The 125119-nt window shown below is 45.4% G+C and overlaps 6 protein-coding genes across 8 annotated transcripts; 4 read left to right on the forward strand and 2 right to left on the reverse strand.

The window, feature by feature from the left end:
• Positions 1–28807: 28807 nt before the first annotated feature.
• On the reverse strand, positions 28808–87966 carry tbc1d32 (TBC1 domain family, member 32). Of its 2 annotated transcripts, none has more exons than XM_066677749.1 (34): positions 87832–87966; positions 86339–86537; positions 85367–85528; positions 84949–85126; positions 83745–83816; positions 83323–83448; positions 82453–82531; positions 82264–82367; positions 82103–82164; positions 81880–82015; positions 80659–80718; positions 80209–80311; positions 76286–76423; positions 76078–76167; positions 74584–74726; positions 74080–74204; positions 72390–72591; positions 71560–71639; positions 70822–70960; positions 68653–68740; positions 68336–68454; positions 66607–66726; positions 65320–65408; positions 59252–59374; positions 58902–59010; positions 57346–57439; positions 55524–55646; positions 51463–51546; positions 49993–50062; positions 48173–48288; positions 46909–47063; positions 42027–42167; positions 38232–38420; positions 28808–29783 (listed from the first exon to the last, which is right to left on the reverse strand). In XM_066677749.1, exons 2-34 carry the CDS (start codon positions 86491–86493, stop codon positions 29664–29666), a joined length of 3894 nt encoding a protein of 1297 aa, XP_066533846.1. In that variant the 5' UTR covers positions 86494–86537; positions 87832–87966; the 3' UTR covers positions 28808–29663. The 2 variants fall into 2 exon arrangements, with proteins under 2 accessions (XP_066533846.1, XP_066533845.1); XM_066677748.1 differs by having other exon boundaries at positions 84946–85126.
• Positions 87967–88990: 1024 nt separating this feature from the next.
• hsdl1 (hydroxysteroid dehydrogenase like 1) lies at positions 88991–92552 on the forward strand. The gene is made up of 4 exons (XM_066677037.1): positions 88991–89376; positions 90028–90470; positions 90681–90899; positions 91000–92552. The coding sequence occupies exons 1-4, from the start codon at positions 89157–89159 to the stop codon at positions 91069–91071; spliced, it is 954 nt and encodes a 317-aa protein (XP_066533134.1). The 5' UTR covers positions 88991–89156; the 3' UTR covers positions 91072–92552.
• Positions 92553–92748: 196 nt separating this feature from the next.
• Positions 92749–100436, forward strand: gja11 (gap junction protein, alpha 11). The gene is made up of 3 exons (XM_066676607.1): positions 92749–92859; positions 95324–95428; positions 99523–100436. The coding sequence occupies exon 3, from the start codon at positions 99543–99545 to the stop codon at positions 100434–100436; it is 894 nt and encodes a 297-aa protein (XP_066532704.1). The 5' UTR covers positions 92749–92859; positions 95324–95428; positions 99523–99542.
• Positions 100437–101502: 1066 nt separating this feature from the next.
• gja13.1 (gap junction protein alpha 13.1) lies at positions 101503–103917 on the forward strand. The gene is made up of 2 exons (XM_066676626.1): positions 101503–101582; positions 102891–103917. The coding sequence occupies exon 2, from the start codon at positions 102914–102916 to the stop codon at positions 103781–103783; it is 870 nt and encodes a 289-aa protein (XP_066532723.1). The 5' UTR covers positions 101503–101582; positions 102891–102913; the 3' UTR covers positions 103784–103917.
• A 1770-nt stretch (positions 103918–105687) lies between these two features.
• gja12.1 (gap junction protein, alpha 12.1) lies at positions 105688–108603 on the forward strand. Its single transcript, XM_066676494.1, has 2 exons — positions 105688–105827; positions 107280–108603. Exon 2 carries the CDS (start codon positions 107311–107313, stop codon positions 108052–108054), a length of 744 nt encoding a protein of 247 aa, XP_066532591.1. The 5' UTR covers positions 105688–105827; positions 107280–107310; the 3' UTR covers positions 108055–108603.
• Positions 108604–114682: 6079 nt separating this feature from the next.
• Positions 114683–116348, reverse strand: gja12.2 (gap junction protein alpha 12.2). 2 transcript variants are annotated; one of them, XM_066676643.1, is made up of 2 exons: positions 116231–116348; positions 114683–115889 (listed from the first exon to the last, which is right to left on the reverse strand). In XM_066676643.1, the coding sequence occupies exon 2, from the start codon at positions 115874–115876 to the stop codon at positions 115136–115138; it is 741 nt and encodes a 246-aa protein (XP_066532740.1). In that variant the 5' UTR covers positions 115877–115889; positions 116231–116348; the 3' UTR covers positions 114683–115135. The 2 variants fall into 2 exon arrangements, with proteins under 2 accessions (XP_066532740.1, XP_066532741.1); XM_066676644.1 differs by having other exon boundaries at positions 114683–115884; positions 116231–116324.
• Positions 116349–125119: the final 8771 nt, after the last annotated feature.

Here is a 125119-nt window from a genome sequence, read left to right on the forward strand (position 1 = left end):
AGAAGATGCTCTGTGCAGGACTGAGAGGAGTGGGTGTGAACTGCATGACTGACAGGCTCACTGCATTATAACACAGACACTCACAAAAACACCAGTGTTAGCAGAGCAAGGTCACTCTGGGGTAAAAAGGATAAACTGAAAGAGAGACGTACAGAAGGAGCAGGAAACTCAAACAGCTTCTAGAATTCTCTACACAGCTTCTCTGCTGCACAGCTCTGGGGACAAAGAGGCCTGGGCTGGAGCCTCACCTTCTGTCAGTGAGGAGTCCGGTGTGTTTTCCCTGTGTCCGTGCCCAGCTGCTGGGGTGGTGCATTCATGTAAACTGAGGGTGATCATTCACAGTGTAGCACACTCTTTATAGAATTCAGGCACTGAAAACATAGTAGTGACAGATAAAAACTTAAATGATATAATGTAATTTAAAGGAACACTGTGATATTCATTCATTCATTGTCTGTAACCGCGTTCAGTGTGATGTTCAGGGTCGCGGTGGGTCCAGATCCCACCCAGAATCAGAATGGGTGAGAGTGCAAACTGCATTATTTTTATCCTAAAATTACACTTTCAAAAATCACTGTGGTGCTTCACTGAGCTGTATGGGGGGAATTGAGTCTATTTAATTGCTACTCTGGCTCAGCACTGCAGAAACTGCACTATGTAACATTTTGAGGAGGGTAGGAAAGAGTAGAGGGTGACTGGAGGTGGTCAGACCCAAGCAAGGGAAGCGTTAGTCTCCTGTAGTGAGTTCAGCTCGCTGGGGCCTTGGAGCTAAAAGCAGGCTTTGCCAGTTCAGTAAAAATCCTGGGCTCTGAACAATGATCCAGTCCCTGGGGTGGAGTCCAGTCATTTCTGTTATTTACACCGAGCGCTTCAGATGGTGTCTGGCCGGGGCAGTGGTCCAGAAGTGCCCCCCCCCACCCTCAACCCAAACCCTTATTGATTATTTTATTATTTTATCACTTTATTCAGTTTATAATCAGCACAGGCGAATACAGGCTGATTATAAGTGTTCCCTAAAGTCTATCCACATTTATTATCCTCTGGCCTTGTCCCAAACACATTGGCATCCCCTGTTTGAGCCCGAGGCTTCCCCTTCTTAACATTTGTCCTGCAGTGGGGCCAGTACTTGTTTTGTCTCTGTCTGGTTTGTCACGGTGACCACTCGTTCAGGCCTTGGCGATGGTCCTGGAGGTCAGTGTCTGTTTTCAGGCTGTGATCAGCACCTGCTGTGATGGAAGGAATGTGAAGGAATAAAGAAGGGGGATGGGGGACTGCTGCAGGTGTGTGGACTGTAGGACAATGAGCTATCTGAGCTATCGATGAACAAGTGACCCTTCCTCTTCTTTTGATCCACACATTCGTCCTAAGGCTGTCCTTCGGAGACTTTAAGAGGCCGATTGTTCCAGAGAGGGACACGGTGACATGAGATAAGAACGTGTTTGGGCTCATTTTCGAGCTGTTGGAGCAGATGGAGTGGAGCCCTTCACGGTCACCAGAGCTGAATAACAAGATGTTACACTCTGCAGTGGTTAGTGCTAAGTTCCAATTTGCTTTAAATGCATACATCTGATTTGCATTAAAGTATAATCGGTGGGGAGAAGGGAGGGGAGTGGGGGGGGGGGCTGCAGCTGTGATGAGATGCTAATGGACTGCTCCACTTCTGCATTCATTTTATCTTTTCTGTAGCTTTGAGGTTTATTTGTTGTTTGTTTGTTTCCTGCATTTTTACATGTTCCTCTTTTCAGGGCTGATATTATGTTTCAGATTTTAATCTCTGATACTTTTCCATCTACTCCTCCTATTGGGGATGTATATTATCAGTTTCTCACAGGGGCGCTGGGAACCTGGGGCCCTCTTACAACAATGCATTCAATTTGGTTTCTCATTTTTCACATACCTCTGTATATCGTATGAACCTTGCACAGTTTTCATACCGAAGCCATATGTTACTTTAGACTCAGCCAAGAATTACAGGCATAATCTAGTTGTACTGTTCTAATTCTCCATTCCCCCTTAAATGGTGTTTCAGTTACATGTGGCTGCATTGAGGCATCAGAAGTGCCAAATCTGGACTCATAAACACACTATACACCAACAGCCTACAGCTGGCTCCTCCTACAACCACTCGAGCTTCAGTTAGGGGCTTCTGTCTTTGTCTGTTTCACAAAAAACAAGGAAAGACAGACACGTCCAGACATGTAAGGCCCAGTCAGTGTAGAGTTTGTGTTTTGTAGAGTGTACATCTCCAGTTTACAGTCACTTTCACATGGAGTCAAGGATAAAGACATCAAACGTCACAAGTGGCTCTCAATATTCTTCACCTCCTCTGCCACTGTAAGAATAAACTCTTCCGCCCTGTGTTTGAGTTAAAGCCCTGTCCGCTGAGCATGTCTTTGGCCCCGCCCTGACATGACGATTGACAGATGGGGAAGTCTATGGAAATGTAAAGGTAATCTGCTCAGTTCACATTTTCACATTTGGGGAGATAACGTATATGAAATGCAGAGAAGAGCTGTGTCCTCATTCACTTTTGAATTCTGCTGTCTTTCTAGTACAGTGTTGAGTTTGCAAATAATATTCTAAAAGCATGTCACTGAGTGCAAATTCATATTAACTCAATGACATTTTACAGGTCAGGTTTTGGCGTAACATGCAAGCAACTGCCTCCTTGACCTGACTCATAGGTTCGGGGTTCGAATCCCGAGTGGGGTTGCAGCGACAGAAAGATTGGACTTGGAGGAGTGTAGTGTGTTCTCCCTGTGTCGGCGTGGGTTTCCTCCGGGTGACTGTCTGTGAGGAGTGTGGTGTGTTCTCCCTGTGTCTGCGTGGGTTTCCTCCGGGTGACTGTCTGTGAGGAGTGTGGTGTGTTCTCCCTGTGTCTGCGTGGGTTTCCTCCGGGTGACTGTCTGTGAGGAGTGTGGTGTGTTCTCTCTGTGTCTGCGTGGGTTTCCTCCGGGTGACTGTCTGTGAGGAGTGTGGTGTGTTCTCTCTGTGTCTGCGTGGGATTCCTCCGGGTAACTGTCTGTGAGGAGTGTGGTTGTGTTCTCCCTGTGTCTGCGTGGGTTTCCGCCGGGTGACTGTCTGTGAGGAGTGTGGTGTGTTCTTTCTGTGTCTGCATGTGTTTCCGCTGGGTGTTCCGGTAAGTGGATTGGAGACTCAAAAGTGTGAGTGTGTGAGGGTCGCATTGCGCCCAGTGATTCTGGGTAGGCTCTGCATCCACTGTGACCCTGAACTGCATAAGGGTTATAGACAATGAATGACATTTTAATTATCATTTTAACAAAGCTGTTGAATGATCACAGGAAACATGTAAATTATAATTAGGGAATACATTTCCATTTACATAAATATACTCTAAGCTTTCCAACTGTAAATGGAAAAATCAAATTTAATTGTAATTTTTAGCTCAGAATCGCATGAATATAGAGCATTTACATTCCAACTTAGGGTTACTTTGCCATTTGGCATATTACATTTATATTGTAATTTTGGTACAGATATAATTCCATACTCATTTTATAATTTCTATGTTAAATGAAATGGCATTCAGGAAATGTGAAAGGAAAGGAGCAGGGAAAGACAGAGAGGGAACAGGCCACAGTAACATAAGATAATGCTAATTAGAGATTAGCTACATTTGCAGTTATTTAAAGAACTCATGGATAAAACAAAGTTTCATACACAACACAGTGTTTCTGATGCCATAACACAAAGAGGTTAACAGCCCCTGAATGTGGAGGAGCCGGCATCTCTCCTGCAGCTGAAGAAATAAGTCAGAGATCACAAAGGTAGGAAGTTAATAAAGGTGATTACAGCTGGGAGGAGGGATGGGAGACAGGGAGTAGAGAGAAATGGGGAGATGAGGAGCGGCTCCCTGGACAAAATATTGTGCCTGGAAACTAAAATGTGCTTTGCCTCAGGTTTCTCACACAACAAATCAGCAATCTGTAATATATTCACTGTACTACATCACAGAATGACCAGGGAGGGTGTACAGAGATTAATGAAACATGTTAAGTTGAAGCGCTGGTGTCTCTGAGAGCACTGCTGTAGTCAATATGTCCTAGTTTGGTGAGCGTCCGTTTCAGAGCAGAGCTCAACTGGTGTCTCAGACTGTGGTCCCGCCCACTGTCCAATCACAGTGATGTCTGAACACCACGGGTTGCCAGGTATGACACACAATAACAGAAACAAACACAGCGAGAAAGCCAATAGAGGTAACATTCGATTTGGCCGGACCCAAAAAGCCTCAGAATACTTCTAATATCAGAATACTTCTAATATCAGAATACTTCTTAAAATCTTGTGTATTACAAATTAGTGGTAACTCAACACGTCTTACAGGTTGCACTTATGCCGCTTTCACACATGAACTCTGGAGAATTTCCAGAGAAACTCTAGAGTATCAGGTCCGGAGATGTCCCGGAGTGGTCTTTCACATATGTAGCTCACAGCGGGAGACTTTCTGGCTCAGGCACGTTCTCTCAGCGGGAAATGAAACGTGCTTCCGGAGTGGGCCGGAGCCTGTGCAGTGCGTGCAGGAGAAACTCCGGAACATTCCCCGATCTGTTCTCACTTGTGCTGTCTCAGACTTCACCCGGAGTCTTCACTAGGGCACTACAAGGTTAAAGTCCGGGACGGGTGTTGCAGGTGGTCGCTTTCACACACACACACGGCTCCTCCAGGTAAACTCTGGAACACTTCTGAATTACCGTGCACATGTAAAAGGGGCATTATTTTGCACTTTACTCTTTTAAGGTGCGTAAAAATGGTTCAGAATTATCACTAGATTGATAAAAGAAACATTTCAAAGCGTGCAAGCATTAAAGCCCCTTTTAAAGCATCTTCGCATCATACAACTTTTATACCAATTACTTATTGTTGCAGAGCCATGCCTCCAATTCGAGAACCATTTAGGAACCTTTATTTTCCAGAGTGAACTTCACTTAGTTTAGCTCAAGGCTCTGGTGCCATCCTCGGGAAGAAATGCCAAAGCAACCATGGGATGATTTATTGCTAAAATGATAAAATAACAAAGTTTGCAGTGATTTGAATCTGCAATATCCTCAGCAAAGGAGGAGCAGATCCCATCGGGCTGCAGCCGGCTAGGCGAGACCACTGCTGGAGCGTGTGGGGTCTCAGACGACCAGTGGAGGGGTGGATTAGGTGCATGCTGGGGCTCCTTTATATCTGCATTAGTGTCAGGAAGATAAATGGCAGCCATAGAGACCCCACTTCCTCCCTGCATCAATAAGCATTAAACAAAGGGCCTTCATATCCCCACTGACTGACAGACACAAAGCATCACATCCAAACACAGCATGTTATTAAAGAACTTGAGGTCTATTAATAGGCCCACAGCATGGAAAATGGAAAACACTGCTAAAGTTTCTAAGCAAAACTCTAAGCTACTCTCTGGGTCAAAATAAACAGCCTGTTTTGCTCTCACCATGATTGTGAGCTCCACCCTGTTCTTGCTGAAGTGAAGTGAACATCAGCCCTGACTTTGAATGAGGACAGCCAATCAGAGCAGAGGTCATTTATATATTCACAATTTTGTAAAACCCTTATACATAATGCTAATTCAACAGCTTTACGGTGCACCCACTGTGGACACACACATTCACAAGCATGGCCTACAGGGGTATACAGCTGTGGAGCAGTAGAACTGTGTTTCCTGGAGCAATGGAGCTCTACCCTGGACCACTGGCATAAACTGGGATGATAATCCCAAATTAATCATCCAGCAAATCGTTAACTTTCTCAGAGGTCAGTTTGACTGTGTGTGTGATAACTGCGGTGTCAAAGTTAGCCATAATTACCTGTAGCTCAGAGCACTGATCTGATCCCTGTGTGAACTCAGGCTTTACTGCGTTGTGCACTGCTCAATGGATGTGTTGAATCTGACTAAGACTGATGGGTCTGTCCATCACACATCATCACATCTCTAACCACACACATATGTAGCTAACCTTACGGTAGGGTTGATTTTAACATACAATAACAATAAAACAAACAAACAAATAAACTAATAAATAAACACATTGTCCCTAGCAACATGGTGTGTGAAAACACATACAGTAAAAATATAGTGATTACCCCCCCCCCACCCAACACACATCAAACATATCTGAACTACCCTGACAACATGTCTTTGAAGTAACCACAGTAAAGCATCACAAGCGATGGCCAGTAGAGGGAGCAATGAACTCGCTGCTTGACAAGACATCCATTGGCTCAGGAGCTGCTGTATGATCTTGTCGTATTGTCTGTTAATCAAAACATTTTAATTAAAGCTTGTGTGTTGTAAGCACTTGAAGATAAACAGGGGTGTGTCCCATGCAAATAAGGGCTTTTTTTTGTTTTAATCTGACACGGTACTCTGTGCTCGGCTCTATGTAACTTTGCCAAACAAGGGCCATTGTGCTTAATTAGTTTGAGTCAGAGATAATCTCATTGCAAATCCACAGGCAGCGCAGTCGTTCCATCCAGCTGTAATTAAGACTTTCATCTGCAGCGTATACTTGAAATAATTAATGACCATTGAACATCCACGCTAATCCACTGTGACTGATGGCCTTTTACTGCTTGATCTCAAGGCAAAATTGATTTACTGCACAATTTAAACAACTTGACACTTCGCTCTAGTCCAATCACTTCAGGAAAATTACACATCCGCAGTAGACTGAGTGACCACGCCTGCAGTCTGGGGTCTGCGAAGAGCCTGCCCTCTGTTAATTATTGACCAAACTGAATAGAGAAATGCTCAAGAAGAGAAAGGAAAAGGCTTCCAAAAGACCAGCGTGGAATTGAGAGTTTCACAGCAAGAGGATGTCATTCAGCAGGAAAGCCTGAAATTATAATCTGCTTGCTTTGCTTCCTCTGTAATTACTGATATTGTGCGCATGCAAATTTTCTGCTGTGGATGTGTTATTCACATCAGCCCAATCGCCGAACTCTTATCCGTCCTGCTCACGCAGCCAGATATGCGCTGATATCACTCCCACTTTCCCCCTCCTGCCACTTTTCAGGAATTAAAAGAGTGCAGTTACAGCAATCAATACTTGTGTGGGGAGAAAATTGCTTCTCAGTGCAGCACTTGATTGCCATTATCACCTCCAAGGATCGGGGACATATGATACGATGGCCGCGGTGCATGCTTGGAAAAGCATCAGTGTTCAAGCCATACGCTTCCAAGACATAAAATCGTGAGCCTGTGCGGTTCTCTGAGATAACGGGTTTACAACACTGTGATAACTATCTTTACGAACAATGCTGCAAGGATTTGATAGCACTCAGCCACAACAGCATTAGTGAGGCCATGTACCGGTACGGTTTTATAGAACGTAGTTGATCATATCTCTGCCTTGCACATGTCTGACTAGGGTTCAAGACCTGGCACAAAGGCATTTAAGAGCCTCTCCCAAATGGTGGAAGTGTAAATCAGTGATTAGTTCTGAATCTCTGGGCGGTGTAATAGCCCTGCATCCCACACTTGGCATTAGGCTCATGTGCAGCTGTAAACACACAGAGCAGCTTTATATAGAAAAAATATCAGGCTTCTACCCCCCGCGACCTAAAATTGGTTACAGATAATGGATGGATGGATGGATCAGGCTTCTCCAAAATAGTAACTTCACAGGAGAAGGAAGAAAAACCTTCTTAAGTTTCAATGGAAGTCAATGTAAGAAGGTTTTACTCAGAGTAATTTGGAGCATTTCTATTGGTCCATTCATCGTGAAGTGTTCACACAGTGTGAAGGACAGCTGCTGTGTTCAAATGATGCAGTAAAGTAAACATTGAGACGTATGTTTTTCTTTGGACAGCGACAAAATTCTTCTACGTACATTAAGCTAGCATATGGTGGTGTCACCACTTCACCGCTTCGCTTTCCGCTTCTTTCTGTTTGTTGCTATTTATTTAAACATTCATTTTCATTCATTAAATTTGTGGTGGGAAACTTTATAGACTTTGAAACACTTTCTTTTGCTTTTAAGAATTGTTTAGTAGGGAATGACAAGATTCATGTACATCCTTTTATTGGTGCCACATTCACTCACTTTCATCCTGTTCAGGGTCACGGTGGGTCTGGAGCTTACACAGAAACATCAGGCATAAAGCAGAAACACACCCTGGTCAGCACCAGTATGTCACATACGCACACACTCACACTTGCAGATAATTTCACACTCACCCAGTCAGTTATTCACAGACTTTCAAAACACTCACATATGGTTTCACACGGTCACTCCACCTACCAACTATAGAGGAAAAACCCACACAGACACAGGGAGAACACACCACACTCCTCACAGACAGTCACCCGTAGGAAACCTACGCAGACACAGAGAGAACACGCCACACTCCTCAGAGACGGGGATTGAATCCACAACCCTAAACCCTGTGAGATACAATATAGTGAATATTTTTTTATAACACTGATCGTTCCTCAACCATAACCCTCACGGGTACAGGACTTTTCAGCCCCTCACACTGCAGTACACTTTTCCAGCCCCAGAGTCTGCAGAGTGCTGGAGGTCTCTCTGTGAGTTATTGTCTATGTGAACTGTACTCAAATTTATCACAGGGTTCCGTAACAATGCAAGCTTTAAATTTGGGTCCCTAACCAAGACCTCCTGACTGCCAATCCTTTATCTCTGACAACATATCTGCTGGTCTGAATGCAGAGTGACCCAGTGCGTGTGTGTGTGTGTGTGTCCGGTACTGAACTGATATGAAAGCTTGTTGAAACTTGGATTGCTCTGCGGCTGGGAGCACATCATTAATTAACAGTGGAATAATCTGTATCCCACCCTGACCTTCTGAGACCCTCCATGGTTTGTGCAATAGCCATGAAATTAATGTCATTTTCCACAACCCCCCATTTTCTCTTTATTAATGCAGATTTAGCAGGATCTGAAAGTATTAATCATTATTAATTAGCACCTCATAAATTATGATTAAGCATCAGGAAGGAAGGGGCTTCTCTGAAGAGCAGGTTTAAGAGATGAACCCTCTGCTCGTCTCCATTTCCTTTTAAATAAAACAGAATGTATATTTAATTTTGTTTCATTACAGGGTTTAGCACAGTGATCTCTGCAGTTTTAAACGTACTCACACGACAGGACAGGTTGATATCAGACCCTTAAAGAAACTGTGCCATGAGCAGGAAAGAGAGGAGGTGGGAAGATGTTAAACTACATTAAATGACTAAAGATTTACTGACTGTATTCTTCAGATAAAGTGACCAATAATACGTCTAAAATTATTTATTCCTACAAACGGAACAGACGGTGGATCTTAAGTTCAGTTATTCTCAGTGAGGGTGGGGCTTCTATAAAGTTATATATAATCACAGTTAAAACAAAACAATAATAATAATATAAAACAAATAAGAAATATAAGACTTTTCTCTATAAAGTAGTAGGTGAGAGTGAGTTAGAAGATTCTTCTTGATTTGTATGAATTTGTAAATCAACAGCACACATTATTTAAAATCATTATTAATTATTAACCAGTAAAATTAGGTACTGGATGATCACCTCAAATAATACGAGGAGAGATTTGGAAAAATTAAACCCACACAATCACACACAGAGTATCACACTGGAATAATGTTGTGCGTTATTTGTCGCTTGTTTATTTGTTTTTAGCAATATAAATAAACACTCAGATAAATAGCTTTTTAAAATTCACAGTCTCTGGGGCCTAAAACTTTTGTACAGTACTGAGATATATAAAAAAAAAAAGAGTGGAAGAATAAGAGGGTCAAGAGTGAAAATGAAGAGAAACATGCAATAAATAAACATTCAAATCCTTTCCAGAAATGTTTGGTTCCCCACTTACATCCTCAACACTACGATGATGATTATACCCACACCTGCTGGATCTCACGCTCAAGCACGTGAATGAATATAAAGGTATTACCTAGAGATAAGATTCACTATTCATTGTGTCTTGTTTTTATTTTATCATCTGCAGACGCTAAAGTCAAGGTCACCGTTCTCAAGGCCAAGTGCAGGTATAAAACCCCAGCAGTGGGCTGTGGAGCAGTGGATATGTGAGCTGCAGCCAGTATTTTGGCATGAGTTGGAAATTTTGTTTGTGATTCAGAACTAAACCTTCAACCAACCAACATCAGCACCTGACCTCACTAATCAGATCCATCATGAAGTGTGAGCCTTCCTAGAGCAGAGGCTGATCCTGCAGCAATGCGAGGGAACAGAGGAACAGGTGAACTCTCTATAAATACTCTTCATTTCAGAAGAAACAGCGTAACCTCCACTTGCTTTGTGTTTCTGACACTGTATGATATACATCTCTACAGATAAGTGCTGTATTTCCAGTACTTGTTTGCTACATTAATATTAAACTGAAGAAACAAACACGTCTTGCTGATGAACTCCATTAGGAATGTGTGGAAGATGTGTGTATATTTTATTTTTCATTTGAACTATCACTTCAAAGAAAAAAAAGAATAGAACAGAATTACTCCTCTTTCTCTCATCACTCCTTGGAAGCACCTAATGGCTGACAGCAGCAGCTTGGCTTTAATGCAGCTCATGGTTAATGCATTGGAGTCTGCTCACAGTATACACACGTCTCTGAAGACAAGGAGTTCAAACTCCAGAACACACGTTGTCCGAGCTTTATTTATCTGCAATCCAGCCATGATCAAGACATGTGATCATTGTACATACATCACATTAAATCCATCACATTGCAGAGAGACTCCATAGAAAACACAACACTTCTGAAGCCTTTCCACTTATTTATATGGAAATGGTCCACGGACTAAAGAATTGGAACATATACACCCTTAAAAATGAAGGTGCTATTTCATTTAAGCAATGCCATAGAAGAACCACTTTTGGTTCCATACAGAACCATGTTTTATTTAAGAGGTGTGTGAGTGTAAAGTAAATTGTAAAGTGTTAAATATCCATCTCTAAATCTTAAGTTTCTTTACTCATTTAAATATTATTAGCAAAACCAAAAGTGGTTCACGTAAAGAACCTTTTGTAGCACTTATATGTTTTAAGAGTAGAACCATACTGTCTGCCTTTACACACATTTGTGAATGAGTGGGTCATTCTAAAGACTAATTTTGAGCATGTTGCTGTAATGTGAATCCATTGCAACAAGAAATTAGTGTAATTTCTTCCCTCCTTCCACAATCAAATGTAAGTGGTATTAATGACAAGTGGAAATGCTTAGGAACCACAGCAACTCAGCCACAAAGTGGCATGATCTGCCACTTTGTGGCTGAGTTGCTGTGGTTCAGTGAATAAACTTCCAAACCTCCTCTGACATTAACATCAACACAAACATGATTGTGAGTGATGGGAGCTTCATGGCATGTGTTTCCATGACCGAGCACCTGCATTTAAACCTTATATCAACAAACAGTACTAGGCATTTGATGGAGTGGTGTAAAGTTCAGTGGAGTGATGAATCACGCTTCTCTATCTGGAGGTCTGATGGACGAGTCTGAGTTTGGTAAATGCGAAAACTTTACCTGCCCGACTGCAATGTGCCAACTGTTAAAAGCTAAGCACCATTTAATTGACCTCCATGAATATTTCACATTATTTTAGTTACTGACATATATAAGTATGAATTAAAATGAAAATAGCAGCTTAATTTGCTTTAAAACTGACAATTTTATTAAATTGACGGAAAAACCCGAGCTTACTACGGAAATTCTTGAACGTCACCGTGACGTCACTGGTGGACAACAGCTGAACAACGCCGCGGTAAAACACCGTTATGACTGACTGTTATGACATTATCTAGCTAAATAACCAACATTATTCATGACAATAGCCTAGCAATAAGCTAAACTCAAATGTAGAGGCACCGTTATTCTTGTAAATGTGATCGAAGTCGAACTCGAATTCATCCGACACTATAAACCTCCGTAATGCAGCTACGTAGCCGAGTATAATCTGAGCCACCGAGTTTAGCGAGTCAAGCTAACGTTAACTAACACCAACTAAAACAGGCGAAGTGAGTGTCCTTACCCTGTTTACCTCCATGTTACAGAGGCTCTTGAACACCTTTCGTTGGTGTCCTTACATGCCCATATTGTTGGAAAAGCGCCAGTGAAATGAGCTACAGATAACGGAGTGAGCGGATGGTCCTTTCCAAAGTGCCCGTTTAAAGTGGACAAATTTAGTCCATTTTCTGGATATTTTGGGATCTTTGGGCCATTTGTTCACAGATGTCCCACTGTACATTGAATGATTGCAGCCAAAAACAACACACCTTTTCATCATCTTACATTAAATTAAGTGCAGCTTCTAGAGTGTTGTCCACCATCTACGTCACAGGCAAGACGCCTATTAGAGTTTCCCAACACCGTTGGGGGGGGGGGGGGGGGGGACCAATGGTCTTTTAAACCTTATTCCTTGAATTAGTAAGAAATAACATGTTTTCTGACTATCAATAAACACAAGTTAGGAACTCAAATTCCACTGTATTTATTTGTTTGACACTTTCACATTTTAGACAAGTGTATGCGTCCAACAGTTTGAGGGAAGCCCCTTTCTGTTCCAGAAGGTCTGTGCCCCTGTGCACAAAGGAAGGTCCATAGTTTGGTGTGGAAAAACCTGACTGGCTCACCCAGATCCCTGACCTCAGCCCCATCAAATATCTTTGGGATAAACAAGGATGGATGTGTGAGCCAGACCCTCTCATCCAACATCAGCATCTAAACTCACACACTGGACAATTGGGCAACAATCCCACAGACGCACTGCAACATTTTGAAGAAAGCCTTCGCAGAAGAGTTCGGCTGTAACAGCAGCAAAGGGGTGGTTTCTGAGCCCACTGCAAAGTCACACTGAACCCCTGCCCAACTCCCTGTTTTGGCTGTTGTCCATGCACAAAAACCTCCAGGAGAATTAAAAAGATAAGTTTCTTCATAAAATTCAATGTTATTATTATGATTATTACCACTACTACTTTGCTCACTTCAATGGCTTTCATACTCATCAGTGTCCCGACCCTGAAAGAATCTCCTGCCTGCTCCAGGACCAGTCAAGGATCAGTTTTGCTAACTGTGAGTGTGGTATACACACACTTTATACATTAGCTTGTGCTCTGTAGTCTTGCACTGCAGGCTCTGTCTGGACACTTCTATTGCAGTGATTCTTCACTGTCAGCTTTACTCAACAAAACAAAGCCAAACATTGCATTTAATGTATGAGAAACAGAGCAGAGAACATTGTGGAATGGAAGCACAAGTTGTTCAGACTTTGCTTATTAACAAACAGTGTGTCAGTGTTTTCTTTTTTCATCCTAAACCTACACAGTGACCATTTAATAAAACAGGTAATTAAGGTCAGTAACATACAACCATCCACCATCACATGATGACCACCTCCTGGTTTCTACACTCACTGTCCATTCTCTAAGCTTCACTGGAGCACACTGTAGTTCTACAATTACAGACTGTAGTGCACCAGTTGTTCTGCATACTTTGTTATGACAGAACGAAGTCCAATGTGTGTGATGACTGCACCTCAGTGGCCGTCCCGCACTCAAACACTGTCACTGTGTATTCTTACCTTATATGCTTTGGTAGAAAAGACAGGAGGGGCTTTGGGATGCTGGGGGGAGGGGTATAACGCCTTCCAGAACTGGGCTATGGAGCTGTGTTCTCTGGGCTGAGCTGGGGTGGTGTCCGTGATCCAGAACTAATCGTCCAGCATCAGCACCTGAGCTCACTAATGTTCTCCTGGCGGAAACCCACCGAATCATTAGCGCAGTGTTGATCCAATAGATTGGTTGGCTCTGGAATTAGGAATGTGTTGACACGGCAATTTACACAAACTGGAAACCAGCAAAATCAGAACTACTTCATTTATGAGTGCTTCTAACACTTTCTTTAATACTACCATTGTCAAAACAAAGAATACAGAAGACACCCACACAGGCACACACACACACACCTGGGATTTCAGGCTTTTAATTGCCTACAACTAAGCCAAATGAACATTGAACAGAAACAAAGCTAATTGGGTTTCTCAGGAAGAGCCAAATATGGATCCGACGTACGACTGCCAAAGTATTATGACCAATCCGTCTAATGCTCTGAAATAGAAATACACTCAAATCCAACCCTTCAGCTGCTCTCACAGCACAGCGTCCAGGTTTGACCTCCATCATCCCCGTGGCCTGGAGTGAAGCCTTTACCTTCGGCTTCTCCCATGTCTGAGGATTTGTGTCTTATTAAAAACATACAGTGGACACTGCGTCTGCGGGGGATTAGTTCCAGGAGCCTATCACCAATCCCGAAATCTGCAGATGCTCAAGTACGTTATATTAAAGGAACACTAGGTAAGTATTTGGGCTCCCCCTACCGTTACAGAGTGAGATTCACTCTTACAGCACTGTCCTGACATCAAAGGAGAGTGAGAGAGGTGTGGTTTCCTATCCTCCTCTGAAAGTTACATAGTGTAGTTTCTGCAGTGCTGACTGAATCTGAATGAGCAATGACTGAGACTCCCTGTTACAGGTCCATTATATTAAGGTACAAATTCCACCTAGGGTTCCTTTAAACTGTTTAGTGTTTATTTATAACCTGTGCACATCCTCCCATCCAATTTAAATGGAACATATTATGAAAAGCTCAACTATTCAGGGCAACTGCACATTAATGTGGGGATCTGGAGCCCACCAACCCACACACTGTGAAACAAGACCACACAGTCAGTGACAGCTCAAAGATGAATTAAATGCAGCAGACACAACGAGCGCAAAGAAATAAAAGCACTGAGTAAAAGGGGAGAAAACGACAACAGAGCGAAAACGACTAAAAGCCAGAGCTCACTGTGGGTCTGAAAGAATGTGGAGCTGGAGAGAAAACCCGACTAAGAAGCTGCACTCCAGCAGCACTGCTGTGTCTGATCCACTCTACACCAGCACAACACACACTAACACACCACCACCACGTCAGTGTCACTGCAGCGCTGAGAATGATCCACCACCACATCACACCTGCTCTGTGGGGGTCCTGAGCGCTGAGGAACAGGGTGGAAGGAGGCTAATAAAGTATGCAGAGCAATACATGGATTGCAGTCTGTAATTGTAGAACTACAGTGCTCCGGTGTGGCCAGTGGAGCTGAGAGAGTGGACAATGCCTGTTGAAACAAGGAGGTCATTTTAATGCCGTGGCTGATGAGTGCAGACAGTGCAATGTTTCTTCCCCCTTGTTGTATTTCAGTGCCTTGACCATTACACACTCTGTGGCACAGAGCCATGGGTTAAATGGGTGAAATAACATAATGGCCTGTATGGCAGAGGGAGCTGTAAGAGCACAGCTGACAGAGAGATTAATGCATTATTGATCTGCTCACCTCTCTGAAGCACACTGCGAGAGTTTGGGTCAGCTCTGGTCCAGGAGGTTTGTGCAGGAGTCAGTGAGCAGCGGTCAGTACAACACGCCACAGCGGGAGAGGAGTGGAACCGCCCCGCCTCTTCTTCACTGGCTGTGGCCGTGATTTACACTTCTCCTCTGATTGCTTCGCTTCAGCACTGACCTCAGACCTGCGGGTCAAATGGGGTTGGGCCTGAAGGGGAATTGGCTGTGTGCGCAGGTCAAGGGTCTGCAATGATATCTATTTAAACAACGGACACAGTGCCCTTGTGCGGTGGTCAAGTGCTTTCTTGTAGCCTGTAATTTATAAGTCTTATTTAAAATCGAATTGTGAAGGTTTATGCTCATTTGCGATTATTAATATTGTTATTACTATTAGTAGTAGTAGTATAGTCCCACTCCGGGTGACTGTCTGTGAGGAGTGTGGTGTGTTCTCCCTGTGTCTGCGTGGGTTTCCTCCGGGTGACTGTCTGTGAGGAGTGTGGTGTGTTCTCCCTGTGTCTGCGTGGGTTTCCTCCGGGTGACTGTCTGTGAGGAGTGTGGTGTGTTCTCCCTGTGTCTGCGTGGGTTTCCTCCAGGTGACTGTCTGTGAGGAGTGTGGTGTGTTCTCCCTGTGTCTGCGTGGGTTTCCTCCGGGTGACTGTCTGTGAGGAGTGTGGTGTGTTCTCTCTGTGTCTGTGTGGGTTTCCTCCGGGTGACTGTCTGAGGAGTGTGGTGTGTTCTCTCTGTGTCTGCGTGGGTTTCCTCCGGGTGACTGTCTGTGAGGAGTGTGGTGTGTTCTCCCTGTGTCTGCGTGGGTTTCCTCCGGGTGACTGTCTGTGAGGAGTGTGGTGTGTTCTCCCTGTGTCTGCGTGGGTTTCCTCCGGGTGACTGTCTGTGAGGAGTGTGGTGTGTTCTCCCTGTGTCTGCGTGGGTTTCCTCCGGGTGACTGTCTGTGAGGAGTGTGGTGTGTTCTCCCTGTGTCTGCGTGGGTTTCCTCCGGGTGACTATCTGTGAGGAGTGTGGTGTGTTCTCTCTGTGTCTGCGTGGGTTTCCTCCGGGTGACTGTCTGTGAGGAGTGTGGTGTGTTCTCTCTGTGTCTGCGTGGGTAGGTGGATTGGTGACTCAACGTCCATAGGTGTAAGTGTGTGAATGAATGTGTGAGTGTGTGTCACCCTGTGAAGGACTGGCGCCCCCTCCAGGTTGTATTCATGTCTTGCGCCCCATGATTCCAGGTAGGCTCTGGACCCACCGCGACTTTGAACTGGATAAGGGTTAGAGATAATAAATGAAAGAAATTTATATTTATTATAACCATTATTATTATTTGCCAGGCTTTTTTTAACACAGTCATTGTCTTGTTGATTTATAAATCAGAAATACGTATAAACATATTATGGCAGAATATAAAGCCTTTACAGAGGCCTGCTGCTTTCCTTTCGCATTGAATAACAACCGTTAGAAAAAATGACAATTATTTATTATTAAATTATGTGTATGCAAAGCAGTTCCCAGCTTACTTTGTGCCTTCCAGCTATAATGGGGGATTTATTGTTGTTTACGTCTATGTTGTTTACAATGTGTAATTCTGTTTAATTCAGCACTGACAGTGGTTTTGAGGCTCCTGCGTCCTCCTCATATTCTGCAGTTTGGGGTGGTCTAGAATGAACTGGGTGGGGGCTTGGTTTGTATTTATATCTTTGAGAGATCAGTTAGAAAATGAGGTTCCACTCACCTTCAGCACCAAAATCTGCAGAAGAAGAAATAGTGTGGAATAAATGCATAGAGCATTCATTCATTCATTCATTCATTCACCTTGTGTAAATGCTTCATCCTGTTCAGGGAGGCGATGTGTCTGAAGTCCACACACACGGAAGGGATACACACCAGTCCATACACTCACCCAGTCACTCACACCTGTGGACAGTATCACACACTCACCCAGTCACTCACACCTGTGGACAGTATCACACACTCACCCAGTCACTCACAGCTGTGGACAGTTTCACACACTCACCCAGTCACTCACACCCGTGGACAGTATCACACACTCACCCAGTCACTCACACCTGTGGACAGTATCACACACTCACCCAGTCACTCACACCTGTGGACAGTATCACACACTCACCCAGTCACTCACACCTGTGGACAGTATCACACACTCACCCAGTCACTCACACACTCACCCAGTCACTAACACCTGTGGACAGTATCACACACTCACCCAGTCACTCACACCTGTGGACAGTATCACACACTCACCCAGTCACTCACAGCTGTGGACAGTTTCACACACTCACCCAGTCACTCACACCCGTGGACAGTATCACACACTCACCCAGTCACTCACACCTGTGGACAGTATCACACACTCACCCAGTCACTCACACACTCACCCAGTCACTCAAAGCTGTGGACAGTATCACACACTCACCCAGTCACTCACACACTTACCCAGTCACTCACACACGTGGACAGTATCACACACTCACACACTCACCCAGTCACTCACACCCGTGGACAGTATCACACACTCACCCAGTCACTCACACACTCACCCAGTCACTCACACCCGTGGACAGTATCACACACTCACCCAGTCACTCACACCCGTGGACAGTATCACACACTCACACACTCACCCAGTCACTCACACCCGTGGACAGTATCACACACTCACCCAGTCACTCACACACTCACCCAGTCACTCACACCCGTGGACAGTTTCACACACTCACCCAGTCACTGCTGAAAATAATTTTAATGAACCCTTTGATAGCATTCATCCAGACTATTTTTCCAGACGATACATGGTTATTTCTCAAAATTCCCAAAAGCAGACCTCTGTGTGTTCTTCAAGACTACAGTGCCATGTACTCACTGCAACTTGATTACAGTTTTTAATGATTGATTTTTGGTGTTATATGAAGTCATAACACAGGTTCATTTTGGTGAGTAAACCTCAGTAAATCATGTGTAATTATTTTTCAAATTCAATTTTTTGGACATGTAACATCTGAGAGAGAAGTGGTTTTCTCTGGCGTCTCGTTCTAAACCAGAACTCAGGCACATAGAGAGAAACCCTGGCGTGGATGGTACGACTGTGGCACAGAAAGCAGGGAAAGAACAATAAAAAGAGGGAACACAATGTCTGTAATCTTCTATATCTTCCCCATATCTTCTGAGAGGCTTCATACAAACGAGCGAGACAAATGAGGCATCTTTCCCAGTCCGTTCCCTCCTTAAACGAGCAGTTTTCATTGTCCACTTCTCTTCTTTCTTTCTTTAGTTTTCTTTTCTAAAGACTTGATTTTACTTCTGATGTTAACTTGACCTAGTTGCTTTTTCCTGAGCACATTTTGACCATCGCACCTGTGATGAAACCCGCTTTCTTTCCGCGGCTGGGGCCCGAGAAACGTAACCAGAGAAAATCTAGACGGTTTGTGAGGAGAGGAGCTCGTTTATGTTTGCCATTACTTTAACGTAAATTGTTTCACCTTTGACTGGTTCCCACAGGCGTGATGCTGCAGAGAAAGCCTGTGATTGACCCGAGGCGTGGGTTGCAATGCTTTATCATAATGATCCTGTAACAAGAGTCTGACTGCTGTCCTCGTACGCGCTCCTCTTTACCCGACCGCTGTGTTGAAGCTGACACTAATGAGGATTAGGAGATTATCCTGATGGTTTCATCAGGTGAGTCTGGGGGTGGGGGGAGACTGCCTGCTGCTTCAATTGAAGGCGCGACAATGGAAGCCGTAGTCTCTTAACGCGCCGAGACGGAGAGTGGAATGGCTGCTTTGTGGCGAGAAAAAGCACAATTTCAGGATTCAGCAAACAAGGCCACGTTGTGGTGGATGAGAAAACGCCAGGGAAATGTCTTTTTATTCAGAATAATTGGGCATATAAAAGGTGGCCACACTGCTGCATGGCAGCCTTTATAGCAACAAGCTACAGACAAGAAGATCCTCACACATTAAGCTAAAAGAAAGGGGAAAAAAAAAAAAAAGATATAAACCGTCATCACAACTATCACTGAAAAGACATATTTTACAGCTGGCTCTTTGTGGTAAACCCCCTGTTGCACACTCCTTTTTCCCCCATGTCTCATGTTTCTACACTGGCCAGAGGGAGAAAAAAGCAAAGCACTGCTTTTATGATCAAAGCATCTGTTCTCTTTCGTTCTTTAGTTTCCCACTGCCCACTCCCTGCCTCCTCTATTCCACGAGGAGCGCGAGTGTCTGCGCTCCCAGCCCGTGCACCATCGAGCTGCTGCTAATGTGAAGTGGGCTTTCAGATGGACACCAGTGGAGGCTAATGGTCTGCATTCTAATCAAGTGCTAATCAGTTCAGCGCAGGGAAAGGCAGAGGTAAAGGGGGCAAAACGAAGCATCCGTATCCACGGGGTTTCGATCAGACAAATGATGCTGCTGACATCGCCTTCAAAGAAGCAGTCTGTCCGTCTTCACTGACTGGAGCTGAGGATCAGCACAAAGGACGTGTGATATATTCCTGCAGCAGCTGCTAAAGGCAGGGACTGATATACAGGGCTGGTTTGTGGCAATAATACACCACTTTCACAAGGGAGGACAAGGCTAATGTTGCTCCCAGAGTCAGATACAGGAACAGAGAGGTCTTAATTAGCATGTAATCAGCTTAATTAGCGCTAATTAGCCGTCTCAAATTACCGTCTGCCATTAAGGTCTATTAGATGCGCGGTCAAATGAGACATTTATATTGGTTTTTTTTAAAAAAAGAGAAAAGGTATTGGTTGTTATTTTCGGAGCCAAACCAAATCAAACTCTCCACTCTGTCGTTAGACTGTAATCACATTTAAACCTGATGGAGGGAAGCAGTGTTCTCATTAACAGCCGATGGGGTTAACAGGTGACCTAGAGCACTTCATGCAGTGTATGACTGCGGTGTACACCTCTGGAGTCCTGTTCGTACAGTAGTACTGGACTAGTCATTTTACCTAAGAGCAAAACTGTTTTTTTTTTTTTTTACATTAAATTTACAGTTTAAAAATCACTGTCATTCTACACTGAGCTCTAATAGGAGAATAGAGCATCTGTCGTTGCTATTCCAGACAACAGGAAGATATAAGAGGCAATTAGCAAGACAACTAGAAAGAAGTGTTTCTGCAGGTGGTGACCACAGACCATTTCTCTGTTCTCATTCTTTCGGGCTGATGTGTTGGTCACTTTTGCATTTTGTCAGTGCTCTCACCCCTAGAGGCAGCATGAGGCGGTGTCTACAGGTGGCTCAGGTAGAGCAGCTCCTCCAGGATGGTACATCAATGTTAGATGTGAGCTGTGGCAAGAAGGTCCAGTGTCCAGAGCATGGAGGAGACACCAGGAGACAGTAGGAAGGCGACAACCCAGCAGCAGGACCACTACATCCTCCTTTGTTCAAGGAGGAACAGGAGGAACAGTGCCAGAGCCCTGCAAAATGACCTCCAGCAGGCCACTAATATCCACAGACTCCATGAGGGTGGTATGAGAGACCGTCTTCCACAAGTGGGGTTTGTGCTTACAGCTCAACACCGTGCAGGGCGATAGGCATGTGCCAGAGAACACCAAGATTGGCAGATTCGCCATTGGAGCCCTGTGCTCTTCATGGATGAAAGCAGGTTCACACTGAGCACATGTGACAGTCGTGACAGAGTCTGGAGACACTGTGAAGAACCTTCTGCCGCCTGCAGCATCCTCCTGCACGACCGGTTTGGCAGTGGATCAGTAATGGTGTGGGGAGGCATTTCTTTGGAGGGCTGCACAGCTCTCCATGTGCTAGCCAGAGGTACCCTCAGACCCATTGTGAGACCATATGCTGGTGCAGTGGGCCCTGGGTTCATTCTGATGAATGACAATGTTAGGCCTCATGTAGCTGTAGTGTGTTAGCGGTTCCTGCTTCATGAAGGGATGCTATGGACTGGCCCCTTCCCCAGACCTGAATCCAATCGAGCACATCTGGGACATCATCCACCAACACCACGGTGCACCACAGACTGTCCAGGAGTTGACTGACACTTTAATCCAGGTCTGGGAGGAGATCCCTCAGGAGAACATCCACCGCCTCATCAGGAGCATGCCTAGGGGTTGTAGGGAGGTCATACGGCACTCGGAGGCCACACACACAAACACACTACTGAGCCTCATTTAAACTTGTGTTGAGGAATTTCCACGGACGCTGGATCAGCCTGTAATTTTATTTTCCACTTTTCTTTTGAGAATGATTCCAAATCCAGAAAATAAACTGTTCTCAACGCATTCCACTAAGTAATGAATAAAGATTTTCAACTGGAATATTTCATTCACTGAGATCTAGGATGTGTTTAGTGTTCTCTTGAGCAGTGTACACACACACACACACACACACTGGGTGAGTTAAAAATCTTATTTCAGAAACAAAGGGGAAAATGGCATCTGAATAACCCAGTGAGCTATGGGTGAGGGGCCTATCTTTTAGGCTATGGTCGGAACATGGCTGCCATCTTGAAAGCCACGATACTGGATCAAGGGGAAGTTTTTTCCAATGGGAAGGTGGTCATGTAGCATATCAAAGAGACCAGCATTGTCTCAGAAATTGATTGAAATATCTTTTATGGTCAAAAAGTTAACACAGAAATGGCAAAACCGTTGCTATTCGTTATAGGCAGGTTACAGGTTCGTTACAGGCTCAACCAGACCGGAAATGCTCAGTGCCATCTTCGGTCAGAATGGGAAGCCTTGTTCCCTGTAGCATTGTTAGGTAGCTCTGAGCATTTAGGGTCTGGTCGAGCGTCTAACGAACAACAAAAGTTTTGAACTTTCTGGGTTTATAACTCTGACTTTTAAATGACTCTGACTTTTAGCACAGCTCTCCATGTGCTAGCCAGAGGAGACCCTCAGACCCATTGTGAGACCATATGCTGGTGCAGTGGGCCCTGGGTTCATTCTGATGAATGACAATGTTAGGCCTCATGTAGCTGTAGTGTGTTAGCAGTTCCTGCTTCATGAAGGGATGCTATGGACTGGCCCCTTCCCCAGACCTGAATCCAATCGAGCACATCTGGGACATCATCCACCAACACCACGGTGCACCACAGACTGTCCAGGAGTTGACTGACACTTTAATCCAGGTCTGGGAGGAGATCCCTCAGGAGAACATCCACCGCCTCATCAGGAGCATGCCTAGGGGTTGTAGGGAGGTCATACGGCACTCGGAGGCCACACACACAAACACACTACTGAGCCTCATTTAAACTTGTGTTGAGGAATTTCCACGGACGCTGGATCAGCCTGTAATTTTATTTTCCACTTTTCTTTTGAGAATGATTCCAAATCCAGAAAATAAACTGTTCTCAACGCATTCCACTAAGTAATGAATAAAGATTTTCAACTGGAATATTTCATTCACTGAGATCTAGGATGTGTTTAGTGTTCTCTTGAGCAGTGTACACACACACACACACACACACTGGGTGAGTTAAAAATCTTATTTCAGAAACAAAGGGGAAAATGGCATCTGAATAACCCAGTGAGCTATGGGTGAGGGGCCTATCTTTTAGGCTATGGTCGGAACATGGCTGCCATCTTGAAAGCCACGATACTGGATCAAGGGGAAGTTTTTTCCAATGGGAAGGTGGTCATGTAGCATATCAAAGAGACCAGCATTGTCTCAGAAATTGATTGAAATATCTTTTATGGTCAAAAAGTTAACACAGAAATGGCAAAACCGTTGCTATTCGTTATAGGCAGGTTACAGGTTCGTTACAGGCTCAACCAGACCGGAAATGCTCAGTGCCATCTTCGGTCAGAATGGGAAGCCTTGTTCCCTGTAGCATTGTTAGGTAGCTCTGAGCATTTAGGGTCTGGTCGAGCGTCTAACGAACAACAAAAGTTTTGAACTTTCTGGGTTTATAACTCTGACTTTTAAATGACTCTGACTTTTAGCACAGCTCTCCATGTGCTAGCCAGAGGAGACCCTCAGACCCATTGTGAGACCATATGCTGGTGCAGTGGGCCCTGGGTTCATTCTGATGAATGACAATGTTAGGCCTCATGTAGCTGTAGTGTGTTAGCAGTTCCTGCTTCATGAAGGGATGCTATGGACTGGCCCCTTCCCCAGACCTGAATCCAATCGAGCACATCTGGGACATCATCCACCAACACCACGGTGCACCACAGACTGTCCAGGAGTTGACTGACACTTTAATCCAGGTCTGGGAGGAGATCCCTCAGGAGAACATCCACCGCCTCATCAGGAGCATGCCTAGGGGTTGTAGGGAGGTCATACGGCACTCGGAGGCCACACACACAAACACACTACTGAGCCTCATTTAAACTTGTGTTGAGGAATTTCCACGGACGCTGGATCAGCCTGTAATTTTATTTTCCACTTTTCTTTTGAGAATGATTCCAAATCCAGAAAATAAACTGTTCTCAACGCATTCCACTAAGTAATGAATAAAGATTTTCAACTGGAATATTTCATTCACTGAGATCTAGGATGTGTTTAGTGTTCTCTTGAGCAGTGTACACACACACACACACACACACTGGGTGAGTTAAAAATCTTATTTCAGAAACAAAGGGGAAAATGGCATCTGAATAACCCAGTGAGCTATGGGTGAGGGGCCTATCTTTTAGGCTATGGTCGGAACATGGCTGCCATCTTGAAAGCCACGATACTGGATCAAGGGGAAGTTTTTTCCAATGGGAAGGTGGTCATGTAGCATATCAAAGAGACCAGCATTGTCTCAGAAATTGATTGAAATATCTTTTATGGTCAAAAAGTTAACACAGAAATGGCAAAACCGTTGCTATTCGTTATAGGCAGGTTACAGGTTCGTTACAGGCTCAACCAGACCGGAAATGCTCAGTGCCATCTTCGGTCAGAATGGGAAGCCTTGTTCCCTGTAGCATTGTTAGGTAGCTCTGAGCATTTAGGGTCTGGTCGAGCGTCTAACGAACAACAAAAGTTTTGAACTTTCTGGGTTTATAACTCTGACTTTTAAATGACTCTGACTTTTAGCACAGCTCTCCATGTGCTAGCCAGAGGAGACCCTCAGACCCATTGTGAGACCATATGCTGGTGCAGTGGGCCCTGGGTTCATTCTGATGAATGACAATGTTAGGCCTCATGTAGCTGTAGTGTGTTAGCGGTTCCTGCTTCATGAAGGGATGCTATGGACTGGCCCCTTCCTTTCTGGGAACTTTCTGGGTTTATAACTCTGACTTTTAAATGATGCTGGTTTTACATATTATCATTGTCCAATTAAAACATTCATCTCCAAAATAGTAACTTCATAGATAAAGGGGGGAAAAAAACGTAATGGAAGTCAATGTAAACAAATCTCCATCTCTATCACACACACACGTCATGTCATTTTACTTTCGTGTCTTTATTTTAAACTGAAGTCTAAACAAGGAAGTTTAAACGTCCCCACATTTGGTCTAAGCACAGAAAACTAAGAATGCTCAGAAATTGCTTCATGCCATTAAATTAAAGCAGGTCCTTCCTCCCACTGAGTAAACAGTATGTTATATTTAGTGGCTGTGTTGAAGGAGAAAGACACCTCTTTAACGATCCCATTCATTATTCACTGTGGGAGTTACAGATGGTGCGTGTGAAGGAGACTGTTTCTGTGCACTAATGACGCCTTGTCAATGTGATATGCCCTATACTTCTGCCTATAAGACTGCAGATGTTCGTACAAAACAAGGCTATGTCATCAGCGTCAGTCAGTGCCGGCTCTAAATGCCGCGTTTTTGACGCATTGTTCGATCATATTTTACATGCGGAGTGGGTAAGAGATCCTTAAGAACTCGGAGATCGGGAACTTGGACTGAAGTAGCACAGAGTTCATCTCTAGTAAAAAACACCCATTAAACTTTTAAACGACTGCTACGTAGGCACCATAACACTCATATACCATACAGCGCTCTGCTGTAGGGAGGGTCCATACAGTTACATCACAATTATATAAAGCCTTCAGGATCACAGACATTCTTAAAAATGTCTTTCAGCAGGTAGAATTAGTATTTGTTTTTATCTGATATTTCGATGTCAGGTCATTTTTTGTGGAAGCTAAGTCACTGTAGCTAAGTTACCATCCATACACTACTCTCTGTTTATACCCTGCTCTTTGTTTATATATCGTGCTCTGATAAAACACAACCTGTTGTACTGGGGCACACAGAGTTTAGAGGGGTTAGTCGCAGGGCCTCAGCTGTCCATTTAGTAAAAAGCCTGTTTGTTTGCGAAAACTAAAACTAAAGAAATTTGTATTCATTGAATTCATTTTACATGCACTTTCTTGAACAAATAGAAAACAGAAACAGTATACCCATTTAATAAAACATTATCTAGAACTGAACTATTCATAAAGGACTGTCTTTACGTGAACATGTTCAGGAGAAGGTACGCTGGGTTGTGTTACAGAGCCTTACCATTATTTACTTTTAGTGGTTTATTGTGTCTTTTTGGTAGATAATACAGTTATAAACAGCTATAACCTAAATATATCGCTGATTTATCGTTACCTGACTCATCTGGCTGGACTTGTCTTTGGAAAAACTGAAACAAACTGTAGGCGTTAGCTACTCAAGCTGGGGCATTATGGGAAATGTAGTTCCTGTAGTGAATTTGCACTGCGTGTGCTGTTGTTCTCAGCAATCCAGGATAAAACTGACATTTACCGCTGTGATTTTAGTGGGGCAAAGCAACATTTTACAGGGGCTCCAATAAATTGGGTCTAACGAGGCCCCTGGTTTACACACTGCTCTCTGATCATACACCATTCTCTGATTATACACTCCTCTTTGATTATACAGGAGGTCCTCGGGTTACGTCAGTCCCGAGTTACGATGATTCGTGGTTACGACACATCTCCCATTTACTGTATAAAGCCTTGTTTCGACTTAAGTGTTTGGTGTGCGTGGCGGAAGAATACGCGGCTCGGGATAGGTGTTAGGATAGGGTAAGTGCTTACAGTATGTTTTTTACGTACAGTATTTACATATGTTCTTACACCGAAAATTGGTTTACGACGCGACGTAGGAACGGATCAACGTCGTAAGTCGAGGACCCCCTGTATACACTTTTGTGTTTACAGTGTGTGCTGCTCTTAGTTTATACCTTGCTCTTTGTTTTTACTCTTGTGTGGACCGGACTATGATGGATTCCCTTTCTGATGGGTCTTGGTTCCTCTCAGTGCTTCTTCCGCATTGTAAAAAAGCCACTGTGGTTTCTCAACCTGCCGTCGTGTAGTGCTACGTTCTTGTCACAAAAAGCGCTCTGAAAATAAAACTGAACTGAATCTGCTTTGTTAGTACATTTTATTGAAGATCTAAAAAGTACGTTAAAAATAAACGTTATTAAACATTGTCGAGATGAATACAGTATTGCTAACCAATCACAATCCAGAGCCATACATCAGGGTCAGGTATTGTGTGTGCAGTTCAGAATGTCTGGAAGGTTCTGGTAAAATATGGTCCCGAGGGCATCATACTGTTTACCACTTCAGACCTGATTGCGTGCTCCAGGGTTTCTTATTGCTTAGCGTTCCCTGTTGTCTAATTCTGTCGCTTCTGTGTCAGTCAGAGCCCACCAAGGCAAATTCTAACCAACTCTGTGTGTGTGGCTATGAATATTGTACCTCACAGTTTTCTGCAGGTGTACACCCTGTGGAAGCTGCTGTGCTGTAAACACCTGATAGAAAATATACATCAACAAATGGAGATGCAGAATCACTGAAGCTTCACCTCAATTTTCAGGCGACTGTGGCCTGGAGAGGGAGTGAAACGGCACTGGAATATAGAAGAGAAGTTGAGCACAGTTTAAATACAAATCAGTATTACAAGTCACTGTTTACTCACAGAGATTCACCGCCGGGCTCACTGAGATGAAACCAGATGAAACCAAGGAAATAGTTACATGATATTTAAAACAAGATAGAGCTCAGTAACTGTACAGGGCAAGTTACAAAATTGCATTTTCTTGTCTGATCCAAATAGCACCTTCTTTCTCTCTCTCTCTCACACACACACACACAAATACAAATCCAGTGTCCCACTGCACAAGGCGTGTTGTGCTGCTTGTCTTCTATTTACATACAGAAGGCTGGATGTTGTTTTTCTATCTTTAAAAGAGACAGAAAGAAAAAATAAATACAGCACTCTACTGTAGAAATCAAGCTGCCGCTCATGATAAGGGAGACTGAACCGAACAAATTAAAGTTTGCAGAAAACTAACGGATTACGCCTAGTCACGGACTAAATTACAGCTCCAGTGGTGAATCACCAATCGTGGAATATATATATATATATATATATATATATATATATATATATATATATATATATATATATGTGTTTTTTCTGCTTCAGATCAGAGAGGGCTTGTTTGTGTATGGACTGATTACTGGATCTGGAGCGTGGGGCGCAGAGAAAACACCAAAATATTTAAGGTACTCTCAGACCACACTCGATAACCACTACTCTGTTAACACCAATTTAACTGTGCAGCTTATTCAGATATTAATCATTAAAATACATCATGGATGTGACTGATATTGTGTACACCAGGTAGGGAAAATGGGCAATGAGAGGGCAACATTATTCATTTAGCAGTCACTGTTGTCCCGGACGTACTGATAGCTCAGATGGTACCCTGGTTTTTCACAAATAGCAACACCATTCTTTTCCAGTTACGAGCGTCTGAGCTCAATGTGAAAGTGCTCAGTTTCAGCTCCAGGATGAGACTGTGTTCAGAGAAGGTTCTGCCCAAAATGTCTCATGCTACAGGTTTTGGAAAACCCATAAACACCACCCACATATTTCTGCTCCACACTCATTATCCGCTTGCAAATGTTCTCACAAGTGACGGCTTGTGGAATCCACAGCCTAAAGGCCTATTTACACAGATTTTTCTGAAGGAAAATACGCATGACAAATTTGGAAAACAAACACACTCTCACATATTAATGGCGTTTTTCACACTCAGTCTGAAACTGATGGACTGCTTTTCCGCTTTTCATTTAGTTTTATGTTCTGCGCTGTATGAGTGTGTTACAGTCAAGCTAACCAATCAGAGCTCTGCTGTCCAGAACAGCTCAAACTGACCCCCAGAACAGCTCAAACTCCCCCACTGACCTCGGGAAATAGCCCCAGAACAGCTCAAGCTTCCCCACTGATCTCAGGAAATACCCCCAGAACAGCTCTAACCCCTCCACTGACCTCGGGAAATACCCCCAGAACAGCTCAAACTCCCCCACTGACCTCGGGAAGTGCCCCCAGAACAGCTCAAACCCCTCCACTGACCTCGGGAAATACCCCCAGAACAGCTCAAACTCCCCCACTGACCTCGGGAAGTGCCCCCAGAACAGCTCAAACCCCTCCACTGACCTTAAGAAATACCCCCAGAACAGCTCAAACTCCTCCACTGACCTCGAGAAATACCCCCAGATCAGCTCAAACTCCCCCACTGACCTCGAGAAATACCCCCAGAACAGCTCAAACTCCCCCACTGACCTCGGGAAATACCCCCAGAACAGCTCAAATGCTGTAGAATAGTGTGAACCCAGTGTGTATGTCGCATAGTGGCTATGTTTAAAATAAAATGATAACTTCATCACTGCTGCTACTCACAAAAATCTCTTCTTCCTTTTCCAGCATTTTATGGTGATTTCAGAGTTCTCAGTAACATGCATTTTTTTTTTGTCCGAACAAATCTGACTGTGTGTGAATAGGAGTTAACACTCTTTGCTGTAAAAATTGGCCAGTTTTGTAAAGAGCAAAGGAAGTCTCTCTCAAAGCAAAAACAACACAAAAAATTACCAGCTTTTGACCACTGCCATCGGCACCGTTTGTGGCTGTGTATTGCACTTGTGTTTATTGTGTGTTTCTCTTTAGGCTATGGCTTGACTCCTGTGTCCAGGTCTCTTGGCTCTAATCCGATGTCTATTGTTGAGGTTGTTTCCTCTGAACAACACGACAAAGCACTTTTGTAAGTCGCTCTAGAGAACGTCTGCTAAATGCCGTAAATGTAGCAAAAGTCCTGTGGCGTACATCCTGTGCAGCTCTGATGTATGTAGTTTACTGGCTTAGTGCTCAGTGTGTAACAGCCTTTAGGCTTAATCCGGGTCTGAGAAACACAGTCCTTAAAGTCTAACAAACAAACAAACAAACAGGGTTTTGTTGCATCAGAACTCTGATGTTAAATCCCTACTGAATAAATTCTTAACCATGGACCTGATGGCACCTGACTCAGTTGACCTCTCGTTTTAAAGAGTTCAGTCCTGTGTTAACTCAGTGGAATCCTAGGTGCTCTTCTGTAAGATGCTCCTCATGTCGGTGAGGACGAGTCCTCTATAACTGCGCTCCAGACTCTCCATGTACTCCAGATAATCACTCACTCTGAACGCGTGGATGGGCTCCTCCTGCAGAGGAGAGAAGTAGAAAGCTATGGTCAGAATGTGTGGATCAGAACAGGCTTTGGGTTTCCATAAAGGCACGAAATAGCTTCATTAGTATTTTGTTGACCATATAGAACAATGTAATGAGCAAAATGTGTCTAGGATGATGTATTTAAAATGTAATATATATTTCTTGACGAAGATTTTCCCCTCCATGTTCAGACTTTTAAAACAATCAGCAAAACATTTGCAAACATTTGAAAGTGACTGTACATTCCTAACGCAACATGGAAATTAACTAGCAACACATTTTAAAGTGGACATATTGTGAAAAGAAAAAGATGAAAGAGAACCAAGCGAAAACGGCTAAAAACCAGAGCTTCTGCTCCTTGCTCCTCACTGCTGTGCGCTCGGGGTCGGGGTGAACAGAGAGCGGCTCATTATCATTTAAAGGAACAGGTGCTGAGAGCGGCCACTCTGAACAGGGGGAGAACACTGCTGTGAGGTTTGATCCTTGTGGTGCTTTGATCCTTGTGTTCACGGACATGGTTCCACGGTGGAGAAGGGGGAATATTTGCCCCCTTTAAGTTGCACGGTGTTTGGAAACTGCAACATTGTTGTGTTTTGCCTGAAAAGGAAAGGCTTACTTCAGCGATTCTGATCCTTTTTTATATTCTCCGAATGCTTGAATCCAGCTCTTTCAGAAACAAAACAGACAGGATTACTTTCATCCTGAAAAGATTATATAGGGAGATGTATGCTCTCCCTCAGATAGCAATGATTCGCTTGTCGCTATAAATGCTGTAAAGGGCAGCGCTTCACATGCGCTCTCCACAGGGCACTGACTAATGCACACTGACATTTCACTGTGTATAAACTACTTGCTTGAGACAGAGCAAAATTAATTTAATTTCAATTCCTTGGAGTCAGCACATGAATGCAATGCCCTGAAGTTACTCCCAAAGTTACGAAAGGACACGGCGGAATATGGAAATGAGAGAAAGGACAAATAAATCTTTATAGGTTTGCTATATTAAATAAAATATGACTGCAGCGTAAGCGATTTGTGGTCGCAACTGCAGACTACAGCACCTAGGAGCAATTAGTCTGTTTGGCAATGACACACAAAATTAGCCAACTAATTACAGCAGGGGAGTCAGCAGAATCCAGCCAGTACAGAGCCAGCCATAAAGTATTGATGACAAATACAATATAATAAAAACCCCTTCAGAGAAACTCAAACAATGAATGATTAACCACCCCAGTACAAAACATCATGTGTTAATATACAACACAATCACTGTATACATCACCGCTTATAACTCACGTTCTCATCTCGGGACACAGTGCATGTCCAGCTCTTGCTCATCCAGCATTTCCTCTGAACTGGAGACTAGTTTAAAATGGTTTAAATTAATGGTTATTTAGGTTGTAGGTTTATGTAGGTTGTAAATATATTAAAAGTGATTAATAACCAGATTCTGGGTAGACTCCGGACCCACTGCGACCCTGAACTGGATAACCGGCTAATTTGAGTCTTCAATCCACCTACCAACGTAGGTGTTTTTGGACTGTGGGAGGAAACCCACGCAGACACAGGGAGAACCCACCACACAGACAGTCACCCGGAGGAAACCCACGCAGACACAGGGAGAACACACCACACTTCCTCATAGAATATATAAATAAATAAAAACAACAGAGTATTTCTTTGGTATGAGCTGCTCGAATCGCTTTGTCGACCTCAGTGTTTTGGTTCTCCTCCATGTTGCTTCCATGTGGCAGATTGGACGGGGCACAATTACGTGACCACAGCGCTGTAAGGGGATGATACATGAACACACAGTGTTAAAAGATTGAACAAAAGAAAATATTGAATGCATATAGGCAATATTACGTTGCTGAATGTTGGCGACTGATTTTCAATTAACTGCCCAGCTCTAGGTTCAACGACATCTTTTCAAATGAAGATCATCTAATATCGCTGGAACTGTTACCGGGAATGAAACGCGGGCGCACCGTTATTAAAAAGCAATCAGGAGCCGACACCGTGGCACAAGAATGAAACTATTGGAGGAATTCAAAATCCATCGTCAGGAAAGGTGATGGAACATGGTTTTATAGTAAAAAGTAAAAAAGTTGAGACTATCGACGGGTCACGTGCTGCTATTTTACACAGATTAAGAGATTCAGTCAAAGAGAAAAGGCGAGGGAAAGGAACCGAAGGCGCACTGCTCCTTGTTGACAGCACGCTTGCACATGGAGCTCAAGAACTTACAGAACGCCTCTTGTGTTATGAATAATGCTTCCACTAAATAATCATTATGTTTAGATAATAAAGACCCAGTGAAACTACATTTTATGAAACTGGCCTGAGGCTGCATTCTCAAACTACATCATTTCAGACACAGGACCGTCATGATTTTACAGCACACCTCCAGTCAGCCACATCTCTGTTACTGGTGAAAAATGACTATGGGCTTTTGCAGAGATTCAGAGTCTATATCTGGAACTGTAATAACAATCCACGATGGCTTTATAACACCCAGCTCAGATATAAAACTGCTCACACGTGTGGCTCGGGGCCTGCACCAGGGTTGCCTTTATTGCTGGATGGTGGCTGTAAACCTCTGTTTGCACGTGAATATTTCGTACTGTCAAGTGACAGTCACCACTTCTTTAAACAATGACTACAGTCAAAGTAAATCTGGACTATCGTGACTGGTCAGGACATTTACACCTACCCTGCCCTTGATGAACCCCTCCCTGATAAACAGCTCTTGAGATTGAGCTTTGTTTGGAAGCAGGAGAAATGGGCGAAGGTAAAGATCTGAGGCACTAGGACAAGAGTCACTTTGTGTTGGTCGTAATGTTTTAGTCAGAGCATGTGCAGAAGGTCTTGTGTGGTGTTGTCGGTGTGCGGTGGTTAGTGTCTGCCAAACGTGGTCCAAGCAGGGGACTCCCGGTGGATCGACTCCACAGAGGAGCTACTGTAGCACAAGCTGTTTCCAACATCACCTTTAAGATCTGACCGTTCACTCACTGCCTGATACTGTATCTCCCACCCCTTACCAGAGGCCACACTGTGTATGACGTGTTAGTCACGGCACTCGTCAGTGGTTTTAATCCTGAGGCTGGCGAATTTGTAAAATTTAAAATAATAATAATAATTTACAAAATATTGTAAATAAAATACATTACAATTAAATAAATAAATGCCAGTATTAAGAAGTCTCCTGGTTACTTCTTAGAAGAGATACACTTCAAAATAAAGGTGCTATAAAGGGTTCTTTGAGCAATGCCATAGAAGAACCACGTTTGGTTGCTTAAAGAACTATTTGAATGTTCCCACAACAGGAATGTTTACAACTGATTCACATCTTGCTTGAGGTTGTCTTCCAGGTCTTAGTTTGCCTTAAAGAATGAGGACGCATTGGTCCATGACATGCCAATGAGAATGGCCTGAAAGCATTCACTCTGGCGTCCTGAATTTTCTTATGTGTGGTGACCATCCAGGAACGTTCTCCTCAGGTGCACTCTTCATGTTCTTGCTACGAAGCAACTGCCCATTTCCATCCATCCATTGTGCACCGCTTACCCACGGGGAAGTAAAGAAAAAAAAAACCTAGAAACCCAGACCTCCCTTTCCTTAACCACTTCTTCAGCCGTGTTCCTATATATAATCTCTCCAGCATGTTCTGGGTCTTCCCAGGAGCCTCCTACCCATTGGACATGACCGAAAGACCTCACGAGGAAGGCATCCAGGAGACATCAGGACCAGATGCCCGAACCACCTCAACTGGCTCCGCTCAACGTGGAGGAGCAGCGGCTGCTCTCAGAGTCTCTCCCAGACGCCCACACTCCTCACTCTAAGGGAAAAGTCCAGACACGCTGTGGAAGAAACTCATCTCATCTCCTTCTTTCAGTCATTACTGAAAAAAAGCTCATGGCCATAGGTGAGGGTTGGGATGTAGATTGAATAGTGAATCAATAGTGAATTGAATAGTGAGCTTTGCTTTTCAGCTCAGGTCTCTCTTCACCACAACGGTGTCCCCCTTACTGCAGACGCCGCACCGATCCGTTCCTCATCACTCAGTACTGCCCTCTAAAGGTATTATTAAGCATCCTTACACACTGCAGGCCTCTGTTACTATATTAGGATATTATTAACAAACCCTACAAACATACACCAGAAGTATTACTCACACCTACGCCGACTTTAATATAACCACAAGCATTCTTTTAGCTGTCTGTATTTGAGCGTTGTTATAGTCCCTTAAAGGCAAAAGTCAATATACACCATGTATAAACAGTCATTTTTTCTGTCATTTTTCATGTTTACAGTCGTACACCGGAGGTACAAATGAGAAAATGAGTACGTGTATTTTCTCATGCCTCTATGAAATCCTACGCAGGATATGATGGATTATTTACTAACACTGCAATTGGCAGAGGATAAAAATAACCTGAGCTTATTTATACACTTAATTTTATAGGAGATAAAAAACAATGCTGTAATATTCACTGATGCAGGAACAGTCTATAACAGAGGTATTTTCCCCCCAGAGACCCCCCCCCCCAATCACCAGTAATTAGAGGAATTAGCAGCGCGTAACTACAACAAACCTGTCAATATTTAAGCTACAGCGAACAAAAGAGTAAGAAATTAGGTCAAATCTTCCCATAAAATAAAATAAACAGCAGTGAATAATGATAAGAGCTGCTCATATGAACACAGAGCTCACACTCCTGCTCTGGGGGCGGGACTTTCTCTCCTCATCCAGGGGTCTGTCAGCAGCCCACACTCAACGATGTTACAGTTCTCACCTCGCTAACGTTGACTCTATATTTTATAAAAATAAACCACTGAGTGTTACTTTACATCAGTGAGTAGTGGATTCAATTTAAAGTAACTGTTCAGCGCTAGAGCGGTGCTGCAGGTAGTATCTCTGTCACAGCTCCAGGTTCCTGGAGGTTGTGGGTTCAAGTCCAGCTCCGGGTGACTGTCAGTGAGGATTGTTGTGTGTTCGCCCTGTGTCTGCGTGGGTTTCCTCCGGGTGACTGTCTGTGAGGAGTGTGGTGTGTTCTCCCTGTGTCTGCGTGGGTTTCCTCCGGGTGACTGTCTGTGAGGAGTGTGGTGTGTTCTCCCTGTGTCCGTGTGGGTTTCCTCCGGGTGACTGTCTGTGAGGAGTGTGGTGTGTTCTCCCTGTGTCCGTGTGGGTTTCCTCCGGGTGACTGTCTGTGAGGAGTGTGGTGTGTTCTCCCTGTGTCCGTGTGGGTTTCCTCCGGGTGACTGTCTGTGAGGAGTGTGGTGTGTTCTCCCTGTGTCCGTGTGGGTTTCCTCCGGGTGACTGTCTGTGAGGAGTGTGGTGTGTTCTCCCTGTGTCCGTGTGGGTTTCCTCCGGGTGACTGTCTGTGAGGAGTGTGGTGTGTTCTCCCTGTGTCTGCGTGGGTTTCCTCCGGGTGACTGTCTGTGAGGAGTGTGGGGTGTTCTCCCTGCGTCTGCGTGGGTTTCCTCCGGGTGACTGTCTGTGAGGAGTGTGGTGTGTTCTCCCTGTGTCTGTGTGGGTTTCCTCCGGGTGACTGTCTTTGAGGAGTGTGGTGTGTTCTCCCTGTGTCTGCGTGGGTTTCCTCCGGGTGACTGTCTGTGAGGAGTGTGGTGTGTTCTCCCTGTGTCTGCGTGGGTTTCCTCCGGGTGACTGTCTGTGAGGACTGTGGGGTGTTCTCCCTGTGTCTGCGTGGGTTTCCTCCGGGTGACTGTCTGTGAGGAGTGTGGTGTGTTCTCCCTGTGTCTGTGTGGGTTTCCTCCGGGTGACTGTCTTTGAGGAGTGTGGTGTGTTCTCCCTGTGTCTGCGTGGGTTTCCTCCGGGTGACTGTCTTTGAGGAGTGTGGGGTGTTCTCCCTGTGTCTGCGTGGGTTTCCTCCGGGTGACTGTCTGTGAGGAGTGTGGTGTGTTCTCCCTGTGTCTGCGTGGGTTTCCTCCGGGTGACTGTCTGTGAGGAGTGTGGTGTGTTCTCCCTGTATCTGCGTGGGAATGTTCAGTGCTAATTCAACAGCAGTACATTTTATTAACAACACATTTGAGAAGTGTCTGCAGTCCTTCACAACTAAGACTTTAATTCACTCAAATTAAAGTTGAAAGAACTGACACAAAATTAAAAAAAATAATAATCATTTACACTTTTCCACCAATTACTGCTTCAAAATATCAAAACAATTCTAATGTCTAACAAGTAGAAGATTAAGACCAATGGTTAATTCCGCAGGAAACGTACAACTGTTTACTCTTTAGACTAATAACTCCCGTGGCTCCAGAGAAAACAGCAGGGACGACTGATACAATGAGCTCCCGCAGCATTTAAATGAAATATTTCAGCCCAGTGAGGAGAGAAATAGACATTAAACGACATTAAAGACACTGTTAATGATAAAAAGAAAAAAACAAAAGCCCTAAAATAGTTCTGTGGGCGGCTTTGAACTCTCTGTGTAAACTGCACCACAGTTTAAAGAGCGCTGAGAGTACGGCACACTGACAGGCTTTTTTTTTTTTTTTTCAATTTGTAGAACAAAGGATGACTTTATTTTAGTTTGAATCGCGTTTCATTCGACTCATCCTGAATGGACGGGCTTTGTGTCGTCCTCTGCATTCACCACAGAGTGACAGCAGAAGCAATTTCCACAAGTCATTTCCATTTCAGTCTTTACTTTAGATTAAAGATGGAGATAGATATGTTCTGAGCTCCTGGATATGCACAAATCCTCACAGAGCCTCCACCAGCGTAAAAGCTCTGCTGTGCTGCTCTTGGCCTGTCACCTTGAGAAGTGTGAGCTCTCGTGTTCACACTGTAACACACCCCAGTTCTAAACTAGTGCAGCAGCGGTTGAATTGGGCTGAAGCTGTAATTCATTTTCTCTGACCTCTTCCTCCTGATGCGCTGTGGTGGGTCCAGAGCCTACCTTTAAACACTGGGCTCAAGGCAGGAACACACCCTGATCAGGGCACCGGTCCGTCAGAGGGCATTACACACACTTACTATTTCACATTTGGACTGTGGGAGGAGAGTGGAGCACCAGGAGGAAACCCACACAGATACAGGAAGAACACCCACTCTGTTCACAGACTCTGAAATCTGGAGCTATGTGGCGGTGCAAGCTTTATTTAACGCTGTAACCCAGACTGTCTAGTTACCCCAGCTGCTGCTGTTCTTACTTTAAGAGTACATCCAATTTCTCATTCTTTACACCCGCCTCTTGTTTTCAATCATCCTTGGAATGCAGGTGTAGTGGTGAAACAAGACCCGATACATCACATCAGAACACAAATAGACAAGAGCAGTGCTTCATTCCCAGGCGACTAGTGGTGCTCTGTAGCAGCTCTGTCAGTCTGCAGTGATATCAGAGGAGCTGCGGGAGTTTAGTTAAGTGCCTTCAGAAGAGTTCCACAATCATATTACCACCCCCTCCTCACTCTACTCTGATATGAAGAAGAAAGTATAGTTTTATCACAAAATATTAAAACTATATATGACTAAGATAGGGCGGCACGGTGGCGCAGCAGGTAGTGTCGCAGTCACACAGCTCCAGGTGCCTGGAGGTTGTGGGTTCGATTCCCGCTCCGGGTGACTGTCTGTGAGGAGTGTGGTGTGTTCTCTCTGTGTCTGCGTGGGTTTCCTCCGGGTGACTGTCTGTGAAGAGTGTGGTGTGTTCTCCCCATGTCTGCGTGGGTTTCCTCCGGGTGACTGTCTGTGAGGAGTGTGGTGTGTTCTCTCTGTGTCTGCGTGGCTTTCCTCCAGGTGACTGTCTGTGAGGAGTGTGGTGTGTTCTCCCTGTGTCTGCGTGGGTTTCCTCCGGGTGACTGTGAGGAGTGTGGTGTGGTGACTGTCTGTGAGGAGTGTGGTGTGTTCTCCCCGTGTCTGCGTGGGTTTCCTCCGGGTGACTGTCTGTGAGGAGTGTGGTGTGTTCTCCCCGTGTCTGCGTGGGTTTCCTCTGGGTGCTCCGGTTTCCTCCCACAGTCCAAAAAAACACACGTTGGTAGGTGGATTGGTGACTCAAAAGTGTCCGTAGGTGTGAATGTGTGTGAGCCAGGTAGGCTCTGGACCCACTGCGACCCTGAACTGGATAAGGGTTACAGATAATGAATGAATGAATAAGATAATACATTGCTTATCACAGTATTTAAAACAGAAAAATACTGACATGTGTGAGTTTATTTCCCATAAAGCACTGAAAACCCCACACTCAGGTAAAATGGAGGGGTAGGGCTAAACGGTAGGGGCATGGGTGAAACGGGATTCACCCTAATTCTGAATATTGTAAATACTGGAGTGGAGAAAGAGTCAGGCAGATATCAGTTGTATTTCATGTTATAACGTAGTAAACATTCAGAGTGTGTGTAGCCTGGGGTCATGATAAAGACCAATATACTAAATGTGGTTCGCTTGAAAAAGACCCCTGCAGGACGGGACGCCTCACCTTGAGGAAGACCTGCAGGTCCTGGGTGTGTGTGTGCTGGAGGATGTCCTGCTGCAGGTGCTTCAGCACGGCGATGCACATGTACACCTGATAGTCCGGACCCATGATGACGCACGTGGCCACGTAGTGACAGATCTCAGGCCAGTCCAAGTAGTTCCAGAAACACTGGGTCAGCCACTGCATACACATCTGTGTGGACAAACGAGAGAGAGAGTTAGAGAGAGGGAGAGAGAGAGAGTTAGAGAGAGGGAGAGAGGGAGAGAGAGAGAGACACAGAGAGAGAGCGTAAGACAGAGAGACTGAGAAAGACAGAGACAGAGAGAGAGCGTGAGACAGAGACTGAGAAAGACAGAGAGAGACAGACAAAGAGACAGAGAGAGAGAGAGAGAGAGAGAGACAGACAGACAGACAAAGAGAGACAGACAGAGAGAGAGAGAGAGAGAGAGAGAGAGAGAGACACAGAGAGAGAGCGTAAGACAGAGAGACTGAGAAAGACAGAGACAGAGAGAGAGCGTGAGACAGAGACTGAGAAAGACAGAGAGACAGACAAAGAGACAGACAGAGACAGAGAGAGAGAGAGAGAGAAAGAGAGAGAGAGAGACAGACAGACAGACAAAGAGAGACAGAGACAGAGACAGAGACAGAGACAGAGAGACAGAGAGAGAGAGACGGACAGAGAGAAACAGACAAAGAAAGACAGAAAGAGAGAAAGAAACAGACAAAGAGACAGACAGAGAGAGAGAGACAGAGACAGACAGAGAGAGAGAGACAGACAGAGAGAGAGACAGAGAGAGAGAAAAAGAGAGAGAGTAACATACAGTAAAGCTCACAAAGTTAGCTCTATGAATTTTTAAAGATAATCAATACTAGATGACTACTAGACACTAGTTCAGAGAGAGTTGTGAAGTTCTGTGGACTTCAGAGGCCGACTGCAGTCAATACTGAGCCTAATCGCAGCTCTGCAATTAACAGCAGAAACAAATCACAATCAGGAAACACAGTTCCATTTAGACTGTGGAACACGTTCCTAACCAAAACACTGTGGATGCGTCACACAAACAAAACTATTACGTCTAATGATTCGGATAATACCATATTCACTTTGATCTTCGTCTGATTCCGATGCTGAACAGACTGCCAGGTCAGATTAACCCTGCTCTCTCTCTCCTCACTCGTCTCTCTCTCTCTCCATTAATTATTATGAATATCAGCCACCACCACGGTGCAGCTCTTCTGCTTCTGAGCCTCTCCACTGTTCCTGAACATCTCCCCCAACTTCCAGACACCGGCTTTGTCCGGAATCTCAAGCAGACTCGCGGGAGCTCGGCCACGGCTGGCCCCTCTCTGATAGAGGTGACTCTCAATTTCAAATCACTTTTCTTTCCAACACTCAGCCGTATCCACACGACCGCACGATCTGTTTTCAGATTTATTCCTGAAGTGGAACACACCTGCCTTCACTGGGCCAGCAGCTGCTTTAAAAACAAGAGCTTTACACCTCCTCTGGCTGTAACACGTCCACGTCACGTGAGGCTACATTTATATCTGAAAACTATGATGCTGTAAGATTAACCGAGTTTAAAAACATCTAGAAACAGCCTCTGATGCATTGACAGTGACTGCTTACATCAGTTTCGCCTTTCCCTCGTCTCTCCTACTGATTTACAACTAGACCTTATCAAGAATTAGAAACCGAGGATTAATTTATATCTGTTTATCAGCATTTAATTACAGCATTCAAATAATTCAGTGAGATAAATTATATTTATAGCTATGCAAATCAGCCATAACAAGCTTCATCAGAACATATTCATCACTTCCCATAATGCATTTGTTTTAAATGTACATCTGTAAACAGGGTTCATAAGAACTGAATCATTTCAGTGGCGCAGCAGGTAGTGTGTCGCAGTCACACAGATCCAGGGGCCTGAAGGTTGTGGGTTCGATTCCCACTCCGGGTGACTGTCTGTGAGGAGTGTGGTGTGTTCTCTCTGTGTCTGCGTGGGTTTCCTCCGGGTGACTGTCTGTGAGGAGTGTGGTGTGTTCTCTCTGTGTCTGCGTGGGTTTCCTCCGGGTGACTGTCTGTGAGGAGTGTGGTGTGTTCTCTCTGTGTCTGCGTGGGTTTCCTCCGGGTGACTGTCTGTGAGGAGTGTGGTGTGTTCTCCCTGTGTCCGCGTGGGTTTCTTTTGGGTGCTCCGGTTTCCTCCCACAGTTCAAAAACACACGTTGGTAGGTGGATTGGCGACTCACAAATGTCCGTAGGTGTGAATGTGTGTGTGTGTCTGTGTTGCCCTGTGAAGGACTGGCGCCCCCTTCAGGGTGCATTCCCGCTTTGCGCCCAATGATTCCAGGTAGGTTCTGGACCCACCGCGTCCCTGAAGTGCATAAGAGTTACAGATAATGAATGAATGAACTTAAACCTTATGAGGAGTTTACGCAGCGTGGCGTCTGAAGTCACAGACGTAGAACCAGTGCGCCGCAGTTTTCAGCCGAGACGACTTCACGGTTAGGTTTGAAAAACTCTTACACAATACATTTAGACCATGTTCAAGATTTAGTTCGAATAATAAATAATAGTAAACTGTAGTGTTGAATACTTTGAGTCGTATCAAACATTAAACGAAGTAAGAGACACAAAGTAATAGAAGTAATAGCATGAATACTTCTGACATTTGAGTTTATGAACGGATCGCTGTAATGTTTTTAGTAAAGTTCTGCTCTTATTTAGGTTTACAGTGATTAAAAAAGCAGATTCACAGCACACAGCACACGAGCCTCTGGACTGGAGCCTGCACGACTTCAGTTAGAGTGAGTATTCAAACTTGGAGATCACATTAGTTAAGTCTGAGAGCCCTAGTTTTGACTTGTTTTAAAGGCCCTGTAATAAGGAGGGTAGAGCTTCTCTAGGCTCAGTGCTGCAGGAAAGTGAGGTCAAACTAAATTACAACTATAGGTGGAGTCCAGGAGCAAAAAAAATTACTAAATTGTACCTAGGGATCCTTCAGCAGGTTAGATTCACTAGGATGTGATGTCACAGTCCAGTCCTAGTCCCGCTACAGAATGATTTATGTGGGTGGAGCCTAATAAATGATTAAATTATTTGTGTTGTGGCTTGTTACCGTTAGCGGTGATAATTATCATTTAAAGGAACCGGCGCTGAAAGGGCTGAATACACAGGGGGAGAACGACCAGAGTCGTTTTGATCAAAGCAGGTCACGGATGTTTCATTAAGACTGTGGTGAACTGTGAAAAAGGAGAGAATATGTCCACTTTATTTGGCTAAACTGAGAAACCCTGTTTCTGAGGGAGCCTCGTCTCTTTTCACTTGTTGAAACGACAACAAAGCCTCTCGACATGAGGAGCTGTACACTCCATGTGAATTTCTAGCTTCTTAACTTTGATTTCTGATTGGTTTTAACAGCTTTAACAGCAGATGTTCTATATGTGCAACACTGAGTGAGCACCAGATCTGGCTCGTCTGAGAGAAGTCACATCTGAAGAGGAGTTTGTGGAGGAAAGCTGTGGTGTTAGAGAAAGATACGATCAAACAGAAGAAAAATCGATGCAAAACTTTCTTGGCTCATATTAATAACTTTGTAAACTGGGGAACAGCTGGAGGGAAAGTTTAAGATCTACAGACTCAAACTTCACCCAGCTGCTCGATAATCACTGTTCTTTAGACACACGCCTTGTTGCACAGGGAGGTTAAAAAAGCACAGTGGTGAGGTGTACCATCTCTGACAGCCACTAGATGGTGCTGCAGAGGCTGAGTTGAAGGCGTGGAGTTTTGCGTACCTGAGAAGGAGTGAACCCAGACATTCTGAAGGCCGAGTAGACCAGAGGCACCTCCTCCTTCAGCAGCATCTCCACATAGTGAGCAGTGCACGAGTACAGCGGCGGGATCCCGGACTGAGCCACTTCCAATGGGAGATGGACCTGATGGATTCAAAATAGAGACGATGTTAACACTAACTCAGGAAAATCTGAGCACGTGTGTGGAGCTGTGGAACATCTGGAATGAGTGGGATTGTGGCTGAATGCCTTCAGATCATCACAGAAATGTTCCAACAGAGGAGTAGCCTCTTTGTTGTAGGTATAAAGTGTATAGTCTACAGTGTATAAAGAGCCTTAATTGAGTTGAGCAGGGAAAATAACGTAGTGCTGAGATGACACTCTGCTGGACGTGTAATTAGAGCTAATATAAACTTCTCTATACATACGACAGATGACAACATCTCAAACAAGCTTACAGAAATACACACTACTGATGCTCCTATGTAGCCCTGGTTACACTGACAAAACACATCAAAGGCACTGACACTGGGCTGTTTCTTATCTGTGCTGCCACTTTATTATACGTTACATATCATTTATCCTTTCATTTCGTGTCCAGATCCTACCTGCACTCACCAGCCGCAAGGTGGGAACACACCCTGGACCTGGAACTAGTTCGAGAGCTGCACTGTTAAACGTACGCTGGGTGACACCTGTGCAAACCTTAGCGTGGGGTGACTGCAATGCAGACGCAGAAATATAATCCAGCCTTAAGTGTCGGCATCGTTTAGATTTGGCTTTGAAGTTTGGTGCTGAGTAATAATTATTTTTAAGACTTAGACGACACTTATAAAAGGTTTATTAATCTGTTTCTTAATGGTTACTAATTAGGTTGTAAACACATTAAATGTCACTAATCATTTATAACAAATACATAGAAAGTAACAGTAATCTGCTGTTTGCCAAATTGTGAACCCACATCCACCTACAGTTAAACCTCAGATATTGCCAAATACCTACCTTACTGTGCGGCTTCCATCAGTCGACATTAACCCCGTCAGGTCCAGCACATATTTGGTAATACGTTTAACCATTTAACTACCAGGTTTAATCAATAAACCACTGATAGAATGTCCTTTTAGATGCTGATGATAAAGTGGTGGACCTTAATATGAAATGACTAAATCCACATTCTCATGTCTTTACCTTCACATTTTTATTAAGTTCTCTGACACTTTCACTATTAGAAAAACCGTTACATCTATCTCTGTGTTAAAATGCTTATTTATGACCTTTAAGCTGTGTGCAACCATGTAATAAACACATTTTTAATCATTTATATACTTCATAAGTGCAGTCCATTCAGCAGCCTGTATTCTGGAGCAAGCATGCTTATTGGCTCACTGATGCTGATTGGGCTGACTTGAGTTCTGAACCTTATACTGGCATATGGTACTGAATTAATATGGGATATGCTTAAATGGACAGTGCACAGAAGTATAATTACAACACATTTTAACCTCTGCATTTAACACCCACCCACACACACATTGCTGATTAGGGGCAGAGTGGTGGCCAGCTGCCTCGGCACACAGTGAACAGGTTATGAGCCTAGCTCCAGGGCACTTCAACTGTGAATATTGAGGGAGGAGACAGCACTGTTCCTTCACTCCCACTCTCATTATTCCTGCTGTCATTAGGATCGTACCTGAGTTCATATTAAAAGATTTACATTAGGTAGTATTTCATATTTTTGCTCCTGGGCTCCCTCTACAGTTGAAGAGTGTAATTCAGCATTGTCCTGAAATCAAGAGGTAGGAGGGAGTGGCGGTGGTTTCCTACCCTCTTCCAAAAATTACGTAGTGCAGCTTCTGCAGTGCTGAGCCCAGAGTAGCAACGGCAGAGGCCCTATTCTCCCCGTTACAGCTCAGTGGAGCATCTCTATGATTCTGAAGCTGTCACTTTAAGGCAAAAATACTACCTAGTGTTGCTTTAACAGTAATCTACATTAAAGTGCTACCAGTTACTGTTTTACAGTTTGAATTCAGATGCTGCCAAAAGAGTATTCGATTTCAATTCCAAATCCTAGCTAGTGATTAATTAATTGAAGCATTGTTAATAAACAGAGCAGTGTTTCACTGACAGGGCTCTGCTGAAGTACGAGAATAAACATCTTTGGTGCAGCGCTGTGAGGAGAAACCCACACATCTCATTATCTGTCTCTGCTCACACTGTTGACAGTGATGCCAGTGGTGAACAAGCTGAGGATGGTGTTGTTCCTATTTAGGGATTCGTGTCATGTTGTGAACGCTCAGGCTTCTTTCTCTCGTGTTGTCTCTCAGTCCTTTACGTTTTCTGATTTGCATGCAGTCCTGTGCAGGCAGCAAAGCAATATGGGGCTGTAATCAGTTAGACAAAGCCCCTTGCGTTACCATTACCCACACACAGCCACACTGCCCAAACTCTATTACCTGAGCCCTGTTTACCATCTACTGCAGGAGAGAGAGAGAGAGAGAGAGAGAGAGAGAGAGAGAGAGAGAGAGAGAGAGAGAGAGACAGAGAGAGAGACAGAGAGAGAGAGAGAGAGAGTGCTCTTTTTCAACCATTACACGATCAGTGATGGTCACTTTACCCTGGCAAGTTTCTTTAAAGAGACATTTTACATCTAAAATTCTATCATGTTTCTGTAATCAGACACACCTAGCTGTTCAAAATATCACAAACGGTTCACCATTATCATAAAAACTTTACAGGTAGATTTGAAACTGTAGTTGGCTGTTTTTGTTGTAGACATATGGCACTTTTCCACTGCATGGTACCTACTCTACTCGACTGTACTTGCTGTGTCTGCGTGGGTTTCCTCCGGGTGACTGTCTGTGAGGAGTGTGGTGTGTTCTCCCTGTGTCTGAGTGGGTTTCCTCCGGGTGACTGTCTGTGAGGAGTGTGGTGTGTTCTCCCTGTGTCTGTGTGGGTTTCCTCCGGGTGACTGTCTGTGAGGAGTGTGGTGTGTTCTCCCTGTGTCTGAGTGGGTTTCCTCCGGGTGACTGTCTGTGAGGAGTGTGGTGTGTTCTCCCTGTGTCTGTGTGGGTTTCCTCCGGGTGACTGTCTGTGAGGAGTGTGGTGTGTTCTCTCTGTGTCTGCGTGGGTTTCCTCCGGGTGACTGTCTGTGAGGAGTGTGGTGTGTTCTCCCTGTGTCTGAGTGGGTTTCCTCCGGGTGACTGTCTGTGAGGAGTGTGGTGTGTTCTCCCTGTGTCTGCGTGGGTTTCTTCCGGGTGACTGTCTGTGAGGAGTGTGGTGTGTTCTCTCTGTGTCTGCGTGGGTTTCCTCCGAGTGACTGTCTGTGAGGAGTGTGGTGTGTTCTCCCTGTGTCTGCGTGGGTTTCCTCCGGGTGACTGTCTGTGAGGAGTGTGGTGTGTTCTCTCTGTGTCTGCGTGGGTTTCTTCCGGGTGACTGTCTGTGAGGAGTGTGGTGTGTTCTCCCTGTGTCTGCGTGGGTTTCCTCCGGGTGACTGTCTGTGAGGAGTGTGGTGTGTTCTCCCTGTGTCTGCGTGGGTTTCCTCCGGGTGACTGTCTGTGAGGAGTGTGGTGTGTTCTCCCTGTGTCTGCGTGGGTTTCCTCCGGGTGACTGTCTGTGAGGAGTGTGGTGTGTTCTCCCTGTGTCTGCGTGGGTTTCCTCCGGGTGACTGTCTGTGAGGAGTGTGGTGTGTTCTCCCTGTGTCTGCGTGGGTTTCCTCCGGGTGACTGTCTGTGAGGAGTGTGGTGTGTTCTCCCTGTGTCTGCGTGGGTTTCCTCCGGGTGACTGTCTGTGAGGAGTGTGGTGTGTTCTCCCTGTGTCTGCGTGGGTTTCCTCCGGGTGACTGTCTGTGAGGAGTGTGGTGTGTTCTCCCTGTGTCTGAGTGGGTTTCCTCCGGGTGACTGTCTGTGAGGAGTGTGGTGTGTTCTCCCTGTGTCTGCGTGGGTTTCCTCCGGGTGACTGTCTGTGAGGAGTGTGGTGTGTTCTCTCTGTGTCTGCGTGGGTTTCCTCCGGGTGACTGTCTGTGAGGAGTGTGGTGTGTTCTCCCTGTGTCTGAGTGGGTTTCCTCCGGGTGACTGTCTGTGAGGAGTGTGGTGTGTTCTCCCTGTGTCTGAGTGGGTTTCCTCCAATGGTCCAAAAACACATGTTGGTAGGTGAGTTGGTGACTCAGAAGTGTCCGTATGTGTGTGTCACCCTGTTAAGGACTGGCGGGCCCTCCAGTGATTCCAGGTTGGCTCATTGACCCTGAACTGGATAATCAGTTACAGACAATGGATGAATGAATGAATGAATGTTTCTTGTTGCAGCTCCCTGCACAGTTGTAGCGTTGCATTGTTCTTTGCCCTCACTTCTATAGATTCCCTTGTATTTATATTGTATTCTTTGCCCTTGCATCTATTTTTTACCTTCCATTTTACTTTTTTATGCTCAGATTGCTTGATCTGTTTCACAATGTCTTCTATATGGTAATATCCTCTCTAATGTGAATCTACTGTGTTGTGTTTGTTGCCACTGGCTGCTAAATTTCCTTCAGGATCAGTACAATATCTATCAAACAGTGTACAGCAAACAGGACCTAAAAGACAGCTACACGTTGCACCACAAGAGGGACACAGTGGATCACACGAGCAGCTAAGAGTTTCATATAATGAGCTTTACACTGTGCACCCATCCCTGTTACTTCACTGATGGTTTTCCCCATGTTGCTTAAAGAGCAAAGACAGTGAAAACAGATAAAATCAGACATGACGCAGAGGGAAGTGTGAGTGGGGTTGAGAAACAGTGCGGGGAAAGGTTGGACGAGCATGACTGAAAGCAGAAATGAAAGGAGCCCGTCAGCTCTTCACAGACGGACTTCTGACGTAAAGTAGTGGGAGGAAAGTGGGCTCACCGAGCTGTAGAGTCTGGGGGGCCACAGGAAGGCGGAGGGCAGCAGGCGTGAGAAGCGCAGCAGTAGACTGAGGGAGCGGGCCACATCTCCGCACATCAGCAGGAAGACGGTGGAGGAGAACCAGTCATGGCCAGGATAACCTCCCCGTAGATAACCTCCACGCAGCACGGGTCAAGGAACGGTCACTGAGACTCCTTACTCTCACCATGACTTTCAAAAACGAGATTGATAAGCGGTAAACTGCTTACGGTGTTCAAAACAACAGTAGAGCCGTCTGCAACGGAGACGCTGATTATAATCCAGTATTCTGAATTTTTAAATGGCTATTTGGAATAAACTGGCTTAGCATTAAGAAACCAAGCATAGCTTTCCATACACACACACACACACACCTTTGAACCATGTCCCAAATGCTAGCTGGGTCTCTCTGTATTACATTAAGTCACCAACCAGTGACTGTGCACATACAGCATCTTTCCAAACTGGGGCTAACACAAGATCCCTGGACAGATCAACACTTTTGGAGGAGAACGCTAACAGCTCAATTTTATTACATCAGTTAAAGGGTCAGTCAAGCAAACAACAAGCGTTTAAAATGGGTACCGCACTCCAAATTCAAAACAATGGACGTGAAGATCACACAGGTTGCCAGGTTAAAGAAAAGTCAACATACACAAACAAGCAAGAGACCAGTTCAAGAACTTCTAATCTTCTTATTTACCTTTAATGTTAGCTACAGCTACAGAGATAACTGTGTTTGTTTCTGCTATTGTGTGTCGTACCTGGCAACCCGGGAATGTTCAGACTTCACTGTGATTGGACAGTGGGCGGGATCACAGTCTGAAAATCCAAGAGCGCTCGGCTCTGAAATGGACACTCGTCAAACAAAAACAAGCTGGCTACAGCAGTGCTCTTGGAGACACCAGCGCTTCAACTTAACATGTTTCATTAATCTCTGAACACACTCCCTGGTCATTCTGTTGTTTAGTGCAGTAAACATATTACAGATTGCTCCTTTAACAGATCTACTTGAGAGATTTGTGGTGGAGGGCCATGTTTATTGTTGTTCCATTCTGGGACGTGTTAAATTATTATCCACTTGGAACATCATCAAAACATACACAGTAATTTGCCCCTGATTGCAAATATCACCCATTTGCATACGGCTGTACATCACACACACTTTCATGTTAAAGCCAGCTAAGCGCTGAGCTGAGTTACTGTCTGTGGTTTACAGGCACAGTGTGGGAGCTATAAAGGATACAAAGCTCAGACTGGAGAGTGACACGCTGCTGAGAGAGGAACTCCTGACAGTGTTTGATGAGAAGACAGAGATCCTGCTCTGAATCTTCTCTCAGTAACTTCAGGAGTAACCCATACCTGCAAAGACACAAACAGAGATCAATGGAGCACCAGCCCAAGGCGACTAAGACTATTCCGCACAGCCACGCAATACGTGGAAATGTGTTTAAAACGCTCGTCACGTAACGCTAACGCTGACAGCAGAGCTACACTTCAACAGCATAAACTAGAACAAGGCTTTGGAGAGTCATATTCCTGGAATAATGAGGAAAAAAACATGCACGGACCAAGTCTCGTCTTCTCAGACGCTGAGGTACTATGAGTCCTTGGCACAAACACAGGAAATGGAGGTTAATGGACAGCTACAGCTACCTGACCCTGCTGTGAGCCCCTGTGCATGTGCAGATTACATAAGGCACTTTCTAATTGAGTTCACAGAGTTGTCTTGTTCTCTTGTTCACAGAAAGGCACAGATTACTGCAGGGGCTCTTTTGTATCTTGGTTACGTATTAGCCACAGGAAATTCATACAGAGAAATGCAAAAGACATTGATATATCCACTACAGATTAGTGCACATTTCCTATGTATTTACTCAGATAAACTTTTGCTGAATAAAAGTCTTGTACAGGCCACTTTGTGTGCTTTGTGTCTTTATAATTCAGTAAATATTAGGTCTCAAATAATTTTATAGTGTTTTTGTGCAAGGTATAAAGGTTAAATATAAAATTACATATATATTATACATATATTTAAAATTGTGTGTATCATTTTCCTTGCATTTCGCATACACACTTTAAATCTCTTAGTTATTTGATGTGTATTCATTAGAACAGTGGTTCTCACACTGTGGTACGCGAAGCAGCAAGAGGTGGTACGCCAAATGACCTCGAAAAAATGACAACTTAATTAAGGAATTTATTCATAACTGAAAATCTAAAGTTTTTATGTGTAAATTTTACCGTTTTCATAATTACAATGAAATCCGCTTGTGTTGTAGAAAGTCTGTAAGGGAAGCTTTCCTCTGCGTTTTGCTCCAGGGAGGGAACATGAAGGGAAATCCAGTTTCAGCTGCTTACTGTGCGTACGCAAAAGTCTAGAGACAGATGTGAGCAATTTGGAATATGTTTTAAAAAGAGCAAAGTAAAAACGATAAAGACAAGCTGAGACCAAGCTCGGGAAATGCTCTGGAGCTGAGGAGGACTAAATCCATCCATCCATCCATTATCTGTAACCGCTTATCCAATTCTAGGGTCGCGGGGGGTCCAGAGCCTACCTGGAATCATTGGGCGCAAGGCGGGAATACACCCTGGAGGGGACAGGACTAAATCCAAAAGGCAAAAATAGAGAAAAAATAAGCGAAAATTCTGTACACGTGAAGACAAAATGAGGCTGAGGGAAAACATGGCCTTTCTTTGCATCATTACAGCCCTAACACAAGGTGTAACACAGTTCCACTCCTCCTTCACCTACTGCTACAAGCGCAGAAGGTCGCTATGACCGGTCCCTAGCGCCACACTGTTTTCACCTGCAGCCTTTTAAAGCACACGACTAATAGAGAGAACCAGGGGCCACATGTTTCTGTGGTAAAAATCATAGGTGGTACCTGGAGGTGCTGGTTTGATAACGGGTGGTACTTGGTCTAAAATGTTTGAGAACCACTGCATTAGAACTTAAAACGTTTACACGGTGGGCTACTTGTACTCTATTTACTCTATTTCTATTAGAATAACACCAATGATCAAAATATACCTCAAAATACACCCCCGCTCCGAATGCCTCACCTGAGAGAGATGCGGACGCCCAGCTGTTCCACAGACGTCAGGCTGCGAGTCTTTACTGAGTGATCCACCACTAGAAAAGACAAAGCGAAAACATATCAGTTCACATTTACACCATCACCCCCCTGAGCCACCCACACTGAGGGGACCGCGGCGAGCGTGACCCAGAACGCCAAGACAGGAGGCAGAGGGAACGATAAAATCATAGCCTTTCATCAGAGCCGCATCATATCACCCCACAATCAAGATCCGCGCTACGGCGTCCATTCATCACCGTTAAGCGAGGGATTAATTGGCTAAATGCCCTTGGTGAGAGTTAAATGAGGCTGCTGATGTGATTATAGAGCCACTCCTCCATCCTCATTAATATGAGAACAATGGCGGCAGTGTAATAACGATATAATGCAGATGAATGTGAGTCTCTGGGCTCGGTCGGCCTTAAATGTCTGTCGGCAAAACCATAAGGAGAACACGGCTTAATGCGCAGCAAACGACTCGGCCCCTAAACGGCTAACCACACTTCCGCCTGCTAATGTTTATTACTAATAGGACAATACGAGGACCAAAGACAGCAGTAATTACCCAACAGAGGGAAGAGAGCAAGGGCAAGAGGCAGAGGAAAAGAGAACGCAAGAAAAATACGAGTGAGTGAGAATGGATAGGAAAGAAAGAGAGAGAGAGAGAGGGGGGGGGAGAAAAGGCAAAGGAAGTGGAAGAGAGCAAGAGTAAGAATATGGAAAAGTAATAAAAGTGAAAGAGAGAGAGTGATAGAATGTGACAAAGTGAGAAAGAGAGATATTGAGAGAGAGACAGAAAGTGTGTGATAGTGACACAGAGTGATAGAGGGTGACACATACTGAGAAAGTGTGATAGAGTGAGAGGAGGGTGAGAGAGGTAGAGAGAGGTAGGGTATGTGTGTGTTAATGAGAGAGAGAGAGGGGTAGGGCATGTGTGTGTTCATGAGAGAGAGAGAGAGAGAGAGAGAGAGAGGGGTAGGGCATGTGTGTGTTCATGAGAGAGAGAATGTGTGTGTGTGTTCATATGAGAGAGAGAGAGAGAGAGAGAGAGAGAGAGAGAGAGAGAGAGAGAGAGAGAGAGATAGGGTATGTGTGTGTTCATGAGAGAGAGAGAGAGAGAGAGAGAGAGAGAGGTAGGGTATGTGTGTGTTCATGAGAGAGAGAGAGAGAGAGAGAGAGGTAGGGTATGTGTGTGTTCATGAGAGAGAGAGAGAGAGAGAGAGAGAGAGAGAGAGAGAGAGAGATGAAATAAAACCCACAGACTCTCAAGTCTTTAGTTTTCTGAATAATTCCATATTTGTATGGGATCCACCTCACTGTCATTAGGCTGTGTGTGAAGGGAGAGGGAAAGAGAGGTTCTCCCTGTGCTCAGGAGAATAGCTGTGGAGGACAAAGAGAGAAAACGGCCCCTCGGCAGACATTCGACTCCTTTTCCCCTTTTTTAATTGGCACTGACCTTTGTATTCGGCGGGAGGGAAGAAGCAGTTGGCTGAGGACGAGGACAGGTGCAGCACGGCTCTCTCCAGCAGATCCGTCAGCACTGAGGAGACAGGACAGGACATGGGCACCTCCACCAACTCCACATTTCTCCTCTACAGAACACTTCTGACACACCCTGAGTTTAGACAAAGCCCGGCCTGATAGGATCAGTCTCAGGAGAAGCACACCCCTGAATAAATACATTCATTACATTAAGCCTAATGACAATAATGATGACGGTGATTAGAAGTCTTTGTTTGCTGTGCTTTGAGGATGTGTTTATTCACCGTGGTGTGTGCCCTGTTTTGCTGAATTACAAGCTGGAATTAGAATGGGTTTTTATTTGGATTCTATGTAAATGACCATATAAATGAGTCCCAATTTTCAAAGGGGACTGAGAATAATTCCTTATTATAATAATAATAATAACAACAACAATAATAATAATTGCTCTAAAGCCTCTTTGCTGTTAATCGCCTAAATAAGACCTGGTCCGACCTGTTACACTTTACATTTAGCAGAAGCTGTCATTCAGAGCGACTGTTACACATCATTAGAAGTCTTGTCCAAAGCGTCTTACAGGTGTGTTGTGGTCTGCTTTCATGCGGTGTCCACGTAACTGCTCAGTTCCCAAATATTTAGAATGAGTTGAATTTATTATTCAGCTATTTTCTCTTATGTGGATTGTGCACGCTAATTATCGTGTGATTATGATCTTCATCCACTCATTCAGTATCTGTAACCCTTATCCACTTCAGGGTCACGGTGGGTCCAGAGCCTCCCTGGAATCATTGGGCGCAAGGTGGGAATACACCCTGGAGGGGGCGCCAGTCCTTCACAGGGCAACACACACACACACTCACACATTCACTCACACACACACCCCTACGGACAATTTTGAGTCACCAATCCACCTACCAACCTGTGGCAAGGAAACTGGAGCACCCAGGGGAAACCCACGCAGACACGGGGAGAACACACCACACTCCTCACAGACAGTCACCCGGAGGAAACCCATGCAGACACAGGGAGAACACACCACACTCCTCACAGACAGTCACCCGGAGGAAACTCACGCAGACACAGGGAGAACACACCACACTCCTCACAGACAGTCACCCGGAGGAAACTCACGCAGACACAGGGAGAACACACCACACTCCTCACAGACAGTCACCCGGAGGAAACCCACGCAGACACAGAGAGAACACACCACACTCCTCACAGACAGTCACCCGGAGGAAACCCACGCAGACACAGGGAGAACACACCACACTCCTCACAGACAGTCACCCGGAGGAAACTCACGCAGACACAGGGAGAACACACCACACTCCTCACAGACAGTCACCCGGAGGAAACCCACGCAGACACAGGGAGAACACACCACACTCCTCACAGACAGTCACCCGGAGGAAACCCACGCAGACACAGGGAGAACACACCACACTTCTCACAGACAGTCACCCGGAGGAAACCCACGCAGACACAGGGAGAACACACCACACTCCTCACAGACAGTCACCCGGAGGAAACCCACGCAGACACAGGGAGAACACACCACACTCCTCACAGACGGTCATCCGGAGGAAACCCACGCAGACACAGGGAGAACACACCATACTCCTCACAGACGGTCATCCGGAGGAAACCCACGCAGACACAGGGAGAACACACCACACTCCTCACAGACAGTCACCCAGAGGAAACCCACGCAGACACAGGGAGAACACACCACACTCCTCACAGACAGTCACCCAGAGGAAACCCACGCAGACACAGAGAGAACACACCACACTCCTCACAGACAGTCACCCGAAGGAAACCCACGCAGACACAGGGAGAACACACCACACTCCTCACAGACAGTCACCCGGAGGAATCGAACCCACAACCTCCAGGCCTCTGGAGCTCTGTGACTGCGACACCACCTGCTGCGCCACCATGCCACCCCAGGGGGGGGGGGGGGGGATAAATTAAAAAAATAAATAAATAAAAAAATTAAATACAAAAAATTATTGCTAAAGTCTAGGGTGAAAATAGCTCACTGAATAAAGCTCTATAAAAGTCTCTAAAGGGTTGTCTAAGAAATGGTATGTATTTCCAACCCCAACGTGGCAGAACAAACAAACAAACAAACAAACAAATAAATAAAGTAAGATGTAGAAATAACTAATCCTGCTGTTCTCTGATCGAACGGCCCTGTCCTACACAAAAGCACCACACTGTTTGTGAGCCTATTAATTAATGCCGCTGAAGAATTGATTGTCCACTCTGTGCACTTTCAGCTCTACAACCATCTGGCAGCTAATGGACTTCAAAATGTCAACATAATACAAGCAGCATTAAGTAATGTGAACAACAAGCAGGCAGTAATAGACAGGCACACAGTGATGACACATGAGTGTGCAGGGAGGAGGACAGGACTCATCGGATTCACAGCCATTAACATTTTTGTACACCATTTCCACAGGAATACATTATATGACATCAAACTACTCAGAAAGCACCTATACAGATTTGTTTTTTCTAACCGAGCCACTTCAGACGTACCCATTGCTGACACAGGCATTCAACTGCACAAACACAGCTGCACTTAAGCCGGAGGTCACCATGCCCTATGGGAAGTGTGGGCTAGAGCGGTATGAACACCCCCAGCATTGTGTTCTAAAGATGCGCGGTGTGGACCAAGAGCGAGAATAAAGTGCTACACACCGATTCGCGGTGAATAAAGTGTGGATAACTGTTGTGTTTGTCTGCAGTGGAGAGATATTCCTAGAGCTTTAGCCTATGAGCTAATTTCGCTGTTGGACTATTACAATATTACACCTGATATTATACAGAGCCATTAAAGTGTTTGCAACTGGGTCACTCTCAGGAGCTCAGTGAATTCCAGAGTGGTACTGTGATAAGATGCCATCTGTGCAACAAGTCCAGTCGTGAAATATCCTCACTACTAAATATTCCACAGTCAGCTGTCAGTGGTATGATAGCAAAGTGGACACAACTGGGAATGACAGCAACTCAGCCACAAAGTGTTAGGCCATGTAAAATGACAGAGTGATGAAAGCGGATGCTGAGGGGTATAGTGCGGAGATGTCGCCAACTTTCTGCACAATCAATCGCCACAGACCTCCAAACTTCATGTGGACTTTAAATTAGCTCAGGAACGGGTTTCCATGGCCAAGCAGCTGCATCCAAGCCTTACATCACCAAGCACAATGTAAAGCATCGAATGCAGTGGTGTAAAGCACACCACCAATGGACTCTAGTAGAATCTGGAGTCTAGAATCACGCTTCCCCGTCTGGCGATTCGATGGACGAGTCTGGGTTTGGTGGTTGCCAGGAGAACGGTACTTGTCTGACTGCATCGTGCTGAGTGTAAAGTTTGGTGGAGGGGGATTATGGTGTGGTTGTTTTTTTTTTTTTAGGAATTGAGCTTGGCCCATTAGTTCCAGTGAATTTAACTCTTAATGCTTCAGCTTTGTAGGAACAGATGACTGTGCACCAGTGCACAAAGCAAGGTCCATAAAGACCTGGATGAGTTTGGTGTGGAAGAACTTGACTGGCCCTAGTCTTGACCTGAATTAGAGTGGAGACTGCGAGCCAGGCCTCGTCCAACATCAGCGCCTGACCTCTCAAATACGCTTCGGGAAGGATGGTCAAACATTCCCGTAAACACACTCCTAAACCTTGTGGAAAGCCTTCTCAGAAGTGTTGAAGCTTCAGGGAGAACACACCACACTCCTCACAGACAGTCACCCGGAGCGGGAATCGAACCCACAACCTCCAGGCCCCTGGAGCTGTGTGACTGCGACACTACCTGCTGCACCACCGTGCCGCCCAAAACTGTAACACTGTTACAAAATAATATATTGTGATAATTATCGATATCGAACAATAGAAGACAAATATATCATGATATATCGTGATCTTCATATCAGCCAGACCTAGTTGTGCAAAACGTACATTTATTTGTATTGTGATACGATGCTTTGTGTCCCATCACCCATCTCGAGTTGAGGTGTCAGTGTTTACCGTTTCCAGTGAGAGTGCTGGATTTAGAAGACATGGCTTTGCAGTAGTGTCTCCTGCAGTTCTCCATCCAGTTCTCATCCCGCTCAGTTTCCTTAGAGGCCAGGAAAGCGCTGATCTCAGAGTCTGAGGCGGCAGAGGGGACAAAAAAAAGATGGAAAAAAGAGGAAAAAACATGTAAGATCACTGACCTTCTGCACTTCACGCCAGTCTCTTTCTCACATATTCTTGACTTCACCAACACTGGAGGAGCTCAAACCTGTTGCTGGCTGGAGCTACTCGCCACCGACCAAGCATGACCTTCAGAACGACAAGGAATGTCACGCTCCTTACTTCACACCAAACAAACCTTTTGCTACACAGACCTGAATAAATCAGCGCTATTAAATCACTCAATAGGCTCAGGGTAATGTGCAGAGGCCTGTGTCAGACATAAGCGTCTACGCTGGCAGCTGGGAGCCTCTACAGAGCTGGGTTATGTAGTCATGGAGACAGCTGTCACTTTGAAATGAAGATGCAGCGCCGTGACAGCGGAGCGGATAAAGGAGACTCTCGCAGGCACGGAGGCACAATGGCAGCCGTGCAAATCCCTGCTAGTGCCACATTTACATTGACTTTACCACGAGGCGCTTCATTAATGCTTAATTCAGAAAAGAGCGTCTCAGGTCGACCGAGGAACGAAAGGGAATCTGCCGAAAGAGGCATAACTGTACATACTAGGACATCTCTGTATTCCAGGGGCATGGAAGAATGCCATATTTAATATCAGGGAGTTACACCTTCAACACAGCATTCGATGCCATTTAAATGAAGCCATAAACAGATACAAACAATCAGACGTTCGGAGTGATTCAGTCATGTGTTTGAGGACTGACAAGAAAGTGACAGGCTTTGAAACGAGAACCGGGAAACCAGCATGAATCCTAGAAACTGGAATAGACTTATCCCTTTCACACCGTGTTCCTAACCCCCACGACCTGGTAAATCAGTGAGAACATCTTTGGCCCTCCCTTCTTACCAGAGTCCGATTTGTTTCTTTGTTATTTTTATTAATGGATTGTTTACAGTGTCTTACTGCAAGTATTGGGCTATAAGGGCTAGTTAAAAAGAGCACCAGTGACCTGTTGCCAAATAGTGAACCTACATCATAGAATGACCATGGAGGGTGTTCAGAGATTAATGAAACATGTTAAGTTGAAGCGCTGGTGTCTCTGAGAGCACTGCTGTAGTCAGTATGTTCTAGTTTGGCGAGTGTTCGTTCCAGAGCAGAGCTCAATTGGTGTTTCAGGCTGAGATCCCGCCCACTGTCCAATCACAGTGAAGTCTGAACGCCACGGGTTGCCAGGTATGACGCACATTAGCAAAACAAAAACTTCAAAAAATTCAAGATGCCGGTAAATAATGCCAATATTAGCCTTTAAAAATAACCCATTTAAGGTGGAACTAAATGATTGAATACAAAAACTGAATAAGAAGAAAAAGAATTACAGATTACTCCTTTAAACAAAAATATAAACAGGTGAAGATAATAAAATAAAACATATCGCATGTATTTTATGGACTTATGAGTTTCTAAACTGTCTCTGGGTCATATACTGGCCTTCGCGTGTTGTCTGCAGCTTCCACTAAACAAAATTCCCATCTAATATCTCATGCTGAGTCACAATACATCAAAACCGCACTGGGAAAGTCACTATGTGGAGGAGTAAAAGGAGTTAAAAAACAACAAAGACAGAATGCAGCACAGAGACCAGACAACAATAAAAAGTGCAAAGGTCTGATGGTTTTTAATGTTTTGTTAAAACTATTTACACAAGCGTTTTACCTTGTTTGGTCCGTGACGTCTTTGGCACATTAAGGACAAAACAGGTGGGCACAGGGTAGGAGGAGAACATTGGCCATGGGTACGGATCGCTCCCCTGAAATAGGGCATACTGTTAAATTAGAATACGAGTAGCAAATCAAATCAAATTTATTGATATAGCGCCTTTTACAACTGACGTCACAAAGCAGCTTCACACAGTTTCAGAGCAGAACATTTAAATCAAAGCCCAATGCAAGAAAGCCGAAGGCGACAGTGGCAAGGAAAACTCCCTCGAGTAGCAAGGGATGCACCGATATAGAATTTTTGGGGCCGATACGATAACACTTTGATGTAGCCGATACCGATATTAATAACTAATAATTTTATCTTCACAAATTCACTTTGGATTAAAACAAAAATTTTAATTCTTTGTATCGTGTGTTGTCATAGGACAACCATCTTCTTCAGTATTTGTACATTTGGGTACTTTTTAAATCGTTTATTATGTGTAGTTCATTTATACTGAATGGTTTCTAGAGAAGCGCTGATTAGTGAAAGGATGAGGGACAGAGTGTACCACATACCACAAGATTTTGGACAATTTCCTGCCCCCAACTTTGTAGGAACAGATGACTGTGCACCAGTGCACAAAGCAAGGTCCATAAAGACATGGATGAGCAAGTTTGGTGTGGAACAACTTGAGTGTGTTTGAGTGAATGTCCATTCATTCATTGTCTGTAACCCTTATCCAGTTCAGGGTCACGGTGGGTCCAGAGCCTACCTGGAATCATTGGGCGCAAGGCGGGAATACACCCTGGAGGGGGCGCCAGTCCTTCACAGGGCAACACACTTGAGTGAATGTGCTTAATCATTTTTCATCGTGTTTCAGTAATAAATTCTGGATGATTCACTGATTTCACGGGTTTTATATGAGAAGGGCTGTGGTCGTGGAGGGTAGTCGTTTATAGTTGTGAAGTTACAGGCGTCTGTGCATATGTGCAAGCACAAAAAGGTGGCAAGTTATCAACAGTAACATCGGCTAAAAGTTCAGTATCCGGGACCTATAACAATAACGATAAAAATCCACATATCGGCAAATAACATATCGGTCTAAAGCCCTAGTGGAGCAGGATAAGGTCAGTAGATGATAACATTTGTGGGATGAATCTGAGCACTTGATAAAGTATCTCTAATTTCCAGAGATCGTACTCTGGATGTTCACAAAGTGGTTATGACAGGTCACTCTTAATAATAACAACACACTGAAATCACTCCACAGTTGATATTGTGAGACTATAAAAACTAAACACACCACAGATCCAGTCTTTCCCAGTACAGACACAATTAACATTTATCTCGCTCAAATTGGGCTTAATAAAACAAGTGACTGCTTTGTTTCCGAAGAGCCGTAACACTGGAGGCTTCGAAAGCTTTATTGTTTTCCCAGGGCTTCTCATAAAGGGCTTAATAAAGAGCTAATAAGGTGTGTTTTCACAGAGACGGACATTAAACCAGGCATTACAGACTCTCTGGGGCAGACTTTGATGGAATGGAGGAGAAGGAGGAATGAAGCTGACCTTCTGCAGAGCTCTGGGAGGAAGTCTCCTTTCAGAAGGTCCACCAGCTGCATTCATTCGCACCAGCAGGTGGTTCCTCTCCACGGACAGGCCATCAATGATGAACTCCCTAGGGCGGATACACACGCCATACAAAACTGAGTAGCGGAACAGGTCTCAAAAACAAATAATATAATCCCAGACCCACAAGAGCCTTTCCCTCAGGTTATCACTTCTCTCATGTCTGACTCCCGAGGACACAGCTTTATCACTTTTATCTGAGTTTATTACTCGGGGCAGCGTCCTGTGCCAGATCGTCCATTCTAAGAAACCGGAGAGGACTCCGGCGTGTGTCGGGAAGAAGCACTTACCCTTCCCCGGGGGCAGAGTCTATGGCATTGTCCTTCTGACTCTGGAGCAACATTTCAGAGAGTTTATACTGAGACTCCAGCAGCAGGAAAGAGTCCAAGCTGCAGCACATGACGCTTAAGAGTCTGGAAGAGATCAGAAAGAGTGTGTGTTTGTGTGTGAAGAGAATATCAAACAGTTGGCAGAAGGGGTTTAGCATGTGTTTTCACAAGTGATGAAGCATGAACTACTGAATGTGTGTGTGAATATATTCATTCATTCATTCATTCTGCGGTGAGTCCAGAGTGTACCAGGAACCACTTACAGCAGCACTGCGGTGTCTGATCTGATATCAGCATCTTGAAACACCAGCCTCTTATGTGTGAATCCTGATTTAAGCCTTCAACCACATCCAGTCACATATTGGGGTGAAAGAGCTGACAGTTTGGGTGTAAACCAAACCTTAGTAGAGCAGAAGCCGAACGTTTTTAATGAGCAGTACGACGGTGGCTTAACATCAGTGCGCAGTCATAACAACAAATACGGGTGGACCACAAGGACAAGGACGTGTTTTATCACCGTTATTGTTTATTACGTACACTACTGACTAGGTCAGTCACCAGGATTGTAAATGAATCACGTTTGCAGACGATGGTTGCCCTAGTGGGCCTTTAAACAGGCAATAAACCGGATCACACGACTGAGGTGGATAGTGCAAATGAAACTCACTATTTTTAACCATTTCAGAATCAAAAGAAACGGTGATTGATTGTCATCCTATTATTTTCCAGGGTATATCCATGGTACTCAGTCGGAAAAGGGTGGAGTGCTCTCTCCAGGTTGGAAGTGAGATCCTGCCTCAAGTGGAGGAGTTTAAATACCTCGGGGTCTTGTTCACGAGTGAGGGAAAGACGGAGCGGGAGATTGACAGGCGGATCGGTGCAGCGTCAGCAGTAATGCGGGCTCTGTGCCGGTCCGTTGTGGTGAAGAGAGCTGAGCAGAAAAGCAAAGCTCTCAGTTTACCTTTCAATCTACGTCCCAACCCTCACCTATGGTCACGAGCTTTGGGTAGTGACCGAAAGAACGAGATCGCGGGTACGAGCGGCTGAAATGAGTTTTCTCCGCAGGGTGTCTGGACTCTCCCTTAGAGACAGGGTGAAGAGCTCGGACGTCCGGGAGAGACTCGGAGTGGAGCCGCTGCTCCTCCACGTCGAGAGGAGCCAGTTGAGGTGGTTCGGGCATCTGGTTCGGATGCCTCCTGGACGCCTTCCTGGTGAGGTGTTCCGAGTATGTCCAACAGGGAGGAGGCCCTGGGGCAGACCAAGAACACTACATGTCTCGACTGGCCTGGGAACGCCTCAGTATAACCCCAGAGGAGCTGGAGGCGTTGGCTGGGGAGAGGGAGGTCTGGGTTTCTTTGCTCCGACCACTTCCCCCGTGACCCGGACCCGGATAAGCGGTGGACAATGGATGGATGGATGGTATGTGTAGTGAGACAGTGGGAGAGCGTAAGTATCTGGGCACGATTAACGACTCCAAACTCGCACTAAAAACAATAAACAATGGCTTTACATTAAGAAAATGACGTACTTTTAATGCGGACACTGGTTTATTAACTTTTATACAGAGTCTAGTGAACTTTTCCATCCACGGCTGGGGGGGCACTGGGAGTTTGTCAGTCTGGAATATGACTATGGACAAGGTTACGAAAATCATTAGAGAAAAACTAATATTAAAAGCATTCCTCAACTCTCAGAGAAGAAGTGGACCATTAACCTTGCTCGGAGGATATTGGACGTTCCATTCCACTACATTTCAACCGAGTCCCCCCTCATGGACAGTTTAGATTATGCATTTCCATCATTTTTAAATCACTGTGTGCGTTGTCTTGATGTTTTATGTTGTGGTGTTGTTTTATTTATTGTTGTTGTGTGGATATCGTGTGCGAAACGAAATCCCTCAGAGGCAGTAAGGGTTTTGATTCAATTCAACAAACAGCCAGAGCAGCAGATGGACTACACTCTGTGGTCTGTAAGTGCAATGTGCGCCTACAATAAACCATAATACGTCTTTTGATAATTATAAGGTATTAATTTATATCTATAAAGGATTAACATTTAACCAGCTTCTTTTAAACTGTGCTGTAAACCAGTGCCACCGCTGGCCGTTGTTTACGAGCTCTCAACGTTTTAAATGATGCAATTACATTCTGATGTAATTTACTGCAATTCCGATTGCGATGAAGCCTCTCAGTGTTTTTAAAAAGTGACAGATTTTTCTACAGGACTTTAATCCCTCCTCAAACAGCGTAAAACTAATGGAAGGCTGGAAGAGTGTTCAAACACCTTGAACGTTTCCTGCAGCTCTGCTACAATCAAACAGCTGAAACCGCCGGATGATCTGAACTCCGTGTCTGAACCGTGAGAGCTGTAATCTCAGCAGAAGCACATCAACACTCTGCAGTGGAGCATGAAAACAGCGGCCTTGTAAACAGGAAATCTCTCTATAAAAGCTGGAGCTTGTAATTAGTTGCTTTTGCCCGTTTGGCAGGGGTTTGGGTCGCTGTGAAGAACACACCACACCCTTCAGAACCCTCTACCCCAGGACCCGCGTGAGAGCGACACTACGTGTGGTGACACCACGTCGCCCGGGCACGCGTGTTTCAGAGCTAAACGTAGCAGTGAAGATGGCTGAATAGAGTCAGCACCAATTCTACAGATAACGCTATGTCACACACTGTCAGAAAGAGCACTGAGCAGTCTATTTGAAGGCGACGGTATTGGCATGTGGGAGGTACGCTGTATCTGAGGGAGCAGGTGATGAATGTCTGAGAGGATGATACAGTGTGACGGCACATTCAGTCACTCAGACAGATGCACAGAGGGGGATCAGCGCAGGTCCCTTTATCTGCCCGGAGCCAGCGTATGAACAACGCGACATATTTCATATTTTGCAGATTTCAATGAACGTAAAGGTCAGTGAAAGTCAGATTTGTTTGTATCTTATCTGATGCAGTTCCAGCGGCATTCAGCTGCATCCTGCTAATTAAAGCAACATTGGGTAGTGTTTTAACCCTAAAATTACAGCTTAATAGGCTGTAATCAGGAGAATAGAGCCTCTGTTATTGCTATTCCGGCCTCAGCACCGCAGAAACTGTATTATGTAACCTAGCCATAGAGGGTAGGCACTATTCTTAGCCCCTCCCATCGATTTCAGGAACCTCCAGGGGGAGCACAGGAGCCAAAACACCAAATCTTACCTAGTGCTGCTTTTAATTGTTTACAGTGGTGCACTAGAGTTTAAAAAAACAGAGACATCTGTTCACAACTCCACACTGGACCTTTGGCACCGTATTAGGGTGAACAGGCTGAGATTCAGTGCGCGGAGTAGGGAGTGAGGAGAGGTTTGAGACGCAGCTTGAGAAACTAATATTGGCCCCGTGGTTAGCTCACCAAACAGGGCTCAAAGAGCTTCATTAATACGGCAAACATGCTCTCAGTAAGTGTAAACATTTCTCGCAGTCGTATTACAAGAGGCGACGATTCCCAGTCTGAATTACGAGCTAATTGCCGTACATGGTGCAAGCTGATGAAACACAGGAGTGAACTGTTAACAGAATAAGAGACTTGTTTCGAAACTCACAAAACCAACGAAACAACACCGACTAAAGCAGCAACTATCAGAAGGATTCCACCACAGCTTCAGCGCTGGCCTTCGGCTGGAGGCCCTGCAGCGCCTTGGACATCTCACCACTGTCTGTGTAGTGAGTGAGTGTGTGTGTGAGAGAGAGAGAGAGAGAGAGAGAGAGAGAGAGAGAGAGAGTAAGAGAGAGAGAGAGGGGGCGAGAGTGTGTGAGAGAGAGAGAAAGAGTGTGAGAGAGAGGGAGAGAGCAAGAGAGTGTGAGAGAGAGGGAGAGAGTGTGAGAGAGAGAGAGACAGTGAGAGAGTGTGAGAGAGAGAGTAAGAGAGAGGGAGAGTGTGAGAGAGAGAGTAAGAGTGTGAGAAAGAGTGTGAGAGGGAGAGAGCAAGAGAGTGTGAGAGAGAGGGAGAAAAAGAGTGTGAGAGAGAGAGAAAGAGAGTGTGTGAGAGAGAGAGAGAGAGAGAGAGACAGCGAGAGAGTGTGTGAGAGAGAGAAAGAGTGTGAGAGAGAGGGAGAGAGCAAGAGAGTGTGAGAGAGAGGGAGAGAAAGAAAGAGAGTGTGTGAGAGAGAGAGAGAAAGAGTGTGAGAGAGGGAGAGAAAGAGTGTGAGAGAGAGAGAGAAAGAGAGTGTGTGAGAGAGAGAGACAGAAAGAGTGTGTGAGAGAGAGAGACAGAAAGTGTGTGTGAGAGAGAGAGTGTGAGAGAGAGAAAGAGAGTGTGTGAGAGAGAGAGAGCAAGAGAGTGTGAGAGAGAGAGAAAGAAAGAGAGTGTGTGAGAGAGGGAGAGAAAGGGTGTGAGAGAGAGGGAGAGAAAGAGAGTGTGTGAGAGAGAGAGAGCAAGAGAGTGTGAGAGAGAGAGAAAGAGAGTGTGTAAGAGAGAGAGAGCAAGAGAGTGTGAGAGAGAGAGAAAGAGAGTGTGTAAGAGAGAGAGAGCAAGAGAGTGTGAGAGAGAGAGAAAGAAAGAGTGTGTGAGAGAGGGAGAGAAAGAGTGTGAGAGAGAGGGAGAGAAAGAGAGTGTGTGAGAGAGAGAGACAGAAAGAGTGTGTGAGAGAGAGAGAGCAAGAGTGTGAGAGAGAGGGAGAGAGAAAGGGAGAGAGAAAGTGTGTGAGAGAGAGAAAGAGAGACAGTGAGAGTGAGAAAGAGAGAGACAGAGTGAGAGTGAGTGTGAGTGAGTGAGTGGAAAGAGAGAGAGAGAGAGAGTGTGAGTGAGTGAGTGGAAAGAGAGAGAGAGAGAGAAAGAGAGACAGCGAGAGTGAGAGGGAGAGACAGTGAGAGAGAAAGAGAGTGTGAGAGAGAAAGTGAGAGAGAGTGTGAGTGAGTGAGTGAGTGGAGAGAGAGAGAGAGAAAGAGAGTGTGAGAGAGAGAGAGAGAGAGTGAGAGAGTGAGAGAGAGAGAGTGAGAGAGAGAGAGAGAGATATTTAGTGGAATGTAATTTATTTACAACTAAAAAGCAATTTGCAGAAGATCTGCAATGGTATGATTCAAAATGAAGTGTTTCCCCAAAGTGTGCGCCCGAAAAAACACCACCACCAATAACAACAAACAGCATGAGCCCGGCACATCACACTCCCACACACACCTCAGTATCCAGACACACACCCACTACATTCATTAATTGTCTCACGCAGCAGAGGAACTTCGATCTCAGAACATAACACCCTCGCTGTCAAATTAACACTCTGTAGAAATGCCATGTGCCCGCTTTGTGGGAGGCACTTAGCGCAAGGAACGTGTATGAAACCGGCTGCGAGGATTCTACCCACTGAGCTGGAGGCCATCCACCGTACAGCGCTTGTGCCCTGAGCTGGTGGAGGGGAGGTACGTCACATTCCGTGATCTCCGGGAGCTGCTAACGCGGCGTGCTTCCATGCCTTAAAACGTGTCCCCACTACATAAAACATAATCTGATCTCCTGCGTCCACAGCCGGGGAATAAATGAGATTTTGTGATTTACTCTTTGGCTCGCCTTAGACACCCAGGGCATGGCATGGTTTATGAAGCAATAACGCGAAGGAGCATGGTATATCACACGTAATAAAAACATTGATATACCGCTTATTAATACAAATAAGCTCCACAGTGGATCTAATTGCGGCGGGAGTGGATATATTAGTTTTGCCGGCAGCAGATTCTCTCTTGAGTAGGTTCTTTTCCTCCCTCTCCATTTCAATGGTTGACAGAGCATTGGTCATTTCACATCCTCTCGGAGTCAGATCCCATCCCCTATCTGGAATCCCTGAGTCTGGCTGTGATTCAGGAGAATATCAGCACAGAAAACACAGAGAGCCGAATCAATCCCCCATCGATCGGGAGCCAGGAGAATGAATGAAGGAAAGAGGGCTAATCAGATAATAAACTCTAAATGGTGCTGCCTGTATTTTCCTGACATTTCTGAGTGAAAGAGGAAAGTGTGTGTGTGTGTGTGAGAGAGAGACAGAAAGCTATTGATCTCACCTCAGGCCAAACGTGTGTGACTGCTCGTAGTTGAACAGGGAGTGTATCTTTGCATCAGAGTTAATAACAACAAGGCGGTCCATCACATCCTGAGGGGCAAAAAAATACATGAATTCTTTAAACAAATGTACACACACACACTTGAAAACAGCATAAATGCAGCTGATGAAAAAAACAGATGCTGGAACTCATTCAGAGATAAAGCGCTATCATCTTTGGGCAAAGTCTGCCCTCCAATGGCTGCAATTCAAGCTGCTGCTGCAGTAACAAAAAGCTCAAAGACGACGTACTCTGAATAAAAATCACTTTTCCAGTTCATTTTACTATTTGTGTGTATCTGGAGCTTAACCACACACACACACACACACACACACACACACACACACAGTGAAACATGACCACCCAGTCAGTTTTCTGTGCACTGCCTAAATCACAATTCATCATGAGGTAATAGGGGTCATTCTTATTTGCGCTGTATGTTACGTAAAGTAAAGTGCAGAGACTTCAGAATGGCCCCGCCCCCTCATCTGAGTCTGTCCAATCACAGCGCTGGACCCGCGTTTATGTGAGAGCGCAAAGACGAGGTTAAACACAGCAAAACAGACACAACGAGCGCGGAGAAATACTGAGAGCACTGAGTAAAAATGAGAACGGAGAAGAAAGAAAACAGAGTGAAAACGGCTAAAAACCAGAGCTTCAGCTCCTCGTTCCTCACTGCTGTGCGCTCGGGGTCGGGGTGAACAGAGAGTGGCTCATTATCATTTAAAGGAACAGGTGCTGAAAGCATCCGTACTGAACGGGTCTGAACGGTACTGTGGTGTTGATCCTTGTGACAGTGTGTTAGTGTGTGTTGTGCTGGTGTAGAGTGGATCAGACACAGCAGTGCTGCTGGAGTTTTTTTAACCCCTCAGTGTCTGGACCGAGAACAGTCCACCGACCAAAAACATCCAGCCGACAGCGTCCTGTGTCACTGATGAAGGACTAGAGGACGAGCGACACACACAGTGCAGCGACAGATGAGCTACTGTCTCTGACTCTACATCTACAAGGTGGACCAACGAGGGGGGAGTGTCTCACAGAGTGGACAGAGAGTGGAAATGAACGGTAGTCTTTGACTCTTAAACAGTACAGTAACTGAGGAGGGATAGAAAAGCAGGTACATGAAAACACCCTTTTGTTTGTGTGTTGTAATTATAACCTGATAATAATAATAATAACCATCATCAGAACCTGCTTCTCACTGCAAGCTTGGTTTTGCAGTTGTTTCTCAGTTGTGAAAAGACTTACAACAATAGAGCTGGGCATTTCCCTCAGATTATACTCCGTCTTGTTGGGCAGGGCCTGGTGTCCCAGCAGCTCCCACACAGCTTGTGGAGAGGACAGGAGGTTCACTAGTGTTAGGAAAGACTGCAAACGCACACAAAAAACACACAAACAGCAGTTCAACTCCAGGTCACTCTGACTCACTGTAAACACAGCTGGAATTTTAGAGCTCAGATTAACTCCTGCAGCTAATGTTCTGGTGATCTGCTCAGATGCCTCATTTATATTCTGTGATAAACAATTTTAAAGCGTGAAATAACATCAAAGCAAATGTTTGCACTTTTGAACTTGGGGAAGGAAAAAAAAAAACTCAAGAAAAATAGCTTTTTTACTAATTTAAAGATGCAAACAGATTTAATTAATCTTCTTGCCTACATTTTCAAAACATTCAACAAGAGTGTTGGCTACAGATGAGTGAAATTGTGTCTAAACCAGCGACACACAACAGTGCTTCCACGTGGCTCACGTCTCACTGCTGTGCACTCGCGGGTGAGTTGTATGTGGCTCACTACGGTTTAAAGGCTACGCAGCAGCTCTATGAAAGTGTCAAACAAATAAATACAGTGGTTGAGTTCCTAACTTGTGTTTATTGATCGTCAGAAAACATGTTATTTCTTACTAATTCAAGGAATAAGGTTTAAAAGACCGTGCCCCCCCCCCCCCCCAACGGTGTTGGGAAACTCTAATAGGTGTCTTGCCTGTGACGTAGATGGTGGACAACAACTCTAGAAGCTGCACTTAATTTAATGCAAAATGAGGAAAATGTGTGTTGTTTTTGGCTGCAATCATTCAATGTACAGTGGGACATCTGTGAACAAATGGCCCAAAGATCCCAAAATATCCAGAAAATGGACTACATTTGTCCACTTTAAACGGGCACTTTGGAAAGGACCATCCACTCACTCCGTTATCTGTAGCTCATTTCACTGGCGCTTTTCCAACAATATGGGCATGTAAGGACACCAACGAAAGGTGTTCAAGAGCCTCTGTAACATGGAGGTAAACAGGGTGAGGACACTCACTTCGCCTGTTTTAGTTGGTGGTAGTTAACGTTAGCTTGACTCGCTAAACTCGGTGGCTCAGATTATACTCGGCTACGTAGCTGCATTACGGAGGTTTATAGTGTCGGATGAATTCGAGTTCGACTTCGATCACATTTACAAGAATAACGGTACCTCTACATTTGAGTTTAGCTTATTGCTAGGCTATTGTCATGAATAATGTTGGTTATTTAGCTAGATACTGTCATAACAGTCAGTCATAACGGTGTTTTACCGCGGCGTTGTTCAGCTGTTGTCCACCAGTGACGTCACGGTCGCGTTCGAGAATTTCCGTAGCGAGCTCGGGTTTTTCCGTCAATTTAATAAAATTGTCAGTTTAAAAGCAAATTAAGCTGCTATTTTCATTTTAATTCATACTTATATCTGTCAGTAACTACAATAATGTGGAATATTCATGGAGGTCCATTAAGTGGTGCTTAGCCTTTAAAGGAACAGGCGCTGAAAGCGGCCGCTCTGAACAGACGGGGAGAATGCTGCTGTGGGGTTCATTCATGTTTCATTAAGACCCAGAACTGTGGAAAAGGGGGAGAATACGTTGCCTTTTGGCTAATCATCTGAAACCACAGAGTAAGACTTTAAGAAGAGTGTGGAAATCCTAAAAAAGATGAACAACACTGAGGAAAATGTACCACCTTCAAACAGCTCCTCTCTATTGGATCCATGGGAATGGACTTGGGATGGACGACTCTCACATCTTCTCTGCCGCATTCCAGAGCTGACCACAGCTCCACCACGATAGCCTGGATGAAACCTGCAAGGCCATTCACAGGTCAGGAATATCAACAAACGTCCTTAAACGCTTTAAACCAAGCTTCTATCACTCCCTCTATCTGAAAACCTCCCTCTGTCTTCTACCGTCTCCAGAGCATGGGATTACACTAAACCTGCTCAGGTTCTCACTTACCACACTGCACTGAGGACAGCTGCAAACTGCTGAGATGGAACTTACCAGAGCTCTGTAAAGCCACGATGCCAGGGGCTGTCGCCGCAATCTGGGTCACCATTACACCGTAGCCAAACTTCTCACACCTGCTCACCTGAGGTAACAGTAACACAGAGAGGTGGAAGCTGGGCAGGGTCTGTAATAGGCTTCTGCAGAGTGGTCGGGCTAATGCAGCATTGCTTAAAGTGTGGTAGGTGTTGCAGGTGGGGCGCAAGGAGTCTGAAGGAATTAGCATTTTATGGTTTTCTGTTTTGTCAATAAAGCTAAAAAAATGAGTAAAAAGCACCCACTCACACTGGATTCTAAAAGAACATTAGATCAGAGACAAGGAAATCATAGCTTTCCTGGAACCAAAATATGTTTTAATTCACAAGCTTTTATTTTGAAAATGCATCACCGAGGTTAAAGTGATTTGGCGGCGAGTCAGACACGGGGTGGTCTTCTTTCAGCCTTCGTTAAGGCCCCTGTTCAAATATAAAGCAGCTCCAATGATCGGCTTCACCGTCAGAGTCTGGTTTATAAAGTTAGTGTTGACCAGCTCTGGTCTGAGGTCAGTGACGAGAGCACAACAGAGAACAGTGAGGGATAATTACAGTTATAAAAGAGGCTTGTATTTAACTGTTAGGGAACCACAGGAGGATCTGAGAGTTAGTGAACGTTAATATCAGCTGTGTTCAGCTCTAAACATGCAGCAGGTTAACGTCAGTCTAACGACTATCTGAATAGTGTGAATATATACACACCTCCCTCAGCAGTGTCTCTGTGGTGTAGTGTGTAAAGTCCCATAGTGTGTTGTTTGGGACACAGCCTCACTCTCTAACGTTAATGTTAATCAAATGCTGTATTTTACCGACATACAGGGGTTAGACGATGAAAGTGAAACCCCTGTCATTGCAGTGTGGGAGGTCTCATGGCTAAACTGGAGCAGCCTGGTGGACAATCTTCATTAACTCCACACTGCACCAGTAAGACCATGTGCATCCAATGGTTCAAACACTGTGTCCTGAAGGCGGTGCCACGTATCAGGACGACAATGCACCAATACACACAGCGAGACTGGTGAAAGACTGGTTTGATGAACATGAAAGTGAAGTTGAACATCTCCCATGGCCTGCACAGTCACCAGATCTAAATATTATTGAGCCACTTTGGGGTGTTTTGGAGGAGCGAGTCAGGAAACGTTTTCCTCCACCAGCATCACGTAGAGACCTGGCCACTATCCTGCAAGAAGAATGGCTTCAAATCCCTCTGACCACTGTGCAGGACTTGTGTATGTCATTCCCAAGACCAACTGATGCTGTATCGGCCGCAAAAGGAGGCCCTACACCACACTAATAAATTACTGTGGTCTAAAACCAGGTGTTTCACTTTCATTGTCCAACCCCTGTATCTTCATAGAAATCAGCGTATAGCTAATATTTTGGCAATGAGTGGGCTTTGACTCAGCAAATATTTAAATATTAAACCAATTCTGGATGTGAATTTCATCCAGTGAATGTAGGAATCATACAGAAAGTTAATGGCTCCACTCATGGAGGCTCTCCAAGAAAAGAGGAGCGTTCTACTTCACTCTGGCCTTTGTTAGTTGTTGCTCGTGGATCTAGCCATGGGTTTCCTGTGGACACTGTACAGAACAGTGCACTTAAAGGTGATGAAGGGATCGCTGTCTCATAATCCATCCATTTTCTGTAATTCATAGAGTTTATCAGCAACATACAGTTCATGGGCAATGCATCGATGTGCATTCATACAGTTGGTCTGAAGGGCTATGAGGATAGTACATTAAATAATGTATAATTACAATAACGAGCAGTATTAGTACTCCATTGTGTGAGTGTGTTATTAATGCATCTTCTTTGACGGTCCTAAAATGGCAGCAGCGCATTAATATACTGATATATGCAGTGCTATACTAATGCTAATGCAGCGCTGCTCGAGCGCAGCTGAAAACCAACGGCTGAGGGAAGTGGAAACAGTTTTCAAACAAGAAAGCTGATATATTTGTATCTATTGTGCTTCTTTAACTGAACACTACCCCTCCCTACAGTGGGGTAAAACAAGGAATTACCACAGGGGGAGCCCCAGGAGAAAAACCCCAGATCTTACCTAATGTTCGTTTAAACATGGATATGATTATGATCTGAAGTACTGGGGTTCTCTGTAATCTACAGGTACCTGGAGCTTCTTTGAGAACCTGGAGAACATGTAGGTGACACACTCATGAATGGCCCCCGTTTGCTGAAGCAGTAGAAGCCCTTTAGGTGTGGCGGCAAAGTTGAGCAGATTGTCCAGCAGCACCTCCTCCCAGGCAACTCTGAAGAGAGAGAGAGAGACAAAAGAGAAAGCTGATTATTTATCAGGGTAAATACTCCCCCTCCAAACAAGACCGCCAGACTGTGACTGGGATTATTAACACAAACACAGGCGGCGGAAACCTGGAGTGGGCGGGGCAGAGAGACAAGAGAAAAAGAGAGAGATAGAGAGATAGAGCAGGAGGGAGAAAGAGAACATGAGAAGGACACAGAGAGGAGGGAACGGAGATATATATATAGAGAGAGAGAGAGAGAAAGAGAGAGAGAGAGAGAGAGAGAGAGAGAGAGAGGGAGATAAAGAGAGACACAGAGAGAGAGACAGAGACACACAGAGAGAGAGAGGAGAGACAGAGAGAGAGAGAGTGAGAGACACTGAGAGAGACAGAGACACAGAAACAGAGAGAGAGACAGAGAGACAGAGAAACAGAGAGAGAGAGAGACAGAGATACAGAGAGACAGAGAAACAGAGAGAGAGAGAGAGAGACAGAGAAACAGAGAGAGAGAGAAAAACAGAGAGAGAGAGAGAGAAACAGACAGAGAGAGAGAGTGAGAGACAGAGACAGACAGAGAGAGACACACACAGAGTGTGAGAGACACTCACGCATTCTGGATCTCCTGTGAGGATGATGGTGGGACGGCTCCGGGGACCGGGGTGGGAACTCTCTCTGAAAGCGAGCTGGTCTGTGGGGAAGATGTCTCGGAGTGAGTGGGAGCCTCCTCAGCTCATTAACACGGCACCACGCTGAAATCAACACAGACCCTCACACTCCTCAGCCGCACAGCGGACCTCACTACGTCTCATTACTGACGGCAGAGGACGTCACGCAGCTGTGGCCATCTGTCACCGCAGCCCCTCACACGAGCTCCAAGCCCTCTCTAACATTCACACTGTTCTGAAAGAAGCCGTTTCCCCCCTGAACACAGCAGGGTCTGACGTTCAAAACAGAGGCTGAGTTTTCATCAGAGATCTACACAGAATCTCACTTATAAATTTATAAAATGTAATGGAACAAAGGTCACTATGCCATATTACCAAGAGTGGGCTAGAGGGGTATAAAGAGCCCCGGCCCTGGGCAGTAGGGCAGTGTTGGAGCATCTCACTACTGCTCTCATGTCTGGATTCCATCAAGTTCTCACAGAGAACTGTGTGGAGACCATTACAACAGCAAAAGGGGGGCAAATGAGACGCAGCTCTTCATACCGTGGAACACTGTGATGATCCTGAAGCTCAGCATTAGCTGGTTAACGTTTACAAATCCTTCACAGGTAGCAGCTGTAACTTGAGTGAAATGAATCAGCAAAGAACCTTCACATGAATCTGAAGAGAAGATACGGCTGACAGAGCGCATTCTTTGGGCCTAACGTGCTTTATCAAATGAATATAATAACACAGAGGCGGTCTTTATCCCAGTAAAGTGCAGGCAGTGTTACCTTCCTCCAGGCTTTAGCTATGCACTCGTGCAGGCTGTAGGGTCTGAGCACCTGCAGGCCTTCACAGGTGTTGTACATCTGCCGGCACACAAAGATAAAGGCTCCTTTCACAGCAGGGGAGTTTTCCAGCTCCGTGGACACAGGCAGGTCTCTGGCCAGCAGCTTCTGAGTAAAGTGCACTATGATATAAGCTGCTGAAACTCTGAGAAAACAATAAACAAACAGCATTACTGTACATTATACTATTTATTATTCCCAAATATTGTCAAATCACATTCACAACCCACGCAGACACAGGGAGAACACACCACACTCCTCACAGACAGTCACCTGGAGGAAACCCACATAGACACAGGGAGAACACACCACACTCCTCACAGACAGTCACCCGGAGGAAACCCACACAGACACAGGGAGAACACACCACACTCCTCACAGACAGTCACCCGGAGGAAACCCACACAGACACAGGGAGAACACACCACACTCCTCACAGACAGTCACCCGGAGGAAACCCACGCAGACACAGGGAGAACACACCACACTCCTCACAGACAGTCACCCGGAGGAAACCCACACAGACACAGGGAGAACACACCACACTCCTCACAGACAGTCACCCGGAGGAAACCCACGCAGACACAGGGAGAACACACCACACTCCTCACAGACAGTCACCCGGAGGAAACCCACGCAGACACAGAGAGAACACACTACACTCCTCACAGACAGTCACCCGGAGGAAACCCACGCAGACACAGGGAGAACACACCACACTCCTCACAGACAGTCACCCAGAGGAAACCCACGCAGACACAGGGAGAACACACCACACTCCTCACAGACAGTCACCCGGAGGAAACCCACGCAGACACAGGGAGAACACACCACACTCCTCACAGACAGTCACCCGGAGGAAACCCACGCAGACACAGGGAGAACACACCACACTCCTCACAGACAGTCACCCAGAGGAAACCCACGCAGACACAGGGAGAACACACCACACTCCTCACAGACAGTCACCCGGAGGAAACCCACGCAGACACAGAGAGAACACACCACACTCCTCACAGACAGTCACCCGGAGGAAACCCACGCAGACACAGGGAGAACACACCACACTCCTCACAGACAGTCACCCGGAGGAAACCCACGCAGACACAGAGAGAACACACTACACTCCTCACAGACAGTCACCCGGAGGAAACCCACACAGACACAGGAAGAACACACCACACTCCTCTCAGACAATCACCCGGAGGAAACCCACGCAGACACAGGGAGAACATGCCACACTCCTATGTGTTTATATATAATATTTATGAATAAAAATGTTTGTACGTATATATGCAAAACACTCAGCTGCTGAAAGCAGGCATTCTGAACAGGGCTGTTCAGACAGGGGGAGAACACTGCTGTGGGGTTTGATCCTTGTGGTGTTTTGACCGAAGCAGGTCACAGATGATTCATTAAAGACTCAGAACTGTGCTGGACTGTGGAAATGTGTTGGGGGGGATGAAGGTGTCCCTCAATCAGTGAAATGCACTGAATTATGGAAAAAACACCACAGACTTCTCCTTGAAGTGTTGAAAGCAGCTCTACTGAGTTCATGCTGATTACCTGCATGGAAAGCCAGGCAGAGAAAAGCAATAAAACGTAACCTTAGAGCTAAATTAGATTTGCTTACCCTTCACCTTCAGAGACGAGTTTCCTCTCATAAAGGAATAAAGCTAAACCACGCTGGGTGGTGGCGATCCTTGCCAGTGTGTCTGCGATGTGAGTCAGGCTGATTTCCGGGGAGTTTAATTTGGCCTGTGACACACAAACAAATTGAAACGGCTTTGAGCAAATTGTACAATGCATGCAGAATAACACCCAACAGCTACACAGTGTGGCATCTGATCAGAAGAAGACATCTTCAGCTGCATTGTGTTTTGCCTCAGTATTAATATTTATGGAAAACTGGAGTGGCAGTGCAGACACACTCCTGTAGGTGCATTTCCAAGGTAATACTAAAGCAGGGCTCTGAATAGAGCATATCAATTTACAGCGCCGGGCTGAGATCCAGCAGTTTTCTATGACAGTAGTAAAACCCACAGTGAGAGGTTATTCTACATGAAATAAGAAGGTCAATGCTGGTGGACATGTGTCATACCGATACAGTCTAGACAACATGACACATTCTACTGACCGCCTTCCCTCTGAGCAGAGCCAGGATGGGGGCCAGCAGGGTCTCGATGATGGGGGTCTGGTAGATGCACTCTACAGCACAGTCGGTGCGTTCACACAAGGTCTTCAGGACCTCCATCACCAGAGAAGTGGGAGACAGTGAGTCTATACAACACACAGAAACAGCAGATCGTAAAGGATTCTTTTAAACACTGGATTAGGAACACCTACCCTGTGTCTAAACTTGCTCAAGTGTGATGTGTTGTGTTGGTGTAGAGTGGATCAGACACAGCAGTGCTGCTGGAGTTTAAACCCTGTGTCCACTCTGTGTCCTCGTTGGTCCACCTTGTAGATGTAAAGTCAGAGACAGCAGCTCATCTGTCGCTGCACAGTGTGTGTCGCTCGTCCTTCATCAGTCCTCCACCATCTAAACCAGAGGTTCCCAAACTGGCGGCCCACTTAACGTTCCACAGCCCACACAGAAATACCACATCCTACAATGGGTTTGTTGAGGTGTATTGGAAGAAAATGCAATACCATTGAGGCCGACTTGAAAACCACTGATCTGAACCAGCATAGCAATCTGAGCAGTGGTGGTCCAGTGGTGGTCATCTGACCATTACTCTCAGCCACAGAGGCTCCACCCACAAGTAGACGGAGAGTCTGATAGACTGGCCTCACTCTCAGACTCTGCCAGTTGCATTCCGATTGCCGCTGTACCTCGTAACGCGTACACACACTTCCATGTATTTTATTGTACTGGCTCTGGTATTGGTCCAACGTGAATCATAAAGACTGCCTCCCCTTACACATCATGCCAATATAGCAGACTTGTGATTGGTCCTTTTGCGTGTCAGTTAAATATCTTTTCCTGCAGTAGTCGGCCATGTTTAAATTGCCCAGTTTATCAGACATTCCCTAGTGAGCCTGGCAATTCAAGTCTACCTGAACATTGATGCATGAGCTTGGGAGGGTGGTAAATGTGCAAGGCTCTAGTCAGGAATTGTAAATCTACACATCACACCTTTAAATGTGGGTGTACCTGGTTTTAAAAAAAAGAAAACATGTGTAAATGAACCCAGACGGTGTCTAAGCCCACGGTGTGAATCAATATGTTTATAGCAACTTTATCCAAACTGACCCAGGTGTTATCATCTCAGCTTATTAAATATTAGCTACAAACGGTTAATGAATCATGGCTAGTGGAGTTCAGTGAGCTGAGAATGCACGAAGAGTCAAGGAGCAGTGTGGATCGATTCAGAGGAAAGATAGGGAGCAGTACCAGTGAAACTCATAAAATTAATCAGAGGAATGTGTCAGACGGAGGGGGCGGGCTGGCGTCGTCACAGTGTGCACTGATACATCCTCCTGGAACAGTGCTGCTCCTTAGAATTCAATAAAGCATGATCGTAAACCTCATTTAATCAACACCCCTCTATTCACTGAATGTGTGTGTTCAGGTGTGTGAAGGCAGTCCCAGAGAGCCCACTACAGGATGTGAATCAGTAGGACACACCTGAGTGAGCGGAATCGGTGTACGAGGGGCTTGGGTGCTGGTACGTGATATTAATCAGGATTACCACCAAGTCGGTCAAAGTCACAGGATCTGAAACAGACAGCCAGACGGTGGGTCAGTGAGGCTGACTTATCAAAACAGACGACGTGCTCAGAATAGCGCCGTCTTGGGAACTGAGGTGATGAAACTCTGGTGTTTCTGCACTGACCTCTCCGTTTCCTCACTTTTATGGGAAACAGTTTTCTCCCGTTAGTGTACATCAGGAGTCTCCCCAGCACGCAGAGCGAGTGAACGAAGTAGGTGTACTCCAGCTCCTTAGGGCTGTAAAAGTGTCTCTGAGCGGGGCCTGATGGGAGAGAAAGCACAACAGGAAACTCAATCTCTTTTTGGTGCAGTTCTTTCAAACAGCAGCATGCAATCAAACACAAACCTTCATCTCCAATACAGGACTTTTATTAGTCTTTATCAGGGACGCATCTTTCTAGTACTGGCTTTACAGTATCCCTTTCACATCTCGGTTTTGTACAATGTATACAATGTAATTTTCTGGATTTTCTTTTAGATATTCTATCTCTGGGCGGCACGGTGGCGCTGCAGGTAGGTGTCGCAGTCACACAGCTCCAGGGGCTTGAAGGTTGTGGGTCCGATTCCCGCTCCGGGTGACTGTCTGTGAGGAGTGTGGTGTGTTCTCCCTGTGTCTGCGTGGGTTTCCTCCGGGTGACTGTCTGTGAGGAGTGTGGTGTGTTCTCCCTGTGTCTGCGTGGGTTTCCTCCGGGTGACTGTCTGTGAGGAGTGTGGTGTGTTCTCTCTGTGTCTGCGTGGGTTTCCTCCGGGTGACTGTCTGTGAGGAGTGTGGTGTGTTCTCTCTGTGTCTGCGTGGGTTTCCTCCGGGTGACTGTCTGTGAGGAGTGTGGTGTGTTCTCTCTGTGTCTGCGTGGGTTTCCTCCGGGTGACTGTCTGTGAGGAGTGTGGTGTGTTCTCCCTGTGTCTGCGTGGGTTTCCTCCGGGTGACTGTCTGTGAGGAGTGTGGTGTGTTCTCCCTGTGTCTGCGTGGGTTTCCTCCGGGTGCTCCGGTTTCCTCTCACAGTCCAAAAACACACGTTGGTAGGTGGATTGGAGACTCAAAAGTGTCCATAGGTGCGAGTGTGTGAGTGAATGTGTGTGTGTGTGTTGCCCTGTGAAAGACTGGCGCCCCCTCCAGGGTGTATTCCTGCCTTGCGCCCAATGATTCCAGGTAGGCTCTGGACCCACCGCGACCCTGAACTGGATAAGGGTTACAGATCTCTCACTGGTAAAACAATCTTCAAATTATACACTGTTCATATCTTTGTCAGTGGGCAAACTTACAAAATCAGCAATCACAAAATCACCACTCATATATATATATATTGGGACTGCATTAGAATTAAATGTGAACTCTCTGTGGGAGTTTTGCAGAAGCCACAGGTGACACACGAAGGCCAGGAGGCGACACCGAGAAAGTTTAGAAACTCAGAAATGCATAATATATGTGTTTTTTTGTTTCGTACCATTTGCTAGCTCTCTGGGTTAGTTTTTTGGTTTTTTGCACACTGGTGTCTGTACTCAGCCCTGGCTCTGTGAATAGGAAACAAACTAAGTGTCCCGGTCTGAACTCGCTCAGCATCTGGAGGTCTTTGGAAGGCGGCAAGACCTCAGAATGTTGAAAAGCATGAAAAAGAGATGCGGCTGTTGCTCTATTTCTGCTCCAAAAGTGGGTAACACTGACTTATGTTTGCTTTTTCAGAGATGGAAATGACTCTAAATTCAGGAGAGCACTAATTGCATGAAAGTAAACACAGAAAGTGCTTCAAAACTAAACAAGTTACACTTCAAGCTACAGTCATATCTTACTCAAACACACTGTTCCACTTTAAAAGATGCAGAGCTTCAGAATGAACACAAACAAAAGAACAGTAGTTCTCCAGAATCACTGACCTTGCATTTAAAATAAGTGAAAACAGTATGTGAAAGATATCGTAAAGAGTTTATGGCCTTGTAAAAGTATAAAAGGTTATATATAATTGAACCTGGGCAGATGATAATGTACAATGATGTTCCAGATGGAGACGGTTGGAGGAGATAAGTGTAGGTCACTGACCTGAAATGCACCTGTAACGGAGCTTTATCTGAAGTGACCACTGGCTGTTTGTCAGCAGTTTAATATCTGACAGCTATCGCTAAAACAAGCATTCACACAGTTTATATCATGCCCTAATAACAGCACTGGTAATAAACCAGGACGCTCTGAAGCGACTGCACATGAGCCTACGGTCCCCGGTCCTGAAGACACGAGTGGGGCACTAAGAAGAATCCAATACCTTCGGGATGAGTTGGAGTGTCTTACACAAACTCTCCATCACCATTTTCAGACCTCTCTAATGTTCCTGCGGTTGAATGCAATCAAATCCTCACAGCAATGACCAAACATCTTTGGTAAAAAAGGAGTAGGAGGCTGTGACTGCTGTAAAAGGGGAACCACGTCTCTATTAGTAGCCTTGATTTCACAAGAACTGCTGTATGAGGAAGTCTTTACAAAACGGTGTGAGGTCGAACCACAGGGAACACAGCTAACAAGATTCCTACCCTCCTCCAAAAGTTACACAGTGCAGTTTCTGCAGCGCTGAACCCATAGCAAAAGTAGCAACAGCCAATGCTCTGTTCTCCTTATTCTTCACAATGGTTTTGAAGCTGTAATTTAACGGTATAAATACTACATAGTGTTAATTTAACTTCAAAATTAAACATATACTTTATACAACATACTTCCGTTGCTTTTTTTAAACGTTAAAAAAGACTTTCAGATGTAGCCTCAGAATTTTGGACCACACCAGAGTGTTGCTGAGACGAAAGCCTTATGTTCATTCATTCATTCATTGTCTGTAACCTTTATCCAGTTCAGGGTCGCGGTGGGTCCAGAGCCTACCTGGAATCATTGGGCGCAAGGCGGGAATACACCCTGGAGGGGGCGCCAGTCCTTCACAGGGCAACACAGACACACACACACATTCACTCACACACTCACACCTATGGACAATTTTGAGTCGCCAATCCACCTACCAATGTGTGTTTTTGGACTGTGGGAGGAAACCAGAGCACCCGGAGGAAACCCACGCAGACACAGAGAGAACACACCACACTCCTCACAGACAGTCACCCGGAGGAAACCCACGTAGACACAGAGAGAACACACCACACTCCTCACAGACAGTCACCCGGAGGAAACCCACGCAGACACAGGGAGAACACACCACACTCCTCACAGACAGTCACCCGGAGGAAACCCACGCAGACACAGAGAGAACACACCACACTCCTCACAGACAGTCACCCGGAGGAAACCCACGCAGACACAGGGAGAACACACCACACTCCTCACAGACAGTCACCCGGAGGAAACCCACGCAGACACAGGGAGAACACACCACACTCCTCACAGACAGTCACCCGGAGCAGGAATCGAACCCTGGAGCTGTGTGACTGCGACACTACCTGCTGCGCCACAGTGCCGCCAGCCTTATTATGTCCCCCTTTTTAAGCAGACAGTCTCTTAGGAGTGCAGTCATCTGTTGTGTTTCCATGACACATTTGTTTCTCACATCTAGGTGCAGCATGGGAAGGAAAGACCAAGAACCAAGCCGCTGGAAAAAGGGAAGCTGGGGGCCAAACTGTCAGGCTCCTTCTGGAACAAGTGCGGGTGCAACCCCCGCCCCCACCCAAATTATAAAACTCTCATAACCTTGGTGTTATCCGTAGCTATCTCTCCACCAGACCGGGCGCTGGGCTTTAAAAGAACACAGAGTAACAGCACACACACAAATCTGGCCCGGAGCCACAGCTTCACAGCCAGGCTGCTGACTCAGCACGAGCGAGGACACGGAGAGATGTGTAAAGAGAAAGAAGAGGAAACAATCTCTCACTCTGAAGAGACACATGACACTCCAGAGGAGAGGACGGTGTGTCTTTGGGGCAGTTAATGCGTTCTCATAAACCTGCTGTGAGAGCGGCGGTGCATTAGTGGCCCTGGACCCTAAAGCCTGACCACATCACAGAGGCTGCTGGAAAAAGAAACGAGAGTTTTGTAGCGTTGTGTGAACGTAAGCACAGACATACCGATCTGCTGGTGCTCCATGGCATGAGTGATCTCCAAGGTCTCTTCTCTACCGGGGTCATAGGACTCAAAGTAGTAAATACACTGCTGAACAGCGGTAACAATCTAAAAAAAACAAGTACAGAGACAGGTGTAAACTTCAGACTCCCCACTCAATAAACCACTGGTGTACAGAGTCCATTATCCTCCAAGATAGAGTCTATAGATCTACTCAGACTGCAAGTAACTCCAAGGGTGTTTATTCCAGAAAGAAGGACTGGGTATAACTAATGATACAGCTGCCAAGAAGATACACAGTGGTCAGTTCAGTAGAGAGAGAGAGAGGGACATGAGAGTGAAGACGGAGTGGTGGGTTCAGGGGAGAGACGGAGGGACGTGAGGAGGTCAGTTCTCAGTGAATGATGAAGATGATTAGGTGAATACCCCTGCTGTGGGTGGTATCTGAGACTCACCACTGACTTGTATTTCCTCTCCAGGAGCCTCAAGACCACGGTCCTGCTGTAGTAGCCGTGCTGGGGGCAAACAGTTACAGCGTTACCTGCTTGTTTCTGAGGAAGCTGTTAACCCTTAAACCTAGAAAACGTTATTTGGACATAGATTAATTAACTGTAAATTCGATTTCACACCAGAAGCAGCGCTGCGTGCGAGGAGCGTCAGAACCGCACTATTATTTCACACATGATATTGCAGAGGCTGCACTACTTCGTTCACAATGTACGAGATCATTTGCTGGACACATCTGATCTATTAGAATCAATATTAGAATCACTGTATTGGCCACTGCGCTTGCAGACAAAGGAATTGTCCACATTGTAACCCAATCCGTGCAGTGAAACACATTTAAAACACACACTAGTGAACACTAGGGGGCAGTGTGCACACATGGCCGGAGCGGTGGGCAGCCCTAGCCACGTCGCCTGGGGAAGTCAGTTGGGGATTAGGTGCCATCTCCCCAATACAAGCCCAGTTCCCTAACCACCAGGCCTCGGCTGCCCCCAAGTTGCCTGACAACTATTAATTACAAATATTAGGTCTTGGTCAAGTGCAGTGCTCTAAAAGCCCTTTTACATAAAAAGAAAATCCAGCGAAGCATCCCCTGTGGTACGATCAGTTTTGAGGGAACCCAGGACAGAGGGCGTTGTGGGGTTGCTTGATTCCAGCTGGGAATGAACTTGTCCTGTTTCAGGAACCGTAATCAAGTTAATGATCTAATGTCTTTTGCAGCTGTAGATACTGAATAATGACTAGCACTTTACTGAAGAGTGACAATAAGAAAGAAGACAAGGGGTGGGCACAATGTCTATTGGGGTAGGGATGTTGTGGCTGGGGGGCTTCAAGTCGTAAGACCCTGGCAGGGTGCGTGTGAGGACTGATGGGAGTTAAATATTAAATATAAAATTATGCAACTACAGTATATCAATGAACATAAACATTTATTAGTTGACAGCACTGATAAACAGCCTGCTTTACGTTGGGTGTTAAACAATGAGCTAGAGCGTTGGGACTCTTATCCATGTCACACTTGCAGGGTTGGGAGTCTTGCCCAGGAATAGACTGTTGTCTTTTTACCTGAGCTGAGAGTCAAACCCCAGTCGGCCACGCGGAGAGCAGCAGAGTAACACACTACTAAACAAACCTTGATTCATGAAGCTTAACTTTATGAAGTGGCTCACCATCCACTTCTTGAACCAAGTGGCTCTGACGTCCAGCAGAGACAGAAAGTGCACCGGCTCTAGGGCTTTCTCCGTGCCGTGTTCATGATGTAAGGAGAGAAGCGCCAGGGTGCTCTCGATGATCTCCTCCATGTACCTACAACAAGGAACACATGCAAATGACAAGAGGGACCGAGGAGAAATCAGGAGCACGACAGGGTGAGTACGAAAGGCCAGAGCTCACTTCTCAGGGTGGCGTATCCAAAACGTCGTCACTTCTTGCTGGAAGTCGTTCATTAATCGCATCTACAGGGAAAAGAAAAACAACATAGATATCCAGTTAATCAACAGCCAAATCATGAGGCAAACCACTGAATTTCTGAGGAAGCTGTGCACGCCACACACCTGCTTAAGCAAACGGTTAATATCCGGCCTGTTCACGTCCAAGCCGGCTGACTCAGCGGGGAAACTGAACTTGTGGTAAAGAAAGTCACTCTCCAGACTTTTCACTGAGGAAACAAACGGAACGGACTTTTGCAACACGCTCGGTGAAATTCAACTCAGAAAACCACAAAAACATAATTAACCCGTTACCCAAACTGGTGTAGATTTCCCTCGTCACATTCAGAGGAGAGGAGGAAAAGGTCTTGGCGAAGAAGCGCAAAACCTTGTCCTGTAAAACAAAGTAAAGTAAAGAAATACAATGATCGAGGCCTCTCTCCAGCGTCTAGTGGGAGGCAGCACACTTAGAGCTGAGAATTGTGACGGCTTCACACCTTCAGAACGTGGTCCAACTCTTTCAAACAGTTATTTCACACATCTAACATTCACCCATCAGCCAAAACATTCACACTCACTGTCTACGCTATCAGCTCCACTGATCACACAGGAGTATGCTCTGTATACTTTGTTAGCCCAGGACCCCCTCAGGAACACCACAGACCAGGTATAATTTGGGTGGTGGTGGTGTGTTAGTGTGTGTTGTGCTGGTGTAGAGTGGATCAGACACAGCAGTGCTGCTGGAGTTTTTAAACCCTGTGTCCACTCTCTGTCCACTCTGTGAGACACTCCTCCCTCGTTGGTCCACCTTGTAGATGTAGAGTCAGAGACAGTAGCTCATCTGTCGCTGCACAGTGTGTGTCGCTCGTCCTCTAGTCCTTCGTCAGTGACACAGGACGCTGTCGGCTGGATGTTTTTGGTCGGTGGACTGTTCTCGGTCCAGACACTGAGGGGTTTAAAAACTCCAGCAGCTACTGCGGTGTCTGATCCACTCTACACCAGCACAACACACACTAACACACCACCACCACGTCAGTGTCACTGCAGCGCTGAGAATGATCCACCACCACATCACGCCTGCTCTGTGGGGGTCCTGAAGAGGGCGCTGAAGAACAGAGAAACTGGCGGACTGTAGTCTGTAACTGTGCTTAAATTAAAGTAATTAAAAATCATTATTTTTTTTACGCTGAGGTCAGGGTCAGGGTCAGCGAGGGCAGCTGAGAGGTTTCTACGCAGACCGGTCCAGCTCTCACAGCTCAGAACGTCAGAGGGCGGAGCGCAGCAGAGAGACTGCAGGGCTTCCCAGCGAACCTGCCGATCAGGAGACGGTTCTGATTACTCTCACGTCTGAACACTGGTCAAATGTACACTTCCATTCAACACATTTGGCTCACGCTTCTTTAAAGCCATTAAAATATGTGCTCAGCTACCTGCTTGGAAAAGTATCCTTAGGCTAATGCTATAGAAAGTCTAGCACTAAGGCATAAATACATAGAGATGCGGAGATTACAAAAGTAACTGTACATCATTAGTGTTATTCCAAACTGTGAAACACATCAACAACAGCAAAGAGTCAGAGAGAAAAACGCATAAAAATGAGCACCTACTTCTCTGGGTCGACTAGGGTCAAGCTTCTCAGAGATGACCTGCAGCTGCTCCTGCTTGATGAAGGCGTAACTCTGCTTAGCAAACAGAAGTAGTCTGTTAAGACGGCGATAATTACAGCACCATCTTGTTATCCATCGGAATTTGATGAGAGAGTGGCGTTAATTATGAAACTTTACAACATCGTCTGGGTTTAATCAAACTAACAGGCTTCTTCCAGACAATGAATCCTAGAAAAGCTGTTATTTCCTATACTCCACAAGTCTGAGAATCATTCTCTTCACAGTGCAGTCGTGGGGTAATGTTTGGGACGATGGATGTAGGGGCTCAAATGCAGAGGAAAAGGAGGTGGGGGCAGTAAAGGAACAGCACTTTCTCCTCCCTCAATATTCATGGATTAATTGTACAAAGTATATAAACCCTGACTGTGTGTCGCAGTCACACAGCTCCAGGGACCTGGAGGTTGTGGGTTCGATTCCCGCTCCAGGTGACTGTCTGTGAGGAGTGTGGTGTGTTCTCCCTGTGTCTGCGTGGGTTTCCTCCGAGTGACTGTCTGTGAGGAGTGTGGTGTGTTCTCTCTGTGTCTGTGTGTGTTTCCTCCGGGTGACTGTCTGTGAGGAGTGTGGTGTGTTCTCCCTGTGTCTGCGTGGGTTTCCTCCGAGTGACTGTCTGTGAGGAGTGTGGTGTGTTCTCCCTGTGTCTGCGTGGGTTTCCTCCGGGTGACTGTCTGTGAGGAGTGTGGTGTGTTCTCCCTGTGTCTGCGTGGGTTTCCTCCGGGTGACTGTCTGTGCGGAGTGTGGTGTGTTCTCTCTGTGTCTGTGTGTGTTTCCTCCGGGTGACTGTCTGTGAGGAGTGTGGTGTGTTCTCCCTGTGTCTGTGTGGGTTTCCTCCGGGTGCTCCGGTTTCCTCCCACAGTCCAAAAACACACGTTGGTAGGTGGATTGGCGACTCAAAAAGTGTCCGTAGGTGTGAGTGAGTGTGTGTGTGTGTGTCTGTGTTGCCCTGTGGGGGACTGGCGCCCCCTCCGGGGTGTGTTCCTGCCTTGCGCCCGGTGGTTCCGGGTGGGCTCTGGACCCGCCGCGACCCTGAACTGGATAAGCGGTTGCGGATAATGAATGAATGAATGCTCTGTGTGTGCTGCTCTGTGTGTGTGTGTGTGTGGGGAACAGAAGGCTGGTTAAAGGAGAAGTGCCTGCAGCTCACCACCTGGTTAAAGGAGGAGTCGCTGTCGGAGCAATTGTCTGTGTAATGGCTGCCAGATTGTTCATGTTGGCTTTTTCTGTGCAGCTCCTCCTTCTTCAGCTGATCCTCCTCAAACTTATTGATCAGGGACTCCACAATCACCATCATGGTCTGCTTCAAGGTCTGCATCATCTGTTTGTATCTGTTAAACAGAAATATCATCATCTATCTGGCTGCTGTATACATCTTAAAGGGACACTCTGGCCATTGGCTTCTACTGTACGTGTGCATCAGGTCTGGAACTCTGCCTGTGATAACAGTCCATGTGCTAAAGGTAGGGCAGATGGAGGTTTAGATCAAAAGAAGCAACAATATTGTTTTGATATAAAAGGTGAAATTAAAAGGAAGTAATAAGACAGTAGACAGAGGGCAGGTTACGTACTGAGAAGATTCTCTGCTTCTTCTGGTGACAGCGTGGACCAGAGTGTCCTGACCTGATCCGATGGCATGACCATCACCCTTGGCACAGACCTCCGTCTCCTCTTCGATAACTGCCCCCAGTGTGCTCTCCACATACTGCCGCAGATACTTCACAAACTCGTAACTAATGAACAGAGGCAAGAGGGAGAGGCATAACCCAAAACAATCCCTGCATCAGTTTGTTTACAGAGCTGATAGAAACCAGAAATCCAAAGCATTTAAAGCCTCAGGACCACTTCAGAAAAACGAAATATTACAAAAGAAAATGCATGCTTTTATTCTAAATGTATTCCACATTTAAAGCAACACTAGGTAGTATTTTTACCTTAAAATAACAGCTTCAAAATCATTGTGATTCTCCATTGTGCTGTAATAGAGAGAATAGAGCCTCTGTTGTCGCTACTCTGGGATCGGCACTGCAGAAACTGCACTATGTAACTTTTGGAGAAGGGTAGGAAACCAACTCCTCCTCTCCCTTCTTCGCCCCTCCCCCTTGATTTCAGGGGGCTGCTGTAAAAATGAATTACACTCTGCAACAAGTAGGGCCCAGGAGCAACAAAACTAAATCTTACCTAGTGTTGCTCTAAAACTTATTATTTTGGGTTCCAGTCACCAACATTGTAAAAAATATATATATAAATAAATAAAATAACTGGGAATATGGCGGAAAAGAAAGGAATCAGATCCGGTTCTGTAACACACCTGTCCTGAACCGCTCACTCTCACACTGTCTGATGTCATTTTGTTAGCGGTGCAATGTCCCTGTCTAACCATTTTAAATCAAGTTGCTAAACACGAGTGAGTGAGTGAGTTACAAGCCGGTTGCTCTAGGTGCTCTACATCTAAAAGCACTGTCACTGCATCAGCTCACATCCAAGCTTTGGAAAATGTTGCTGGAAAAGAAAATGGTGCCATCTCCAGCTACGAGTCTCACTTGTGAAAGTTCTTGTCGGTTTCCTCCAGGTGCAGCAAGATTTCCTCGGCACATTCCACTGACGGCGCCCCTGAGATTCTCTCCTTGACACTTTTCAGGAGCTGTCTCAGCAGGGACTGGAGCTCGGCCTCGTCCTCCGCAGAAAACTGAGACATCACTCTGCGGGGGGTGCGATGCTCCTCACTCTACCAAGAGCTTCCTGTAGACACAGGCGACAGGATTGTGCAGTGATCTGGTGGTAAACGGCGTATCTGTGTATGTTACTTATTGCTTAACCTCTAGAACTGTGCTTGATTTTCACAAGCCACCACTTTCAGATTTTCACTTTTAAAAACACCATAATTCACTGTGCTGAATAAAATGTGGCACAAATAATTGTACGCAGAGTTTCTCATGACAGATTTTAAATGTGGCACTACAGCTCCAGAGTCTTCAGGTCCTGGGTTCGGTCCGTGACTCGAGGAGTTTAGTGTGTTCTCCCTGTGACTGTATGGGTGTCTCCTCAGTGTGTGATGCCCTGTCCAGTGTTTCCTGCCTTAAGCTGTCTCATCTTTAACAGCTGATGTGTGGTTCGAAAGTGAGCAAATATATAAGAGTATGCTGATTCATGTGTTACATGGTACTACGTGAAAAAGCAAATGCTTTTGGTTTAAAGAGATGACAGGCTCACCATATCTCAGTGTAGCTCAGTACATATCACCAGATCTCAGTGTATCTCGGTATAGCTCAGCATAATACATACATCTCAGTTTATCTCTGCATGCCTCAGTACACCTCAGTATATCTCTGCATATATCTGTATATAATTTTAATATACCTGTTTATTATTATGTCTCAGTGAATTTCAGTATTGCTCTGTTAACTCAGTACATCTCAATGCAGCGTATCTCATAATTCTCAGTATATCTCAGTGTTTATCATAATTCTCAGTACACCCCAGTTATTCAGTAAACAAGGGTATACACCAATATATCTGTGTGTCTCAGTATACTTCAGCGTTTCTCTGTACATCTCAGTAAACGTCAGTAATTCTCAGTTATATCTCAGCATATCTCATAATTCTCAGTATATCTCAGTGTTTCTCATAATTCTCAGTACACCTCACTTATTCATTAAACAAGGGTATACACCAATATATCTGTGTCTCAGTATACTTCAGTGTTTCTCTGTACTTCTCAGTAAACTTCAGTAAGTCTCAGTTATATGTCTCAGTGTATCTCTGCATACTTCAGTAAGTCTCAGTATACTTCAGTGTTTCTAAGTACTTCTCAGTATACCTCAGTGATTTTCAGGATTCCTCGGTGCATCTCAGTATATCTCACTGACTCTCAGTACACTTTGTAATTGTCTGTATATCTCAGTGCATCTCATTTTCACTAAGTGCACCTAAGGTAATAGAGGAGCTAAGTAGCTGGCTAAGCTAAGCTAACCGGTTACTGAGACGCTGCGTCTAGAGTAAACACACAGACATAGCTTGAGACGGCGTTATGTACCTGGCACAGTGTCATTGCATCCGAAAAGCGGTGAAAAGTCCCAGTAAAGCGGTTTAAAATGAGCAGAAAACGAACGGGAGAGAAGAAGCTAACCGCTCACACTGGAGCAGAGCGACTCTACCCACACATCCGGCGTCTCTATAGAAACAGAGTGGCAGCCAATCAGAGCCGCGGAGCGCACAGCCCGCCTACACTAAAGGAGAAGAGCTCATTTGCATAAAGCAGCTTACTCAGATACCCATCAGCCATAACATTAAAAACACGTCTTTGTGTCTATATCCACAGTCTATTTTATCATCTCCAGTGACCACAGGGGCATTGTAGTTCTGTATATTCTGATAGCCCACTGCTCTTCAAGGGTCAGTTCCCCCATAGGATCATTCTCAGCGCTGCAGTGATATTGACGTCCCAGTAAACAATTAACCGTTGATTCAACGTTGAAATAACATAATGACTGCCGTCTAATCAACGTTCTCTTAAGGTTGAAAATGAAAGTTGAAAAGACGTCCAAACACAGACATTGAAAAGACGACTATTAGACGTATTTTTGGACGTCCATTGACGTTATTAATTGGTCCCGAAATAAATTACTTGTATAAAACGCGTTTTGGACGTCTACCGACGTTATCGATTGGTCACCACTTAACTAACTTATTAAGATGGATTTTGGACGTCCGTTGACGTTTAAAATATGTCCTTGACGGACAGACTACTTTTAGACCTATTTTGAACGTCCATGGACGTTCCTTGTTTACTGGGGTGGTGGTGGTGTGTTAGTGTGTGTTGTGCTGGTGTAGAGTGGATCAGACACAGCAGTAGCTGCTGGAGTTTTTAAACCCCTCAGTGTCTGGACTGAGAACAGTCCACCGACCGAAAACATCCAGCCGACAGCGTCCTGTGTCACCGATGAAGGACTAGAGGACGGGCGACACACACTGTGCTTTACTACAAGGTGGAGTCAGAGTGGACAGTGAGTGGACACAGAGTAAACTCCAGCAGCACTGCTGTGTCTGATCCACACCACCACCGCGTTAGTGTCACTACAGAAATAATCCACTATCCAGATCATAGCAAACCTGTTCTATCGTGGTCTTGAGTCAGAAAGGGGTCAAATAAAGCACGCAGAGCAGGCTCTGATTGGGAGAGTGAGTGTAGAGACGAGGCCCGTGGAAATAGGGCAGCGGCCCCTTTAAGAGAGGAGTCAGGTGACCGGGGCGCTGCTGCCGGGATTGTGTTGATGTTGTGGACGGTGAAAGGAGAAGAGTCTGGATGGTTGGAGAGGTAAAGCAGGTGGAAAAAGAGAGAAACATAGAGAAAGTGACCCAATGGCCGCTGTGGACAGTTTCCAGCTCCTGTACAGAGAGCTCGCCAGGTCCTGTAACTGTTATCTAGAGACCCTCGCTTTAGTGGGGGCTTTCTACACCGCGAGTAAAGCTGTGGTGCTCATAAGAGACTGTTACAGTCTGGTAAGGCTTCACTTCGTCCCCAGGCTCCTGACCCCCACAGACCTGCCCCGGCATTATGGAAAATGGGCGCTCATCAATGGTAAGTCTCCCACAGCGCTAATGGTGGTCTGTACCCCTCTGGTTATACAGATACACCCTGTAGTCCATCTGTTGCTCTGCATACTTTACCACCCCCTCTCCCCCTGTTCCTCAGCGCTCAGGACCCCCACAGAGCAGGTGTGACGTGGTGGTGGATCATTCTCAGCGCTGCAGTGACACTGACGTGGTGGTGGTGTGTTAGTGTGTGTTGTGCTGGTGTAGAGTGGATCAGACACAGCAGTGCTGCTGGAGTTTTTAAACCCTGTGTCCACTCTCTGTCCACTCTGTGAGACACCCCTCCCTCGTTGGTCCACCTTGTAGATGTAGAGTCAGAGACAGTAGCTCATCTGTCGCTGCACAGTGTGTGTCGCCCGTCCTCTAGTCCTTCATCAGTGACACAGGACGCTGTCGGCTGGATGTTTTTGGTCGGTGGACTGTTCTCGGTCCAGACACTGAGGGGTTTAAAAACTCCAGCAGCACTGCTGTGTCTGATCCACTCTACACCAGCACAACACACACTAACACACCACCACCACGTCAGTGTCACTGCAGCGCTGAGAATGATCCACCACCATGCTGTGTGCTACCATGCACTATGCTCAGAGCTGCACTGTTGTGAACCATTGTGTAGCAGCTCTCTCCATCCTCACAGGTGCATCAGAGGCCATCGCTAAAGCCTACGCAGAGGAACTGGCCAGACATGGAGTGTCCATCATCCTGATCAGCGCAGAGGTCAGCAGTGTAGGAGATGTGGCCAGGTCTATTTCAGAGAGCCACGGTGTGGAGGCTGTTGTCATCGAGGCTGATTTTAGTCGGGGCGCCACGGTGTGTAAACCCATCAGAGATGCCATAAGAGACAAGGACGTGGGCTTTGTTGTGAACTGTCTGGACTCTCTGGACCGCTCCGGAGGATTTCTGGACCTGTCCGAAGGCAAGGTGTGGGACGTGATCAACATCAATCTCACCGCCGCCTCGCTAGTGACCCGCCTGGCTCTGCCCGGGATGGCAGAGAGACGACGAGGAGCTGTGGTTAATATTTCTCCTGGAGGATGTTCCAGACCCATTCTGAGGAAGGCCCCACTTTCCGCTTTTACGGTCAGAAATCACATCACTTGCATTGTACCTTAGTGATCTAATCCCTCAAATGGGTCCATTAACCTGCCCCGTGGGGGTCCTGACCATTCTAGACTCACACATTTAGTGTCCATTTAATCAGCTTTACTGACCATATATAGTACAGGCTGTTGCTCTGCATACTTTGTTCTCCACACCCAGTGATTCAGTCCTTGGATCTATGTTCCCTAGGCTTTTCTGGACCACTTCAGCCGTGCCCTCCACTATGAATACGGCCCTCAGGGGGTGTTTGTGCAGAGTTTGCTCCCCTGCCGAGTTTCCTCTGAAGGAGAGCTGGACAGCGGTGGGGTTGGATGGTTGGCTCCTCGGCCGCAGGTGTACGCAAGGCATGCCCTGTCCACTCTGGGCATCTCCCACAGGACGACAGGATACTGGCCACACACCATACAGGTGACCTACAGTTTAACTATATCTCTCTGATCCCTGGTTTAACCTTCGGCGTGTTGTAAACGTGTGTTTCTCTGCTTGTTTGTGTCCTGTTTTCCTCCAGTTTCGGCTGCTGCAGTGCGTGCCGGAGTGGATTTGGGTGCTGGGGTCTCGAGTGATGTGCAGGACGAGCTGAACACCATAGAGCAAGCGTCGTAGGACTTGGCCACTATAGTTGTGTGCAAATTACTGGGCGTCTTTAGTCAAATCACACATTGTTTTGATTGATTAAGTGGAAATATGTGGTAACACTTTACTGTAGATCAGTGTTCTTAAAGATGCAGGACCCCCAGCAAACAGCAGTTATACTAATAATGGCAGGGTGAACCTAGAGAGAGAGAGAGAGAGAGAGAGTACCAGTCACGAGGGAACAGGGCCATTGTGGCTCTCCCAGCCTTGGATAACTGAGGCCCCTTCAGGGACCCAACCAGTGATCTCCTACAGCTCCACTCAGAATGTAAATACTGACCAGTGCACAAGTTATAGCCACTGTCCTCTCACTTCCATTCTCTTCAGACCACGATCTGTGTGTTTAGTGGTGGACGTGCTCTGAAGCGGCGCAGCAAGAACACAGGCTTTTGTCTTTTGAGATTTCGGTGGGCGGAGCTAAATCTGGCATCAGCTGTGCCACAGAACCAATCAGATATAAGTTTACATCCCTCACTAATGGAGCATTAAGGCCGCACATTTAAGGCAAAATTCACAAGGTCTAATAAAATTCTGAGGCTGTTTCATCACAATTCGCTGCTCTCCAATCGGTTAGAGATTTCAGTGTTTACAAAGCCCCGGTGTTTGTAAATGGGTAAAAAAAAAAATAAATAAAATAAAACAAGGGGTCGAAGGGCCTCGATGTGTTTTCCCTCTCTCTGCTCACGTCTGAGGTGCTTAGACAATGAATAGACCCCTAAACGTTTACTCAAGACGGAACTGACTCTAAATTCAGGAGAGTGCTAACTGCATGAAACTAAACACAAACCGAAAGTGCTACAAAACTAAACTAAACTCGACATACAAATGAGTTTCTGTGGTAATATTCCAACAGTATTGATCTTTACAGACAAGTTAAACCATTGTTTTTCCCTCAGATATACCATTCCTCTTTGATAGATGTGGCGCTTATGAACGTAAACAAACCAGAGAGAGCAGCAGTTCCCCAGAATCATAGACGTTCCCTTTAAAGAGGCGGATTGTGAGATTCTTCTACAGAGAGTGTCCACTTATTCTCATCATATCATATCATTTTATATATATCTCATTGGACCCGAGGCGTCCCAGCGTTTACATACGACTGTAGTAAAAGTCCACCTCGCCTTCGGTTCCTCCGGTTATAACCCACTTCGCTCAGTTCTCATAATCACTCACAGGTGGTTCATTTAAAACCGCTCCATTTGGACCTTTCTGCTGTTACTATGGGCTTTCGTGATTTCTTTGAACAGAGAAATATAGTTGTGTTGTAAACAACGTAGAACACTGACGCGGTCTACATTAGAGACCATGGGGTGGTGAGTGCGCTGTAGTGCTTTTCCTGCTCTGCTCCTTTATTTATAGTGGTTGGTTGTTGAGTTGCTGAGTGATTGTTCTGTGTTTGCTGTGTTTGATAATAAATAAACACTCTGTCATCCATTTGTGTTCCATTTGGGTTTCATTTTTACAAACTCCACTTGTGTTGTAGAGTCTGCTCCAGAGAAGTCGCACCCAGTTTGAAGGCAATTAAAAGACAATTAAATCTTCCTGTGTGGTAATTAGCGTAATCTCACACTGAAGAAAATGAGTATAATTAAAGCTCTAATTGAACTAAACGTAAGCTGTGAAAACAAAGACGAGTTTTTATAACCTCTGCTCTCTACCTGTTCTTCCCAATGGTGCTGTTAATAATAAAACTGGTTCCACACAGACCCCGCAGGAGTCAGAAACCAGCCTCAGTGTGAGTTCAGGTTCAAGTGGAAGTGGACATTAGGTCAAAATTCATTCATCCATTATCTGTAACCCTTGTCCAGTTCAGGGTCGCGGTGGGTCCAGAACCTACCTGGAATCATTGGGCGCAAGGCGGGAATACACCCTGGAGGGGGCGCCAGTCCTTCACAGGGCTAGCTTAGGGTTAAGAAAAATTAATTAAATATTATCTGGGAAAGTCAGACATTTAGTAAAAATGCTATAAAACCCAGAATCTGTGAAAGACGTTTTCGCTGAACAACCTTATTGTATTTTATTAGTTAAAATATTTAACATCTGCCTGCAACATAATGCTCTAGTTACAAACAGAAAGCAGGTGAAGTCAGAGTTCAAGAAGTACATTTCTCGATTCAAGATTCGAGTCTAGAATATAGATCATGTTTTACCTTTTTTGAGAGACACATGCTGCCATCAAGGTGACGTCTTTTCCTGAGAAGTCTGTGGTTATTTCAGCTGATGCCAGGCCTCATTCTGTACGTGTGGCAACAACCTGTCTCCTATGGCACATCCTGAAGAGCAGAATTAGGCATCAGTGACCATGGGCTGAAGAGCTGCTGAAGTCTTGTATCAAGCGAGAACGAGAAATATTCATTCGCACAACAGCAACAGTTAGTATCCTCAGGTCCCAAATGATTAAACAGAGTTAGTTTAAAGGACGTGATGTGACCTGGTGGTAAATATGCCTCTGAATCAAATTTGGAGTGTGTTGCAGGTGTCTCCCTTCTAAATCTGTTTACATTTACAAAATGCCATTTAATTGTTTGGCGGCACAATGCTGCAGCAGGTAGTGTCGCAGTCACACAGCTCCAGGGACCTGGAGGTTGTGGGTTTGAGTCCCGCTCCGGGTGACTGTCTGTGAGGAGTGTGGTGTGTTCTCCCTGTGTCTGCGTGGGTTTCCTCCGGGTGACTGTCTGTGAGGAGTGTGGTGTGTTTTCTCTGTGTCTGCGTGGGTTTCCTCCGGGTGACTGTCTGTGAGGAGTGTGGTGTGTTCTCCCTGTGTCTGCGTGGGTTTCCTCCGGGTGATTGTCTGTGAGGAGTGTGGTGTGTTCTCTCTGTGTCTGCATGGGTTTCCTCCGGGTGACTGTCTGTGAGGAGTGTGGTGTGTTCTCTCTGTGGTTGCGTGGGTTTCCTCCGGGTGACTGTCTGTGAGGAGTGTGGTGTGTTCTCCCTGTGTCTGCGTGGGTTTCCTCCGGGTGACTGTCTGTGAGGAGTGTGGTGTGTTCTCCCTGTGTCTGCGTGGGTTTCCTCCGGGTGATTGTCTGTGAGGAGTGTGGTGTGTTCTCACTGTGTCTGCGTGGGTTTCCTCTGGGTGACTGTCTGTGAGGAGTGTGGTGTGTTCTCCCTGTGTCTGTGAGGGTTTCCTCCGGGTGACTGTCTGTGAGGAGTGTGGTGTGTTCTCTCTGTGTCTGCATGGGTTTTCTCCGGGTGACTGTCTGTGAGGAGTGTGGTGTGTTCTCTCTGTGGTTGCGTGGGTTTCCTCCGGGTGACTGTCTGTGAGGAGTGTGGTGTGTTCTCCCTGTGTCTGCGTGGGTTTCCTCCGGGTGACTGTCTGTGAGGAGTGTGGTGTGTTCTCCCTGTGTCTGCGTGGGTTTCCTCCGGGTGATTGTCTGTGAGGAGTGTGGTGTGTTCTCCCTGTGTCTGCGTGGGTTTCCTCCGGGTGATTGTCTGTGAGGAGTGTGGTGTGTTCTCACTGTGTCTGCGTGGGTTTCCTCTGGGTGACTGTCTGTGAGGAGTGTGGTGTGTTCTCCCTGTGTCTGTGAGGGTTTCCTCCGGGTGACTGTCTGTGAGGAGTGTGGTGTGTTCTCTCTGTGGTTGCGTGGGTTTCCTCCGGGTGACTGTCTGTGAGGAGTGTGGTGTGTTCTCTCTGTGTCTGCGTGGGTTTCCTCCGGGTGACTGTCTGTGAGGAGTGTGGTGTGTTCTCTCTGTGTCTGCGTGGGTTTCCTCCGGGTGACTGTCTGTGAGGAGTGTGGTGTGTTCTCTCTGTGGTTGCGTGGGTTTCCTCCCGGTGACTGTCTGTGAGGAGTGTGGTGTGTTCTCTCTGTGTCTGCTCAGGTTTCCTCCCACGCTCCAAAAACACACATTTGTAGGTGGATTGGTGACTCAAAAGTGTCTGTAGGTGTGAGTGTGTGAGTGAATGTGTGAGTGTTGCCCTGTAAGGGACTGGCGCCCCCTACAGGGTGTGTTCCCACCTTGCGCCCAATGATTCCAGGTAGGGTCTGGACCCACCTCGACTCTGAACATTTATAACACATCAAAGAAATGTCCAGGGATAATTTACCACACCTCATGTCATTCCCTAAACTGCAAAAAAGAAAATGTGTTTTTTAAAATGTCAGCCCTTTGAGGAACAGTCCATAAGGCCTTCTGTAAGAGTGATAACACAGTGAAGGAGGGTATTATCTGAGCGATAGAGTGGTGTTTTGGTTTGGATGCAGCCTCCGCGTAAAGAAGGGAAAGGGTCAGACGACATTCACTCGGGCTTTAAATCGGTCTCATCTTCACCGAGCTCCCGGACCCGTCTCTGCTGCCTCTCTTATCTGGTAAGTGGAACTATATCAAATGAACACCTAGACCTGCTGACACTGAGGGCACAGAGGAACTCAGGTCACTATAATATCAGTAACAAGTATCAGTGTATTTTAAATAAGTTAGATTTCAGTGTGGGGCACGGTCGGTTACAGTGGGACGGATGCTCAGGTATTACAGGGTATTACAGGTACAGAGAGCAGTAAGAACTGAGGTCCAGGGTTCAACTACCCACTCGGGTAAATCATAGATCGGTAAAAAGTGTTTGATTCCTGCTCAGCTAAAGCAGTAAGAACCTTTACTATTTAGTAACAACTAAGAAACTGACTTTTAATTTAGTAATAAATACACCTTATTACAACTGTACTACCATATTATTACACATTAATTACCATTGGTCAAACTCTTGTATTTACTAATTTAGTTAAAGTATTCTTATTAATTTTCATTTCATTTGCTCATATACAAAGTTTACAGAAGCGTACAATTGTTATAGACTCACTTCTACTTCTTCATAAAATAAACTATTTTCGATTTAACATTGAACAGAATGTTTTGTTGTTAGACGTTTTGGAGCATTTCTAATGAGCAGTTAGTGCCATGGGGGGGTCCACTGGTCTGATTGGTCCACTACACATCCACTACTCTGAAACCGCAGCTGGCGAGGGACCAGAGGTGGTTCGTGAACGGGGCCCGGTCTATGTCACGGATATATGCTCTAACAACTAACGTCGGTTCACATACTACCTCTGGGGTGTTTAAAGTGGTGTCTCCAGATTGTGAGACTGCCCTCGCTTATGCTCGAGTTTGAAGTTGTCCCTCACTGAAGGAAGCCTAGGTTATAGGTTTGAAGTTTTTACCAGACCAGTCACCCCCATCCCATTGTTACAATTAGACATGACATTTCTCTGCGTTGATGTAACACCTGTAAATTACTTTATTCATTCATTCATTCATTATCTGTAACTCTTATCCAGTTCAGGGTCGCGGTGAGTCCGGGGTCTACCCAGAATCACTGGGCGCAATGCAAGAACACACCCTGGATGGGGCACCAGTCCTTAACAGGGCGACACACACTCACACACTCACTCACACACTCACACCTCCAGACACTTTTGAGTCTCCAATCCACCTACCAACGTGTGTTTTTGGAGCATGGGAGGAAACCAGAGCACCCGGAGGAAACCCACGCAGACGCAGAGAGAACACACCACACTCCTCACAGACAGTCACCCGGAGGAAACCCACGCAGACACAGGGAGAACACACCACACTCCTCACAGACAGTCACCCGGAGGAAACCCACACAGACACAGAGAGAACACACCACACTCCTCACAGACAGTCACCCGGAGGAAACCCACGCAGACACAGGGAGAACACACCACACTCCTCACAGACAGTCACCCGGAGGAAACCCACGCAGACACAGGGAGAACACACCACACTCCTCACAGACAGTCACCCGGAGGAAACCCACGCAGACACAGGGAGAACACACCACACTCCTCACAGACAGTCACCCGGAGGAAACCCACGCAGACACAGGGAGAACACACCACACTCCTCACAGACAGTCACCCGGAGGAAACCCACGCAGACACAGGGAGAACACACCACACTCCTCACAGACAGTCACCCGGAGGAAACCCACGCAGACACAGGGAGAACACACCACACTCCTCACAGACAGTCACCCGGAGGAAACCCACGCAGACACAGGGAGAACACACCACACTCCTCACAGACAGTCACACGGAGGAAACCCACACAGACACAGGGAGAACACACCACACTCCTCACAGACAGTCACCCGGAGGAAACCCACGCAGACACAGGGAGAACACACCACACTCCTCACAGACCGTCACCCGGAAGAAACCCACGCAGACACAGGGAGAACACACCACACTCCTCACAGATAGTCACCCGGAGGAAACCCATGCAGACACAGAGAGAACACACCACACTCCTCACAGACAGTCACCCGGAGGAAACCCACGCAGACACAGGGAGAACACACCACACTCCTCACAGACAGTCACACGGAGGAAACCCACACAGACACAGGGAGAACACACCACACTCCTCACAGACAGTCACACGGAGGAAACCCACGCAGACACAGGGAGAACACACCACACTCCTCACAGATAGTCACCCGGAGGAAACCCACGCAGACACAGAGAGAACACACCACACTCCTCACAGACCGTCACCCGGAGGAAACCCACGCAGACACAGGGAGAACACACCACACTCCTCACAGACAGTCACCCGGAGGAAACCCACGCAGACACAGGGAGAACACACCACACTCCTCACAGACAGTCACCCGGAGGAAACCCACACAGACACAGAGAGAACACACCACACTCCTCACAGACAGTCACCCGGAGGAAACCCACGCAGACACAGGGAGAACACACCACACTCCTCACAGACAGTCACCCGGAGGAAACCCACGCAGACACAGGGAGAACACACCACACTCCTCACAGACAGTCACCCGGAGGAAACCCACGCAGACACAGGGAGAACACACCACACTCCTCACAGACAGTCACCCGGAGGAAACCCACGCAGACACAGGGAGAACACACCACACTCCTCACAGACAGTCACCCGGAGGAAACCCACGCAGACACAGGGAGAACACACCACACTCCTCACAGACAGTCACCCGGAGGAAACCCACGCAGACACAGGGAGAACACACCACACTCCTCACAGACCGTCACCCGGAAGAAACCCACGCAGACACAGGGAGAACACACCACACTCCTCACAGATAGTCACCCGGAGGAAACCCACGCAGACACAGAGAGAACACACCACACTCCTCACAGACAGTCACCCGGAGGAAACCCACGCAGACACAGGGAGAACACACCACACTCCTCACAGACAGTCACACGGAGGAAACCCACACAGACACAGGGAGAACACACCACACTCCTCACAGACAGTCACCCGGAGGAAACCCACGCAGACACAGGGAGAACACACCACACTCCTCACAGACCGTCACCCGGAAGAAACCCACGCAGACACAGGGAGAACACACCACACTCCTCACAGATAGTCACCCGGAGGAAACCCACGCAGACACAGAGAGAACACACCACACTCCTCACAGACAGTCACCCGGAGGAAACCCACGCAGACACAGGGAGAACACACCACACTCCTCACAGACAGTCACACGGAGGAAACCCACACAGACACAGGGAGAACACACCACACTCCTCACAGACAGTCACCCGGAGAAAAATGAAGCATCTTATTATTTTACACCTTACATTCATTAACCAAGAACCCAACTCCTTGTCTGTTGGTGGTCACATCTGTGGAGAGAGAGTGAGTTTACCCTCTACTGTCATTGTGGGGAAGAGGGGCAGGTTCCTCTCCCTCATACGCAGCCCCCTTCAGCAGCAGAGTTTTTGTGGTTGTTGTCAGGAAGGTCAAAGCCTTGGTTCTCACCACTCAACAGAAGCTATCTTTACAGACCTTGCTCACTCCTTATCAATAAGTACAGCGTATTCTCTCCAGCAGCTCAGCCATCGCACACTCAGCCTTCCAGAAGTGAGCAGAAACAATAACAACAGCCCTTTATTCTTCCTTTAACTGAGCGATTATTACACTGTTATTACACAATCACTAAATATTCTACAGCCATAACATTAAAATGAGCTCATTCCTACACTGACCATCCATTATATCAGCTCCACTCACCATGCACTTTGTAGTTCTACAGTTACAGACTGTAGTTCACATGTTGCTCTGCATACTTCATTTGCCCCATTTCACACTGTTCTTCAATGAGCAGGACACCCACAGAACAGGTATGCTATCATTTGTGTGGTGGCGTGTTCGTTTGCATTGTGCTGGTGCAAGTGGATCAGACACAGCAGTTGCTGCTGGAGTTCTTAAATCATGTTCCTCTACAGTCAGTTCACAGTGTAGCAGGTGATGAAAACCAAAGTGATGAAGGATAGAGGGCTCAGTATTTTTGCGTTTGCTGAGGCCACCTGGCTGACCTTTGCTAACCCTGATATTTCTAGGCATTTCCACCATGTCTCACCATGTCTCTGTGATTATTTCTTAGGAAACCCCACGTAGCTGAAGATGGGAGAGTGGGACTTTCTCGGACGGCTGTTGGACAAGGTGCAGAAGCACTCCACGGTGGTGGGGAAAATCTGGCTGACGGTTCTGTTTGTCTTTAGGATCCTCGTGCTTGGCGCCGGAGCCGAGAAAGTGTGGGGCGACGAGCAATCCGACTTCATCTGCAACACCCAGCAGCCAGGCTGCGAGAACGTCTGCTACGACCACGCCTTCCCCATTTCGCACTTGCGCTTCTGGGTGCTGCAGATCATCTCCGTGTCCACGCCAACGTTGGTCTACCTGGGCCACGTGATGCACATCATCCATGAGGAGAAGGACATGAGGGAGGCCATGAAGAATGCCCTGAATGACCAGGCCAGGGCCTTCCTAAAGAAAGGGTACAAGCTTCCCAAGTACAGCAACGACAAAGGCCGGGTCAGCATCCAGGGCCGCCTCCTGAGGAGTTACATCTTGAATCTGTTTTGCAAGATACTCCTGGAGGTGGGATTCATCGCGGGCCAGTATTACCTGTTCGGCTTCACCCTTCAGGCGCAGTACGTCTGCAGTCGTTTCCCCTGTCCGCACAAAGTGGACTGTTTCCTATCGAGACCCACAGAGAAAAACGTCTTTATTTGGTTCATGCTGGTCATGGCCTGTGTCTCTTTGCTGCTGAACGTGGTCGAGGTCTTCTACCTGTGCATCAAGAAAGCCAACGAGTGCCTGAACCGGCAAAAGGACTACACCGTGACCCCTGTGACCCCTGTAATGACCAAGAAGAACTTTAAACAAAAAGAGCAGGTGATCCAGAACTGGGTGACGCGGGACCTACGCCTCCAGAAGAAGGAGCTAGGTCATGAACTGGCCAAGAACATGGTGATGGAAGACCACACCAACGAGATGGAGGAGGTTCATATCTGAGCCCCTGGTCTTTGTAAACACAGCCATTTCACAAGGTCAGGTTGTGTAAATACTCACCGAACTGAGTGGTGTGTGTGTGTGTGTATGTGTGGGTTGAGAACTCCTAAAGTGTTTAAATGTTTTTTTTCCTCTGCTGAATCAATAAACACAAGTTGATGTTACAATAATAAATTGATTCAATTATTGAGTCATTAATTCATTCATTCATTAAGTGTCACACACTCACTGAATCACTCTCATTTCAGGCCAATTTCACACACTCACCCAGTCTCACACACACACCTGCGGACATGTGCCACAGTTAGAGATATTATAAAGCCTTAGTAAGCCAACAGCTTGTAGTTAACTGCTCATAACTACTTTATTACATTGTAACTAATGTGAAATAGTCAAATGAATGGCAAATTAATGTTAGTTCTAGTACACGGTTTTACATAAGAAGCTGTTAATGTAACCAGTCGTGTCAAGTGGAGTTTACATTCTCATAACTTGTCTGCACTGGAATGATAGGTCAGTCACATGGTGCAAAGAAAAGCTGCTTATTACAGCAAAGTTAGTAATGAACTGTGAGCTAATTATCAGCGTCTGGAGTCCAGTCGTAAACACATTCCATAGAAACATAGACTCAGGGCTCAGGTAACGGCTGTTCTCTGGAATTAAACACTCATAGTTCACAGCTGTTAACAATAATCAACCACTGAACCCCCAAAGACTAGGTTATTAAGGCTTAATAAAGGAATTAATATGGGTTTATAATTCCCCCCCACACACACACATACACACTGCCACTCTAACAGAAATATCGAACGGACAGTGTGTTTATACGTGTGTTTGTCCTTAAGTGCTTTCCTTCTCCCACGAATATGTGAGGGCTGTGAAGGAGTGGAGGATGGAGCATCGTAAAGAGCATGGTTCATGTTCTGATCTGTCAATCATTAATACACCGTCCCCCTCCGAGAGGGTGCTCTACACTGGTCCCGGTGCCATTCGCTGATCCTCCGACAACGTGACAGTTTGCCACTTTGAAAAATTGATTACACAACCTCTGGGAGGCCAAGAACTCAAGGTTCAACTGTGGTTAGCTATCAGTTGGTTTCTGGAGCAGTTTTGAAAGGAAGTCAGCGCCGTTTTGGCACCTTTCTGAAGGTGAGCTGGGTAAACAAACTGTGGGTTATTGCTGGGATTACTGCTTTAGTTCATAAGAAGGGATTGATAGTAATTAGAAGAGTGGGGTCATTACCTTCATCTTCATCTTGTAGCAGACAAAGATGGTGCCTTGTGTTTAATGTTTTAGACGGTTCGTCTGAACAGTAAGAGACCTGTAGTAACGTCAAACACTTTGTGATTTCTGCTGATTAATAAGAGTGATAGGAGAACTACCTTGAGTACAGTGAGTAGCTGAGATCATTGAATTACACTGAAACAAACGGTTTTCTCTTTTTGTTTGTTTGTTTGTTGGTTCTGAACTGTTAAAATGTTGTATATAACGATGATTTAGAGCAACAGACTGTAACTCTGGACTCTACAAGAACGTTTCAATGGATTATGAAAATGTGATTATGATTAAGACATGCTTTCTACACTCTCAGAAGCGAAGGTACGGTAGATGTCTGTTATTGGTCACTGAAGGTACAAACAGTAGTTTTAAAGTCCAGATGTCTTCACCTAAAGGTTCTTTACACCCTTTTCTTTCATTAAAGAATGGTGTAAAATAAAAGAACATAATAAAAGTCCTGGAGGTGAAGTGGGGGAATTAAATCAACACAATTTTAAAATCTACAGTTGTTAGAAAATAAAGTACAGTCATGTTCCCTAACTAAAGGTGCTGAGGGGACTGGCACAGGGGCAGTTGGAAGTATGTAGAAGAACAGATCAGGGGACAAACAAGAAAAGCCAAGTCCATCGCCACCTCCTGTGAAGTTAGTGTTGGAGAGACAGGATTATTTGGACAGTGACTGAGCAGAAATGATCACCAGCGGTTGATGTCACGGAGTTAATACAAACCTTTTACAAATGAATGATCAGGTGCAGGTCACAGGTGTAAATACTGACTTCTTAGTTAAGGATCTGCACGACGTGTACAGACACATGGCCTTTTCAGGGGACGTCATGGGGGACATGTGACATTCTGAACCATACGAGGACGTGAGGACGTACAAGACGTTCAGTTTCATCAAACCGTGATTGAGTTCACAATTTACAAACATTGGGTTTTTATTGTCTGTGTCCAAAGTAAATCATGCGCCTCTGGCTTTTCTGAGTTTCACTTTTACACACCATTTGAACACGTCGGCTGCTCTTGGCACTCTGTTAACATCTCACAGGAGGTGGACCGATAGAAATGGACCAACTGTGTAAATACAGCATGATGGAGATATACTGAACCTACAGCTCTCTCTCTCTCTCTCTCTCTCTCTCTCTCTCTCTCTCTCTCTCTCTCTCTCTCTCTCGTAGATTAACCCTGAGGAGCGGTGAGAATGGGAGACTGGGGCTTCCTCTCGAGTTTACTGGACAAGGTTCAGTCCCACTCCACGGTGATTGGGAAGATCTGGATGAGCGTGCTCTTCATCTTCAGGATCCTGGTCCTGGGGGCCGGAGCTGAGAGTGTGTGGGGGGACGAGCAGTCCAACCTGGTGTGTAACACGATGCAACCCGGTTGCGAGAACGTCTGCTACGACTGGAAGTTCCCCATCAGCCATATCCGCTTCTGGGTGATGCAGATCATCTTCGTGTCCACTCCGACCCTGGTGTACCTGGGCCACGCCTTCCTCGTCATCCACAAAGAGAACAAGCTGCGGGAGAAGATCAAGCGGCAGCGGGACAACACGATGCTCAAGAAGCCCAAATACACAGATGACAAAGGCCACGTCCGGATCAAGGGGAACCTCCTGGGGAGCTACCTGACCCAGCTCTTCTTTAAGATCATCTTTGAGCTGGCCTTCATTGTGGGGCAGTATTATCTGTACGGCTTCATCATGATCCCCCAGTTCGCCTGCTCCAAAAAGCCCTGCCCGTACACCGTCGAGTGCTTCATGTCCAGGCCCACGGAGAAGACCATCTTCATCATCTTCATGCTGGTGGTGGCCTGCATTTCTCTGCTGCTGACCGTCATCGAGGTCTTCTACTTGCTCTGCACAAGAGTCAGATGTCGTGCCAGGAAGCGAGACTTGCCAAACAACACTTCGCCAGAAAACCCAGCCACTCTGTCCTTCACGTGGCAGCCCAGAGCTGGGCCCGAAGACCCTCTGAACCAAAACAAGCTGAACATGGAGTACGAGAGCAAACAGGACATCAGCGTGAGGCTGGATGGAGCCAAGGAGGACAAGCAGCTGTTACAGGAACACTAGGTTCAGTCGTGTCTGAGGGACTTGGTGTTTGAATGTGTTGATCTTCTCTGGACAAATGGCAGGAGCTGAGGTTCTTCCTTTGATATTGTTTTGTTTTGTTTGTGGGGGACGGGCTGTGAATTAAAACTTTTGCACTGTTGTATTTTCTTAAAATGACAAGTAAACTAAACTATGACTGTGTATCTGACTGTGCTCTTGTTTTCACTGCATACACCAACACGTGAACTACACACCAACAGCCAGGGCTCCCTCAACTATCAGACCACAAGCCTACATTAGTGTCCTAGTATCCAAGGGTCTGTGTGACACAGTGTGTCCACAGCTGTGAGTGAGTGAGTGAGTAATTGAGTGAGTGAGTGACAAGGTTAGTATGTAAGTGACTGAGTGAGTATGTTAGTGACAGGGTGAGTGAGTGACTGGGTGAGTGTGTGACACTGCCCATAGGTGTGAGTGTGTGAGTGACTGGGTAAAAGTGTGAGTGACTGGGTGAGTGTGTGACACTGTCCACAGGTGTGAGTGTGTGAGTGACTGGGTGAATGTGTGAGTGACTGGGTGAGTGTGTGAAACTGTCCACAGGTGTGAGTGTGTGAGTGACTGGGTGAGTGTGTGACACTGTCCACAGGTGTGAGTGTGTGAGTGACTGGGTGAGTGTGTGACACTGTCCACAGGTGTGAGTGTGTGAGTGACTGGGTGAGTGTGAGAGTGACTGGGTGAATGTGTGAAACTGTCCACAGGTGTGAGTGTGTGAGTGACTGGGTGAGTGTGTGACACTGTCCACAGGTGTGAGTGTGTGAGTGACTGGGTGAGTGTGTGACACTGTCCACAGGTGTGAGTGTGTGAGTGACTGGGTGAGTGTGTGACACTGTCCACAGGTGTGAGTGTGTGAGTGACTGGGTGAGTGTGAGAGTGACTGGGTGAATGTGTGACACTGTCCACAGGTGTGAGTGTGTGAGTGACTGGGTGAGTGTGTGACACTGTCCACAGGTGTGAGTGTGTGAGTGACTGGGTGAGTGTGTGAAACTGTCAGAATTGGGGATCAGGGCCCAGGAGGATGAATCATATCCTGAGACATATCCACTGTCATTAAACTCTGTATTAAAAGACTGGGGTAGTTTTGTGTGTGTGTGTGTGTGTGTGTGTGTGTGTGTGCTCCCTGCCTCTATGTCAGTACAGAGAGTGTGTGTACACTGCTGTGGAAGAGTTAAATGTGGAGGAGAACTGTGGTTGTACATTGTCCAATGACAGTAAAAGCATGTTCCTCACGTTCATCACATTTTGCCTTTTTTGAATTTGAAAGATGAAGAAGCCACAGTCAGTGATTTCAAAGCAGCTCAGTGCCCCTCCCAACAATAAAGATTCAAAAATACACAATCCCAGGAGGTCGGGTCATGTGTTCATCATAACATTCCTTTCAGGGACACAGTGAAAAATGTTTGGCGAGTGTGTTTACACTGGGTTTGCTTGTAAACACTTGTCTGTCTCTTTGTTCCTCCATGAACCATAGAGAATGCACTATGTGCCTCCTGGTGAACTGGTGATCACATCACTGTCACTGGAACAAAACCCTGGGTGAAACCCTAAGGTGAAAGTACCATCAGCCGCTGTGTCCCGTGGAGAATTGTCCCGGCAGTGGGGCTATGGAGGTGGTCCCGAGTGACACAGTGGGTACACAGTGTTGTTGTTATTGATTGATCCACACTGGAAGGTGAGAAGGTTTCTTCACACACCTTTAGTGAAGACTGCTCTATTTTTCTTCTGTTCTCTGGTGTGGAGAGGGTGAGAGAGGGTCCAGGTGGTTGTAGTGATTCCCGTCAGTTGTCACATGTCCCAGACCACGTCCTGTGATTAATGATTGATTTTTGACCATTCTACCTGACTTTACCCAGTTCTTCCACACAGGTGACGTACGGCGTCTAGTGGAGAGCTACGTGACGGGACGATTGCGAAACTCCAGGGAAACTAAAGTTCAGTGTGGGTGCTCAGTCTGAGGCACTTTATCACTGGATTCCACTGGCGTTCTGTTTCGGCTTAAACCTCTTCAAAGGTAAGACAACGTTGAGATAAACTTCAATCTAAACATCTGATTTTTGACAGGATTTCAAGGCAAATCTTTAAAGTATGATCCATTTAAATGAATTATAGAGAGACCCAGTTATGGAGCTTTTACTGGATTATGAATTGTTACCATTTAAAAAAGCCTCACCCTTTCATTCTTCAGTGTAAACTGTGTTAGAAAAATGAGAGAAAGTTGGTTGTTCTCGTATCTTTGCTGGAATCTGTACCAGATCAGGGCTTATTTTCTTACTGCACATTTTCTGAGAGGCATTTTCTGTAAGAGTGTGTAGATTATTTTTTTTTAGAATTGCAGATCTTCATTTTAAACGGATAACATTCATCAATAAATAAACGAATCATGCTTCAGGAAAATATTGTGAGTTCAAATCCATGTGTGGATTGTTGACCTCCTACAGATCACTTTAGCAGACCATCAGAGAGGAACCATAGGCCATGGATGGGTTACATTTCAGAAGCTGAGTGTATAGAAGGGAACGCTGTCGTATTTAACACGACATGAAAAGTTGGTCGTAGTGACAGAAGTTGTCCGTGTTTTCTCTCAAAACGTTCTGGACCTTGGACCCTTCTTCTGTGAAGAGCACATTTCAAGTACAGCCAACAGAAGAGGCCACTGAGGTGTTTATTCATGAAGTAAATGAAATTAAATCTAAAATAAAACCTTGGCTCTTTTAAGAACTGAGTGGTTTTAGGGTTTTTAACTCTAGAGACAATCCAGTTACGTTTTACCACTTAGTTGTTCCCCAAAAGGAGCCCAGAATGCGGACTCGAAAGCTCTGGAAAAATAAAAAAAGAACAAACCCAAAACAAAAACAAACAAACAAACAACAATTAGGAAAACACTCCTATGAATGAGGTGTGAAAGAGTGTAAAGGCATTTTTTTAGATTTAGAGGAATATTTACATAACGCAGATGAATTCAAACTGTGGTGCATGCCCCCTAGTGGAGCCTGAAGGAATTGCCATGGGTGGGTGCTAGTGGCAGAAATGATAAACTCTCACATAAAACCCCTGAAGATAATTTACAAGGTTCCTGAAGGTTACTGTCTTCATGATCATTAGCTGAAACATTTTAGTTGCTTCAGGGAAAACAACTGTCCTTCAAAGGCTCTTTATTGAACGTGTAACTGTTACGCATTCGAATATAAAGCAATGACAAAAATAACTTTATCGTCAATATATCCATAAAATTAATCAAATAAACTAACTGTTGTATAGGGCCTAGATATTAACAATGTAGTGAGAGTGGGATGTCCTCCTCATTTTTCAGTGTCTGACTCCTATCTGTTTTTCAAGGCACACTTAGATTTTACATCGTAGAGTCATAGCATAGTTATAACATAAAACACTGAGTTGTAGTTCCTCACATTTGTTGACAGTACTGTTGTTATTAACGCTGACTCTTCCATGTCTTTTCCTCCAGATAATTCTTAAAAAAAAAGCCAGACACAAACATGGGGGAATGGGGCTTTCTCTCCAAGCTGCTGGACAAGGTGCAGTCCCACTCCACGGTCATTGGGAAGGTGTGGATGACCGTTCTTTTCGTCTTCAGAATCATGGTCCTCGGCGCTGGAGCGGAGAAAGTGTGGGGTGACGAACAGTCCAAAATGGTCTGCAACACCAAACAGCCGGGTTGTACCAACGTCTGCTACGACCACGCTTTCCCAATATCCCACATCCGCTTCTGGACCCTCCAGATCATCTTCGTGGCTACCCCGACGCTCATGTACCTGGGTCACGTTCTCCACATCATCCACAAGGAGAAGAAGCAGAGGGAGCATCTCAAAGCTCAGTCGGCACAGCTCGGACTCAAACGACCCAAATACACAGACGAAACGGGGAAGATCGACATCAAGGGAGGCTTGTTGGCCAGTTACATGACGAGTGTGGTGGTCAAGATCCTGCTGGAGGCGGGGTTCATCGCCGGTCAGTATTATCTGTACGGATTCGTGATGGTGCCCAAAATCGAATGCACTCGATACCCGTGTCCCTACACCGTAGAGTGCTTCATGTCCCGGCCTACGGAGAAAACCGTCTTCATCATCTTCATGTTGACGGTGTCCTGTGTGTCCCTGCTTCTGAACATTATGGAGATCTTCTACCTGATTGGCTACAGGTCCAAGAAGCATCACGCCAAGCTGAGCTTAAAGCAGAGGCAGTTGTATCTTCCTGTGAATGAAGGCAGTAGTAAAGCCTGATAGAATAACCTTGGCTCAACTACATTAACTCCATCCATACACCATCTGTGTCGTGCGAAAACCTCGTACCTCCGTTTGTCCTTGTTCTCCATGCTCCCTTTGCATTGAGTTCAACGTTCACACTGAATGGACGTCTAGAAAAGGCCAAATTTATATTTGGTATAAATTCCCCTCCTCTGTAAAGATTTGGACAGAGACGGTTGAGTTGTGACTGTTTTAACATTTTAATTATGAAATTAAGGTAGAAGCATTGTGTGGAAAGGAATATTAAGGTTTGCCCCCCTTTTAATCACCGCTTGGCCTTCAGCCTCATGTTTACATCCAAGTGCATCTTTCTGTGTCGGAGAGAATATATCTATACACTGTGAGGAAGAAGGAGGGATAAGAACATTCATACGTTTCCTCTTTTCCTATGATTTGTTCTTCTTTCTTCGGGCTTGGGTTTAAGTTTACGTTGTGAGACTAATGGGAACTGCTGTATTTTATAAATATAAGTGTTAATCCTGTGTATGAATATTACACCTATAGATTTATTCATTCATTTTTAATAAAGCATAGTTTTAACACTTACTTGCCTCCTTTGTCGTTATAAAACTGCAAATGACCTCAGTGTTTAAATCACCCATATTCACACAACCCACCCCATCGTTACTCATCCCATCAACCCATCCAACCTTTACCCATCCCACCCTGACTCATCCCACATTCACTTATCCCGCCCTGACTCATCCCACCTTCACTTATCCCACCCTGACTCATCCCACCTTCATTTATTCCACCCTGACTCATCCCGTCTTTACTCATCCCACCCAGACTCTTCCCATCTTCACTCATCCCATCAACCCATTCCATCTCGACCCATCCCACTCCGACTCATCCCACCAAGACCTATCCCACTTTCACTCATCCCGCCCCGACCCATCCCACCTTCACTCATTCCAACCTGACCTATCCCACCCCGACCCATCCCACATTGACCCATCCCACTCCAACTCATCCCATCCCACCTCAACCCATCCCACCCTGACCCATCGCACCTTCACTCATCCCACCCTGACCCATCCCACTTTCAATCAATCAATAAATCAATCAAAGTTTATTTATATAGCGCTTTTCACAACAGAAAGTCGTCACAAAGAATCTTTACAGAGATCCAGGTCCAAGCCTCCTATGAGCGAGCCAGGGGCAACAGTGACAAGGAAAAACTCCCTCAGCACACGAGGAAGAAACCTTGGAAGGAACCAAGACTCATACGGAGAACCCATCCTCCTCGGGTCGACACCGGAGACACACAAGAGAACAGAACAGAAGTAAAAGTGAACGGATGACAGATGAAGGGGTTACAGTAATGTGACTGTAGAATATTAGTGATGTATGAGTCTGAGGAAGGAGGAGGTGATCAGGGATTCTGTGGGAGTTAAAATAGGTGCAGAGTTAATTTGAGATAAAACAGCATGGCCAAGCGTGGTACTGTAGGTGAGACAAGGCCAGGATCTTGTACAGGACACACAGGGTCAGGGGCTGGATCAGGGCAACACCTGGAGAACAGCAGGACATCTCAAAGCATGAGAGAGACAGGAGAAAGAAAACCAGACAAAGGGAACAAATAAAAATACAGAAGTTAGTAGGTTCATGATAAAGCACGGGCAAAACTGTTCCATGGGTCAGGAAAGAGAACCCAGCAACAGACAATGTGTTGGTGGTTACCAGAAAGCTAACTAAAAACGCTGTGGCTATGGTCATATGACCGGGTCAATACAAAGTAGTGATAATATGAAAGCCAGCTCTAACACCAACAGAGAAGGAGTAACCTGAAAGTGAGTGATTACCCATAAGATTGTGTGAAAATGTAGGTTTTTAACCCTGAACAGTAACCAGAGGCTATTCTAGAGATGAAGAGCTTTGTGAGAAAAGGCTCTTCCTCCTGCAGTGTTTTTCTTAATGCGAGGAACTAAGAGTAGACGAGCATCCTGTGAACGAAGTGTACGTGACGGACGATACCCTGACTCATCCCAGCCCTGTGCTGATACAGCAGCCCCTATTCTTCTGGGAAGGCTTTAGACTAAATATAGGATAATATCTGTGATGATTTAACAGCAAAGAGCCAGAGCTTTATTTAAACAGGGGACATATGTTAGAGGTTAAGTTCTGGAAAGGTTCCCAAAGGCACCGGTTGGAGCTCCATCACTCCAGAGAACACAGTTCCACTGCTTCACAGCTCAGGTGCTTTATACGCATCCAGCTGATTCTTGGTATTGTGTTTGGTGAGATTAAGCTCCAGAGGCCCACAGTTCCTTTCACACTGAGTAGTTGATAATGTCCTTCACTGCTCCACAGTGACACCTGGTGGGTGCGGCGTCTTATCTAGTGATGCTGGGGGCACATTCTAAGGGATTTACTAATCAAAGAACCTTAAAAAGATGGTTTATGAGCTCTAGGTTTCTTCTAAGTTATATGTTTATGTTCTCACTATTATGTGATTTATATTCAGTTCCAGGTAAAGCACAAAAGTAATATTTATTTATAAAAATTAAAGCATTAATGCACTAAATACACCATCGCATACTCACCAGCTTTAAATCATCTAAGCCATAACTCACAGGAATATTTGAATACAGTATCAGAACAAATCCACCACATGCTTCTGCAGCGCTTTTCCCTGATGGAGCTCATAACGAATGCAGTGACCATCACTTTCAGAAAAACTCTCCCTGTGGTGGTACCCTCAGTGGGACATATTCAGTGCCTTTACTTAGGGAACGTAACTGTGCCTTATTCTATATTAACTGTAGATGTGAAAGTGTGTTAATTCGCCTCATTTCATCTCGAGGACTTTTATTCTGTTCTTTTATAAGAGATCCCCCTCTCCTTCTGGAGAAGAGAATAGAATGAACCTTTAGGGAACACAACTGGACTTTAACACCACTGCTGTACCTTTAAAGATACACTCCACTGTTTGTAGAGACCAATAATGTACCTCTACTTTACCTTTTTTCTCACCACTGTTAAACTATTTCATTTTTATGGTTTATTATTTGTTCAATAAAATAACAATGGTCATTTTTAATACTATGCAACATTTACCAGAGAATGACAGGGAGGAGGGGAATGTCTGAATTTTGAAATACAATTATACAGCTGTTTCCCTGTAGACAGGGTTGGGCGTTGGAAAAGGAACTACTGTCTTTGTTGCTGCATTGAAATTCACTTTTTTTTCCACAACTTCTTAAAGACGTCACTGAATGCAGGTCTTACATTTGCGAAATGATATTTTTTTTCTGTCCTCTGCTCCACACTGTGTGTAGGTCAGGGGTCCCCAATTACTTTTCCTCAAGGGCCACATACAACCAACATTGCAAAGGCAAGGGCCAGTGTGCCAAGTGTGCCAAGAGTGTGGCCAGTGTGCCAAGAGTGTGGCCAGTGTGCCAAGAGTGCTAAGAGTGTGGCCAGTGTGCCAAGAGTGCCAAGAGTGTGGCCAGTGTGCCAAGAGTGCCAAGAGTGTGGTCAGTGTGCCAAGAGTGCTAAGAGTGTGGCCAGTGTGCCAAGAGTGCCAAGAGTGTGGTCAGTGTGCCAAGAGTGTGGTCAGTGTGCCAAGAGTGCTAAGAGTGTGGCCAGTGTGCCAAGTGTTCCAAGAGTGTGGCCAGTGTGCCAAGAGTGCTAAGAGTGTGGTCAGTGTGCCAAGATTGTGGTCAGTGTGCCAAGAGTGCTAAGAGTGTGGCCAGTGTGCCAAGAGTGTGGTCAGTGTGCCAAGAGTGCCAAGAGTGTGGCCAGTGTGCCAAGAGTGCCAAGAGTGTGGTCAGTGTGCCAAGAGTGTGGTCAGTGTGCCAAGAGTGCTAAGAGTGTGGCCAGTGTGCCAAGAGTGCCAAAAGTGTGGTCAGTGTGCCAAGAATGCCAAGAGTGTGGCCAGTGTGCCAAGAGTGCCAAGAGTGTGGCCAGTGTGCCAAGAGTGTGGTCAGTGTGCCAAGAGTGCTAAGAGTGTGGCCAGTGTGCCAAGAGTGCCAAGAGTGTGGTCAGTGTGCCAAGAGTGTGGCCAGTGTGCCAAGAGTGTGGTCAGTGTGCCAAGAGTGCTAAGAGTGTGGCCAGTGTGCCAAGAGTGCCAAGAGTGTGGTCAGTGTGCCAAGAGTGCCAAGAGTGTGGCCAGTGTGCCAAGAGTGCCAAGAGTGTGGCCAGTGTGCCAAGAGTGTGGTCAGTGTGCCAAGAGTGTGGTTAGTGTGCCAAGAGTGCCAAGAGTGTGGTCAGTGTGCCAAGAGTGTGGTCAGTGTGCCAAGAGTGCTAAGAGTGTGGCCAGTGTGCCAAGAGTGCCAAGAGTGTGGTCAGTGTGCCAAGAGTGCCAAGAGTGTGGTCAGTGTGCCAAGAGTGTGGCCAGTGTGCCAAGAGTGCCAAGAGTGTGGTCAGTGTGCCAAGAGTGTGGCCAGTGTGCCAAGAGTGTGGCCAGTGTGCCAAGAGTGTGGTCAGTGTTCCAGGAGTGCCAAGAGTGTGGCCAGTGTGCCAAGAGTGTTTATTGCGGTAATCATGTTATTATTACGATGATTATGAGTATTATTAAGTGTATGTAAATAGGACTAACTACCTACAGTTATTTGATTTTACTCACCATTCAATGAGAGAACTGACAGCAGTGGGTTGAAACAAGAGACCTGAATTTGGAGCAGTGCTCATAGGTTGGTTTGCTTTTTTTGTTTTTGGCACCAGTAGCATTAAGCCCCAGTCACACTGGGTTTTTGCATTTCTGGCTGGTTCTCAATACAAAGTTCGAACTGCTGTACTTGGTTGTACAAACTTGGTGAGTTAGACTTTCTGGATTGTCGTTCTGAAATCGGAACGCCAACGTATTTGAGGAGTCACTGTCTCTGTGGCGAGAAAAAAGCGCGCCGAGGTTGGTGTGAAATGCATTCTGGGATATCTGACTCTCTGAAGTCTGAAGAAGTCTCGTCCCAGTGCATCCTTGATAATACGGGCCGAGCAAGAACACAGCCGGGTCTGTATTTTAGACTGTACTTGGCTAGATGTGGACTTTTAAACAGAACAGCACTTGGGCTGTGATTGTTGACGTTTCCCAAGAACACGAGAACGTAAGAACACACAAGAACGCATACTGAGGAACAGCTTTAGCCTGGTGAAATGGACGTGGCTGAGTGTGAGGCCAGCAATCAACGCTGTTAACGCTCCTGCATTTTGTCTCAGCAGTTTCACATCAGAAGATCACTTGTTTTCTAGCAGTAGTGGTGAAAAATAAGGAATTTCACGTGTGTAATTCGAGGACACAAACCCACTGTGGAAATGTTGGTGGAGGGCCAAAGGTTTAACCCACAGACCTATTGGGGAGTAGCCCTGGTGTAGGTGTTTGTCAGTGTTGCTCTCTTCATTTTGACAAACACAAAGGCACAAATAGCTAAAGATAACAGATTAGGATATCATCTGTGAGCAAAACAGAACCACAGGAAAATGACTCCTCATCATGTGATGTCTTGTGATATGAAAGAAACATAGTAAACATGTGCTTTGATTACTTTTGATGACGGGACCGTGAGCTACAAATGTTCACTTCAGCTAGCCTCTGTGCTATTTTACCTGCTGAATACTTTGTAGAGAATATTGTCCACTGTAAGACTGGGTCTAAAGTGGAAAGCGCAGTAGAAGGTCACTATTAAGAGTGACTTAAAACATAGAGGCATCACAACAGACAGGGGTCCAAACAAAGGCTAATACACATCCATGAGGTGGTGTGTATAAAGAGGTAGGAGTGCACCATGTCCCGAATCTGTTATATCAGAAAGGTTTTCCAGTCTTAGTCCATTCCACTTCTAGTTGTAGCTTACACATGCACACAGCTGTCCAGGGGCTCTCGGTACATGCAGAGGAACATTACTGCATTAACAGATTGGTGGCTCCTGGTAACTTGCTACCTTCTAGTGGTTTGGAAGACTGCTATCTAGAGAACTGTAACTGTTAAAGCTTGAATGGGGGTCTAGATAATAAGTGAAATGTGGGAACATCAGTGCTAGTAAATTTACTGTTCATTCTCTCAGCTCCACTGACCACACAGGAGCACTTGGTAGTTCTACAGTTACAGACTCTAGCACTGTTGTGTCTCGTCCACTTGTACTAACACACCACCACCACCACAGTGTCACAGAATGATCCACCACCCAATTCAAAGAATGCCTGCTCTGTGGGGGTCCTTAACACTGAAGGACAGGGTGAAGGTGAGCTAACACAGTCTATAACTGTAGAACTACAAAGTGCTCCTGTGTGGTCTGTGGAGCTCAAAAAGGGAGCAATGGCCCTCATTTCTCAAAATTGTGAAAATATATGAACCATTATTTATTTATTATTTCATATATGTATTTTTTATTTATATATTTTTATATATGTATTTTTGCTTTATATATATATATATATATATATATTTTTTTTTTTTTTTTTTTTTTTTTTTAAATATTTAAAAATAATTATAAAAAAATAATAATGGTTCATATATTTTCAAAATAAATATATATATATTATTTTTACATATTGTATTTTTTATGTTATATATACACACATATAAGGTGTGTGATTGATTTCGTAAATGAGTTTGTAAATGAATTCCAGCCCAACAAAATTGCATAAAAAGCATATTGTATTTCTTTATTATGAATAAATGCAATAAACTTGTGCTCTGACCTCTTCAGAAAACATGAAATCTGAGCAGAAATAAGAACATGTCATCCATTCAGTATCATCTAGTTTAGTGCGTAAGAAACAATCAAAAGTGTATTTAGACTTTATTAAAAAACACTGACAGGAATGTCTGGGATCTTCTTTAAGAACAGCAGTAGTGCATGACTTTACAGTACAGTACTCCTTCAGTGTGGAGTTCAATCAACATGCCTTTAATCCTTCCAAGAAATTAGTATTTACAATGGAGTACACTCTTAAAAAACAAGGATGCCACAACGGCTTATTTGGAGCGGTCATATGGACCATGTTTGGTTTTTTAAGGTACATCTCAATAGATGGGTAGTAAAATAAATGAAAATCGTCCAAAAGGAGAAACCTTTAAGACGCTTTCTTTTTAAGAGTTTAAGACCAGCACAGTTCAGCAAAATGGGTCATTGGTGATCAATTTATGGTCAATAGGAGGACTGACCGCTCGATGCCTCCTGAACGCAGTAGTTCGACCCATCAGGTAAAAGATCTCCGCTATGTTCAAGAGCAGAGACACACAGGCCACCACCAGCATGAAGAGGATGAAGATGGTCTTCTCCGTGGGACGGGACATGAAGCATTCAACTTTGTGTACGGGACAGGGGTCACCCTCACAGGTGATTCGAGGGACCATCATGAAGCCATACAGGAGGTACTGGGCCACGATGAAACCCGCCTCAAACAAGATGGTCACGCATATGCAGGCTATGTAGACGCACAAGAGGTTGCCTTTGTAGCGAAGCTTCCCGTTGTCGTCTGTGTATTTGGGCAGCTTCAGCCCTTTCTTCTCAGCCTGGTTCTGGAGCTTCTGCCTCAGCTTGTCCTCTTTGTGGATGACGTGTAGGACGTAGCCCAGGTAGACCAGGGTGGGCAAGGACACGAAGAGGACCTGGAGGACCCAGAAGCGAATGTGGGAGATCGGGAAATGGTTGTCGTAGCACACGTTCTTACAACCAGGCGTGTTGATGTTACACACCATGGCTGACTGCTCGTCACCCCACACCTTATCCACTCCAGCTCCGAGGACAGTGATCCTGAAGATCAAGAGCACAGTCATCCACACCTTCCCAATGCTGGTGGAGTGGGACTGCACCTTGTCCAGAAGTTTGGAGAGAAATCCCCAATCTCCCATGGTCTACACTGCACTGTCGACAGAGGAAGGGATGGTTAGGAGAGAAGGGGAAGTCAAAGACAAAGTAGCAGAATGCTGACTTGTGAACCTTTCACCCGTATTCTTTGCAAGTTTTTAGTCTTATTTTAGAAAGTCATTATATTAAAGAAACCAACCTGTTGCTACAGTAAAATGAATGTAAATGTAAGTTATAGTTAAACTAAACCATAATAATAAATACACATTATCAGTTAAAGACCATACCTGCTGTTAAACTCTGAAAGTAACTGATGATAAAACTAGTCAATGTCTGTCCAAGTAAAACACACATCCATCTTTAAATACCACGCTCAGTAAAAGTGTAAGGCGTCTTACATGGTATGTGCCGTATTTTTTGCCTGGTATGTGCCGTATAGTTGAAGCCAATCCAACAGTCGAGTGCTGATACTGGAGATAATGTCTCTAAACTGTTCCCATTGAATCACTCTTGGGTCACCAACTTTATAATTCCATCCTATAGGCGCATCATCAAAACGAGAGAGGTCCACCCACTGCCGCCTGAGCTCAGAGAATCATTGTGCAACACAGTAAGAGAACACGTAGTCATCCCCCTCCACACTTTTTCACACAGAGTGTCACACTTTAATCTCCATGAGCTTGTTCTGCAAAACTGTCTTTAGGACCGTAACCTCGAACAGTGTCCACACACTTCCACAGTCATCTAACTCACATGTCCACTGTTCAGAAAGGAACCTAATACAGCCACTTCATTTGACTTTTTTCCATGACACTCTGAGAAAGAGGGATCTTTAGTAAAGGCAATGGCTTTATCTAGAACCATGCGTTCCATATAGAAGCATCTGCATCGTCAATTGTTTCCTCAGGTTTATTGAGAATGTGCAGTTTGTGGTTTTATACAGCACAAGTTTTTATACAGCTACACTGAACCATGTACACACATATTGTCCATCAACTTGAAGGACCTTTAAATCATGCAGAAGGTTCTAGTACAACTCATGGTCCTATACAGCCATTGCTTTTAATTCAGAACCCTCAAAGAACCCTTTTTATTATTTAGTCACATGGTGTAGACATCACTTGGATACACTGGAGTGAAATATCATACTTCAGACATGTAGTTTTACAAAGAAGGTTCCGACTGATGGAGAATGTGTTGCATGTGGTTCTACAGTACACAGAAACTTTCTGAAAATGGTTCTATTCAGCACCAATAAGTGTTCTTCTACTGTGATGTTGGACTTATTACAGTGGATGAACCAGTTTTGGTACTGTATACTGTACAGAACCATTTACATGTCCCATGCCCCATGTCCCTCAATCTATAAAGAACTCATGGTTCTAAATAGAAAGAACCTTTGAAGAACCATTCCTTAAGAGTTAAGGATTTATTATAACATTAGGAGCTCAGTAAATGAATTCCAATCTAAAGAGAAAAATAATCTGGGGTCCACCATCACACACACTGTTAAGCAAGACCACAGAGTTTTCCATGGGCTCCCTAAGTGCTCTTGTTTCACAGTGTGTGTGTTGGTGGACTCCAGATACATATGTTAATATGCACAAGCCCCATTTAAGAACTGTACAAATGTGTATTGTCAGTAATGTACCTTAGGCATGTCATGTTTGAGCCCAGTGCCCAAAGATTCTGGGTTGGACCCGACGCAGCCCTGATTGGGATGAATGGATAATAAATGAATGAATGAATGAATGAATGAATGAATGAGTTAATTAATATCATGTCTGACTCATTTCAGAGAGCCCTCTGCTGCATTCTTGTGCGTCTAATCTCATGTATAGGCCTCAATTTCTCCCATTTCAATCCTCATTGCTCCTTAGCAGCTCAACACAGTCTCAACATTTCAGGCACAGAGTTGTAACAGTGTGTTAATGTGAAACATCATTTATTAAAGTCGTTTTTCATTCAGACCAGGGCTGTCAATCCAAATCCATGGAGAGTTGATGTGGGTGCAGATGCGACACCTCATTCCACCTGTTTTTAATCAATAGATCTTGGCTCTCAGTAATCGTGGGGCTGCTGCCTGGTAGAAAGGAAAACCTGGACCCACACTGGCCCTTTGAGGATTTGGTTTGACACCCCTGATTCAGATGGTGGAATGGCCATTAGGGGGCATAAGATTTCAGCTATGGGCCAAATTCAATTGTGCAATTTATTATTTATTTTCCAGTTTCAAATGAAATCTTTGATAAAAAATAAGACAAACTGGAAGTCACAGAGGAATTAACCACACCCTTTTGTTTCCAGTAGAATCTATAACTCACACTTATTTCACTGTTCCCTCTTTTTCCATCACTTTTCACATTTTAGTCATCACCACTTCCCCTATAGGGTTTTTTTCATATTGTGACATACAGAAGTGTTGAGAGCCAGAGTTAATTTATTAGAAACCAGACCAAACACAGCCCCCCCCAGCTTCGCAGTCTTAACACACCCACAGTCAGTGTCCAGTAACTTTTGACCTGGGTCATCAGAGGTCTTGTTTTCCTGACTGATAGTCCCATATCTCAGCGTCCTGATGTTTTTTTTTTATCTCATTTCCATCACTGCCAATTCTTACTGGACCTCAGGAGTTGAGAAAAAAAAACAGCTTTCCGGTCCTGTGTTTGGTCCATTTAGACACAGTTTGAAAAGAGGCAGTGGCTTTCTTCACGTGCCTCAGAGGAGACAAGCTTGTGGAGTCCTAGCAAGTGAGTAGAAGTGGTGATGAAACTGGGTCTGTTCCTGCCTTGCGCCCAGTGATACCAGATATGCTCCAGACCCACCGTGGATTGAGATGAAGAGCTTACAGAAGATGAATGAATGAATATATAAACAAATAAGTATATAAAAATACAGGGCAATGACCTCCATGTCTTCTCAGAGATTTTCTTTACATCAGCTTCTGTGGCTCTTTGTGAGTTATGAGGTATTAAACGATACATTGAGCTTGAAAACGGAGGTATAGTTGATGTACAGCTGTATGCAGTGTGCTTTACCAAAGAGCTGTGCAGAGACTTCAGTCTGATCACAACTGTACTTCTCAGTGAAGATGAGACATTCCTATACACTGTAAAAAACATCAGATTTCAGATATGTCGATGAAACATAAAAATACAAGTGATTTCATGAAGATGAACTTTTTCAAATCGTGTTTTCCAAGCTTCTAAAGCGACTCATTGAGTCTGCAACTGGAGACGTGCAGATACTTCTTCCACAGGTCATTGAACATTACTTTTAATTCATTGAAGTGGCAAGCCACTGTGACATTGAAGGAACTACATTTTCTTAATTTATTAACTAATTTAAAGCAACATTTTGGACATTCTTTGCCGTGATATACTTGTGATGATAGGTAGCTTTCTATATATTTCCTGCATGTCCTATGCTTAAGTTTGCTGACAATAACATTAGCTTATTATTAAACAAAAAATGCTACAAGCTTCATAAACTCAATGTGATCATTGTTTTTCAAGCAAAGCTTTATGGCCATGTCCTTTCGTTTGTTTACTTTGGGCAGTGAGCTCAGGTTTGTTGATATGTGCCTGTGGATGCTAATCAATTAATTTAAATAGTAAAGTCATTTCACCTGTTTGCTGAAAATTCAGCTGTAAAATAAGCATAGTAATGTTTTGTATAAAAACAATACATTTTTAAAGTGGTAAAAAAGTGGTAAAGACACTTAAACAATACATTTTTAAAAGTGATGATTTCTAGACTTATTTTAAAAAGTTTACAAGTTTATAATTTTTGCTGAAATACAGACTCAAAAATAGGCATCGAATCAAACATTGCATTGAAATGAAGGTTTGTAGCTTATTGGGTGACACATAAGTTATAAATAAATGAAAACATAAATAAGGTGCATTAAACCACAGAGAACTGAAGCATTGATATGTATTCTATCATTTTTGTAAACGTAAGAATTGGAAGCAAAATAATCATTTAATTTGTGTTTTTAGTTGTGCTAAAACTTTTAAAGAAGAGTTTCACAGAGTTCTTTTACAGAAGAGGGATCAAAATGTCCATCCTGGAAATAACCAGAGTTAGGGAAGACCCTTTAGAAAACTTTACTGTTGTGATTGAGGAGGCTCCTGCTCTGGAAGGGCTTATTTTCCCCACAGCATTTGTGATTATTTTATTATGCACTCAACACTGAATACACTAAAGCATTTCGAACATTTGAACACATGTTTTGTAAAAGTGCAGACTTTCCTTGTACCATTTATATATATTTAAATATATTTGTATCTTTGTTTCAGGGCGGCACGTTGGCGCAGCAGGTAGTGTCGCAGTCACACAGCTCCAGGGGCCTGGAGGTTGTGGGTTCGATTCCCGCTCCGGGTGACTGTCTGTGAGGAGTTGGTGTGTTCTCCCTGTGTCTGTGTGGGTTTCCTCCGGGTGCTCCGGTTTCCTCCCACAGTCCAAAAACACACGTTGCAGGTGGATTGGCGACTCGAAAGTGTCCGTAGGTGTGAATGTGTGTGTGTCTGTGTTGCCCTGTGAAGGACTGGCGTCCCGTCCAGGGTGCATTCCCGCCTTGCGCCCGATGATTCCAGGTAGGCTCTGGACCCCCCGCGACCCTAAATTGGATAAGCAGTTACAGATAATGGATGGATGGATGTATGTATCTTTGTTTCAGCAGTTGAGGTGTCAGGGTCGCGGAGGGGGACTGACGGAGGCGGACGCACACGCTACAACACAGACGTTTTTTTAAACCAAAACAAACACAAACAGACTTGAGGGTAAACACGACGACTGATAAATGAAAGGACTAGAAACAACAACATGAAACGAGGAAACAAAACAAGGAACAACTGACTAGGAATTAGAACACGACTAGGAAATGGAAACAACACGAAACAAATGACCGATGCAAGGAAGTGACACAAGGGAACTTAAATACAAGAACAGACGAGACACACCTGAAACAGATAACGAGGATTAGGGATAAGGAGGCGGAACAAACGCGGGACAAAGGCGGAGACATGGACAATAACAGACAGAGCCATGTGCTGAGAGAGCACATGGCGGGGAAAACAAACAGGACTGGGCCAGCATGTGACATGATTAATACAAAATTCAGTTTATATTTTACTGCCGCTGCCAACAAACAAGACTTCGACTTAAAATGTTTTAGTAACTAATTTCAAAGTGTGTTTTTTTAGTTATCAATTGCAACATGAAATTAAGAGTCAAATTTCCTTGACTCTTTCAGTATTTCATGATTGTATTCAAAAAACACATTTTATAAAATTCAGAAAATATTTCCTCACCATTCGTTACCTCTCAGGTCTGTTTGTGCGTTAGGAACCGGTCTAATGTGTTTACAAAGCCACGAAGTCTGTAAATGAATGAAAAACCAAACTGTCTCAGTCGGGTATGCTAGTTTCTTTCTCTCTCTCTCGCTCTCTGCTTACGGCAGAGGCATCTGGAGTTGTTTTACACAACAGACAGAACTCCAAACGTTGAAAAGCATGAGCTGAAATGAGGATTTTGCTCTATTCCTGCTCCTTTGAGTTGAGGTGACATATCAATTAAAGTTGAACTAACCTTGAAAACCCGTTATGGCAAGTTACATTTGCAGTTTTAAGCAACAAATTCACCTTAAAGTTGGACCAACTTAAAATGGTGATGAAGTCTGTTACTTAATTTGTTTAAGTCTCTTAATTGTTTTTTAACAGTGTAGTTGGCTGTATCCCTATAGTCAGCGTTCCTCTGTTCAACAAGAACCAGGGATTTTTCTGGAGCAGTGTTTCTGTCTGCACCTAATCGATCTAATCAATTTCACAATGATGGGGCACTGTAAAATAAATCTGTACTTGGAGTCATGTTCCCATAAGAGGATGTTTACAGGAGTGAATGACATTCTCAGATACTGACAGCATGAGAAATGTCTGCAGCTTGGCATGATATTCCAAAAACTCTAAAAACATTTCAAGGTAATGAGCATCCATGCCAGGAACTGAATTCCCCCAGAAAGGAAGGTGCCTGAAAACTGGAGTGTATAAATCCAACCCCTGACAAAGTTCTTATATCAGTTCCAGCTGCAAACGCAAAGACAGCACTAAAGAAAGGAGCTCCCCACACTTTCCAGGTGAGACACTTCTCGTTTGGTCAGATTAGGGCTCAGTGTCTCCTGCAGCTCTGTCTCTGGGAACCGATGAACTGCTGCGAGAGAAATGTGTCTCCTGCAGCTCTGTCACTGGGAGCCGATGAACCATGGAGAGAGGGCCATGTCTCCCGTTGCTCTGTCTCTGGGAGCCGATGAACAGCGGAGAGAGAGCCGTGTCTCGGCAGCTCTGTCTCAGGGAGCCGATAAACCACAGAGATAGAGCCGTGTCTCCTGCAGCTCTGTCTCTGGGGGTCGATGAACAGTGGAGAGAGAGCCGTGTCTCTGCAGCTCTGTCTCAGGGAGCTGATGAAACAGGAAGAGAGAGCCATGCCACCTGCAGCTCTGTCTCTGGGAGCCAATGAATCAGGGAGAGAAGGCCGTGTCTCCTGCAGCTCTGTCTCTGGAAGCCAATGAACCGCGGAGATAGAGCCGTGTCTCCTGCAGCTCTGTCTCTGGGAGCCGATGAGCCACGGAGATAGAGCCGTGTCTCCTGCAGCTCTGTCTCTGGGAGCCGATGAACTACGGAGAGAGAGCCGTGTCTCTGCAGCTCTGTCTCTGGGAGCCGATGAACCGTTGCGAGAGAAATGTGTCTCCTGCAGCTCTGTCTCTGGGAACCGATGAACCATTGCGAGAGAAATGTGTCTCCTGCAGCTCTGTCTCTGGGAGCCGATGAACAGCGGAGATAGAGCAGTGTCTCCTGCAGCTCTGTCTCTGGGAGCCGATGAGTCATGGAGAAAAAACCATGTCTCCTGCAGCTGTCTCTGGGAGCTGATGAACTGTGGAGAGAGAGCCGTGTCTCCTGCAGCTCTGTCTCTGGGAGCCGATGAGCCACGGAGATAGAGCCATGTCTCCTGCAGCTCTGTCTCTGAGAGCCGATGAACTACGGAGAGAGAGCCGTGTCTCTGCAGCTCTGTCTCTGGGAACCGAGGAACCGTTGCGAGAGAAATGTGTCTCCTGCAGCTCTGTCACTGGGAGCCGATGAACCACGGAGAGAGGGCCATGTCTCCCTTTGCTCTGTCTCTGGGAGCCGATGAACAGCGGAGATAGAGCAGTGTCTCCTGCAGCTCTGTCTCTGGGAGCCGATGAGTCGTGGAGAAAGAGCCATGTCTCCTGCAGCTGTCTCTGGGAGCTGATGAACTGTGGAGAGAGGGCCGTGTCTCCTGCAGCTCTGTCTCTGGGAGCCGATAAATCGCGGAGAGAGGGCCATGCCTCCTGTTGCTCTGTCTCTGGGAGCCGATGAATGGCGGAGAGAGAGAGCCGTGTCTCCTGCAGCTCTGTCTCTGGGAGCTGATGAACCGCGGAGAGAGAGCCATGTCTCCTGCAACTCCGTCTCTGGAAGTACAAGACCCGTGTAGAGAGATGTCTCCCGCTCCCAGTCAGCCCCGGTGTTCTAACGAGTTGTACTCTCGATTATCTAAAATAAAGTAGCTAAAGTTTGGACAAAAAGTAGCTAGATTTGGTGCTGCTCAGTTTCTTTCCTCATGATAATGCACTAGAAGGTCTGAAATGTCACTAAATTTAGCAGCAAAATCACTAACTTGGCTATACCGAGCAGCAGCTTGGACCCGTACGTGACGTTTCCAAAGGTCTATACGTCATGACTTAACAAGCGGATATCATCGCTGTCCTATTAAATACATCTCCCAGAATAGTAACTTTACAGGAGAACCATTAAACCGTCTATTTTCGAATGAAGTAGTAAACTAAACATCCACAAACATGGAGATACGTGTTTTTAATTGGACACCAATAATTTTTTTGTGTGTGTTTGTGTAAATGAGTGGGTAAATCCTTTACAGAGCATGAAAGAATGAATGAGTGAGTGTGTGTGTGTTACATTTTATTTATATATATATATTTTTAATTTTATGGACAGTTATATACGTGTTTTTAAATATTAAAGCAAAAATTTAAATCGGTGTTCAAAACAAGGAGCTGACGCTTGTGCTCATACACTACGGCCTATTTTCCACTGCAGGACCTGCCATAGCAAACCACAGGACCACAGAACCACTCTGTGGGAGGGGCTTAAATGACATAGGGATCCGCTGATTGGCTCTTTAAGCCTTTTGATCTTTAATTATGAAGTTTTTCTGTAACTCGACTTTTCCTGTTCCTGATTTAGCAACGGAAATATAAACCGTATCCAGGCTAATGGCTCCTCAGTGGCACAGAATGACCTTAAGAACTATTTGGCCCCACGGTGGAAAAGAGACTGGTGTGTTGTAAAGTTTATAGACATCTTTACACTGAGTGAGTTCAGCTACTATAAGGTTCACCAGCTCTGGACAGAGATGCTCAGCTGTGGACACAAAGTCTGTATTATCTCCACACAACAGTCAGAGGTGAAATGAGATGTGGAGCACTGTGTCCATTCCAGATGTGAATCCAGATGTGAGAGACTTTATGAAAGATTGCAGGTGTGCTTGAGTCAGAGCCTGAGACCCTGTGCTATAAGAGGAACCTCTGTTTTGTGTCACTTTCCCATAATGAGGTGGGGTTTAACAAGGTTCCTCAGAAAATAGCAGGAAACATATGTAATATCCCAGAGGAGCCTGATATTCCAAAACAATGAACACATTTCAGGGAAAACAGGGCTCTTTGCCAGAAGCAGAATCACATCCAAACCAGCCTCATGAACAGAGCAGAGCAGAAGGGGATTGGTCGGACAGAAAAGAAGTTGGTAAACGACTGTAGTGTATAAGCACCACTCCAGATGAGTCCATGTACCAGTTCCAGCTGCGTAACACCAAGACAGCACTGAAAAACACACGGTTCTCCACAGGTTTCAGGTGAGAAACGTCTCCTTTGGTCAGTTTACTGCTGTCTGTGTAGAACTCTGTTACTTTAATAGTGTGGGGTCTTAAAGAAAACTTCAGCAAAAACAGCTTAACTGAGTGTATTTGACCATTTATGTTGTTGCTGTCCAAGAACGTGTGTGTGTGTGTGTGTGGGTGTGTGTGTGTGACATTCCTCTACAGATATTTTCCGTTCTCTTACCTCCACTGAGTAGAGACTCTGTCTATTGTTCCTTTTTCATTCAGTCTCAGAGTTCAGTCTGTGTTCAGCTGATTCTCCTGTGCATGAAGCTCCACATCGTTTCAAGGTGCATTTGTTGATGTAGCAGTGGATG

This window comes from Hoplias malabaricus, chromosome 7 (assembly GCF_029633855.1).
Source record: "Hoplias malabaricus isolate fHopMal1 chromosome 7, fHopMal1.hap1, whole genome shotgun sequence".
In the NCBI taxonomy this organism is placed as follows: domain Eukaryota; kingdom Metazoa; phylum Chordata; class Actinopteri; order Characiformes; family Erythrinidae; genus Hoplias; species Hoplias malabaricus.

Excerpts from the sequence above, each read along its gene's own strand:
- tbc1d32 (XM_066677748.1), bottom strand. The coding sequence starts at position 86,493 with ATGTCTCAGTTTTCTGCGGAGGACGAGGCCGAGCTCCAGTCCCTGCTG. Across the intron at positions 76,424-80,208 it reads CATGGAGCACCAGCAGATCG|GCCCCGCTCAGAGACACTTT; the intron begins GTATGTCTGTGC and ends CTCTCCCATCAG. Across the intron at positions 65,409-66,606 it reads AAATGCCCAGCTCTATTGTT|GATGTGATGGACCGCCTTGT; the intron begins GTAAGTCTTTTC and ends TTTGCCCCTCAG.
- hsdl1 (XM_066677037.1), top strand. The coding sequence starts at position 89,157 with ATGGCCGCTGTGGACAGTTTCCAGCTCCTGTACAGAGAGCTCGCCAGG. Across the intron at positions 90,471-90,680 it reads CCCCACTTTCCGCTTTTACG|GCTTTTCTGGACCACTTCAG; the intron begins GTCAGAAATCAC and ends TATGTTCCCTAG. Across the intron at positions 90,900-90,999 it reads ACTGGCCACACACCATACAG|TTTCGGCTGCTGCAGTGCGT; the intron begins GTGACCTACAGT and ends GTTTTCCTCCAG.
- gja11 (XM_066676607.1), top strand. The coding sequence starts at position 99,543 with ATGGGAGAGTGGGACTTTCTCGGACGGCTGTTGGACAAGGTGCAGAAG.
- gja13.1 (XM_066676626.1), top strand. The coding sequence starts at position 102,914 with ATGGGAGACTGGGGCTTCCTCTCGAGTTTACTGGACAAGGTTCAGTCC.
- gja12.1 (XM_066676494.1), top strand. The coding sequence starts at position 107,311 with ATGGGGGAATGGGGCTTTCTCTCCAAGCTGCTGGACAAGGTGCAGTCC.
- gja12.2 (XM_066676643.1), bottom strand. The coding sequence starts at position 115,876 with ATGGGAGATTGGGGATTTCTCTCCAAACTTCTGGACAAGGTGCAGTCC.